Below are 102,073 nucleotides of genomic sequence, written 5' to 3' on the forward strand. Positions count from 1 at the left end.
ATATAGTAGACAATTCAATTCTATCACCGAGTTAAATCTGTGGCTTTGGAAACTGGATAGTCTAATTAGATAAAGAATAGCACTACATTAGGTATGATGATGGCTGGAATATAATGAGTTAAATAGTTTAGATTTAATATCTTTTGAGTATGTTTTCAGCCACACAGCTATTTAATTAGTTTGTGTGTTTTCCTTTAAAGATTTAGGATGCTTTTTCCCCTTTGTTATTTTCCCTACTCTGTTTTATTTATATTTTTCTACCCAATTAAATTTAAATGGCAATATAATCTAGGATATTAAATATATGAAGTATAGAGTGTTAGGTTCTTATTTGTTTGGTTTGGGGGCCATACCTTCCAGTTACAGGATTTATTTCTGGCTTTTTACTCAGGTATTACGCCTGGTAAAGCTCAAAGAATTATATGTGATACTGGTTTGATAACCAGGTCAGCCCCAATGCAAGACTCCAGCCCTGAAGGCTAAAATCTTAATTAAAATTTTATACACTGCAGACTGGAGGGATAGTACAATAGGTAAGGTAAGTGCTTGCCTTGCATGTGGCCAACCCAAATTCTGTCCTTGGTATCCCATATGGTCTTCAGAAGCACCAGGAATAATTCTGAGTGTAGAACCAGGAGTAACCCTTGAGCATTGTAAGGTAAGACTCAAAACTTAAAAAGAAAGAAAGAAAGAAATCCAAAAGATAGTTTTTTGTTTGTTTGTTTGTTTTGTTTTTTTGGGCCACACCTGGCAGTGCTCAGGGGTTACTCCTGGCTGTCTGCTCAGAAATAGCTCCTGGGAGGCTCGGGGGACCATATGGGACACCGGGATTCCAACCAACCACCTTAAGTCCTGGATCGGCTGCTTGCAAGGCAAACACCGCTGTGCTATCTCTCTGGGCCCCAAAAGATAGTTTTAAAAACTAAAATTATTCAATATATATTAGGTTCAGAATACAGAAAGATAAATATTCTGGAAAGAAATGAGGCTAGTAAAAATCAGAATTATTATATGTAATTAATATATTATTAATATGTGTAATTATTAATTACATAGGGATTCTTAAATTCTACATATTCATTTTCATTGATCAATTAGGCATTTCCAATTTTATGACTCCTTTATAAGATTCATGCTTAAGATTCATTACATGGACTGATAAAAACTTTCTACTTTTGCACTTTTTTAAAATATTGCAGTCTATTGGAGGACAGAATACAATTATAAATCCAAAGATACTAATATATAATGACTTCCTCTAGTCAAGTATTAATCCAGAATTAAAAATGATATGATCAAATTTTCTGTAGTTCCTGAAAGTATTGCCTTTTTATCTGGACCTTGAAACTGACTGTACAAGAAACTGCATAATCCTATTAGGAAGGCAAAGATAGAAGCCATAAGAAACTTTCTCTCCCTGTGAGAGACCAAAAGAGAGCAAACAAGCAAAGTCTATTCTTAGAGTAAGCTGCTGATGAATGGCACTCTAAGAAAATACATGAGAAATGAAAAGGCAAGTGTCTCCCACCCCATGAGAATAAAGCAAAAATATTCTTCAAATATGTCTACAATTTCTGGTGGCTCAAGGATTGAATAGTATGAAAATGATGATGAAAGTGAGGCTAGAAACTTATTATATAGGTTTTCTATTTTACAATTAGGGACTTAAACACTGTTTCTATTAATGGATACCCACAGAATTTTTAGCTAATTAGTAAAGTTCATGAAGTATAAAGTATCAATTGATTTAAATATTATTATCACAAGTCAACTTGAAAGATGCAGAATATTACTTGTATACTATATCACCATAAAGATACTACAATGAGAAAAAACCTGGCACTTAGAATTGAATTAATTGTCAATTATATAACTTTTCTTACTTATCTCTTATTTAAAGACATGATACATTTTGCCATTTATCTTAGTGTTCATTTCTATATAAATCAAGGGAGGGATTTTCTACATCTAAAAATTGTGAAAATAAAGTTAGTATAAATAGGGATATTTATACTTAAATAGTTAATAGCAATTAACAGTGTTTGTAACTCTGGAATCTAGATAATGTATATAATTAGGCCAACCACTTCAAAACTAATCTAAGTAGTCTGATTAGTCAACAAAAAATTGTTTTTCCTCTATAAAATCACATATACTCTTAGCATATAACCTATTACAAGACATCATACTAATATTAATAATTACAGAAGTTATAAAGTCAATATCACAAGTCTATGTAGCCCCTCTACAATCCCTCCACAGCCTATATTCATCCTATATTTTTATATTCTTTCCTGCTAAATTGTAAAGTCCCATGAAGATAGATACTGCATATCATTTCACAGGAGACCACTGACGCCTCCCCAAGAATTTACTTTTGTGGTAAATAAATAAATTGGAGAGTGGAATTTGGGCCACATCTGATGGTGCTCAGGGGATCAGGTACATCAGATCAGGGTAAATGGAACTCCAGGTTGGCTAGATACTTGAATTGAGAAAGGCCTCATGTAAAGCAAGAACCTCAGCTCCTGTACTATCTTTAAGCCCTAAATAAATTATTTTGACTAATAAATGAGTGTGCTGTGGGAGAATTGAACATTTCCCATCTTTGTAGTTTGAATCAATAATGAAGAATTAAACTTGAAATTACACTAAAAGATAATATTGGTTCCTTTTGAGAATGGCTGATTTCAATTTTTAGGCAGTTCATTCTACAAGTCAAATATTTCTATTTTATTTCACCATTTGCCACAAGGGATTTCAAGATGTCTTGCTGTTCCCTCTGTGCACTACATTTGGTCAGCTCCTTTAGAAAACTATGGCACCTGAGACAAAATATAATTCTTTTCCATTGCTTTTTAGTCTGCCTGAATACAAAATTTTCTGGCTAAATCAATGCAAGTGTTTCTATTCTTGGGGGCTAGATGGGACATCAAAAAGCAGATATTACTGTTGTTGAAATTTAGCTCTCTTTCAGAAAATATAAATAAGGAAAAATCATGAACTCCTCTCAGAAGACTTAATTAACCTATTAAGTATACCATTGGTAGGAGTTAGGATGCAAAGGGAGTGATTCAGTATTTTCTGCTTGCATTTGGCAACCTCATGGGAAAAAGCATTCTGGGAGCTTTCTTTTTTGAATGTAAGCTAAGTAAGCATTCACTAACCCTATGAAATCTAGTGCTCCAATTTGCATAGTCAGTTGGAACCACAATAATCCAAACATGAAAAGAGATGTGATGTGGTAATTCAATAACATGATATGGGAAATGCAGTTTAATTACTGCAGAGTTTTTTTTTTCCAAATAAATTGCTTCTACTTTTATGGCAATATTGGATCATGAACCTATTCACCGCTCACCTTAATGTTGGGTAATGAAGCTTATAAGCAAGTTGTTTAAATGCTCTGTTTACAATGCTGTTTTTAGAAACTTGAATCTTATGGGGGGAAAATCTTTATCAAAATTAAAAGCATTTGAAATTCTTTAATAATCCTTAAAAAGGGACTTAAAAGGGGCTTTCATACCTTAATTAAAGATGAAAATTTTGGGAAGAACAGTGAGAGTATTTTACAAGTTATTTAAAATCTTTATAAAATAAATCTTTTTAAAGGTATAAAAAAGTAGAATTGAAGACAGAAATGGCCAGAAATTATTAGGCAATAGATACTATATTGAACCAACACTCTTGAACAACATAACAATATAATTTCTGGGAGAAGTTCATTATATAATTTTGCTCTTAAAAATATAGATAAAAGGGGCCAGAGAGATAGCACAGCAATAGGGTGTTTGCCTTGCATGCAGCCAATCCAGGATGTACCGTGGTTCGAACCCCAGCATCTCATATGTCCCCCATACGAGGAGCGATTTCTGAGTTCATAGCCAGGAGTAACCCCTGAACGCCGCTGGGTGTGACCCAAAGTATATACATACACATATATATATACATATAAATCTGGAGAGATAGTACAGTATATAGTATATTGTATACAGTACGACCAGGTTTGATTCCCAGCACTATATCCATGCGCTCTGCAAGGAATGACCCCTGAGTGCAGAGCCAGAGAATAGACTCTGAGCACTGCTAGTGGCATGGCACACCAAAATAAAAACCAAAAAATAATATTAAAAATTAAAATATAGGAGCCGGAGAGATAGCATGGAGGTAAGGCCTTTGCCTTGTATGCAGAAGGACGGTGGTTAGAATCCCGGCATCCCAGATGGTTCCCCGAGCCTGCCAGGAGTGATTTCTGAGCTTAGAGTCAGGAGGAACCCCTGGGCACTGCTGGGTGTGAACCAAACCACCCTCCAAAAAAATAAAATATAGACAAGTTGGGTCTGAAGCAATAGCACAGCAGCATTTGCCTTTTATACAGGTTGGATGCATCCCATATGGTCCCTGAGCCTGCCAGGAGTGATTTCTGAGCTCAGAGACAGGAGTAACATGTAAGCACCATCAGGTGTGCTGCCTACCAAAAACTAAAATATAGACAAGATAAAATATAATAATATAATTGTTATATTAGTATAATTATTATATATTATTATTTTATTATATATTATATTTAATATAAAATATAATATAAAATTATATTTTAGAAACTCAAGCTCAATTTGAACAATTAATAATAAAAATAAATGAAAAGTTATAAAAGTACATCAGTATTTGTACTGGTATTACCAAGGCTTTTGCAATGAATATGGACACCCTTCCCCCTCACCCCTGCGAATCTTCCTTCTTCCAAGAGGTCTGGCATCTGAGTACATTTTCCTAAAAGTGACAGTGTCTGTAATAGTGCTTAGAATTCCTGGACAACAGAATGTGTTTGATCCTGTCATCCCTGTAGGAACACACACATTTAACATAACAGCTAACAACTAACAACAAGACAGTTGTCAACAAGAGCTTACTAAACATTCCGCCATTGTATTGATGTCTTCATTAAAGATACAATAATTTTCACAAATGTGCTTTCTACTGTACTTCTTTGTTCTTTCTTTATTTAAACTTTTCTTTCTTCTTTTCCTTTTCTTTTCTTTTTTATTTCTATTCCTTTTAAAAATAACTTTGGTCTCACTTATCTGGAAATAAGCATGCTATTTTCAACTGTCAACTATGTGATGCATTTTACTTAAATGAAGTAAAAATGCATGAATTAAATATTAATCCTTGAATTAATAATAAAAATTAACAGGAATATAGTCTTCACAAAATACAAAGATTTTAATATTGATTATCCTAAGAATAATGGGAGTGCCATGAGGTAATTAAAAGGGGGATTTTAGAAACCTGACCCCAAATCTTTAATAAGTCAACTGTCACTTCCTTTAAGCATAGGAATCAAGTAAAATGTGCCATATACTCAATGTTCCTGCTGATAATACAGTGAGCTCTTTCTTAGAATTATTTTTTAGAAATTATAATTACTTTTCACCTAATGGTCCTTCATTCCTATGATTATTTGCACTCGTAACCAAATATGTTCACAAAAGAAAAAGTTTCCTCTGTGCTTTATATCAGGAAAATTTATAAAATTTAAGTTTCAACTTCTATACATTCAAAAACAGAAGACTTATGCATACATAGCACTTGGGAATACTTCCATTGTGTCAATATGTACTGTGTACATATGTATGTGTATCATAAAGCTCAAGAAATATTGCAGGGAATATTTTGTTTCATTATGTTCAAAGTCAAAGCAATGTTTTAAATGTGCTAATAATGTGCATTGGTTGAGTGAAAGATGAATAACCAAACATTAAATGAATGCCTAGTCTATGATTACAATTATTTACCACTTGGGTAAAGTAAGAATATATTATTACTATGTCTAATAGTTTCAGAGATTATGAGATTCAGATAAAGTAGCAGAAGTGGAAATATTTAGTGTATTACAAAGTCCTGCAGAAGTAGAAACTCCATAGACAATATTATTGAAATAATCCAGTCTGAAAATGATGTTTTTTGTTTCTACGGACCACACCCAGAAGTGGCTCTGCCTCAGGAATCATTCCTGATTGTACTCAGGGACCATACAGGATGCTGTGGAACAAACCAGACATGACCATGTACAAAGTCCCCTGCCCTCTGTGTCCAGACTCCTAATAACATGAATAAAATTAGGTAACTTTTCCAACTTTGAAGGTCCTAAATTTTGGAAAAAGAAAACTTTCAACTGGAAATTGATTTAAAAAAAAAAGGAAGAAGATATTTGTGTGCTAAAGCCATCTACAAGGCCACTAAGTCACTTATGCCTGAACTTGAACCATATCTTTGATTTCTCTCTTCCTCTAAACTCACCGATCTCTGATCTCTGAGATCACTTCTTTTTCTAACATTCTTTGATTTTATCATTTAACTCTATCACCTTCCAACTACTAAGTAAAGCTTAAAAATAAACAAAACATATAGTCCTACTTTCTAAGCCTGTTAAGATTTGTTCATTTAAACCATTAATAAAAATATTTCTTGATGAAAAAATGTATATACATTAATCAACAAAATATAATATTTGGGAGGGTATTTTTTCACCATGTTCAAATAATAAAATATGTTGGAGCACAACCAACTCACACACAGTCTCACAGTCTAATCATCATTTATGTGGTTTTCTCCTTAATTTTTGCCTCTTCTTGTCACTCTAATACTCAGAAATAAAACTTTTCTGAAACCTGACAGCAACAGCCATGATTGTGAAAAACTTTTACTGGGATCACAGAGAAAGATTTTGGGGTTAGACAACTTAACATGCCTGGAGCCTGGAGCTGGTCTTATCCCAGGATACTTCATAGGCAATGTCTCCCTGTTTTTAGGCCAAAGGTCTTTCCCTATCTATTTCTCCCAAATTTTACTGCTCTTATGCAAATAACAACAACTGCCATGCACATACTTTTTAATTGCATTTTTATCTCTTATCCTGAACAACAACAACAACCAAAAAAGGGTTTGCTAAACCTTCTGCTATTGTATTAATGACATTATTGGATACACAACAATTTCCACAAATATACTTGCTACTGAGCTTTCTTTCATTTCTTTTCCCTTCCCTTCCAATTATCTTTTAGTTTTCCTTTCTATTTTTCTCAATAACTTAGCTTTTCCTCATCTTGAAACCAAATGTATCCTGATCAGGTGTGTCGAGCAGGTGATGCATTTGCTTTAAATTAAAAACATTAAAATTTAAAAAAAGGAAGAAGATTCTTTCGAAACTCAGAATGCCAGGGAACAGGGAGCCTTTGCTGTTTGCAATCTCCCAGCCCAGGTTCTCTCACCACCTGCTGCTTCTTACACTCCCAAACTCCAGCTCCAGCTGGCTTTCCTGGGAGGAGAGGAATAAAACTGGGAGACTGGAGGGGGAGGATGCTGCAAGCTAGAGGCGGGAGTGAAGAATGGGGGAGGTAGGAGGAGGCGTGGCCCGGCTCGGCCCATCGGGATAAATACTGAGAACGGGGTGCGGGGTGGGCTAGAGAACTCCGGAGAAGAGCCTAGCTGGAGTGATCAGCACCGAGGACAGCGCCCGCGACCTGGTCTCTGGCATCCCATCCCAGGCTCTCTCCTACACACTTACACACACACAGACACACACGCACACATTCACACATACACCCACGCACGCTTAGCACCCCACTCACACACACACACACACTCACACTCACGCAGACCCACTCCTCTGTACCATGGCAGAGTCCCACCTGCAATCAGCCCTCATCACAGCTTCCCAGTTTTTTGAGATATGGCTTCATTTCGACGCAGACGGTGATTATTATCATCTTCTTCTCTCCTTTTAATTTTTTATTTTTTAAAAAAAAAACTGTTGGAAGAGCCTTGTCCCTTTGCTTTCCCATCTTCTCCCTTCCATGCACCTCCTCCTCTCAGCATCCCTTTGCTTTTTACTTTGACTTCTCCCTGAATTTGATCTCCTTCCCTCTGGCTGCCTCCTGCAAGTTTTTATTTATTATTTATTTATTTATTTCTCTTCGGCTATTGCAACCTCTTAAACTTTTTTTCTTGGCAAGAATGATAAAAGTAGGAAAAGGGCAGCACTAACAAGCTCTAGAGCAAGAGAAAACTATCAGAGACTGGAAGGACTCTGCTTCCCCAAGTTTCTGGGGTCCAGCTCAGCATCCCCGTCATCCTGGGGTTGCACTTAGGGAAGGTGAATTTTAACTCCCCGGGAGCTGAGTGCTGCTGGGTCTATCTGCATCTCTGGCTGCTTCATCAAAGTGGAAGGTGGAAGCAAGCATCTCTCTCCTGTGGGCACAAAGAGCACCCTGAAACTTGGAGGGGGGGAAGAAAGGACCCCAGGGTGCAATACTTGACTTCGAGTGCCTCTTGTCTTTGCAGGAAGTGGTTATCTGGAAGGAAAGGAGTTGCAGGATTTGATCCAGGAACTTCAGCTAGCACGCAAGAAGGCTGGATTGGTAGGTCCAAATTTATTTCGCAGGGGGGGAAAAAAAAGTCTGCGACCTTAAACTGTAAATATTCTAGCGTTTCCCTAAAGAGACCTTTGAAGTCAAGTGTTTTCCAGGGAATGGAAAGATGTGGAAGAGAAAGGAGCAGTGGGAGGAGGGGAAGGAGGAAGAGAAGGGGGAGAAGTTGCCTAAAGAGATAAAACTTGCCATTTCAAATCAAAGCATCTAAATAGAGATGGAATCTTTACTGGTACTTACTTGTTTTTAATGGTGTTTAAGCGGAAACTGCAAGTGACTGAGTTCTTTTAGCAGATAATCACTTCTGTCAGAGTTGGTTAGGTAATTTTTAACCTCTCTAACTGCATGAGGAGTGTGGGGGTAGAAAGACATTTCTGCCCCTTGGTGGTCAAGAAACAGATCTGCAGATTATGGTTCTCTTGTGATGGTGTTGGTTGTTTTTGCTGGAATGTTGGAATGGTTAGAGAGGAGAAAATGGCTTGCCTTCTCTGGGGGAAAGTTAAGTAGCATAGAGCATAAAATGATTTGAAAAATTGAGTGAGAAAAGTGTTCTTTTTTGTTAAGAGGAAGAGACTCCAAAGTTAGAGATGCAATTTTCAGAAGTTTGTGCGTTTAAAAAAAATCAGTGATATTCTAATGAAAAACAAGTAAAGGCATTTGATAAAAAAAAAGATATATATGAGATTTGGGTCACTAGCTATTTACACAACTGACAATTTTTTTTTACTAACAATGATTTCTTCTGGGCACAAACGAATGTTAAGAAAATATAAAAGCATAAAGATAGAATATTCCAAGATTTAAAACATAGATGAGATGATGACATAAGCAGATGGATTGTGAATTTTATTAATTTAACTTCTGGGGTTTATGTAAGACTTGCTTCAAAAAGCATTGTTGGATTTTCACTATTTAAGAATCAAGATCTTTGTACATTTTGATTACCATTAGGAAGTGATTTTATAGTATAAATAATACACAAACATCTATAGGCAAAAGTTTGTTTACTCATTTTGTAGAATGCCAACTTTAGTATATGTGGGTCTGTGCACAACATATGATTTCTTGCCCCTTTTGTTCCATTTAAATTGAAAGTGGTGTGCTATGCATTCATGCACTAGATAGTAAAAAGAGAGCAAGAGGACTCTAAAATGTGTTATGATTTTATAATGCTTTTTAAATTATCATTTGGTAAAATCATTATCCATTTTGGTTTAAAACCATGAAAAATTCTGGAAGTTGTTGTTCCAGATTTAATATTTTATCATTTGAAAATATATTTAAAAAGATCAAATTAAGTAGAAAATTGTTTAAACATTCTCTCTCCATACCCTCTGTATTTGTAATATACTACCATGTAAATACGTCATTCAATATTATTATTGCTCCATATATCTTTGAGCAATAAAATAAAAACACGTGTCTCCTCATTTAAATATACACATCTATTTAAAATACCTGTTCTGAAAAAAAATTTACTTTTCATAAAATTCAAAATTACCTCTAAAATGTTTTCACAAGCAGCTAAAATATTTAAATTTTTCTAGAACACATTTAAATGATTTATTTTTAGCTTGGCACTTTTAATATTTGGCTACTATTTTTTATTCTCTCTTCTCTTCCCATTTTAATATTTATAATTTTTGTAGCGCCTTCATCTTAGAGTGTAAAGATTTCAGAGCTTAATTACTCTTTCAACTGCCTAAGCTCCAATTTTAGAATATTTAAGCGGTAATTGTTGTAATCAATAATAATGAACCTGGGCATAGGTATAGAACTAAGTACAGCTTCTTAAAACCATGACAACAAACTTTTTTTCTAGATTATATATAGGATTTGAGTACATTAGGTAAATCTAAAATAAGATATAGATTTAAAAGTTTACATACTATGTAAATTTTCTTTAGTAACTTGAGCAGAGATATAGGATTATATCCAGCTTCTCAAAGCCTTTACTACAAAATATTCTTTTGTGTTTATATATAGGTTTTGGATAGTTAGATAAACCTAAAATAAGACATAGATATAGAAGGTTATGAACTAGGCAAATTTTCTAGACTATTGACTCCCATATAATAAAATTTCCCTTACAGATCTTTTTCTTTCAATAATAAATATTCTATAACAGATTTCATTACAGTACTGGAAACATTGTTTGAATTTCTAATTTCAAAATTTTACTAATAGCTGTAAAATGTCCCTAACATCAGTGAAGCATAATACAAAATATCTTAAGAACCATCCATATATACCATGGATTTAGTCTTTAACTGCATACATTTTTATAAAACATTAATTTAGGATCATCATCTCATCTTGAGAATGATCACAAACTGCCATCGACTAGCTAAATCTAATATTCTATGTTGAATGTATCATGTAGCTTTATATTTTTAAAGCTAAAGACCTGTTTCTAGTTTACTTTATATATAAAAAAATAACATAAAATGAAGTTCTTCAATTGTCTGAACTATTTTCTCACAATAGTGACTGTAACAAATATAAATCTCAATTAATACCAGAAATAGTTTGAAAATATTACATTATAGCTAATTACTTATCTATTATTTGTTACCACAGTTCTTTTAAAGACATTACTTTGGTTCAAGGGATTTTATAAACCATTAGAGCCTAATAGCTAACCTAATAGTATCATAAAATTATCCTTGGTTTATTTATACTAAAGCAAACACTATAGATAATACTGATTTTTTTTAGTTATGATTTTAAAAAAATGAGACCTTAATTTATTTTTCCAAGGACATAGAATAGGGCATTAGTAAAGGCTGACCTATTTTTAAAAGGCTTCTGTTAATGTAACAGATCTATTTTAAATGAGCTGTGTTGAACACCCAAGGGTGTAAATCCAACTTCCTGAATACTAGTTCTATGTTCAGATCACTAGCTTATAGTTCATAGTTCTTTAGTTTGTTGATCTAGGAAAAAATTACATAAGCAATGGAATAGCTTTTTTAAAAGAATGCAAAGGTTATAATTAGTTAGGACCTTTAAACATGTCTTATCTACTAAAATATATGAGAAAGAAATTATGTTAGAAATCAGTGGAAAACTGCTCCGTTGGTCACTCTTGAAGGAAAGATCTCAGGCAAATATTGAGTAGCCAAAAAGAACTACATCAGTGTATGAAAAAATACAAACTGGTTGTCATATTTATTTGACATATTTTTCTTATATTTAAATTCTTAACATATAATCGATAAATATTGTTTTTCATACTAGAAACTATCTTTACATGCAAAATGAGTCACGCATCAATATTCAGATTATTTAATTCTTCAGGTCAACATAATTATTGTTTCCATAGATAAAACATATTATATTCAGGAAAATGTTATTGGTCAGTTAGTGCAGCCATTTAAAAGAAACTTTACGTAATCAAAGTAATGCTTGACATACATTAGAAAATGATCTTTTTATTTAAATTCACTAAGATTTTGAACTGAAAATCTGACTATATTTTCAAAATGGTAACATAATATAACAATGAATAGTAAAGAAACAGTAGAGATATATTCAGAAATTTTTATATTATTAAAATATTGAATTTTATCATTTTTATCATAAAATTGGGTATAGCCATTATGTCTTCAATTTTATGAGAATAATTAATCAGAACATACAATCATAAATGGTTTTCATTCCATACTTTCTTTGCAGTGTTACAACAGTTTTAGAAGCCTAAGTGAGATTTGTATTTTTATAAACTCTTAACTGCTTTTACATAATTTTAGGAGCTATCACCTGAGATGAAAACCTTTGTGGATCAATATGGTCAGAGAGATGATGGAAAAATAGGAATTGTAGAGGTAAGGAGCTTAACACTTCAAAAATAATATTTACGAGTAAGCTTTATTCTCTGGTCATACCAACATAATTGCTATATGGAAAGACCATTTCTTTTACTTTTTCCTCAGTAGCATATTGTATTCTGTTCAGTAATATGGCAAAAAAAAAGTTATCCAGAAATGCAGATAGAATCAAAGGGATGAGCACATGCTTTCATGAGAGAAGCAGGGGTTTAGTTCCCACCACCAATTGGTTCCCTAAACACTACATGGAGTATAGAACCAGGAATTACCCTTAAGCATAACCGGATATGTCCCAAACTCTGTCCCCAAGAGCTTACTCATACAGTGCATAATGCATTTACCCATGAATTCAATGCAATATGCACGAATTTAATGCATTACAAACTGAACACCAGAAAAATAAAATGATTTACTTATAGACATTCAACTATTAGCTAGCACAGAATTTCGCTCCAGGCCCAGGTCACTGATTTCCAGATAAGTTCCCATGTCATTACATTACCCAGTCTCATTTCATTAAAACACTAGTAAGTTCAGGGCTTGCAGACAATACTTATTGTATAATCATGTAGACCTAAAATGTTTTTAATTTGTAACCTTATCATTATGTCTGGCAAAATTCTGCATCCTGGATTATGACAGTATATTTTTTGGTGAACATCCTTTCTTTTTATTTATTTTTTTATTAATAATTTTTATTTTGACCAAAGTGGATTACAAATCATTCACAGTAATATTTTAGGGACTTAGTGACATTGAATCAGGGCATTCCCACCACCAATGTTGCCCTCCCTCCACCCCTGTTCCCAGCATGCATTGCATATCGCCCTTCCTTTGCCCCACCACCCCCCCCCCCCCAGGCTGCTAGTATAAGTGGTCCCTTCTGTGTCTAGCTTGTTGTAGATTGGGTATCGATTCTGTTGTAGTTGGTCTTGGATTTGGTGTTCAAGTCTGATCATTTTTATTTCTACTCAGTGTTCATATGACTGTTTGGTCTCGGTGGCCTCCATTAAGTCACAGCTTACCTTAGCGAAAACACAATAATTTGAATAAAGTACATGAATATTTTATGCTGTGTTATAAGTACTGATTTCTTTTGAGTGTCAAACAATTAAGACTGTGGGAATCAAATCTATCTTTTGACACTGGCATTTTCTATTGAGGAAAATACTTTTTTTTATCTGTGAATCAATGAAATAAAACTTTTTGCATTAATTCTTCATTCTCAGATTTGTGAAGGGGCTTTTGGTTCTCCTCTACTTTTCCAAACTTAAGCATTACTACTCTTGACTTTTTCTCTACAACATTTTTAATTAATTGGGTGGAAACCACTGTCTGGAAAAATTATTAAGAACATGATTTAAAATATATAAACTGATGGACTGACTAAATTAAACAGTGGGTAAAGTACCTGCCTTGCATTCATTGAATAACAAGCACTGTTTATAGTACCCTGAGCACCAACAAAAGTAATCATGAGCACAAAAAATGAGCACAAAGCCATGACTAAACCCAGATCACCTTTGAATTTAGTTTAAAAATCTAGTAATTTTGCATAAATGTTTTCAGTGTATTAGATTGTGAAACATAACAGTTGTCAACCACATCTACTAGTAATTTGATTGTGATTTAGAGAACGAATCTGGTTTCCAAATTAGTGGTTTAATAGTAGACCTGTAAATGTGAACACTCTTATTTTAAAATAGTTAAAATAAAGTGGAGACCATGCTCTTATTAACTTTGTAATTAAAATATCTACCTGGAGTGTACATTTTTCCTTGTGCTAATGTCTAAGTTATTAGTATATAGATCATTTACAAATAAATATAAAGGCCATCTAATTAAGTGTTTCAAAACCTCATGAAGTGTTTCAAAAACATCATTTGATATCAAATGAAATCTCACTACTTTTATAATAGGTGATTCGTAGCTACTATCAAACCTGCCTATGAAGAACAATGAGAAATAAGTGGTAGAACAGAAGGAACGCAGCCATATTCCTCAAAACTACTCCATCGTTTTTGATATAATAGTCTGTGTACTTTATACATTATACATTTATACATTATTTTTCCAAGCTTCAGTTGTTCGATGACTTATGACAAGCCTTCAAGTTATCCTGTTGAGAAGGAATGCATAAAATATAGAGATTCCTTAGTGGAAACACTTGAAACATGATTTGAACAGAACTTTGGTATTAGATACATAATTTATTTAAATGCAGAGAAGTAAAACATATAGAACTATATATAAAAATTTTTAAATACCAGGAAATGAAATTAATTGTTTCATAAAACTTTGGGGGAAGATAAACCTTTATTTTATAAAAAGAAACAAACTCAGAAAGATAAATTATAAGTAGAAGATCTCATTGGTAGGGAGAAAATAACTGTATTGGGCTTAGATCTACCTTAAGTCTTATTTTAGAATTTGTCAGTCTGAGTCTCATCCATAAAGCTATAGGAATGGGTGGGTATGTATGGGTGGGGTGATTAATTAAGGAAAAGGAAGATTGGAATTGGGAAAACAGTAGCAAAATTGTTGCAGTAGTTCCTATAAATGAGTTCAGTTTAAGTTGAAGAGAGAAGTGAGATTCTGAAATTGTTGAGAAAAAGAAATTAAAGTTACCTGTTACATGAGGAAGTTGAGGAAAGAGTAAAGAGTGCCTGAATTTACAAAGCAACTTCTCTCTAGTTTCATGAGAGAAATGCATAAGATTTACCCTTTTTCTTTTCTAACTTCATACATATTAGATCATTGGTTTAGAAATTCTAAATCTAATATGGAACACAAAGATATATAAACCAGTTTAACTAGTAAAACATAACAAGCCCCATGTATTCCATATTTTAAAAAAGTCTACCTACTCATGAAAACCCAATATATCTTTGGTATTCAATAGGAAAAGAGATTGTATTTGACTGGTTAGCTCATTTAAGAAGTGTGCTCATGGGTTTATCAAAATTGAATAAAAAAACTAAATTATGTTCCTGTGGTGGTCTTCTTTCAACAAAAAATGGTATCAAAATGATTGGGTCATTAATAAATAAATTTCATCATAAGGTCAGAACACAGGACAGGGAAACAGAATGTAAAATTAGTATGCACAGGACAGAGATCTATGCCTCACACCACATCACCTCCCAAGCATCATTATGTGTAGTCTTGACACCCTTGAGCATCATCATTGTAGCCTCAACAAACCCAGGGTCTCCAAACTTGCAGCAGCACATCATTATCAGGATCTGGCATTGAACCTAGGGACCTGGCTAGCCAAGAAAAGCTTGGAATGACTCTTAAGCTCCCTCCAATTAAATATAATACATAACATATAATAAATAAAAAATAAATGATTAATAAAAATAGTAACTAATAATTAAAATACTAATGTCCACATTTCTGTCCTGATGAAGTTGACTGACACTTTTCAACCCATGCTTTTACCATTTAGAAATAGGTAGAAAAAAAGGATTACTCACAGATGTGATTTCTTCTAAATTTGTGATTTCACATATTTCAACTGATTTTAAAATTCACACAAGTCATATAGATTGTTAAGATGAATCCCAAAGGAATATTTCATTCAGAGAGAATTTGACCAATCCTTTAAGCCAAAAATATTCTAAATTTATTCAAACTGATAGCTCTATTACAGAGAAGATGATTCAAATCATTAAAAAGGTAAATTGAGGGCATGGGGCCGGAGCAGTAGCACAGCAGTAGGACGTTTGCCTTCCACATGGCTGACCCAGGAAGACCAGGTTCAATCCCCAGCATCCAATATGGTCCCCCAAGCCAGGAGTGATTTCTGAGAGTATAGCCAGGAGTAACTCCTGAGATTCACTGGGTGTGGTGGCCCAAAAACCAAAAATAAAATAAAATAAAAAGTTAAACTGGGGCCAGAGCAATAGCACAGCTGGTAGCATGTTTGTCTTGCACGTGGCTGAACAGGGTTTGAACCCCAGAGTCTCATATGGTCCCCTGAGCCCACTAAAAGTGGTTCCTGATTGCAGAGCCAGGAATAACTCCTGAGAACCGTCAAGTGTGGCCCAAAATTTTAAAAATAGAAAGAAAACTAGAAAGTTTAAGAGAAAAAAATATGTATTTCTTCTCTGATGCTGACATGCAGTAATTTGCCTTAGCTGAATGTAAAATCCATAAGCTTTCATCTGATCCCTTGGGTAATGTGTAGACACATGTTCTCTAGTCTAAATTTGTCTAATTGTAGATCAATGTACTCACTGGAAGAAAAAGAGGTCTAAAGACTATTTTCAGGGCCTGTAGAGAGAGAGTATACTGCAAAGGGAACTTGCCTTACAAAAGACAGCTCAGGGTTTAATCCTCAGCATACTATATGGTTCCCCCAAGTTCTGCTAGAAAAAATCCCTGAAACAGAGCTGGGAGTAAGTCCTGAGCACACCTGAGGATAATCCCAAAACAGCAAAAAAAAAAAAAAAAAAAAAAAATTCTAAGGTATTTTAAATGAAAAATTTAACAATCTTTCCAAGGAGTTGAACATTTATCTATCTATCTTTTCACTCCTGTGTTCCACAGTGAGTTCAGTCAGGGTGAATATAATTTTTCATAAGAGATGACTCTGCGACTTCAGAACTTAGAGAAATAATGACCTATACATCTTATTTAAAAGTTCGCTCTAAACAGATGTTTGTATCGAACATTTTATGGATAATGAGAAAGTTATGGACAAGTATCTAAAAAAATCAATAAAATCTGACAGTCTGATTTCTAATTTGGCCCACTCTATACACTATGTGATAGAAGATAATGTATTCTCTAAGTCTGTTTTCTTGGCTATGAAAGATATGACATTTAGGTATCAAGATCAAATGTGATTAGACTGATCAAAGAAATAGAGCAATTCTGTCACACTGTAAAGACTCATAGCTTTTCTATTATTATTTATAATTATTATTATTTGTAAAAGTTGATTCATTGGAAGATCCACTTCATTTTCTGAATGTTGTCTTTCCCCACATCTTATTTTATTTATCAATTTCAAATTATTCAATGAAACTATCTTAAGCACATATGAGATAATTGGTCTTAGAAATATTCTAGACTCGCTTCTCATAGGCTAGGAAAGAATATTTCTCCAGATCTCAAATGAGAAATGGGAATACTTTTCTGATATGTGTTGAAGAGTGTTATAACAAAGAGGAATCATGTTTAGAAGTTAGCAAGTATGCTCATGTGCTCATTGAATTATCTTAGTCATTTATATTTGTATTAACAATATTCCTCAAATGTATTTTTTCTTGTACCTACAACTCAGTTTTATCCTCCAAATTGCCACGGTGGTGGGGGAGAAGAAATGCTTGAAATTATCTGACTCCCTAGAAGGGTCTTACTCTGGATTTCTCTGACCCCCCAATATGCAACAGTGTCTGAGAGATTCTGAATCAATCCAGATGTATTATTGAAATAACCTCAACCTACTCTGACAATAAGGCAAACCCTGTATATTATGCTTAGGAACATAAAAGAGATGCAAAGACACCTATCAGAGGTTGATTTCCGCAGGAATCATGTTGCTAAATTAGGAATTAGTGATATGGGGTGTTATTAAAAAAGTGCTCTTGAGATCAAAAGCATGCCAAAGGAAGATGAAAGAATAGGACTAAAAAGGTGGAGAGGCCTGTGGGAGCCCCTGATTCAATCCCCAGTTTTACATGGTCCTCCAAGCACTTTGAATGTATTGATCTGTTGAGGATCTTTTGAGAGGGAGGGGAGGGAGAGAGAGAGAGAGAAAGAGAAAGAGAGAGAGAGATGCACACTGATCTGTGACAGAGATGAACAGATGCTTCAGCTAACTCTGTAACTCTAACTCTGTAGCTAGTAGATGATCCTTCAGTGATGTTCCAGAATTCAATAGAAAAGAATTGGACTTTATTTCTCCATGTGGCTCAATCATAGTATAAAGCTTGTGTTGGAAACACAGAAATCTTCAACCCAGCTTATCTCCTACAGGTTTTATTATCTGATGCCACATTTGTACTGTCTAGAATTGAAGGGAGTTCTGGTGATACATTACAATGTCCACACAATTTTCTATCTACAAATGAGTGACAATTTTGTTTGTCTTCAAAGGAATCTTACTGCATTTGCTTGTAATCTAAGCCAATTCTAGATGCTCAATTGCCTTCATTTATTTTTCAATAAAATATTTGCTGAAACTATTTATTGTAGTAAGCCAATAAATTGTGAATAAGATACAGTATTCATTCCTACTATGTACATAGAATAACAGAGAAGGCGAGTAAGTAAAGAAAATATTTTTTTTTCCTCCATCAGTTCTCAAAAACGAAACTCTGATATGTTCTTGTGGGTATAGTTGTCTACTTTTGACTCATTTTCTTGAAACTCTCCACTCTCTTCTCTAAGCCATAATGAAAACTTGGAAACTCAAGTTCAAGTTCAAGTCAAGATTAGTTAGCCAACCCAAAGACTAAATTCTTACTTCTGGGTGCTGGAGAGATAGATAGCACAGCAGTAGGGCATTTGTATTGCATGTGTCTGACCCGGAGGAACCTGGTTCGATTTCCAGTATCCCATATGGTCCCCCAGCCTGCCAGGGGCAATTGTGCAGAGCCAGGAGTAACCTCTGAGCACTGCTGAGTGTAGCCCAAAAACCAATCAATCAATCAATAAAGTTTAAAAAAATAAATATTACTGCTGAAAGATTGAAAGAGAAAAAATTTGATAATATAGCAATCCTGCATGCCCTGTTCTATTCAAATAAAATTCTCTTTTATAGATATGGCTTTGATTTTAAGAAATCAAAGAAACTGTTAATGTGCAGGTCTAAAATGTGAGTATTGCTTTATTGCTTAAAATAATTAATTATGGTGCTGGATGGAGATGGATGGAATGGAGGGACCTTTCTCTGTAGTCCCCCAGGCCACGTGGCTCCAACTCCATTAGCCGGCAGGTCTGCAAGCTCAGGTGATCGCGGCGGGTTGAAAACTCATCCAGAGACAGGCATCGGGAAATATCAGTTTTATTCATACCCTAGCCACCACATTTGTGGTCTATCATTACCATTTATGCTAGATCCTTATTCAGCCCTGCATAGTACCTTCTTCCTTAACCATCCCTCTATCTTGCTTTCTCCTCCACGCTGCATCCAGGCAAATCCCCTTTTGCCCCTTAGGCCAAACCTTTTATAATCTCCCCAAGACCCCTCCCAGGAGTGGAAGGGTCTTGCAGGTAAGATCAAATTACACAGGAAGAATGGGGGGATGGGGCCACATTGCTTCGCAATGCATTTATATGGCCATCAGGCAATACACGTTGTGAAACACTTTTTAATAAGTGATTTATCTGTGTTCCCTCTAGCATCTTAATAAGAGTCATTCTTCTTACTAATGTCTGACTAATCTTTCTGTTCTTACTAATGCCTTGTTTATCTTTTATTTTTAATGTTCATTTCTAATGTCTTCTTTAACATGTAAAATAAGATGGTACTGGGGCCAGAAAATTAGCATAGGAAGTAATGCAGTTGCTTTGCATGCAATTGAACCTACTTCTAATCCCTGTAACTATGTATGGTCCCCTAAGTACAGATCCAGGAGTAAGTCATGGATACCATTGAGTGTAGCCCCCAAATAAACAAGACAAAAAATTGTATGTTTGGGGCTGGAGAGATAGTACATATAGCAATGTAGATACTTGCCTTGCATATAGTCACCAAAGGATTTATCCCTGAGCACAGAGGTAGAAATAAGCCCTGAGCACTGCCAAGTGTGGCCCCAAATTCAGGAGAAAAAAATAAATGCACATTTATACTAGACATGAAGAGCAATTTTTTCCTTTCTCACAATCTCAAAATTGTGGGGACTCCTACAGTTTATGCAAGTTCTGTAAATTTTGATTTATGAAACAAAATGATTAAAATTTCCCTGGTTTTTATTTGGTCATTGCTTATTAGCTTACTCTTAGTTTTTTAATCTTTTTTTTTTATCTGTTTTGTTTTTTTTTTTGTTTTTGAGGCATACCTAGTGACGCTCGGGGGTTACTCCTGGCTATGTGCTCAGCAATCGCTCCTGGCTTGGGGAACCTTTTGGGATGCCAGGGGCTCAAACCGCAATCTGTCTTAGCATGGGCAAGGCCGACACCTTACCACTTGCGCCACTGCTCCAACCCCATAGCTTACTCTTATTTTTGTGTATTTTTTTTGTTTTGTAATATGCTTCATTAACTTTAAATAAAATTTTTCAAAAATCTTCATTTCTTCTTAACACATGCAAGTCAGGCACCTGAGAAAAATGCAATGAAGATCATTATTTATGTTAAGTAGGTCATTTTTTATTGAAATCAAGTTGTTGAATTATTCTAAATCTTATTCCTGCCCTCCCCACACACACACCTACTTCCACATCCCATGGGAATCAAGGATCAAACCTAGGTCTCATGTGTGCAAGGTTTGTTTCTAGCTGCTCAGTTAGATTCAGGCTCCCTCAAGCAATTATGCCAGGCATTTACCATGCTGAACACTACCTCACAGAATACTCACGAAATCTGTTTGATTGCTAATACTTAACAGTACCAGGAATGATCGATCCATAAGCACTGTGTCAGGTGACTAGGGCCAAAAAGAAAAAAATAACTAAAAGAAGGAAGGAAGGGAAGAGGTAGGAAGGAGGGAGGGAGGAGGAAGAAAGTAAAGGAGAGAGGGAGAGAAAGATAAAGAAAGAAAAAATAGAGTGGTAAAGAAAAAGAAAGAAGAAAAAGTAGGAAGGAAGGAAAAGAAAGAAAGAAAGAAAGAAAGAAAGAAAGAAAGAAAGAAAGAAAGAAAGAAAGAAAGAAAGAAAGAAAGAAAGAAAGAAAGAAAGAAAGAAAGAAAGAAAGAAAGAAAGAAGGAGGGAGGGAGGGAGGGAGGGAGGGAGGGAGGGAGGGAGAGAGAGAGGGAGAGAGAGAGAGAGAGAGGGAGAGAGAGAGAGAGAGAGAGAGAGAGAGAGAGAGAGAGAGAGAGAGAGAGAGAGAGAGAGAGAGAGAGAGAGAGAGAGAGAGAGAGAGAAAGAAGAGGGGCCGGGCGGTGGCGCTGGAGGTAAGGTGCCTGCCTTGCCTGCGCTAGCCTAGGACGGACCGCGGTTCGATCCCCCGGCGTCCCATATGGTCCCCCAAGAAGCCAGGAGCAACTTCTGAGCGCATAGCCAGGAGTAACCCCTGAGCGTCTCAGGGTGTGGCCCAAAAACCAAAAAAAAAAAAAAAAAGAAAGAAAGAAGAGAGAGGAAAAGAAAGAAGAGAAGAAATTCTGTTTTCTATTAGCATGTAATCAACTTAATATAGTGGAAATCATAAACTTAAGTTAATTTTCAACATCTGCCTACTTTAGGTAAAGTCATTTTACCAACCATTTTGGGTCTTAGAATTTTCTATTGTAAAATGCAGGCTGTGAATGAAGGCTATTCTTGAGGTATGTGATTAATTTTAGAGTTAAAAATTCAAATGTGAAAGGACCACAAGCACACACAGATGCCTACCAACTGCAATTTTATGTAAGTATATTTAAGAAACAAATAGTGATTATATTTGTCTTGATTACTAACTAAATCCCCCTTTTCACCTTTTGGATATATTAACATCTTCCACATTAGTGAATATTATTTCAACATAAATTAGAAAATAAGAAAATGACATAGAAACGAAACATCCTAATAGTTTAGTCACTTCCTTTAGTTTTACCCACAAGTATAGAATCTATAAACTGAAAGCCTTATAACCTGTTATATTAATTAAAAGAAGTAAAATCAAGAAAGGTTAAAAACATTATGCAGGCAAAGAAGAATAAGATTAATTGCATATGATCTAGAATGATACTTTTAAAATTAATTATTTATTTAGGTTTTTTTTTGTTTGTTTGGTTGGTTGGTTGGTTGGTTGGTTGGTTTTTGGGTCACACTTGGCAGTGCTCAGGGGTTACTCCTGGCTTTATGCTCAGAAATCGCCCCTGGCAGGCACAGGGGACCATATGGGATGCTGGGATTTGAACCACTGTCCTTCTGCATGAAAGGCAAATGCCTTACCTCCATGCTATCTCTCCAGTCCCCTAAAATTAAATATTTTTCAATAGGCACAAGTGGGTAATATTTTGTTCACCAGAGGTGTGATTTATCTATAAATTATTGGTCTTCTAAGAATTTAAATTGACATTAAGTTGATGTAGCTGTTGGCTATAACCTAGGCATGTTAGTCCATGCTTGTACTTCAGATTACTCAATAAATTTTTAGAAATTAGATAAAATCATTTTCTAATAGTGAGGCTGTACTGATTCAAATTATCCAAATAATTCTCAACAGAAAGTATTTAAAACACATTGGTTTCTATTTTAACTCCTTATTTTAGTGAGGAAGGTACTAAGTTCAGAAACGGCTAAGGGTGTTACCTGGACCCACATTTAATTAGCAGCTGAGCCAAGAATAGAGAGCTCTGACCTACAGTGCGGCCATCAATCCACTTTCCTCTCTTCTTTCATGCAATAGATTGATTATATATATAACCCTAAAATGGAATTTGGAGCCCATTTTTTCTTTACCAAAAAAAAAGGAGAGCACTGAAGTTATTAAATGATATCTAAGGAGAAATAATATAAGGTCACAAAGTGGACACTGTAAAATAACCCCAAAACCTGTATGTCATTGTAGCAGAAACCAACCATTTGTAAACAGAATTTTTCCCTGCTGCTGTTCAAATTCTCACTAGTTCTAACAAAGTAGCTTTTCTGCCAAGAGTTCAGCTTCAGTTTATTTTCCCTAAGGTAGCTTAGGAGTTGTTCTCAAGCTTTGGAATGTGAAATTTCTCTTTCCCTTCTTTTCTCTGCATTCTTAGTTCTTGTGGTTTCTTATTGTCCACTAAAAGTGACTATTGTGTATGCATGAAAAAGTGTCAGAATTTGTGTGTGGGGTGTGTGTGTGTGTGTGTGTGTGTGTGTGTGTGTGTGTGTGTGTGTGTGTGACACAGAATAGACTAGGGATAAGCCCCCTGCTTATTCAGCAGGTAAGTCATTTTCAGGCCAGTCCCATCAGAGCTGGCTTGACAAGCCTGCAGTAGCTGTCTCACTACTAAAAGGCATGATAACTTGAACTATCTTGTTTCACCTCACAAATGGACGGGAAAATAATGGAGGGTACCAAGACCAAACAGTTGTATGAACATTAAGTAGAAGTTAAAAAATGATCAGACTTGAACACCAAATCCAAAGCAACTACAAGCTAGACACAGAAGGGAACACTTATACTAGCAGCCTGGGGGGCAAAGGTGGGAGATATGGGATGCATGCTGGGAAAAGGGGTGGAGGGAGGACAACATTGGTGGTGGGAATGCCCCTGATTCAATGTCACTATGTAAAATATTACTGTGAAAGATTTGTAATCCATTTTGGGTCAAAATAAAAATTAAAAACAAAACAAAAACAAAAGAAAACAAAAAACACCAATTTAAAAGAATGGACAACTAACAGCAATAGCTTTCTAAATATTTTGCCATTGTATTAATAACTTCATTGGCAATATAATAATTTTAACAAATGTGCATGCTACTGTACCTTTTCTTTTGTCTTTAATTTTTTCTTCTCTTCCATTTTATTTATTTTTCTTTTTATTTCCTTTCAATAAATTTCCTTTGACTTAAAAAGAATAAAAAAGGCATGAACACATCACAACACATGATGGTACTTAGAACAGCCAGCCAGCAAATTCTCAATTTGGTGCTTTCCTAGTCTTGTAAGCAATTAAAGTGTTCCTGGTGAACATATTCAAGAGACATGAAACTTCAGGTAATGCCACAGATCTGTTCCTGAGCTTGACACAACCTTTTCCATCTTTTCCAGTTAGCTCACGTATTACCCACAGAAGAGAACTTTCTGCTGCTCTTCCGATGCCAGCAGCTGAAATCCTGCGAAGAGTTCATGAAGGTATAAATAAGCTCAGTCGTTGAGTAATGTCTTCAGAAAGCTGCTTATAGTAAGACAATGGTTGACTTTTTAAACATGTGTTTGGGTTTCCTTCTCCCAAATCGCTTACAGACCTGGAGGAAATATGATACTGATCATAGTGGCTTCATCGAAACTGAGGAGCTGAAGGTAAGCAAATAAAAGAACTCATGCTGTCTTTGCCAGTTTTGAATAGAGGGATGAACTTGGAAGCTTTTTAAAAAAACCTCCCACCAAAGAAAATAATGTTGAACAATGGCACATTGTCACCCACTCTTACACATCTTTAATGAAGATCAAAAGAGAGACTTCAAATACTTCTTGAAATTCTGCTCAGCAACACAAAAATTGTATTTCCTGAACCAAAGAGATAGTATAGTGAGTAGAGGGCTTGTTTGGGACATTGTTGATCCAGGTTTATAATTCCCCAAGACCCAAATGCTCCTCCAAGTCCACCAGGAGTAATTCCTGAACACAGAGCTAGGAGTAAGCCTGAGCACCAATAGGTGTTAGGCTCCAAGTTAAAAAAATAAAACAAGGGCCCGGAGAGATAGCACAGCGGCGTTTGCCTTGCAAGCAGCCGATCCAGGACCAAAAGGTGGTTGGTTCGAATCCCGGTGTCCCATATGGTCCCCCGTGCCTGCCAGGAGCTATTTCTGAGCAGACAGCCAGGAGTAACCCCTGAGCACTGCCGGGTGTGGCCCAAAAACCAAAAAAAAAAAAAAAATAAAAATAAAGCAAAACTTGGCTTTTTCATGATGTACACAAATAATAACATAATATAGGCAATATACACTAAGTCTAATAAGCCATTAATTTTTATTGAAATGTGAATTTGATTTGACATACCTATATAAATGATCTCTCAAGAGACAAAAATTATTTTATATGTTCTTTACACATATAAGTTTACTAAGTCTTCAGATGAGCTTTATGAAATTAGCATACTATCTTAATGACAGAAAAGGCTAAATGACATTAAGTAATTTACTAAAATCCACACAGAAATGAGACACAGTGTTTGATATGGAAACTCAGTCTTGTCCTAACACATTCTACTCAACCTCCTGCCTCTCAAAACTCAATTTTAATACAATCAAAGATCTAAAAGATTCCAACTTTGAAATCAATAGGTTGGTTCATAGCTCTTAGATGAATATAAGAGCTGGGGAACTGGGGGTGGATATAAAGGAAAAGGTGTGGATATGTATTATTTTTCCCCTAGAAATATCTGTCTTTGTGATGCTTTATCTTTAAAATAATTAAATACGTTCTTTTCAAAAGTATTGTGAAATATAAGATCTTGCAGATGAAAAATTTCATTAATTATATGGCAATATAAATAACATTACTTATGAACTCAAAAATTTAACTAGCTTATCCGAAATAAGAAAACATACTTCTCTCATTTTCCATTGAGAAACTTTCTCAGTCCAAATGATCCTCTTATCTCTACTGGATAATGACTAAAATGGAGACAAATTAATATTTTTGAATGTCTATGGAAAAAGCATAGTATCAGTACTTGACATGTATTTTAATATTTTAGTCCTATAGAAACTAAGCAAGAACCAACAGTATGTTTCCCATTAAATAAACAATCAACTCAGAGAGATTAAACCATTTTTCAAAATAACATAGCTACTCAGTTTCCTAGATTTGACACAATATAGAATACTTGACCATGTTAATAATGACAGTACTGTTTTCACATACCACCATATGCTTTTAAATTTCAGTCTTCTAAAGCTAATTCTACTGTTGCTCTGTGGGAAAAATAATAACATCAAACATAATTTTCTAGTGATTTTGTTTTCTAATATGTTTTGTGTTTAGTTTTAGAGATGAGATTGACAAATTTTCACTATTGACATTAGCTAAAACATATTCAACAGCATCTTGCTCAAAATGTAAACATTTTTAATGACAAACTGTATTTTAACATTTCTAATGTCATAAACAAATTTATTTCTCTGCAAAGCTTATAAGATAATGGTTAAATTATGTTCTTCTTAGTCTACTAGAGCAAAACATATTTTCCTTTTGAAAAGTATTTCTAGTTCATAGTAAAAACCACAGCTCATATCCAATACTGACCTCAAATATTCTAAAGGTCTCCTTTTTTGTTCTAAATTTTTGTCTCAGAAAGGGATTCTAAATAGAAATCCTCTCTGGGGAATTTTGAATATAAGCTGGCATTCTTTTTTAATGGATCTTTCAAAAAAGTTAATTTTAAGATCCATAATAGAATAAAACATCACTCGCTCTCAGACACGACTTTGAATCTCAGCATCTCAAGGTTTCTCCCGGGCTATTTTTGTGACCACCATTTCAGTCTCTGATGAGATTTTTAACCCAATTAATCTCTGACAAAATCCTCAGAAGATTCAAAAATAAAATTTGTCTCTAATACAGGACCGGAGCAATAATACAGAGGGAAAGGCATTTGCTTTGTATGCATCTGACCTGGGTTCAGTCCTGGCATCTCATATGGTTCCCTGAGCACTGACAAAAGTAATTCCTTGAGTGCAAAGCCGAGGGTAAGCCCTGAGCATTACTGGGTGTGACCCAAAACAAAATTAATTAATTAAAATTTGCCTCAAGCAAAAAAAACTTTGTATTTCAATATGGATGCTTGAAGTGACAAGTTTATTACACCAAGGAAAAAGTCTTTTTTCTTAAAAAGAGTAAAATTAACTACAATCATATTTGTAACTGAGGTGTTTAAATAAAGATATTAATATTTTTAAAAAGAGTAAAATTAAATCAACAGAGTAGAATTGCTACTTTGGGTGTGTGTATGAATGATGAACCACCTTTTAGGGAGCCCAGATAAGGCTCAATTTTTTATAATCATCTACACAGATGTAGCGTATAAATAGCAACAGGCAAAATGAAAGGTTCTATTGTGCTTAAGTACATTGCTGACATTTTTATGGCAAGCTTCCCTAAGATTTTTATCTGCTTTATTTGTCTGTAAGAAAAAAAATAAACTCCCAAATTCCAACGGTCAAATTCGTCTTTTAAAATTTTTTGCTACATTAATCTCAATTTTAATTGACCTTTAGATCCTCTTCAGAGATTAGATTACATTAGCTATGGACAATTGTTTATTTTATTAAAACTTTATTGATTGATTGGTTTTGGGGCCACACCCACTGGCACTCAGGAATCATTCCTGGCTCTGCATTCAGAAATTGCCCCCAGGCAGGTTAGGAGACCATATGGGATGCTGGGAATTGAACTGGGTCCCTCCTGGGTCAGCGGAATGCAAGGCAAATGTCCTACCTCTGTGCTATCTCTCCGGCCCCATGGCCAATTGTTTTAGTGTAAATTGTCCACTGAGGTAGTCTAACCTAGGTGCTTTAGGTTGCATCAAACCTAACAGCTAGCCAAATGCTGGTAAAGGCAGCAGTACACTCGCTATGAAGTGATATAAAAAGACAGTTTGTGAGGGTTGAAAATGCAATTTAAATGTGAAATAGATATGCATCTAATTTGTTGACAACTTTTCACACATATTACAACTGTTTAGGAAATGTTGTATGCTTCTTACAAATGAGTCCCATGAGTTCTGTGAAGATATCTAGATATGCAATTGTTAGGCTGGCTGGTATTATAAGTTTTTTCTAAAGATTCCTACACACTCCACACTAAAATACTTATTTTACAAAATATTTTAAATAGACTGTAGCATAGAATACATCACTTCTCAGTACAATGCAGGTACTGTAGCTATCATTGCTGAAGTACCCCATAGGTAAATCCCTGTTTTAATTTCTCATTAAGAATTAATCAGAAAAAAAAGAATTAATCAGATATTAATTCTCATTAATAATTGCATCATTTCTCATAAGGTTATGCCCTCACAAAGATCATCTTTGCATTCTTAGATTGTTAAATTTCAAGGTAGACTGGCATGAAAATGCCCTCAATATTACTGATCCAATTTATCTGAGTGTTCTCTGTCTCAACAGAACTTTCTGAAGGATCTACTGGAAAAAGCAAACAAGACTGTGGATGATGCAAAATTAGCTGAATATACAGACCTAATGGTAAGATTAAACTTGGAAACTTTTAGTTTCTCTTTCCCTTTGGATGCACTGATATGCGGTGTAAATGGCTCTTCTAAATCAAAGAGGAACCTATTACACTTTCTTTCTGCCTCCATTTCTACGAACTGTGAAAGTGGTTGGAACTGGGTTGAGGCGGCTCGAAAGTCTTCCCCTTGTTCTAATGCTTCTCTTTTCCTCAAGACTCACAGAACTTATATGAAAATTGCTCTTCTTAGTCAAAAATATATGCCAAATATATATCAAATATAAATAGGCTATAAAATATGTTAGTGTTCTTGTTAATTCCCAAGGCTAAGGGATAAATCAATCAAGCACATAGATGTCATTTCATTTGAAAAGCAAACTTAATGATGTTATTTGTACCTTATTTAAGCTGAGGGTTCTAGGTGTTGGATCAACATATAAGCTTTTCTTTTCTTTTAGAACTTGATCATTTTTAGCAATCAAAGACCACTTGTTTGTCTTACAAAGTCAGTGTCATTGTATCATAAAACATTGGCACATTTCACCAACGTGTAGTATATGTTTTATCACTAAAAAGAATCTCCATTATCATAGAGATTCTAAATCAGTTGTTATCATGGTTTGGAAAATCATGATTTTTGTTAAAGTTTAAAGAAATTAATTGGGACACTTATTGAACCAAAATGGGTATTTCTTCCTTTATATTTGGATTTTTTATTATTATATTATAAAGTCTTGGTGCTTTTGAATGAAAAAATCCAGATATTATATTATAACCAAGATTTAGTGTAAAACAATGTAGAAACAAAAAACATAAGGAGTTAATGTTTTAGAACTAAACTTATAAATGTTGATATATAAACATTTAAAAATAAATTTATGAAGTTCTTGGTAAAATAATCCATAGCCAAATAGATAGTTTCAACCACTTGAAATTAAAGTGTGTTCATTTTTTTCTATTCCTTCCCCTACTTCCTTTTCTTTTCTCATCAATATTGTTTACATTATTGCAATCACCTGAGATTATACAGATGCGTTCATGTATATTTTTAAATTATGCTGACTGGGGGTCACATATCGAGTGCTCCTCCATTTTACCAGGGTGCTCACATATGTTTCTGTTTCTTTAGCTGTGTTTGCACAAATGCTTTGTTGTGGGTCACATAGATATGGTGGTGGTGCTTGCTAGGTTTCACTGTTGTGTTCATACAAGGATTCACCAGCATTACCCTTACTAGCTGTGTGTACTCACACTTATTTTTTGTTGCACTAGAAATTACATTTCCCTTTTTGTGATGTTCACACATACCTGGCTGTATGTTGACAGAAATCACCGTGGCATCGGGAATAGCAGAACTACCAGATACACAGAGCAGAGTTAGTTGGATCATGCTCAATTCATGTAGGACCCTAGGGATTTGAATTTATGGTCATTCATTTACCAGCGAGGCATTCTGAGTCTCTGCAATATTTCTCAAGGCCTAAATTTGCTCACTTGGACTCATTAGAGTAACAGAGTTATAAAGGGAATGTCTGCCAATTATAATCAAGTCATGGGTCAATATTTTGACAATATTGTTTTAGTTTTTGAAATTTGAACTGTGTTTAAATTATTTGCATCAGTACATATGCATATATATGCTATTAGTAAATTGCTATTTAGTTCTGAGATAGTTCTGAGATAATAACGGATGTAAGTAAAAATCCATAAAACATAGCCACACTTCATAAAAAATTAGGTAAGTAAAAAGTTAGACTTTACCTGACAAATATTCTATAAGGGATTATTGGGTTAAATTTGATATCACTGAGATTTATTTTCTGCTTCCCTATTTACTTTTATGTTAGTTGGTAAGTTGGTCAACTTATGGTAAGTTATTTGCCTACAAATGTGTCATTGTGATGTGACCTAAGCTCTGCGTAACTTTTGGGTGATGAACAATAACCTACATTTATCAGTTTTCTGTTTTGTGCCAATCTTTTGGGATGTCTATTTAAAGACTTCTCTTCAGGTATAAATTTGAAAGTCTTTTTAAAACCACTCAGATGGGACTTTTCCCCCTGTTGGATTGGCCTGGCATATCTGATTAAATGTCAGAAACCAGTTCAAATTCAAGAAGCAAATTAATCAAGAACTAATTAAAATTCAAATACGTATACGGGGAAATATTTCCCTCTGGATGTTAAACTGTGTAACCTGGTGTCCAGTATTGCATTAGATAGACCATAGTACAATTTACAGTCAGTGGATGATAAACTGATGTGTCATTATCATATCCTGAACAGGTCTGTGGCTTTAGACCATCGCAAACATCAAGTTCTTCCTTTCTTCTGAGAGATCTCATGTAACCTAAATTCATCATGACCCGATTGTTTAAAAACAAAAGATGATACTTTTTCAAATATTTAGTAAACACATTTTATATTTAGCCCTCATATGGAATCTAGTAAAGCCATAGTAGTTTGTTTCTAAAAACTGAGTGCATCTCAAATACAGGGTTAAGTGTGTTTATATTTGGGTATGTTTTGGTATGTGGTACAAATGCATAGATCCAATGGGCCTTATGATCCAACTTCATCACAAAAGATAAAATAATGGGGTGACAGTGTTATTCAAGAATTTGGTTTCTAGTTTGTTTTTTTGCTCATTATGGTACTCCTATTTTAATGCTTTTTGATTTGGGGAGTTGTTTTTGTTTAGGGGTCTATATCCAGCAGTGCTTATAGGGCTTACTCCTGACTTTGTACTCAGGGATCACTCCTGGAAGTACTCAGGATACCATATGGTGTACCCCAAAGGGTAAAAGAGTTAAAAGAGAGGTCAGGTCAGGTCAGGTGTAAAGAATATGCATTCATTTAAAATCATTTAATGAATACAGCCATCCCTCTCAGCATCACAGTCAAAAGTTTACCATGCTAAGATCAATACAAAAGAGGTAGTAACAAACTCAGAACCCACATGCTTTAGAATTATCAATTACTCAACAAATTTAAGTATAACAGCTTTTGCTTTGATATTCCCTTACTGAATTCATGTTGCAATATTAGAAGTTGTAGGAAAAACAAAAAGAATAAAACTCCTATCTGGCCCCCAAAGAAATACACATATTCCTCATATAATTTTATTACCTAAGATAAATGAGTTTTATTTGCTTTCTGATAATAAAAAAATAACGAAAAATAAATGTTGATATTTGATAAAGAATCTGGCTTAGATGATTTAATGGAGAACTAAGTCTACTAGGGAACATTTCAATGTAGTCCAAAGATGTTCTATCATTAATACTCTATCTAAATGGGGCCAGAGAGAGAGCACAGTGGTAGGGAGTTTGCCTTGCATACAGCCGACCCAAGATGGACCCAGTTTCACTCCCCAGCATCCCATACAGTCTCCTGAGCCAGGAATTATTTCTGAGTGCATTGCCAGAAGTAACCAAATTTAAAAAAAAATCAGCAAATGGAATGCTAAAAGATAATGTCCTCATTCACATGGTATTTTAGAAGATTTTCACAGCACTATAGAACGCTTAGTTACAAATATACATTCTGGTATTTGGAAAATTACCCCTCTCTTAATGAAGGAAAATAGCCTCCAAACAGTCTTTTGTTATGTATTTTAAAATTAATGTTCCTCTTGTTTTTCAAGATTTTTTGTGGCAAAAATAAAATACCTTACAGAGTTAGTTATAGTGTACAACATTTATAACAAAGAGACTGAAGCAAAGCCTAAAACACAGCCAGGCTCTACTCTTTCATATCTTGATACACATAATTTCAAGAGAATAATTTAATTGATTGATTATATTTTTTGCCTAGCTAAAATCAGCATTAGATTGTTCTACAGTGCTATAATAAACTGTGTCAATTGGTGTAAGTTATATAATTGAAATTTTGCACCAGAAGTTGAATAAATGCTAAGTTCCAGAATTTTTCTGTCTTAAAAAAAAAAAAAAAAAAGAACAGTAGCTCAAACTCTTATTTTTTCTCCTTCAGACAATTAAGTAATCTTGAGGTTATAATAATAACATTTCTCTTTCAGCTGAAATTATTTGATTCAAATAATGATGGAAAACTGGAGTTAACTGAGATGGCCAGGTGAGTATAGGAACTCTGCAAACATAATAAGATGCTTCTTGTTTAAAAATGAAATCTATTAATATAACATTTTTATCTCAAAAGGTTACTGCCAGTGCAGGAGAACTTTCTACTTAAATTTCAGGTATTTAACTTTTCTTTATCATAAATAAGTTTTTCCTTTAAATGTTAGGATGTGGGAGAATTGCCAAAGGAAATGAGTTGAAATACATTAATAAAATTTTAACCTTTGCTCTCTCTTCTCTGTCATTTAGGGAATCAAAATGTGTGCGAAAGAATTCAATAAAGCCTTTGAGCTATATGACCAGGTAAACATTCATTTTTATCTTTAATTTGATTCTTTAAAAATACTTGAGAAATGTTAAGATGAAAACACTTCAAACTCAAGCTTCCTATTAAAAGACACATAACTATTAAAATTAGCTCATTCATTCTTTTCATAGGAATGAACTATGGTATGTCTCAAATTAGACAAATCTTAATTCAAATCCCACGCTACAATTTATTTTCTGGGAGTGTTTGAACAAGTCATTAAATTTCTCTGAACTCAATCACATTTGAAGAATAGAAATACTAACATCCAACTTGCAAGGTTGAATAAAGATTAAATTTGAGGCAGGCTGGAGAGATAGTAAAACTGAAGTCTTTCATGCTACCAGCCTGGGTTCAATTCCCATCCCCACACAGGGTACCAGGAGCACCTCCAGGGATAACTGCGTATGGAGAAAGAAATAATTCCAGAGCACAGTTAGGTGTTTCTCTGTAAAAGAGATTAAACTAGATGAGAATATCACACAGCACACACCATCCCCTCTTAATGACAGATGGATGATTGGTTCAAATTCTTTATTCCATCTGATTTCTATATTTCTGCTCTGGCTGAGTTCTGCCGCCATCTGATGTGGCATCGAGGTCACACACAGTTTTTCCAGAACTTAGCATCCTCACTCATTATGAGATCTAATTTTGATGATTTTCCCATCAAGACTTTAGTAAATTGTATTTATATCACCTAGCAATATAATTTAGGGAATTGCATACAATATACAATTTAGTGAAGTGTATTTATACCAAAAATTATAGATAAAATCATGCCCAAAAGAGTTTACTTTTTTCTTCCATGGGGGAATGTTTGTTAACATACAATACAGTTTTGAAGTGTTTTCCAAAGATATGGCATTGAATGAGAATCCACTCTAATCTACTCTGTAAATCTGAAATATTTGAATTTTTTTAAACCCTGATATAGAGGTTAGAAAACATGTAAAGTGGGGCCGAAGAAGTGGCATGGAGGTAGGGCATTTGCCTTGCATGCCAAAGGACAGTGGTTCAAATCCCGGCATCCCATATGGTCCCCCGAGCCTGCCAGGATTGATTTCTGAGCGTAGACCAAGGAATAACCCCTGAGCTCTGCTGGGTATGGCCCCCCCAAAAAGGAAAAGAGAAAAGAAAGGAAAATATGCAATATATATATAATATATATATATTAGGAAGATTTCATTTTAGTTCATCCTCCATTACTATAAATAGAGTTAATCCAACAGTGTATTTTTCTCCCAGGATGGCAACGGATACATAGATGAAAATGAACTGGATGCTTTACTGAAGGATCTGTGTGAGAAAAATAAGCAGGTAATCCAACTGCCATGCCACTGAGATTTTAACAGACTTTATTGATTCATCCAGAAGCAACCAAGCATCCATTTAAAATATAAATACACTGTCAGGGGTCAGAGCAATAGTTCATTGAACAGGGCATATGCCTTGCATACAGCTAATGAGTTTAATCCCGGGCGCCCCAAGTGGTCCCCTAAGCCTGCCAGGATGGATCCCTGAGTGCAGGGCCAGGAGTAAGCACTGAAAACTTGTATGTGTGACCCCTAAATACATAAATAAAAACATGCTGTCAAAAGGTGCACAGGGGTAGTCAATTTCAATTAAACATATTTGCTATTTACCCACATCAGTATAACGGGGATAATTTAAAATATCATCTTGTGATTATTCACATTTTTATGAGAATTGAATCTGACTCTCTGCTTAATGGATTGACATTCTTAAGATTCCATGTCATATTTTATCACTTGACAATGACTCATGAACTTCCACATTTCACTGGGCTTCAACGCCTTCTATGTTCTGTACAGGAACTGGATATTAATAATATTCCAACTTATAAGAAGAGCATAATGGCTTTGTCGGATGGAGGGAAGCTGTACCGAACAGACCTTGCCCTGATTCTCTCTGCTGGGGACAACTAGAGTTGATGATTGTGACTGCTTACACTAGCGATACACTGTACCTAAAACAATAACTGTGCACTATAAAGGAGTAGGCTGTATTTTCTTTTATATCTGTAAATTTAACTGCATATAGGTAATTATCCAGGATGTGTGGTACATTCTTTTCAGCTTGTTTCTATACTGTTTGTAATGTACAGATTTTATATGATTGAAAAGGAGAATGTTTATGCTTAGACCAGTCAATTCACCCAATGAAAAAAATTAACCTAACACTATGAATTTCATAAACATTATTGGTAAGATTTCCCTAAATTTTCCTCCAGGATAAACTATTTAAAATTGTAGTCTCTGAGGTGCGAATGTACATTGGTCACTAAACAGGAGAGTTATAAAAAATAAGCCAAGGATTCTTGTTTGAGGCAATCGTAATTCTGTCCTTGACAATCTTTCTAAGTTATATTTCCAGTTGTCAGGGAGAAAGGTCTTTGGCTCCTAAAATACAACACAGTAATCAATAGTTAAATGTGACTCTATGAAATTATTCTTATGATACAAGATTTTAGTTCATTACTCAAGAACAGGCCTATTGCTTGAATCGATATTCAGCTATTATTGGTTCGAGTTGACTTGATCATAATGGAAGGCAGTGCCGAAAACTCTCAAATCTGTCTGAGTCTATATCTGTGTTTCCAACAAGCCTGCTGTCAGAATATGACCTTAATCCATTTTCTAAACTGTTTTCTTGTGATGCTGATTATTATTATTCTAGAAAACTGCTATTTTATGTAATATTCTGTGTGATCTCTAATTAAATTTAATATAACGAGTATCCTAGTGTCAAGTTGGCATACTTCCTGGATTTTCTTTTTATGTAGAATTGTTTATTTCCAGCAAGGGTACCTGCTGCCTTTGAAAATATTTTTTTCTAGCTATAACAACTCTATTTTTTACTACATAATTGAATTTTAATGTAAAACCATAGCATCCTGATTGTTCAATGTTATATCATCGATAATTTTGTGTACTCTGTGAATTCTATATTTCATATTGAGATAGTATTCAAAATAGTTCCATTTCTACCTGCAATTAGTTTCAAATAAGTTAAAATAACATGTGAAAAGAAATATTCATGCAATCATTAATCTTATTTAATAAGGGAAATCCTATACCATTCTTTGACCCATACCCAAAGCACATTTCATATATTGGTAACTAGTATAAGGTATATTGATTGCAACTGACATGCAATTGTTGGTGATTTCATATTCTTTTAATGTAAGCAGGGGGCTATGAGAGATGTCTTTTGGAAATACAAAATTACCACCAAAGAGTTGTGGTTCTGGGTCATTTTGATTATACCCATTCTATAAATTCAGCATGAACTTTTTCAAATCACAGAAACAACAACAAAAACTCTTTCCTTAAAAACTGAACATAAAAACAGTCAAAAAATTATATCAAATAATGTGAGTGGTAGATTGAGTTTGCTTTTAGTGTGAAAATGGAAGCACTGACCTTAGGCTGAATTTAACTACTAAGAATAAATAAAGAGGAAAATAACTCTAAATTCTTGTATTATTTTTTTGTCTTCATCAAAAAACGACTTTTTGTGCCAGAGAGTATTGTGGGTAATGAGCTTTGCATGTACATGCCTTGCATGTAGCTAACTGGGTTCAATTCCCTAGCATCCCATATGATCTCCTGAGCATGTCCAGAACTGATTCCTGAATCCAGAGCCAGAAGTATCGCCCTGATGGGGCCAGAGAGATGACACAGCTGTAAGGCATTTGCCTTACATGTTACCAACCCAGGGGACCCTGTTTGATTCCCAGCACCCAATATGGGCCCCTAGACTGCTAGGGGCAATTTCTGAGTGCAGAGCCAGGAGTAATTCCTGGACACTGCCAGTGTGGCCCAAAAAACAATCAATCCATAAAAATTAATTAAAAAAAAAAGAAGTGCATGAGCACTGTCAGGTATAGTACCTCCCAGAAATATTTTTTTAAAGAAAAAGTAAACTGATTCAGAAAGATGGCTTAAAGGGCTGAAGCATATGCTTACAAGTAGGAACCCAGATTTGATCTTTGGCACCACATAGTCCTCCAAGTATTTTCTGGCTAGGATATATGTACCCACCAGAAGTGACTCTACCCACACATACCTAGGATTAAAAACTTGACAACTAGGGGCTGGAGAGATAGCACAGCAGTAGGGAGTTTACCTTGCATGTGGCCAACCTGAGACAGACTCAGGTTGGATTTCCGCCATCCCATATGGTACCCCAGCCTGCTAGGAGCAATTTCTGAGTGTAGAGCAATCTCTGAGCAATGCCAGGTGTGACCCCAAAGCCAAAAAAAAATAAATAAATAAAAGACAACTAATATCTGTAAAACACATATATTGATGACCTAAGCAATCTAATAAAATGAAAGCCTGCCTGACTTGTTCAAATATCAGATGTCTACACAGAAGTGCTGTCTCTAGCACTGAAATTAATGGAGAAATTAAAAAAATTCAAGTATTTGAACAATACCAGCTATTTCCTCACAAAATAGCTTTAGAGAAATAAAGGGGATATACAGAATTTCCCTACACTTCAGATGTAAACAAAATAGGTTTTTATTATATTGTCTTGATTTGGGGTAAAACAAGTTGGTAAAGAAAATGTAAAGAGATAGGCCACTCTAGATTGGTACATACATGGTGGTTTTCAAAAGCAAAGAAAGTAGCTTGTTAAAGTTATCTTAGGAGCGGTACAGTGATTTCATCTCTACATCCACCAGATAGAATATTTAAACTTAGATGGAGACCTTAGTGAGGTCCAATATCCCATGGAATCCAGATGATTTATAGAAATCCTTAAACCAGATTATGTTCTTGAAATAGTCTCCAGGTACAGTGAGAAAAAAAACAATTTCAAGGACAAATGAGGGATTCAAAATCTCAAATTCTTTGTGAAGCCTCATCCCCCACTCTTTCTCCCTAGGTAACTTGACCTTACCTGCAAGACCCCTGGGAGGGGTCTTGGAAAAGGTAGATAAGCCTTTGACCCAGGGGATTAAGGGCTTCTGCCCTACTGGATCTTTTTGGCTTTTGGCTCTCTGCTGCTTTTGGCTGGCGCTCTTGCGCTTCTGGTCTTTGGCCAGCATGGAGCTAAAGGGAAGATGGCTGAAAGGAATTAAGATGCAGGGTAGCTAAGAATGGCTGAATGCTTGAAAGGTTATGATATAGGCCACACACATGTGGTGAATAGGGCATGAATAAAGTTGATGCTTCCTGATGCCTGTCTCTGGATGAGTCTGATTCCGCCTTTCACCTAAACCTGGGACCTGCCGGCTGAATGGGGGTTGCGGAGCCACGTGGCCTGGGATGGCAGAGAAAGATCCCTCCATCCATCGCCATCCAGCACCATCGTTAATTATTTAATTCTACACTTTGGACTCAGCTCAAGTGCAAAACAGCATTTATGTCTTCACAATGACTTCTTCTGCCAATGTACACATTGTTTACAAAGGATTCATATCCAAAATATGGAAACCTAATTCCTCACTTAAAATTAAATATAAGTCAATTAAAAGCATGTGAGAAAGCTAAAACATTATTAAAGTATTGAAAAGGTAAAAATAACCAAAGAGCGAAATTATTAGTAATTAGAAGAAAAATTATAACAAGCAATTAACACATATTCTCAGGTCAGAGCAACAGTACAAGAGATAAAGCATTTGCTTTCTATGCAGCTGACCCGGGTACAATCCCAAGCATCCTTTATGGTCCCCGGAGCCTGCCAGGAGTAATTTCTTAGACCAAAACCAAGAGTAATCAATCCCTGAGCACTGTTGCCGGGTGTGCCTCCCCACTAAAAAATTAACAAACAAAACATACATTCTTAGAAAGAGGTCAGGGTTAGTGATATTAAATGTTAAGTACTATTGAGAATGTGACACAATGAAAATTCTTCCACACTGGTAGAAGGTTAAAATAATAAGACTTTGTGGGGCCAGAGCAGTGGCAGAGCGTCTGCCTTGTTCACCTACAGTTCGATCCCCCGGTGTCACATATGATCCCCCCATGATTTCTGAGTGCATAGCCAGGAGCAACCCCTGAACTTCACCGGGTGTGGTTCAAAAACCAAAGAATAAGAATAAGAATAAGAATAATACTTTGGAAGTCTCTCTTCACGAATCATTTCCCAATATCTAGAAAATGCAAACATGTGTACAGCTTATAACCCAACATTTTATTCTAGATTGTAGAAAACTGCCAAAGAAAGGTGTGTGTGTGTGTGTGTGTGTGTGTGTGTGTGTGTGTGTATCTTTACCAATGGCAAAGAAAAGTATTCATAGCAGCATTGCATTTGGCACAGTCTGTAACTAGAAAAACCCAAAAGGCTGCATAGCAGAATTATGAGAGAGTGAAACATTCTATAACAGTGAAGATGCAGAGATAATTTCAGTATAAATAAAACTAAAAACAGGATCAGAAAAACACACACTGTATGATTCTACTCAAATGAATCACGAACAGCTCAGCTACAAGGTGAATAATCAGACACTGGTCACTGATTATTTTAGGGAAAGAAAGGGGTACTGGGAAAAGGGGTATATGCAAGGCCCCTAGATTTCTGGTAATGTTTTGTTTCTTCCTGATGCAGCAGTTACATAAATGAATCCCATTGGGATTGTTAATAATTTTGTTTTGTTTTGTTTTTAGAAAGTAAACTTCAAATTATAAATTAAAAATTGAGCAGTGGTGCCAAAGCAATAGTATAGCAGGTAGAGTGTTTGCACAGCTTAGCCAGGCTTGATCCCTGGCATCCCAGATGGTCCTCCTAACATGCCAGGAGTGATCCCTAAGTGCAGAACCAGGAATAAGCCACATGCCTGATCAGGTATGGCCCCAAAAAGCAAAATTAATCAATTGAAGTGAAAAATAAAAATATGAGCAGGACCACAACGGCTGAATAGGTGAATAGAGTGAATCTGGCCTTCTACAATCACAGCAAGTCTATAACCAAACTTGTATTAATCTACATAGAAACCAACCTGACAATATTAGAAACAAAGCTTTCACATAAAGAAGCAAAGTATCTATGGGGCCGGAGAGAGAGCACAGCGGTAAGGCGTTTGCCTTGCATGCAGAAGGATGGTGGCTCGAATCCCGGCATCCCATTTCGTCCCCTGAACCTGCCAGGAGCGATTTCTGAGTAGAAAGCCAGGAGTAACTCCTGAGCGCTGCCAGTTGTGACCAAAAAAAAAAAAAGAAGAAGAAGAAGAAGAAGAAGCAAAGTATCCAACATTGCTGAAAGACAGGGAAGCCCTTACCAATAAAGAAACCTTTCTGGGAGAAAACAAGTTACAGTTAGGAAGACATTTTTAGGATGCATAAATTTACCCTAAAGTTTGGGTAATAAAATTTGCTCATATAGGTACAAGCAATGGGGATGAGGATGATGGGAGTTTGTGCTGGACTCTCGCCACCAAATCCTAACACCCAATACTTCCAACACTAAAATGAAAATAAGGAAATGATAAACAGGATTTAGAGTTGCTAACTATTGCCATCTTGGTAAGGGTTTGTGATCTTCCCGAGTGGATGAAACCATTGTTGGATCTTCCAAGTTTCATAGTAAAAGATCTTGAGGATAAATCCCTAAGAGTTACACCCACACTTAGCAAAAATAAGGGAAATACAAAAAATAATGAGATATCACCTCTTGCAGTAATAATGACAAATATCAAAAATACTGGGAACACATGCCAGACTTGGTATAGATCCACGTTCAATCCCCAGATCTCATATGGTCCCCTGGGCCTGATAGGAGCAATTTCTGAGCAGATCCAGGAGTAATCCGTGAACACTGTTGGGTGTGGCCCAAAAAACAAACAAACAAAAAATATTGAAAACGATCAGAGTTGGTAAGTATGTGGTGAAAAAGGAAACCTCTTTCACTTTGGTGATGACGTCAAATGGTTCAGCCTCTGTGGAAAATCAGTATGGACACTTTTTAGAAAACCAAGACTAGACTGATGTTGGAAAGATAGAACACTAGGGCACTTTCCTTGCATGCAGCAGACTGGTAGTCCATTGAGTCCCTGAGCTCCACCAAGCATAAACCCTGAGCACCGTCAGGTATGCCCCCGCAAATTTTTATTTTTTATTTTTTTGGTTTTGGGGCCACATCCAGTGACACTCAGGGGTTACTCCTGGCTCTGCTCTCAGATTCCGGGACCTTATGGGATGCCAGAGGATCAAATTGCGGTCTGTCCTAGGCTAGGGCCAGCAAGGTAGATGCCTAACCACTTGCACCACCACTCCGGCCCCCCAAAACTATTTTTAAAAAACAAAAAAATTAGGTAGGAATAGTTTCCACATGACCCTTATTCCTCTTCTAGGCATCTATTCCAAGAACATGAGCACAGAGGACTGGATATTTGCCTTGCTACAACTAATCTGGGTTCAATCTCTGGTGTCCCACATGGCCCCCTGCACCTGCCAGGAAAGATTCTGAGCCCAGAGCCAGGAGTAACCACTAGGCACTGTCAGATGTGGCCCTAAAACCAAAAAGTAAAATAAAAACAGAAAAGATATAAGTACAGCTATATTCATTGCAGAATCAGTACAATAGCAAGTATATAAAAATAATCCAAGTAGGGCCAGAGTGGTGGCACAAGCAGTAGGGCATTTGTCTTGCATGTGCTGAACTAGGACAGACTGTGGTTAGCTCCCCCAGCATCCCATATGGTCCCCCATGCCAGGAACCATTTCTGAGCTCATAGCCAGAAACCTGAGCGTCACCGGGTGTGGGCCAAAAACCAAAAAAAAAAAAATAAAATCCAAATAAACAACTAGAGATGATTGAATAAATAAATTGTGGTATCTATATATAGTGGAATATTATGACGCCATAAGACAAAAACCATACACTTTACTGTAACTTAGATGGAACTGGAGGGCATCATTTAAGGCAGGGGTCCTCAAACTTTTTAAACAAGGGGCCAGTTCACTGTCCTTCAGACTGTTGGAGGGCCAGATTATAGTAAAAACAAAAATTATGAACAAATTTCTATGCACACTGCATATATCTTATTTAGAAGTGAAGAAACAAAATGAGAATAAATACAATATGTGGCCCGTGGGCCGTAGTTTGAGGACCATTGATTTAAGGTGTCTGAGATAGAAGGATAAATAAAACATGATTTTACTCATCTGTGGGATACAAAGAAAAAGGTAACAGAATAATCAGTAACCAATGAGGGCAACCACCATGCCCAGGATTACAAAACTGAAAATGCCAAGTAAGAGTAGTAAGGTAGAGGAGTGATGAGATAAACATGATGACATAGTACATTGGTCCATGACAGGGTCTTGGACAGTTTGATAGGGAAAATATGACAAAACTGTGTATCAAAAGAACCCTCATAATAGTTAACACTATTATAAACATGTAATCCAACCTATATGAAATGTTTTAAAAAATAATTTGGCCAAAGGGATACAGTATTGGGAGGAGCCTGTGAGACAGGGGTGGAGAATAATGATACTGATGAAGAATATGGAATTGGAAAATAGTAGTATTAACAGTATTGTTGTGAATGACAGTGCCTAAAAATAATCAAAAAGTAAAACCAAAATTCTTATGAAGAGAGAGATCACATTTCAAGTTATATTTTAAGGAAGTGCAACTTAAGTAAGACTCTATTAGGTGTAGGGGCCGGAGCAATGGCACAGTGGGTAGGCAGTTTATCTTGCATGCAGCCAATGTGGATTTATTCCCTAGTATCGCACATGGTTCCCAAAGCCTACTAGGAGTAATTTCTGAGAGCAGAGCCAGGAGTAACCCCTGAGCACTACTGAGTGTGGCAAAACAAACAAACAAACAAATAAAACCATCTAAACTAAAAATCAAACTCAGGGAAGATGTGTTAATTAGCCATTTATTAAACTTGAATATAGTCAAATGATTCTTTCCACTATGTGTAAGAAAGTCACAGTCTCTTAGGAACCTTTTGTTTTCCGGATGAGGCCCTCTATTACATCCCACTGCTCATTGGTGACCTAAAAAAAAAAAAAAAAAAAAAAAAAAGATCCATTTAATATGCTTCCTACGTGTCTTTAAATCTGAGTATCCCAGCTGCTAAAGCAATATAAAACAGGGGCCAGAGAGATAGCATGGAGGTAGGGCATTTGCCTTGCATGCAGAAGGGTGATGGTTTGAATCCCCACATCCCATATGGTCCCCCAAGGCTGCCAGGAGTGATTTCTGAGCGTAGAGCTAGGAGGAACCCCTGAGCACAGCTGGGCGTGACCCAAAAGCAAAAAAAAATATTATATGAAACATAAAATGGTATTACCTTTCCCAAACTGTTGAATTCTCCTGCAATAAATACTTCCTCTCCGCCATCAAATCTAATGACCTGAAAAAAGAATTAAAGGGAAGCTGTGGGCCCGGAGAGATAGCACAGCGGCGTTTGCCTTGCAAGCAGCCGATCCAGGACCAAACGTTGTTGGTTCGAATCCCGGTGTCCCATAGGGTCCCCTGTGCCTGCCAGGAGCTATTTCTGAGCAGACAGCCAGGAGTAGCCCCTGAGCACCGCCGGGTGTGGCCCAAAAACAAAAAAAAAAAAAAAAAAAAAAAAGGATGATTTTCTCACCATGATTGGTTAAAAATCTCTTTTCGTATTTTGCACTTTCATGAAAGGTGCAAATTTTAAGAACAACTTTGATGATTAATTCAAATAGGTTTCTCTGTTTAAAATTCTATTCTCATTAACACCACAGTTTCAAATTCTACCCAGATAAGTGAGGGCAACCAGGACAATTTTAATTTAATAAATCTCACTTATCAGTGAATAAATATTATGAATTAAAGCATACATGTTATGTTTTAATCTTCTTTACAGGCAAATAGATGTTTTAAATTGTATTTAAATCGCATTTACACTCAATATTTTCAAGGTTTGTTTCACATACAGCTCCCTTGCCCTAATCCATATTTCAAAAGTCAAGAGAAACACCATGCTTACTGCTCCATTAATCCAAGAAGCATAATCACTACAAAGGAAAGCGGCAAGATTTGCAAGTTCTTCCACAGTTCCTAGTCGACCACAGGGAATTCTATGGATCATTTCTTTCTCAAATGCTCCAGTTGGGTCAAGACGGCTAAAAGCACCCTGAAACATGAGACAATAACCAGGCTGTATTTTACCCCAAGGCATTAAAGAAACAAGTTTATAGACGGTTTATAGTTTAGGCTTTGTAAGCAAAATAATTTTGTCAAATCTTTCTACTATGCTATAGCTCCTTTTGCCCAATATCAGCTTTTTTACACATCACTCTAAAATTCAACTCAGAATAAATTGCTAAAGCATCTCTTAAAGAAAAAAAAATCAGTTACATTCCCAGGATTTAAAAAATTACTAAAACAAATTCACTTGAAGTTGGAACTTTTAAAAGTAAGATCAAAAGAATAGAATAAAACTATTCATTAAAGCAAATCTAACAAAAATCCAAAAGCTGTGGTATAAAATATCCCAGAAGATGAAGACATTAAAATCAACATTATCCAAAAAATAATATTGCTACATTCCTCTCCATTTCCTTATTCCTTATGTTGGTGAATGACAAAAATCTTTTTTACCATAAACAATGGAATATTATACAGCCATCAAGAGAGATGAAGTCATGAAATTTTCCTATACATGGATATACATGGAATCTATTATGCTGCATGAAAGAAGTCAGAGAGAGAAAGAGAAAGACACAGAATGGTCTCACTCATCTATGGGTTTTAAGAAAAGTGAAAGGCATTCTTGCAATAATTTTCAGAGACAAAAGAGAGGAGGGTTGGAAGTTACAGCTCACTTCATGAAGCTCACCACAAAGAATGATGAGTTTAGTTAGAGAAATAACTACATTGAGGATTATCCTAACAATATGAATGAATGAGGGAAGTAGAAAGTCTGTCTCAAGTACAGGGTGGGGTGGGGAGGAGGGAGATTTGGGACATTGGTGTTGGGAATGTTACACTGGTGATGGGGGTGTTCCTTACATGACTGAAACACAACCACAATCATGTTTGTAATCAAGGTGTTTAAATAAAATATTGTTTAAAAATGATACAAGTACATGGAATATTTTTAAGGGATGATCTTTTGATATGTACTATCAGGACTTGAGTAATTTCTTCCTTTATTGCTCAAGAATTTTTTGGCTGAAATTCAATTATGAACAACTTTGTAATTGTGAGAAAAACCCCAACTGTATTGTGAACAACCTTGTAATCACAGTATTTAAATAATTAATTAAAAAATCTTTTTACCAAGATGCTCTCGTCTATATGTGGTGTAGAGTATTCTCTATGGACAAGAGTATGCAATATTTGAAAACGTTTGTTGGGACCTGAGTTCTGAACAAAGAGAGACGCCATTTTGTAAAGGCCACATGGCAGCGGCTTCTCAGTTTCTGAGCAGGGAGAGATGCCATTTTGTAAGGATCCCATATTGTAAGCCACATACTAGGTCTTCACAAGCCTATTTCCATAAACACTGCCCCAAGCTTACTGGCCATTCCAGGTAGCCTATCAGGGAAGGACAAGGGAGCAATAGGAAGGTACCTCTGGATAATAGCCATTTTAAGGATTATCAGAAAGCTGGAACCTTCCTATATCCTTTCCCTATATAATCTTCCTCATCATCTTTGGCGGGGCTCATCTCCGTCAGAGAATGGCTCTGGCTGATGAGTGTGGGGGCCTTGTTGGCAGACGAAATAAAATATTAAACTTTATTCCAGTTGTGTGGTCTCGTCCTTCTACTCTGGACACAGTTGGTCTTGGAGTATGAGGAGGAGGACAGAAAAGGAAAGAAAATGAGTAAGGAAGAAAGGGTAGACAGGAAGCAATGGGCTCAAGGAGACTTGAGGACAGGGGTGGTGTACAGGAGTGACAGAGATAAAAACCCAAACTACAAAATCAATACCACTGAAAACAAGAGATTCAAACTTCAATAATACAATTTAAAAATGTGTCTATTAAGGTGGCAGGCTAGAGATAGGCAGGCAGGAGCTGTGGTTGAGTGAGGGTTGGGACATGGGAACTTTTAGGTACAGGGAAGAAGACACTGGTGGTGAGTTTGGTGCTGGAGCATAATATGTCTAAAATGCAACTATGAATAACTTTGTAAATTATGAGGTTTTAATAAAAATTTTTAAAATAAAAACTTTTCTATCAACAGGGCCTCAAACTCAGGAACCCTTAAAATGTCCTAAATATAACAATCAATATTAAATAGATCGTCATTGCTGATTTATTGAACACTGTGATAGAAAGCAAACTCCATCTTACTTTTGTTTTTATAGGTCCTGGTTGAATCACATTGAATCGCATTCCATATTTACCCCATTCAGCAGCAAGAGACCTAAAAATAAAACGTAGATTCTACAGTGAAAGATTTGTAATCCACTTTGGTCAAAACAAAAATTATTACTATAATAATAAAAAACAATAAAAGACTGAATTGAAGGTTAAAATAATAATAACCGGGAGTCACTGCAGACCAACAGTATACCAGAGACTACTACTATCCCAAGTGGTAGTTGGGATTCTATTATAATTCTATTATTTTATTATAATTCTCTACATTACAGAAAGGGGAACTGAGTCATAGAGAGGTCATATCATTTGCTCTAGGTCACCGAGTTGGAGTTATTTACAAGTATCTAGCTCGTTGTTTGTGCTCTTAATCACTTGGCAGAACTATCTACCATTTACATTTTAATGTCTTTAATCATAATAGTATTGTGCCTACCACTTAGATTTTGGAGCCAAATCCAACATCAATATACATTTTTAGAATAAATGTCAGTACTTGACATAAAAAAAGGTGAGAGACCCAAGTATCTCCTCACTATTTTCTGGAGGTCTGTGCTGCCTTTACAAAATTCAGTAGACCTTATTTATAGCACATTATATTACAATGCCTAAAACATCACAAGTACTTTAATGATGGGTTATATATGTGAAGACATATATTTAGAGACATATTCTTATTAAACTAGGCTTTAATACAATTGCTGGATCGAGCTCAAAAGGAAATAAGACTCTAACAAAATCTTGAAGCAATATATAACACTAACAGCAAACATAAAATCTTGAAACAACTTGGTTTAAATGCCTACACGATTGATCATTTGACTTTCCTCTAAATTTATTTTACAAATTTATATTTGTATTATAGTTGTGTTCTACATTCTGATTCCAAAAATGACTTATGGTAACTTAAAAGAACACCTACCATACAAATGAGGAAGATAAAATTATTTTCAAGAAAGTAAAAAAAAATGAGAAAGGGTAAAGAAATGATGCTAACACCTGGATGTCTTATATTCCATATTGTTACACTAGGTAGGCCACATATTTCTCCCTATTCTTTCCATTAAACAAAAAAACACTAAGCCTGGTCAACTTTAATATTCACGGTTTCCATTAGGATAAGCAAATTATATACATGACTTCTGATATAAAAATTAGGTAAGTATGTATTCCTAGAAAATATATGAAAGGAAAAGTATATAATGCAATATTGCCCTTCAATACAGTCTTTTTGCAAGAGCTACAAAGAAACCTTCGTGAAAGTTTAAGAGACTCATAATAGTATCTTTTTTTTGCTTGTTTTTTGGTTTTTGGGACACACCCGGTGACACTCAAGTGGTTACTCATGGCTCCGCACTCTGAGCCATGGGTTGGGGGACCATAGGGGATGCCAGGTATCGGATATTGAACTGAAGTCCTTCCTGAGCCAACAGTGTCCAAGGCAAGCGCCCTAGCACTGTGCCATCACTCCAGCCCCATCATAATAGTATCTTAATTCACATTATGTAATAGCATCAAGGGTTTGGGTCTTTTTATGTCTGAAACACAACTACAAACATGTTTGTAATCCTGGTGCATAATAAAGATATTATTCCAAGGTAAATTCATTAACGCCAATACTAGGAGAGAGATTACATGTGTTCTGAGTGTAGATTACTCATTTAGCTTAATCCATAGGTGAGTTTTGGATAAACTCCTCTTTTGGGAAAACTATACTTAAAAACTATTTCCTTTCGCTACAGTTCATGTCCATAGCCAGCTCAAATATGTACATGCGAGGCATCACTTCCAGGTTGCTGGGAAAGTAGTCACTTTAAGTCCACACAGAATTACTGAGCTGAGCAGTTTATTACATCCTAAAAAAAGAAAACAAACAAACAAACAAAATGTAACTATCTATTAAGGAAACTAGCCTAGAGGAAAATCCTTCCTCTCTGCTATAAAGTATATCTGGTGAATTTGTTTTTGAGGCTCATGAAAGTGGCTTATATTTTAAAGAAAAATTGTAAAATAATAAAACATTCAGATCATCAACTCTCTCTAACATCAAGATGCTAAGCAAGGGGCTGGAGTAAAGGGGGTAAGATTCTTGCCTTGCATGTGACTGACCTGGGTTCAATCCCTGGCACCACATAAGGTCCTCTGAGCTATGCAAGGAATGAGCCCTAAGTATAGACGCATGAACAAGCCCTGAGCTAGCAAAGAAGCAAAGAAACACACAAAACAAATCAACAAAATAAATAAACAAGAGGTTAAGCGAAATAAATGTAACATAGGTTGCTATTATTGTTGTTCAACCTGCATGTGAATTGTGAATTGAGTATGTATGTCAATGCTATACATGTCATTTTTTTTTCTCAAATAAAGAAAAACAGAATTCCCCCTTGAACACTTCTCCTTTCAAGAGAGGTCTGTTGGGGATTAGCTCAGTGGTAAAGCACCTCCCTTATAGGCTGGTAATCATGAGGAATGTTCCTGGTACCAGCCACCATGTCAACTGCTATGGTGAATCTTCAGCATGGAACCTAAAGTGTTCAACTACTAATGAACATCACACTAAATGAGCAAGTACCACAGCAAGTGTACAGTCCTTGGTCATCCTATGACCATCCATGACTATAAAAGGCTTGAGTGGAGCAATAGCCCTGTTTTGTTTTCTAAGGCTGAGTCTTTATACTGAGAATGACATAATGTGAGTCTTACCTGCTCAAAGGAAAAACTGTGAAACCTGAGTGATTGTAAAGCAGCTAGGGTGTTTGTCTTATACACAGCCAACCAGAGTTTGATCCCCAGCATCCCATTTGGTCCCTTGAGTAATTACTCAGGAGTAATTCCTGAGTACTGAGTAAGTGTAAGTCTTATAAAGTATAAAAAAAATTGCTTATAGAACTCAATACAATAGCTAAGACCTGGAATCAACCTAGATGTCCAACAATAGATGAATGGGTCATGAAGATGTGGTACATATATACAATGGAATAGTACATAGTTGCAAAGAATGATGCAATTTGCAGCAAGGTGGATGGAACTAGAAGATACTGCTAAATGAAGTAAGCCAGAAGAAGGAGGATAAATACAGAATGACTTTGCTTATATGAGGCAGTTAGAATAATTGCATGAAGAAATGCAATGGTCTAAATGGGAGTTGTCTTGAATATCCTTGGCCCCAGAGTATAGAAAGAAGAATGAAAGAAACTGAGTGGAGGAGAGAAACACAATTATGAAAAGATGGGGGCCAAAGGCCAGGCACAGTCTCAGGTGCATTGATGAAGATTAAAAAAAATAAAGAAAAGAAAAGAACTAAATATCCAAGATAACGTCAACAACAATGGAATCAAGAGACACAAACTCTAACAATCTAAACTTTAATAAGCCTAATATACTGGCAGATTAGGGGGCAAAAGGTGGTGTTTGGAATATACTCTGGGAACATGGTGGAGAGAGATTGACACTGGTGGTGGGATTGGCCCTGGCACTTGCCTTGCATACAGATGACCCAGTTTGACTCCCAATACTGCATTTGGTGCCACAAAGACCACCAGAACTCCAGAACATAGTCAGTTGTGTTCTCAAATCTCCAACCCCAAATTAGTAATAAAAAGGAAGAGTAACGGAGCCAGAGAGAGTACAACAGGTAAAGCACTTGCACTGTAAACAGCAATTCCTGGCTGGATCCCTACTATCCCATATGGATAGTAAATATCACCATATCACCACCTGAAATGATTCTTTTTTTTTTTTTTTGGTTTTTCAGGCCACACCCGTTTGATGCTCAGGGGTTACTCCTGGCTAAGTGCTCAGAAATTGCCCCTGGCTTGGGGGGACCATATGGGATGCCAGAAGATCGAACCATGGTCCTTCCTTGGCTAGCGCTTACAAGGCAAACACCTTACCTCTAGCGCCACCTCACCAGCCCCCTGGAATGATTCTTGAGTACAGAACTAGAAATAACACATAAGCACTTTCAGGTGTGGCCTAAACACCAAACAAACAAACAAACAAACAGAAAAAAAACTGGAGCAGTACTACAGTGAAATATACAAAACAGTGATATCCAAAATGCAAGCCTAGTCCTTAAAACATAAAAAATCAAAACTTCTAGAAAGTCAAAAAGTCCCCCCAAATTACTAAGAATGGTCAATTTTATTCTATAGAAATCATTTCAGAGAAGACACTATCATAGGAGGTTTAATGTGGACAAAATATCACAACAAATTCTAACAGTACAACCCAGAAACAGGGATATGAAAATACATGGCAGAGCAGTTCAATAGAAAAAAAATTTTTGAGGGAAGGAAAAGTCCAAGGGTACTCAGGTATTACTCCCTTATAATTCTGAGTTCAAGGATCAATCTTGGTGGCTAGAAATTGAATTTTGGTCAAACATGTGCAAAGCAAATGGCCTACCCAACCCACAGGTATCCATGTAAACTTAACCTACAAAATAACTTTAAGAAACATGCTCTTAAAGACTATTATATCATGCATACAATAAGGACATTTTTTTTTTTTGGTTTTTGGGTCACACCCGGCGGTGCTCAGGGGTTACTCCTGGCTATCTGCTCAGAAATAGCTCTTGGCAGGCACGGGGGACCATATGAAACACCAGGATTCGACCCATCACCTTTGGTCCTGGATTGGCTGCTTGCAAGGCAAACGCTGCTATGCTATCTCTCCAGGCCCACAATAAGGACTTTTACATTTCTATCACATAGCACTGGTACCTAGCAAAGTGCAGGGCAAACAAAAAAGACAAAAAATATTTATTAAATAACTGAATAAAATATGAGTCAGAACACCATAGTGAGGACCAGAAAGATAGCTCAATGGTAGAGCATATGCTTTGTATGAAGGTATAACTCTATAATTCTATCCCTAATACAATATGGCCCCCTCAATTCCCACACCCAAGCACCAAGCCAGGACTAGCCATGTCCACTACAACAAGATGTGGGGGAAACAAAATGCCACACTGAGATTCTGCATTTATTCCAAAGAGGATGTAAGGATCATGAAAGCTGGAGAAGATCATAACTAGCTATCTAGTCTTAGAAAAATGACTATTAAAAATAAAAATGACTATGATAGGAATGTGAAAAAAAAGCAATGATGTCATAGAAACATTAGAAGGTATCTACAGTAATCCAGAAAAGCAACAGTGAGAAAATCTATATTACAAAAAAAACAGCAAGAAACAGGCAGGAGGTAACAATTTCAGTAACAATCACAGGCTAAGAATCTAATACAATTTAGTTTCCCAGTCCTAATAGTCATAATATTTAATGCTAATATTTAATGGCTATATATGATGATTAGAAGTGCAGATTTACAAGCTGGCAATAAGGCTCAAATGGAGGAAAATGTGCTTCGCGTATGTGAGCCCTAGGTTTTACCCCTGTCACCACAAGGCCTCCAACCAAGCTTCACCAGGTCTGTGTTGTGACACCCAGCACTGTGTTATCTAAAGGGTCAAATCTAAATGGTTTAAAGACCTTGATATCCGATCTGGAACCATAAGGTTTATAGAAGAACACATAGGTAAAACACTCCATGACACTGCAACTAAAGACATATTCAGAGAAGAAATGCCACTACTCAAACAAGTGGAAGCAGAGATAAACAAATGGGACTACATTAAACTGAGATGCTTCTTCACCTCAAAGGAAACAGTGACAAAGATACAAAGGCCACCCAAGAAATGGGAGGAAACTATTCACCCAATACCCATCAGATAAGAGGCTAACATCTAAGATTCAAGGTACTGACAACTTAACAAGAAAAAAAAATCTAATTCTATCCAAAAATGGGGATAAAAAAAAAAATGGACAGACACTTCCTCAAAGAAACACAGATGGCCAAAAGGCACATGAAAAAATGCTTCACATCACTAATCACCAGGGAGATACAAATCAAAACAACAGTGAGCTACCATCTCACTGCACAGAGACTGGCATACATCACAAAGAACAAGCCAGGAGGAATTTCTGAGCACAGAGCCAGGAGTAACCCCTGAGCATCAGGAACTGTGGCCCCAAAATCAAACTAACAAATAAAAAAACAGATTCCAATTCCTGGATGAGGGAGGTCAAGAAAGAGAAAAAGGTATGTATCCAGTGACCTTTTACATATCAAAGGAAGAAGTTTAAGGAAGGAGAAGGTTGGGGAACACTTTTGTTTGGGGATGACAGGTGGGTGTCATCCAATAGACTTGGAAGTAAGAATTTAGTTCTGTGAGTTTCCAGAGACTCTTGCTTAGCTTTCAACATCAGGATCAACATAGCGGCACTCACTTGTTCAGGGCTTCCACCCCAGCTTTAGCAGAAGCACTTGGTACAACGAAACCTGATCCAGATTCAGCGTATATAGTTGTAATAGCAAGAAAGGCTGCTCCTGAAATTTCAAAATGACATCCTCATTAGTAAAAACAGAGCTTAATCAATTCACATCAGAAATAAATAGGACTTAAGAAACTGGGATCTGAATCAAGGTTAGTTAAAAAATAGATGTATCTTATTAGTAAGCTTGCCATAAGTCAGACTGACCTAGGCTGTGCTTATTTAGAATCCTGTATTAGATGACTCAAAGCCCAAATCTTAGACATTGGGCCCTATTATCTCCTTCAAGTCATCTGGATAGGATTTTAGCTAAACACCCAATTAAATAAAAAATATATCAAAATGAAAACTAAATTTACAAAGATTTCTTTATGCCTCCAGTCAGAATGGGATATGCTCTCTTATAAAAGTAAAAGCAAACACCAAGAAAACTTTGCAGGGGCTGGAGCAGTGGCACAAGTGGTAAGGCACCTGCCTTGCCTGCGCTAGTCTAGGAAGAACCATAGTTCGATCCCCTAGCTTCCTATATGGTCCCCCAAGCCAGGAGCGATTTCTGAGCACATAGCCAGGAGTAACTCCTGGGTGTCACCAGCTGTGGCCCAAAAACCAAAAACCAAAAAAAAAAAAAGAAAGAAAGAAAACTTTGCAAAGTCACAGAGACTGGCACACATTACAAAGAACAAGAACAATCAGTGCTGGTATGGATGCAAGGAGCAAGGAACTTTTATTCACTGCAGGTAGGAATGCCGTCTAGTCCAGTCTTTCTGGAAAACAATATTTTCAATAAACTAAAAATTGAGCTCCCATAGAGTCCAGCAATATCACTACTTGGGATATACCATAGGAGCCCCAAAACGTAATACTTTTGTATTGCCCTCTGCACACCTATGTTCATTGCAGTGCTGTTCACATTAGCCAGTATCTGGAAACAATCCAGGTGCCCAACAACAGATGAATTGCTAAAGAAACTAGTATATCTACACAATGGAATACTACACAGCTGTTAGGAAAAACGAAGTCATGAAATTTGCCTATACTTAGGAAGTCAGGCATGGAGATTAATATGCTGAGCGAAATGAATCAGAGGGAGAGAGATAGACAAAGAATAGTCTCACTCATCTTTGGGATATAAAAAAATAAAATATAGTATGGCAATAATATCCAGAGACAACAGAGGTGAGTGGCAGAAAGACTAGCCTATGATGTGAAACTCACGACAAAGAATAGTGAGTGTAGTTAGAGGAACAACTGCACTGACAACTATCATAACAATTATAGTGGGTGAGAGACCCAGAGAGAGAGTGAGTGAGAGTCAGAAACAGAGACAGAGAGAGACAGAGAGAGTCAGAAACAGAGACAGAGACAGAGAGGCAGAGAGGTAGAATGCCTGTCTGGAAGGCAGGCAGAGGAAGCAAGGAGAAAGGAAATGGGGGATATTGGTGATGAGAAAGTTACACAGCTAAAGGATGGTGTCCATTCAATGACTGAAACCCAACTATGAACATTTCTGTAACCCACAGTGCTTACATAAAGAAATCATTCGAAAAAAGAAAGAAAACTGTGTAAGACCTATAAGAATATGAGACAACTATTTTCAGACACTATAGATAAGAATAGACAATGATCCCTTGGAATGAAAAAAGCAAATGCAATTATCTCTAAGATTACCCAAGATTTTTGCTTAAAGGTGAAACACTTATTCTACACAATGTGTTCTGTCATGCAGAATAATGCAAAACAGGGCATTCTGCTATGCGGAGGTAACAGATCAGAGTCTGCAGGAGTTGAGGACGTTGGAATTGGAGAGGAGATATTACCAAGGAGCTAAGTAGAGAGCTAAGTAAACTAAGGGCTTACTACAATAGAGACAATAAGAAAGCCACAAATCTACTAGTATCTCCTTCAAACACTAAAATCAGGCTTAAAGTGACAAAAGACTAAAAAAAAGTTCCTATTTAGGGTCTAGGGCAATAGTACATGGGGTAGGTAGGATACATGCCTTGCATGTGCGCAATCAATTTAATCCCTGGCATCACATGGCTAGAAACCTGTAGGAGGAGCACCACCACCAGAGTGTTCCTGTTTCAACACCACGGAGCCCAAGCAGCTCTGCATCTCAAAGAGAACCATTGGAAGTGGTCCCCAGTTTCTCTAAGAGCAATTTGAAGGCACCCAAATTCTCCACATTTTGTAGAAACTATAACACATAGATCCAGCAAACGAGGTAATTCCAAGCAGGTTAAATAAAGGTTAAAGCAAACCACAACTTCAAGATATGGCTCAGTGATAGGGCAGCATCAAAATGGCAGTCTGACCCCCTGCAATAGGCTACATGCCAAGTATTATACAAAGAACACTGCCATTACTGATCCCAGTGCCACACACAACATAATCTCCAGAGCACTGCAACCAAGCACTGTAACCAGGCCTTTTTTGGTCCATATGAAGGACAACTATTCAATTAGAATCATTGAGAAAGAATTTAATAATGGCAAGTTCTATTATCCCCTCCAAAATTAATCTATTTAGTGAGGCCTAGAAACCCATAATAGAATGTTAGTCTATTCTTCATTATTTCAAAGTAAGGAGCAAAGTAACAAGAAAAATAGCACTAAAATTCAGATTTTACAAAGAACCCCAAGCATAAATTTTTATTTCAATTTAAAGTATAAAAATTAAAATAATTGAACTCCTATGGCATATAGAAGCTTAACAAAGGTGTAACCGGAAGCCAGTAGCTTCCATCTTGTGGAACTTCAATTTATTATCCGTCAAATAAAAAAATATCATTAGAGGGCCCCGAGAGATAGCACAGCGGCGTTTGCCTTGCAAGCAGCCGATCCAGGACCTAAGGTGGTTGGTTCGAATCCTGGTGTCCCATATGGTCCCCTGTGCCTGCCAGGAGCTGTTTCTGAGCAGACAATCAGGAGTGACTCCTGAGCACCACCGGGTGTGGCCCCCCCCCCAAATATATATATATCATTAGATATAAAGAATTACCAATTACTTAAATATTGTTGATTTTTCCTGTTAACCTTTTAACTTTATATCCAAAAGTCCCATTCTAAAACTACATATTTATATTTTAACCACCACTGCGTCTTCAATTACTTTAACATTCAGGATTCTTTAAATAAAATCTAAATAGGGGCCGGGTGGTGGCGCTAGAGGTAAGGTGCCTGCCTTGCATGCGCTAGCCTTGGATGGACCGCGGTTCGATCCCCGGTGTCCCATATGGTCCCCCTAGCCAGGAGTGACTTCTGAGTGCATAGCCAGGAGTAACCCCTGAGCGTCACCAGGTGTGGCCCAAAAACCAAAAACCAAAAAAATAAATAAATAAATAAATAAATAAATAAATAAATAAATAAATAAATAAAGAATAAAATCTAAATAGTGTCTCAAATCCACTAAAGATAATTGTATCCACATTTCCAATCAATTCTGCTTCCATCTAGCAGAATTCATTTTGTGTGTGTGTGTGTGTGTGTGTGTGTGTGTGTGTGTGTGTGTGTGTGTGTGTGTGTGTGTGTGACCCCTGGAGACATTCAGGGATTACTCCAGGCTCTGCACTCAGAAATCACCCCCTGGTGGCTCCAGAAACTTTCTAGGAAGCAGGGGATTGAATCAGGGTCTGTCATTTGCAAGGCAAATGCCTATCCATTGGGCTATCACTTCAACGTCCCCATCTAGCATAGTTCAGCATCTAGATGCACAAGATCATAAATCTTAACACTGCGGGATCTATCTTCAACAGCCTCCACTGCTATCTTCATTTAGTAAGAATCCGACTTTTGTCCTCAATCTGACACTGAGCCATATCTCACTCTTTGAACTCTGTCCTTCCAGTTCTCCTACCCTTATACCCCATATGCTCCTTATAAATTCTGACTGATTAATTTCCTCTAATCAAACTTTTTCTATTCCACTACACTACTACAAGAATTTATTGCTCAATTCCTAGCCACCAATTTTCCTCGATGTTTCTTCTTTCTCCATTTTCACACACAGGAAGGTAAAATGCTATTCTGAAATCAAGGTGGACACCATTGGAAAGACAAAAAATCACCTAAACCTTCAACATCACTCATTAATTCTTTCAATATCCAGAATAAGCTCTACCACTTGTGTTTAAGATTATAGTTCCTGAGATAAATACTTCTTTATTGATTCTCTCTTGCTTTTCTCCTTCAACAGCTCTTTGGTGGGGCCTTCTCTCAGTCATTAATCACACTTCAATCTCTACACCCTGAAAGTCTCTTAAAATCCTTCAGTTTACCTTTACCAGTATCTCAGGGATAAAGTTCACATTCCTTGGCCTCTTTCATTGCATCTCCAGGTACTGTACAATAAAAATAAGAAACACTATATTCCTTGTTTTCCCTGAGCATACAATCCAGTTACTATTTCTAGCTAACTCTTCTATAACTGCCAGCAATTAATTTCGCTGACGATAATAGTAGATTAAAAAAATGCAATTCTCTTGTCTTTTTGAAAAGAGCAAAAGAAACATACCTCTCAGTTATTTTTTGATAATAGCCCAGAGTGAATTTTTTTATTTTGGGGTGCTGTTTTGTTTTGTTTTTGTCTTGGGGCCATATCTGGCAGTGCTTGAGGGTTTCTCTTACCTGTACTCAGGGACTACTCCTGCCAGAGCTCAGGAGACCATATGGGATACTGGGGATCAAATCTGGGTAAGGTGCATGCAAAGCAAACACCTACATATGTTTAAATGCATTGCTTTGCATGTACCTGCATACTGTACTATCTCTCTGGGCCCCAGAGTGAATTTAAACATAAAAATCACTAGTGCTCTTGGGACTGAAGTGAAGCACAGCAATAGGATGTTTGGGTTGCATGCAGTCAATCCAGGATGGACGGTGGTTCAAATCCCGGCATCCCATATGATCCCCTATCCTTGCCAGGCACAATTTTTGAGTGCAGAGCCAGGAGTAACCCCTGAGTGATATGGGTTGTGACCCAAAAACTAAGCCCCCCCCCAAAAAAAATCATTAGTGCTTTAAAAGTTGTTTAAAGGAGTATTATACAACTTTAAAAAATAGAAGAATTCTTAAAAGAATGCTGCCTACTAAGTGTATACTTTTTTCAGTTGGACTTTTAAATGAATACATCTTCCAAATAAGCTGAAACTTGCAATGTTAACTGCAATAAGTGATATTAAGGCTTTTGTTGTATTGAATTTCTTGCAATTATAGATCTTAGATTCAACTTCAGCTTCTTTCCAGTAGAAGCACAGTTACCCTAAAAGAGTAGAACACTTTCTTTTAAATAAGTAAGTTTGTTTTGGTTTTGTTTTGTTTTTTTGTTTTGGGACCACACCCCTGACACTCAGGGGTTCCTCCTGGCTATGCACTCAGAAATCGCTCCTGACTTGGGGACTATATGGACGCTAGGGATCAAACCAGGTCTGTCCTAGGTCAGCCGTGTGCAAGGCAAACTCCCTACCGCTGCACCATTGCTCCGGCCCCTAGAACACTTTTATTACTAGTTAACATAGTAAAAATTTTGGTAACACTTTACAGGAATAAGCTTATTTATTCATCTCTAGATGAGTGTTACTAATATTATCCCAGTTTACAGAATAAATGGCAGTCCAGAGTTAAGTTTATCAAGATTACATGATTGAAATTCTATAAACAGATTGGAACCAGATAATTCCATCTAGAGATTAATGGTGTATTAAATACCTAATGACTAAGAAATGTTGAAAAACACAATTAAAATGAAAAAAATACATCTTTCCAAAATGTCCAGATCACCTTATGTGCCTTGTACCATACAACTCCTGCTATATACTTCCTGCTTCTGAAACAAAGTGCCATTGCTTCCAAAGACTTGATTTTGTCAATGACTAGTCATTATTTTTTTTCCCTATTCAGAAGGACATAATGGAAGTAAGTGTTAAACAGTCCCTCAATTTATGATGTGTTTAGGAGTCTTACAAGAGTTTCATGTTCCATAACCAGAGCATCACACTAGGGCTTAGTGATAAGTTAGAAATTTAAGGAGAGCGGCCAGTGCAGTGGCATAGGTGGTAGGGTGTTTGCCTTGCATAGGCTAACCTAGGACAGACTGTGGTTCGATCCTCTGGCATCCCATATGGTCCCCCAAGCCAGGAGTGCTTTCTGAGTGCATAGCCAGGAATAACCCCTGATCATCACTGGGTGTAGCCCAAAAACAAGAGGAAGGAAGGAAGGAAGGAAGGAAGGAAGGAAGGAAGGAAGGAAGGAAGGAAGGAAGGAAGGAAGGAAGGAAGGAAGGAAGGGAGGAAGGAAGGGAGGGAGGGAGGGAGGGAGGGAGGGAGGGAGGGAGGGAGGAAGGGAGGGTGGTAGGAGGGACGAAGGGAGGGTGAAGGGAGGGAGGGAGGGTGAGAGGAAGGGAGGGAGGGTGAGAGGAAAAAAGGGAGGGAGGGAGGAAAAAAGGAAGGGAGGGAGGGAGGAAAAAAGGAAGGAAGGAAAAAAGGAAGGAAGGAAGGAGGGAGGGAGGAAGGAAGGCAGGAAGGAAGGTAGGTAGGCAGGAAGGAAGGAAGGAAGGAAGGAAGGAAGGAAGGAAGGAAGGAAGGAAGGAAGGAAGGAAGGAAGGAAGGAAGGAAGGAAGGGAGGGAGGGAGGGAGGAGGGACAGAGGGAGGGTGAAGGGAGGGAGGGAGGGTGAGAGGAAGGGAGGGTGGTGGGAGGGAGAGAGGGAGGGCGAAGGGTGGTAGGAGGGACAGAGGGAGGGCGAAGGGAGGGAGGGAGGGAGGAAAAAAGAAAGGAAGGAAGGAAAGAAGAAAGGAAGGAGGGAGGGAGGAAGGAAGGAAGGCAGGGAGGGAGGAGGGACAGAGGGAGGGTGAAGGGAGGGTGAGAGGAAGGGTGGGAGGGAGGAAAAAGGGAAGGAAGGAAGAAAGGGAGGGAGGGAGGGAGGGAGAGAGAGAGGGAGAGAGAGAAAGAAAGAAAGAAAGAAAGAAAGAAAGAAAGAAAGAAAGAAAGAAAGAAAGAAAGAAAGAAAGAAGAAAGAAAGAAAGAAAGAAAGAAAGAAAGAAAGAAAGAAAGAAAGAAAGAAAGAAAGAAAGAAAGAAAGAAAGAAATAAAGAAAGAAAGAAAGAGGGAGAGAGGGAGGGAGGGAGGAAGGAAGGAAGGAAGGAAGGAAGGAAGAAAGAAAGAAAGAAAGAAAGAAAGAGAAAGAAAGAAAGAAAGAAAGAAAGAAAGAAAGAAAGAAAGAAAGAAAGAAAGAAAGAAAGAAAGAAAGAAAGAAAGAAAGAAAGAAAGAAAGAAAGAAAGACAGAAAGAAAGAAAGAAAGAAAGAAAGAGAGAGAGAGAAATTCAAGGGGAAAAGAATGAAGAAAAGCTGTTTTGCTTTTTCATCTTCATCTTCTTTTTAAAAAAAGTAAAAATAATTTTTAAAAACAGTATTCTGACAGGTAAAAGAAAAGCATTTTACCTAATAGATATAAAAAGTGGAAGAATTCTCAAGAAATAAGAATACTAATTTGCAGCATGGATTTGGATGTTCAAATATGCACTGCAGACTCAAATGAAGTGCTATTCATTTTTAAAGTGGGATGACACTGGGCATAAAGGTTCTGGACAAGGAGAGAAAACAACTCAAAAAAAAAAAATCAGAGCATGTGTCAAAGAGCAGTCAACCAAGGAATGACTGTAGGAGGATATATAATTGGACAGGTGGAAAACACTGGATGATGGAGAGTGAAGGATAAATTATTGGTCAAGTATAGTATCACTGAATTAGAAATAAAGTTTTTTATTTATGCTGTTTCTTTTTAAAGTTCACACATTGCAATTAGTCTGGGGTAGCATGATAGTTAAAACCTTGAATTTCCAGGGCATTTGCTTTAAAAGAAGAATATTAAATATTTTACTCTATCAAAGTTTTCAACTATTTCTACATCTCTATTTGTCAAATGGATCTTTTATTTTTTATTCTTTTTGCAGGTTTTTTTTTGTTTGTTTATTTGCTTTGGGGCCACACCCAGTGATGCTCAGGGGTTACTCCTGGCTATGCAATCAGAAATTGCTCCTGGTTTGGGGGACCATCTGGGACGCTGGGGAATGAACCACAGTCCGTCCTAGGTCAGCCCAGTGTAAGGCAAATGCCCTACCTCTGCACCATTGCTCCAGCCCCTCTTTTTGCAGTTCTTATTTATTTTTCTAACAAAAGCTTCTTCTAAGATTACCTCAAATTTCTTGTAGCATTCATCCTTTTATAATTCCTTATACAAATTATTAATTACTTAATTGTTCTCTTCATGTTACATAATTAATCTGCTTAATAGTGTTTTCTCATTATTTCCCTTTTTCATAACATAGATTCCTTAAAATTATTTATCATTCAAGGTCCCTTTGTTGCTTCTGACTATGCCTTACTCTGAGCTTTCTTGAGGCTGTGAAAATGATTTCTACCAATTTCTTCAAATGATCTGTACCAGACATAAATGCAGGTGTCATCTGACCCACTGGTGGCGCCCAGAAGCACATTGCCCTGGAGTGTCCAGACCCACATGGTCCTGAAAAGCGGTGCCCACAGAACACTTGTCAGCAAAGGGGAGTCAAACTTACCCCCACAGAACAGAGCCTGATCTTCACCAGCTGCACACACAGTCAATGTGAGTAGCATCTCCACTCGCCATTGACACCCACTCAACGTTGTCCTGTAGTAGTGCCCGGTCCCACATCTCTCCCAAAGAGTGCAGCCATGGAACAAACTTAATGAAGGTGAGTTGACATCATCCCCAAAGAGCAGAGCCTGCTGCTCCCGCAAGGCACACACACATCAACATGGGTACCATCCTGACCCAACGGCTGCAGCCAGACAACATCATCCTGAAGTACCTAGGTCCACATCACCCCCAAGAGGAGCCCATGGAATGCAAGTCAAAGGACTTGAGCTAAATCCACCCCCGAAGAATGGAGCTAACATTCTACCAAAAAGCTTCTCGAGAAAATAGATTCATCTAGCTATGTGGCAGGTTACACAATTAACATGCAAAATTCAATGACCTTCTTATACACAAATAATGATAGAGAAAAAAATAGACATTACAAATGCCATCCCATTCTCAATATTGCCACAGAAAATCAAATACCTTGGAGTCAAGTTGACTAAAGAGGTGAACAACTTATATAAAGAAATCTACAAAGCAGTACTTCAAGAAATAAAAGAGGACACCAGGAAATGAAGATACAGATCCTGCCTAAGGATTGGTAGGATTAACATCATTAAAATAGCAATACTCCCCAAAGCATATAGATTTTATGTAATCCCTCTAAAGGTACCCATGATGTTCTTCAAAGAAGTAAATCAAATACTCCTAAAATTCATTTGGAACAATAAACACCCATGTAAATAGCTAAAGCAACCCTGAGGAAAAAGAAGTTGGGAGGCATCACTTTCCCCAACTTTAAATTGTATTGCAAAGTAATAATCATTAAAACAGCATGGTATTGGAATAAAGACAGACCCTCAATGGAATAAACTTGAGTATTCAGAGAATGTTTCCCAGACATACAATCAATTAATTTTTGATAAAGGAGCAAAAAAAAACCTGTAAAATAGCTCTTCAACAAGTGGTATTAGGAGAACTGGTCAGCCACATACAAAAAAGCAAACTCAGTCCTGCATCTAACACCATAAACAAAATTCAAATTCAAAAAAATTAAGGACCTTGATATCAAGACCCTAACATAAGGTATATAGAAGACACCATATACAAAACATTTCATGACATTGAGACTAATGGTATCTTCAAGGAGGAAACACCACTATTTAAACATGTGAAAGCAGAGAACGATGGATTTACATTAAACTGACAAGCTTCTGCACCTCAAAGTAAACAGTGACCAAGACACAAAGGCTACCCACAGAATGGGAAAAACTATATATTCTAAACATATCTGATAAGGAGCTGATATCTAAGCTATAGATCTTAACAAGATCTATAGATCTATAGATCTTAACAAGAATAGAACATCTAACCCCATTAAAATGGGGAGAAAAAATGAACAGACATTTCCTCAAATAAGAAATACAGATGACAAAAGGCACATGAAAAATGCTCTACATCACTAATCATCAGGGACATACAAATTAAAACAATGAGGTACAATCTCACGCCACAGAAACTGGCACACATCTTAAAGAATAAGAACAATCAGTACTGGCGGGGATGTAAGGAGAAAGGAATTCTCATTCACTGCTGGAGGGAATGCCGTGTAGTCCAGCCTTTATGAGAAATAATGTGGAGATTCTGAAAAAAAATGAACATTGAGCTCCCATATGATCCAGCTATACCACTTCTGGGGATATACCCTAGGAACACAAAAATACAATTCAAAAATCTCTTCCTCACATCTATATTCATTGCAGCGCTATATACAATAATAGCCAGACTCTAGAAAAAAACAGAACTAAGATTTTTCTGAGGAGGAGAGAATAAAGAGGAGGAATATCCATTTTGGTGTGTGTGATTAATTAAATTTAATAAGTGATTAATTAAATTAAATAAAAATTAAATTGTATATTAATCAAAATTTTTCATAAAATAAAATATTCCCCTAAAAGCCACATATGAAGGGCATCATATACATGTGTTAAAAACGAATTCACTCGCTGTCTTTGACATGGCAAGGGGCACTGGTTGAATTTAGATTACATCTAGTTTCAATTAAATACAGTATCAATTTCAAAAGGCAGGACTGTAGAGAAATGGAAAGAACAAAGCCAAGACTGTTAGGACAGCTGGAAATGGGAAATTAAAATCTGTTTATAATTTCTCCTCGAATAACTGCCTAATCCCTGAACTGAAGGAGCATAACTGAAAGTAATAGCTAAAAGATAGGAAAATGAATTTCCTGACTATTGCACCTTGACTTTCTAGATCCCAAACTACCTAAAAAATTTCTGGTTACAAAGTACCATGAATTCCCCAATTCCAGAGCCATGCTGGAGATCTGTTACTCTGACACAGTTTCTCATTAGCCTCAAAATTCCCTTCCCTCTGAAAAGACAGAATAAACATGGCGCCATACTCAATTGTAAAGCAGCCTAGTGGCCCAAGTCCTTAAAACTCTTCCAGGACAATATCAATAACTGACAGAAATTTTGGGAGAATAAAAACTGTCTTCTGTCTATTAAAAAGCCTTAGCTAATATATTTTTCATAAAGCCCATAGAATTTTAATCCATGTGTGAATAAAAATAGATCAAAGCCAATGCTAAAAGGAAAGACAATAATGAGAGGAGTGAGAGTCAGACAGAAATTTAGGGTCACAGACATGAGCAGGGGCAGAAATAAAAGGCATGTCAGAGAAAAAGTGATGAAAGACACTAAGAAAAACCCAGAACTAAATCCAGAGCAACAGTACAGAGGTAGGGCATTAGCCTTGCACTCAACCAATTCAGGTTTGATCCCTGGCATCCTTTATGTTTCTCCTGATCCTGCAAGGAGTGATTCCTAAGTACAGAGTCAATAACTCCTGAGCACTACTGTGTGTGATACCAAAATAAAATTAGTGAACCAAGAGTGAAAAGTCATCGAAGACAGAGAAACAAAAAAATGACCAAGAGAATGGAGTGAGGGAAAAAATTAGAGACATGGGACAAGGTAAAGGAAAGAGGCATAAAGCTAAAGGACCTTTGGAGAGATAAGTGGGAAGACAGAGGAGGAAGGGATATCCAGCCCTCCCCCCACAAAAAAGAGAACTTGTAAAAATCTGAAATTAAACTGAATCCCACTTTGAAAATACAGAAACAAATGGCCTGAGTTTTCTATTTCAGTGACTGCGTGGAGAAAGAATTTAAGTCATCATAGTTGATCCCATGACAGTATGCTTCAAGGGTGGAAAAACCCGGTATCTCTTAGGCCAAAGGAATTTTCTTTCTAATTTTCCCAATCTTGCCCATGCAAAAAATAAATAAATAAATAAAAAGCCACAGCAGCCCCCTCCTATTTTTTTTATTTTGTTTTGCTTTTTTCTTTTTCTTTCTTTCTTCTTTTAAATTTAAATTCATAGCTTCTACACAGGGGCTCATCCGAGCTTTTTTTTTTTCCTCAACAGAACCATAGAACATGAATCAGCTTGTTCTGCCTCATAAACTGAGAAAAGAAAGTAGATGGTGCCAGGGGCAAGCAGTTTCATGAACATTAAGTGGAAATAAAATATGATCAGCCCTAAATTCCCAACCCAAAGTCAATGACACTAGGACCAAGAGACCCAAACTACAACAAGCTATACAGAAAAGAGATCTGTTACCCTAACAGTCCTGGGGAAAAGGGGGGGTGGTATATGGTGCATGCTGGGAACAGTGGTGGAGGGAGGTCAACACTGGTGATGGGAATTGCCCTAATTCAATGTCACTATGTACCTTAAATATAACTGTGAAAGACTTGGAATTTACATTGATCTCAATAAAAATTATTAAAAAAAAAAAGAACGTACACAATCCTTCCATCTATAGCCACCTCCTTTCTCATAATGGTTTCAGAGTTTCAGAGTATGCCATGAAATAAGATGACAATAAGCTTAACAAGGAAAAGGCTTCTGAACCAGAGGAACGTATTTGTCCAAATCTTCCTTCCTACCCTCAAGACCCAAAGAGCAATCTGCAAAGAGCACAAGAATTCTCTGCTTTGCCTTTATCCAGAACACACAAATCTGAAAAAACACTCCCATCCTTCAAGTCCCACCTCCAATAGTCAGCATGGAGCCTACTCCACAGAAGTTGTCAATGCCTAATAAATAGAATAAAAGTGCACTTTCCTTGACACAGATGATACACATATTATCTATGGCTTTTCACATAGGCTTATACTGCATGGACTTTTATAACACAATGTATTCTTAGTAGCGAATGAAAATGTTCTTGATTTTATGTTCCTCAAAATTTTTTCTCAATTCAATCATTTCAAACTCATTGTTGTTCTCATCACTCAAGTTTTTCGAATATGCCTTCATTTAGTCCCTAAGGCTTGTTGATCTCACTTCCCAAGTCTCCTAATTTATTCCAGAAACCATCCATCTACAGGCAACACGCCAAACTTCTTGATTCGTCTCCTGTTTCCACCTTACACACACACTGTTGCCTAAAATATTTCCAATCAAGAAATACTGCTCATGAGATATCTCCAAGAAAAATCCATATGAAAATAACTCATTTCATCAAACTTCTCATTTTAGTACTAGAATCTTACACATCATATACCTCTCCCACTTCCCCAAAACCAAGTCCTACCACTCTCTCTCTCTCTCCATCTCTAATCACATCAAAGCTCCCAACAAATCTTAAACTCTTCTCTTTTTCTCACCCACCCCACCCCATTTCACCTCCAACCCCCACATTCTTCAAATCAACCTGGTGAAACAACTCATGGATATTAATATTTACCTTTTTCTTCTCTACACAGATATTTGAAAATTCAAACCAAATAAACATTCCTGTTTTGAGATATCCAATGCACTCATTATATTACATGTCATAAAATAATGCTGATTATTTTAGTATCTTGCTTATGTATCATGTGTAAGGCATTCAAGTACAAACACTGTCTCACTGACTGTAACAACGATCACAGGGTATAATAGGAATCCAAATTTTAAAAAAGTAAAGACTACATAAACATACCTTTCTGTGCTTTGATTAGTTGTTTTCCAATTTCTAACGTCACAAAGGCTGTGCCATTTAGAACTATGTCAGTTATGGTCCTCCACCCATTAGGAGTGAGTCTTTCGCTGGGAGAAATAAAATTTCCTGCGGCATTGTTGATCACGATCTAATATAAACAGGTAAGGCAAGTTATAAGGTAAACAGTTATAGAAACTGTTAGAAAAGGAAAACATTTTTCCTCATAGCATTTTATTTCTCACACTTTCTGATCAAAATAAGACAATACATTTGATATTCAGAGCCAGCAAGAAAACAATACATGATAACTATTTTTGGAACCAATGAAAAGTTTTTCTTGAATACCAAAACTTAGAAACCTAATGTCTAGCTCCAAATTAGGTAAAGTCTATAATAAAAAAAATAAATTGAGATTAAACATAGTTACCATGTTGCTATAGTTTATTTCAAGAAAAAAAGTCTCAAAACAGCCTTTAAATTTCCAATGTCATTTGAATTTAACTTCTACAATAAACTCTTGGTTAGCCTGTTCTTTTTGACTATAAATTAAACCTACTTATCTCTAGAATAGAGTCAATATTATGGGTCTTTCTGAAAATACCTTTAGCCTAAAAAGTAGTCTCTTTATCTCTCAACAGCACAGGAAATAAGAACCAAACCTAACCATCAACAAACCAAGTATCACAGGAATTTTCCCCAGTCCACATCAGCACAGTTGGAAAATATCTATACTTACCCCTCTGCAGGAAATAAAATGTACTTTGAGTCTACTATAGCTATCTTTCTCAACTTTTCCTGACTATTATTTCTCATTATTATTTTAATTTAGTTAACCATGAATTACAAATTTACTATTATTATTATTATTACTATTACTATTATTATTGAAGATTAGGTTTCAGGTTCCAACATTGAACTCTTCAAAAGTGTCCATTTTTTTCCACCAATGTCCCCAGTGCCTCTCCCACCCACAGCCTACTTCTAGGACAGGAATTTTTTTTAAATATTAATTACTGACACGGTGGTTTATAGAACTGTCACTGATAGGACTTCATGCATAAAACTTTACCACCTTTCAGTACAACCCCCAATTCCCAATCCCATCCTGCAGAATAATCACTTCACCATGTCAGTATTCTCTTCCCTGTCCTATCCTCCTAACTCCCAGTAGCAACTTTCTTACTAAAAAATCGTTCTATGTTCTGTTTCTATTGCCATTGAGAATTAGATACTCCCCAATCTTGTTTCAACTATGACACATGTGAAAGTATTATTCTGTGTTGATCTTTCTCCTGCTGACTCACTTCACTCAGGATTAATAGTCCATGAAGCAGCTACTGTTCAGATGTATCCATGTTGCCACAAATTGCAAGATTTCATTATTCTTATGGCGAAGCAGTATTCCATTGTGTATATAATACCATATTTATGTATTTATTTATTTACTTATTTATTCAGTCATCTGTTCTTGAGCATTTATTTGTGTTGTTTCCAAAGCTCGGCTATTGTGAATACTGCTACAATGAACATAGGAGCATAAATGTCTTTTCTTCATTGTGTTTTTGTGTGGATCCCTTTGACCTTGAGGCCTTCTTGTGTGGCCTCCCTTCTTCACTCCCTTTATGCAATTTTTGACTGTGGTAACCCTGGAATATCTCAAGGGTCTGAAAGTAGAGAAATATTGTGCTAAAGGTAATGACTTATCTCCAATATGAAACCAAAAACAGATCTCATATTTTTAAAAGAAGTTTAATCTCTTGTTAAAAATAAAGGCGGCATAGGACTGAGCTCTGGAGTTAGATAAAAAACAAAGGGCCAGACCTCATGTTTTGCTGTGTGCAAAACCCTAATTGGGCCCCTGGTTCTTCCCCCAAAATGCTGGCAACAAAGCAGGAGCACAAAGTTGGGAGTGGTTCCCATATATCAGTAGTTAATCTAAAAATTATAATTTATCTATTTCATTTACATATTAAAATATATAACTACAGGAAAAAGAGAATTCTAGGTTCTTATAGTTTTCTTGTGTGTTATTTTCCTCCACTGAAAGAGATAATCAAATGTTATTAGGAAAAGCAAAGACCATGAATCATTTAAACTCAGTATTCTGTTCCAAGATAATTGTTCTTCTTATTTTATAATCTTATTAAATAAAGTGAAATCAAGTTTGTTCTATGTTATTGAAAATGCGATTTTAAAGTATTCTTGAAAGTGAGTGGCCCAGCCTTGAAGCAGGGCTGCTTTATTCCTAAAGATAGAAACTAGGTGCTTCTCAGCACAGCACTTCCTCACATCAATATTTCATAAGAGCATCCTGGTAGGTATTGTACCAACATCAAACAACACATATTGCTTAGTCCTCGATGCCATTATACTTACATCAGGATGCCCTGCAACTTTGATCAGTTCTGACACAGTGTTTTGAACCACATCGGGATTTCTCACATCACACTGAATAGCATGGACCTGAAAAATAGCACAGAGGAGATCAAAGAAAGTCTTTCAGACTTGGAAAATCAAAAACATGAATAAACAATTTAAGTGGGCTGTAATTCCTAAATCTGAATTAAATCACTTTTTTTCTTAATGTACCTTATTTCCAGTCTGAGAAGAAATTTCTTGTGCGGTAGCTTTCAAAACATCAATATTCCTAGAAACAAATATATGCATAAGCTCCAAAATGACTTTTATAATTTTTATTTTAATTCCATAAGTAAAAGAATAATGAGGACCATATTATTAAGGTTCTTTAAGTAAACAAGTATGCTTGAAAGAAGCGTATTTTTGAGAAAAATTAAAATGTTAATCCATAAAATATCAGTTTCCCTGAAATCATTTTCTAAAATTCAGAAAGCCAAATTAAAAATTTTATACACCAGATTATGATTTATTGGACTACTTACTTTTTTTGTTTGTTTTGGAGGGGTTTGGGCCACACCCAGTGATGCTCAGGAGTTACTCCCGGCTATGCACTCAGAAATCGCTCCTGGCTTGGGGGACCATATGGGACGCGCTGGGATGGAACCGCAGTCCATCCTAGGCTAGCGCTGGCAAGGCAGATGCCTTACTGCTCTGCGCCACTGCTCCAGCCCCTGGACTTCCCACTTTTAAACCACTTTTAAGCTACTGATCATATTGTTGGTGAACTTTGTAAGAATTTTTATCTCATGTACTGTATGTACAAACTTGAGCCACAAGCTTGAGGATACTGACATTGGTGTTAGATTGTGTTAGAACATTGTATGTCTGAAATTCTATTAAGCATCATTGCAAATTATAGTGTCTAAATAACAAAATATTAATCTGTATTATTGTACAAATTTATGGCAGTAGATTTTTTTTAAATATATATAAAACTCTTTCATAGAATTTGGACTTTCAAGTTTGGACTCAGGGGTGCCTGCCTCCTAGTTAATCTTACGTTATAGTCCACTTGCATATATACCAGAATTATTTATCTATTCATCTGTTATTGCACACTGGGGTTAGTATTAATATTGACTGCCTAAATATTTTTTTTTAATTTGGGGGCCACACCCACTGGTGCTCAGGGTTTACTTCTCACTCTGTCTTCAGGGATCATTCCTGGCAGAATCTGGGGATAAATAGAATGCCAAGAATAGAAACTGGCTGACTGCATAGAAGGTAAACACTACCTGCTATACTAGTGCTCCAACAACAGCTAATATTTTAATACTTTTTTTTCTGCTTTTTGGGCCACACCTTGTGATTGATGCTCAGGGGTTACTCCTGCTATGCACTCAGAAAAAAAATTTCTTTTTATTTTGGGTCACATGCTCAGGGGTTACTCCTGGCTGTATGCTCAGAAATCGCCCCCGGTAGGCTCAGGGGACCATATGGGGTACCCGAATTTGAACCACCATCCTTTTGCATGCAAAGCAAACACCTTACCACTGTGCTATCTCTCTGGCCCCAGAAAAATTATTTTAACACTCTTTATAAAAATGCACCATATTCTCCCAAGCCAGGTATATGCTTTAATATGCTGGTACCATGATATGCCTAAATAAGAACTTGCTTCCATATAGTCTTACCTTAAAATATTCATCACAAAAATATCTGTTTTACAGAACAGACAATAATCATTAAAACTGGGTACATGGTTAACCATATAAGTTGTAACTGGAACCACTCAAACTAAAACAAAGCAGTGTGGAACTCTGTAAGTTCTTTAGAAAGTTAAACTTCTGAATGTTAAGCTTCTTCAGAAACTGACACCTTTTTTTAACTTCTTCACAAACACAATTTTGTCACCTTAGGAAAGGAACACATGATGACCAGTCCCATCCATCAACATGATTCTTACACCCCAAACTAGAACTGATTTCTTGCAAAAGGATTTATTAAAGAAATCTCAAAGACATTTCACATAAGATTAATTAAGAAGCAAGTCCAACAATTCTGGCAAACAGTCTCAACACAGCAGCATGGATTGGTATCAAGAGTGGACTTACCGGCTAGCTATCACACACTGCGCACCTAGGCTAGACAGAACAGTCGTCATTCCTTTTCCGAGGCCGGTGCCACCCCCAGTGATGAATGCCACTTTGCCTTGAAAACTGTTAGGTGGCAGCATTGCTTTTAGGAGGGGTGGAAAGAATTTAGCCCGAGGAGCATCGATGCTTTGATGTAATATTTGGGTTCCATGACTGAAAAACTAAAAAGAAAACAAAAGCAAGTTGGAAATTATGTGCATGTTTTAGCAAGAGATTTTTGTTTTGCTTTATTTTGATTTAGAAACACACTTGTCAGTTGACACAGGTTTACTTCTGAATTCAAGGAATATTCATGGTGTTGGGGATTGAATTCACCAAGTGCAAAACAGAGCAAGCACTCTGCCTGCTCTATTTCCAGCCCAATAATAAAATCTTTCCAGCCCAATAATAAAAAAAAATCATAATTTTTTTAAAAACTTAGCATGGAGTTCAAGATTTTAAAACCTAGCATGGAGTTTAAGATTAACAAAATTCTTAGGATAATACAAACACAAGATAGACAAAGCAGCACTGTATTTATTTACTCATTTTCTTTTTTTATTGTTAAATTATCTTTATTTAAACATCGTGATTATAACCATGACTGCAGTTGTATGATTACAGTCATGTAAAGAACACCCCCCTTCACCAGTGCAAGATTCCCACAACCAATTTCCCAGATCTTCCTCCTCCCCACCCCACCCACACCTGTACTCGAGACAGGCTTTCTACTTCCCTCATTCATTCACATTGTCATGATAGTTCTCAGTGTAGTTATTTCTCTAACTGCACTCATCTCTCTATGTGGTGAGCTTCATGTCATGTATTTACTCATTTTCTTAAAGTAATAGTGGTTAAAAGCATGGACTTCTGATCTAAAATGTCTAGTACAAAATTTGCATAACCATAAGAAAGTTGTTTCTCTTCTAAAGACTATATTTTATGCATATGCTATCAGAAGAATACATGAATTTATATAAGCAAAATATCTAGAATACTGTGTCACATAGTAAATTTACAGGATTGTGCTCAAATTTAACTATAAAAATAACAAAGCCAGACTGGAGGGATAGCACAGTGGTTAGGACTTTTGCTTTGAACTTGGCCAACCAGGGTTGGCCATCCCACACATCTCATATGGTCTCCTCAGCAGCATGGAGTGATTTCTGAGCACAGAGGCAGGCAGGAGTAATCCCTGACCACCACTAGGCATGGCACCCAAACAAAACAAAAACAAAAATATAAAACATTTTATCTTATAACAAATATAATTTGGGAGGTTTTAGGGGTCACATTCAGTGCTCCAAAATTCCTCTTAGCAGGCTCAGGGGGACCATATGGGACGCCAGGATTTGAACCATCGTCTGTCCTGGACTGGCTGCATGCAAGGCAAACACCCTACCGCTATGCTCTCTTGGGCCCCTAAAAAATATAATTTAACATAAAAATCACATTGTCAGGGCCGGAGAAATAGCATGGAGGTAAGGCGTTTGCCTTTCAGGCAGAAGGACAGTGGTTCCAATCCCGGCACCCCATATGGTCCCCCGTGCCTGCCAGGGGCGATTTCTGAGCATAAAGCCAGGAGTAACCCCTGAGCGCTGCTGGGTGTGACCCAAAAACCAAAAAAAAAAATAAATAAATAAAATAAAATAAATCACATTGTATTTGAATCATTGATAAAAATTATTTTAAAACTTTAAGCTTTATAAGAATTACATATTTTATTCATGTTTTCTAAATAAATTTAGAATGGTCAAGATATTTCATATATTTTAAATAAGAGAAATTTTTTAAAACCAAAAAAAAAAAATATATATATATATCACCTTATCTTATGCTTCATAACTTGCTTACAAAAAACTCTGCCATTTTCTTGTATTTAGTTATAAAAACAAAATATAAGCAGTGTGCATGCTAAAACTTCGTACTGAATAAGTACATTGCCACATAATTATGATATTGTGTAAGATATCAAATTAACTTGCACCATCCACAAAATGTAGCGCCGTTACCTCATCAACAGGAGGGATTCAGGTAAGTTAATTGCATTTCCCCTTACTAGCAGAACCAAGACTCTTGGAACCAGAGAAAAAGTATAGCAAGTTTGGTGCTTGCCTTGCACGCAGCCAATATGGGTTCAAACCCTGGCACCTTATGCAGTTAGTTCCCTGAGCCCACCAACAGTGATCCCTGAGTTCAGAGCCCTCAGCACTGCCAAATGACCCCAAAATAAACAAAAACCTTATCAGGGCTGACAGACTCGTCTTCCTTTACTACCTTATATACCACCTCTCTACTCAGAGATCGCTGCTCTCCAAGAAAGAAACATGACATTCTCCATCTTTGCAAGTGTGAATTCATTTTCTGCTCGTCTTCCAATAAGCTAGTTTACTCTATGAATAAATTATAAAAATTATAAAAATGGTTTATTATTTAACTTTTTAGAACTCATCCTAAGGAACTAATCAGGAACGTGCTCACTAATTTAGTTTAAGACTGTTTATCAACTAGAAATTGCACAACAAAATGGTTATGATTTGATGGCAAGGGAAACAGACATACACAGTAGTTCTTAAATATTTCTATATAAATAAATATGCCTTTTAAATTCAAAAATGTGCTTATAAAAAAGCCAAGAAAACATCAATTATGCACTAGGCCCAGTTAGGTTCATGTACCAGATTTTCAATACACTCATTACCTTATAATTCTATAAGTTATATTCTATTTTTTGTTTAGTTGTAGGAGGTCACACAGCTCAGGGATCACTCCTTACGGTGCTCTGGGAGCCAAATGTAGAACCAGGGATCAAACCCAGGTCAAAGACATGCAAGGCAAGTTCCTCAACCATTGTACAGTCTCCAGCTCTAAAGAAACATATTTTATCCCTATTTTATTTTTTTTATATTTATTTTGGGGACACACCTGGCAGGGCTCAAGGATTACAAAGGCCCTGCATTCAGGAACCATTCCAGGTGGGCTTAGGGGACCATATAGGGACACCAGAAATCGAACAAATCCAAACCCAAGTCAGCCATATGCGAGGCAAATACTCTACCCATTGTACTGTCGCTCAGGTCCCTTACCCTATTTTTATAGATAAAAAATTCTGTTTCCACACAGAAATATTATGTAACTAATTTTGAAAGAGAAATATAAGTAGTGAAGATTGCTGAAATCCAAGAAATGTCTGTTTTCAGAATCATCTATTAATCTGTATGATTAGTATCTCTAAGTAATAGAAACATAACTAATGATTCGCTTTTTCAGTTTTGCTTGGTGCATAAATGTGATTTGGTTTTATAATTCAGGAAAAATGCAATTAAGACAAAATTTAAGAATATCCAGAAAATAATTTATGAAGATGAGTTTATAAATCTGATTATGATCTTTTCTGGTCATTATACATCTCTTAATTTTACTCTGAGCAGTAGTTTCTTTTCTTTCTTTCTTTTTTTTTTTTTTTGTATATTTCAGCTAAAGCATGATAATTCAAGCAAGCTACAATAAAAAAAATTCTCTATATAAATGGCAATTTTACTTAAGGCTGCCACCCACCTCAGAACTATTACATTAAGATGATGAATCAGGAAATTTGTGCATGTAGGCTGGTGAGTCTGTCATTACCTAGTAATAATGAAAAAAAAGTGTTCTAATTTTTCAAAAGCCCTACAGAAATTTTTATTTCTTTAGTGTTGTCTTGTACAGGAAATGATATATTGCTTTATAAAGAAATAAATAAGAAACATATATATAGATAAGTTTCCCTTTTTGAAAAATATGTTTAATCATTTTTTCCAATCTCTTAAGAGGCACCAGACAGAATATAAAGGTAAAAATATTGCTTTTATAATCTATAGATATGAATTAGGCATCTTTTTTGGTGGCAAATTGGGGAAAATTTACTAAAATAGAAAGCATAACTAAACTCTGGCCCAGTGGTATCTCCCAGGTATAGAGCTTACCTACTAGGTTTGATGTCCCTGGCACAATCAAAATCAAAAATTAAACAAGGGAGGGTGTAAAAATACAATAAAAATGTGAACAATAAAAAATTAGCTATAACCTGGTAACTCCACATTTATTTATTTATCCAACAAATAGTTTTACTCATTGATTTGTTTGGGGAGAGAGGGAGATGCTAAATTCAAAATTATATACAGGAATGAAAAGGAAATTAATACTTCTATGTATATATAACATAAAAATAAGATATTAATAAATTTAACAAAATAAGTAAAAGACCTAAAAGTGAAATTAAAATAAATAAATTTTTATAAATACATTTATAAAATAAGTTTTACTTTATAAATTTTATATATAAATTTTTATAAATAAATTTATAAAATAAAGTTTATAAATAAATTATAAAAGACTGAAGTAAATGGAAAGAAATCCAGCAAACATAGATTAGAAAGCTTAAATTTTGTCCATTTTTTAAGCATATGTAGCCAGAGAGATAGTACAGAGGTTAAAGTTCTAGCCTAGAATACAGTCTACCAGTTTCTATTTCTGGAACCACATATTATCCCCCACATCCTGCCAGGAATGATCCCTGAACACAGAGCCAGGATTAATACCTAAGCAGAGTCAGGTGTAGCCCAAATCATGTCCCACCAAATAAATTATAGAAACTAAAAATTCAATGTATTCAAAACAACCAAAAAATTTAAGTAATTTTCATAATAATAAAGGTTGGTAGACTAGCCTGTGTCCAAAGAGAATATATAATCAAGATACAACCATGTAATAATTTTTAATTAAAATACCATAATTTGAAAAGTGATAAATAGTGGAGTTTCAAACATACAATGGTCCAGCATCAACTCCCATCCACCAACATTCCTAGATGCTTTCCATCTTGATAGGCACCATTTTAAGTTCAGTTGCTAAACTTTGCATCTTATGTTTTCAGTATATATGACTCTGGTTTAGATACTTAGCTCTATCATCTCTCTATCCAATATCACTGATGTACCCGAATCCCCTTGAACCCTGCCTCCTGCTACTTCACAAATATCTCTTTCCCACTACATTCTATTTCATTTCTTTTCTTCTCTATATTCTGAGGCAAAGGATAATCTATCTAGGCATTCGCCCTTTAAACCATTGCATTTCATCATTCAGTTATTCTAAGTATCACATGAGTGATATCATACTATCATTAGCCTTCTTCTGGTTTATTTCATTTAACATGACAACTTTCAGTTACATTCATACTGCAGTGAATTGCATGCCTGCATCATTCCATACAGCTGTGTAGTATTCCATTGTGTATATGTAGCACATCTTCATGAACCACTCTTTTTTTTTTAATATATTTTATTTAAACACCTTGATTACATACATGATTGTGTTGTTTGGGTTTCAGTCATGAAAAGAACAACACCCATCACCAGTGCAACATTCCCATCGCCAATGTCCCAAATCTCCCTCCTCCCCACCCAACCCCCGCCTGTACTCTAGACAGGCTTTCTATTTCCTTCCTACATTCTCATTATTAGGAGAGTTCAGAATGTAGTTATTTCTCTAACTAAACTCATCCCTGTTTGTGGTGAGCTTCATGAGGTGAGCTGTAACTTCCAGCCCTTCTCTCTTTTGTGTCTGAAAACTGTTATTGCAAGAATGCCTTTCATTTTTCTTAAAACCCATAGATGAGTGAGACCATTCTGTTTTTCTCTCTCTCTCTCTGACTTACTTCACTCAGCATAATAGAGTCCATGTACATCCATGTATAGGAAAATTTCATGACTTCATCTCTCCTGACAGCTGCATAATATTCCATTGTGTATATGTACCATTGTTTCTTTAGCCATTCATTGGTTGAAGGGTATCTTGGTTGTTTCCAGAGTCTTGCTAAAGACTTGTAAATAGTGTTGCAATAAATATAGGTGTAAGGAAGGGGTTTTTGTATTGTATTTTTGTGTTCCTAGGGTATATTTCCTAGGAGTGGTATAGCTGGATCGTATGGGAGCTTGATTTCCAGTTTTTGGAAGAACCTCCATATTGCTTTCCATAAAGGTTGAACTAGATGGCATTCCCACCAGCAGTGGTTAAGAGTTCCTTTCTCTCCACATCCCCACCAACACTGCTTGTTCTCATTCTTTGTAACGTGTGCCAGTCTCTGTGGTGTGAGGTGGTACCTCATAGTTGTTTTGATTTGCATCTCCCTGATGATTAGTGATGTGGAACATTTTTTCATTAAGAAGATCATCCACTATGACCAAGTAGGTTTCATCCCAGGGATGCAAGGATGGTTTAACATCCATAAATCTATCAACATAATATACAACATCAAGAAAAATAAAAATCACATGATCATATCAATAGATGCAGAGAAAGAATCTGATAAGGTCCAACACCCATTCTTGATCAAAACTCTCAGCAAGATGGGAATGGAAGGAACCTTTCTCAATATAGTTAAGGCCATCTACCACAAGCCAGTGGCAAATATTATCCTCAATAAAGAAAAACTAAAAGTTTTCCCTCTAAATTCTGGCACAAGACAAGGTTGTCCTCTCTCACCACTCCTATTCAACATAGCCCTGGAAGTACTTGCTATAGCAATTAGGCAAGAAAAAGATATCAAGAGAATCCAGATAGGAAAGGAAGAAGTCAAGCTCTCACTGTTTGCAGATGACATGATACTCTACTTAAAAAACCCTAAAGATGGGGCCTGGAAGGTGGCGCTAGAGGTAAGGTGTCTGCCTTGCAAGCACTAGCAGAGGACTGACCGTGGTTTGATCCCCTGGCATCCCATATGGTCTCCCCAAGCCAGGGGCGATTTCTGAGCACATAGCCAGGAGTAACCCCTGAGCGTCAAACTGGTATGGCCCAAAAAACAAAAAACAAAACAAAACAAAACAAAAAAAAGAAAACCCTAAAGACTACCAAAAAGCTTCTAGAAACAACAGACTCATATAGCAAGGTGGTAGGCTACAAAATTAACACACAAAAATCTATGGCCTTTCTATACACCAATAGTAATAAGGAAGAAATGGGCATTAAGAAAACAACCCCATTCACGATAGTGCCAGACAAACTCAAATATCTTGGAATCAACTTGACTAAAAATGTGAGGGACCTATGCAAAGAAAACTATAAAACTCTGCTCCAAAAAATAAGAGAGGACACGCGGAAATGGAAACACATACCCTGCTCATGGATTGGCAGGATTAACACCATTAAAATGGCAATACTCGGGCCCGGAGAGATAGCACAGCAGTGTTTGCCTTGCAAGAAGCCGATCCAGGACCAAAGGTGGTTGGTTCGAATACCGGTGTTCCATATGGTCCCCTGTGCCTGCCAGGAGCTATTTCTGAGCAGACAGCCAGGAGTAACCCCTGAGCACAGCCGGGTGTGACCCAAAAACCAAAAACAAAAAAAACAAAACAAAAACAAAAAAAAAGGCAATACTCCCCAAAGCATTGTATAGATTTAATGTGATCCCTCTAAAGATATCCATGATATTCTTCAAAGAAGTGGATCAGGCACTTTTGAAATTCATTTGGAACAATCAACACCCCAGAATAGCTAAAGCAATCATTGGGGAAAAGAATATGGGAGGAATTACTTTCCCCAAATTTAAACTTTACTACAAAGCGCTAGTTATCAAAACAGAATGGTATTGGAATAAAGACAGGACCTCAGATCAGTGGAATAGGCTTGAATACTCTGAGACTGTTCCACAGACATACAATCACCTAATTTTTGATAAAGGAGCAAGAAATCCTAAATGGAGCAAAGAAAGCCTCTTCAACAAGTGGTGTTGGCATAACTGGCTAGCCACTTGCAAAAAATTGAACTTAGACCCCCAGCTAACCTCATGTACGAAGGTAAAATCCAAATGAATTAAAGACCTCGATATCAGACCCAAAACCATAAGATATATAGAACAACACATAGGCAAAACACTCCAGGATATTGAGACTACAGGCATCTTCAAGGAGGAAACTGCACTCTCCAAGCAAGTGAAAGCAGAGATTAACAGATGGGAATATATTAAGCTGAGAAGCTTCTGCACCTCAAAGGAAATAGTGCCCAGGATACAAGAGCCACCCACTGAGTGGGAGAAACTATTCACCCAATACCCATCAGATAAGGGGCTAATCTCCAAAATATACAAAGCACTGACAGAAATTTACAAGGAAAAAACATGGAATCCCATCAAAGAATGGGAAGAAGAAATGAACAGACACTTTGACAAAGAAGAAATACAAATGGCCAAAAGACACATGAAAAAATGTTCCACATCACTAATCATGAACCACTCTTATTTGTCACTGAAAATCTAGATTAATTCCAAATAAAAAATAGCTTTTTTTTTTTTTTTTGGTTTTTCAGCCATACCTGGTGACACTCAGGGCTATGCACTCAGAAATCACTCCTGGTTTGGGGGACTATAGGAACACCGGGGATTGAACTACAATCTGTTGTAGGCTAGCACGCGCAAGGCAGACAACTTATAGCTTGCACCAACGCTCTGGCCCAAAACAATAACTATTTTTTAAATTTCTTTTAAAAATATCTTTATGTCTAAGGATAAGTCACAGGGCTACAAGCATATACCTGGCATACATTACTTTCCTGTTCAAGCTCCAGTTGGAGATTATTACATACAATCTACACACACACGCGCGTGCACGCGCGCGCGCACACACACACACACACACACACACACACACACACCAGCATCACCTGGAGTAGTTTTGGTGGCCTGAAACATCACTGAGCTGGCCCTGGGAACCAAGAAGAGCAGTACCCTTTCACACAGACACGTACCAAGCCACCAGTTCACCCACCCATCCTGCACTGTTGGACCAGAGTTTTAAAGATTGGTTCTGGTACTCCAGCACGTAGTTTGCTAGCATTCAGAAGAAGTTAGGAATCCAACGAGAAATAGTTTCATCTGCCATGTATTCAATTGTGGGGAGCAGCAGGGAGATGTCCCTGGACATCCCCCCACTTCTACAGTCGAACCTTGGCTGACCGCAGCTTGCTACAGAAGAATAACAGAAACCAGATAACTGCTGAGGCAAGGCCAACAAGATGTGTGCAGCAAAAAATAATAGGGACTGGCGGTTCTGAGCCTGCTCTCACTCTGACCAATACATTCCATGGCCATGAGAAAAGTTAGACAAATAACAGAACATTCTCTTTAAGGTTCACTGAAAGGTTTAACATTTACCAGAACTTTGTGTACGCAAATGTTCAACTTATGTTTTCATATGTTCCTCTTTATCTAACATTCCATCTGGCTGTGTACGTGACATCCGTGCCTTGTGGTTTTCCACCCCTTCCCCTCCTGGGCAGTGTGTAAAGACTGTCTTGGCAGATGATGATTGGTGCAACTCATGTTCCCCCCTCCCAGTTCCCCTTTTGGCTGATAGTATATAATTGTATGCTGCCCGAAATAAAGTGCTCTTGGTCTCTCACTGAGTCATGAGTCATTACTAACCTTTTGCTTCCACAGGTACTCAGGAGAATCACCCACCACGTTGTGCGGCCACCTTTGGGACAGCTCTGACTGCCGGTCAGCTAGAGCTAGGAACCCCTCACGGGGATCCCCCACAGGGAGCCGCATTCAATCATTCAACAAATACTGAATAGAAGCAATGAGGCCCTCTGGAGCATCCTTATAAAGAAATATTTATAAAAAGAAACACCTCAGCCTCGCACCTGCATCCAGGACCCCACCACCAGCCAGATGAACCTAGCCCTGTCCAGAGGGGAGAGCCAAAGGAGTCAATGAACCCTAGTACAGCATGTAAAAAACACCATCCTGCAAACATGACAATGAGGAAACAATGCAGACCCCCACCATGCTTAGAGAACGAAGATGACAGCTTTGATGATCTAACAAATATCAGCCATCTACATAGTCTTTCAGATAAGGACTTTATAGAAGAAATACAAAGGATGTTCAAATAACTTAAAGAAAGCATGGAATGAACTTAATGAACCACACCAAGATTCAAAGAGATATGAAAGCAAAAATGAGAAAACTTCAAACTGAAATAATAGGGCTGAAAAATTAAAAAATGATGAAATAAAAAATTTACTAGAAAGCCTCATCTACAGAGTAACAGCAGCTGAGGACAGAATCAGTGAGCTGGAAGTTAAGCTCCATAACAAACCCATAAAACAAAAGAATTTGGAGAAGAGCCTTAAAATGAATGGCCAGATATTGGGATAAAGTCCTCAAAGGATCTGAACAGGTGAAAGTAGAAGTCTGAGATAAATTCTATAAACACTAATTATCAAAATCGATGGTACCCAGCAAAAGCAGTATTATTCTTGGACACATAACTTTACAAGCATTCATCAGAAAGGAAGGTCTACATAAATAATTTAATAGCATAGAATAGAAATTAAAAAAGAACAACAAAATGAGCCAAAAGTAAGCAGGTGGAAGGATATAATAAAACATAAAGAAGAAATTAATGAATTGGATGCCCCAAAATATCCAAAAAATCAATGAAAGAGTTGGTTCTTCGAAAAAATAAATAAGATTGAAAAACCACTAGCAAGACTCACAAGGAAAGAGAGAGAGAGAGAGAAACTTAATAAGCTGAATCAGAAATGAAAAGGGTAAGGTTACTACAGACACTACAGAAATTCAAAGGGTAATCAGAAATTACTTCAAGAATCTCTATTTCACAAAACAAGAAGTGGATAAATTTTTGAACACCTACAAGCTTCCAAAGGTGAACCAAGACAATCTAAAATATCTAAACAGATTTATTACTATTGAGGAAATTGAAAGGGTAAGCATAATGCTTCCCCAAAACAAAACCCCAGGTCCAGATGGATTCACTAGTAAATTCTTTTAAACCTTTATAGAGGATCTACTGCCAATCCTCTTCAAGCTCTTCCAGAAAATTGAAGAAACAGAAATACTCCCAAATAGTTTCTTTTTTTTACTTGTTTGTTTGTTTTGGGGCCACACCCGGTAGTACTCAGGAGTTAGTCCTGGCTCTATGTTTAGAAATCACTCCTAGCAGGCTCAGGGAACCATATGGGATGCCGGGACTCATCCCACCGTCATTCTGAATACAAGGCAAATGCCTTACCTCCATGCTATCTCTCCAGCCCCCCAAATAGTTTCTATGAAGCTAACATCACCTTGATACCAAAAGCTGACAAATACATCACAACAAAGAGAATTATAATCCCATATCTTTGATGTACATGATGCAAAGATCCTCAAAATATACTAACAAATAGAATGCAACAACTCATTAAGATATTTATACCATGACCGAGTAGGATTCATTTCAAGAATTCAAGGAAGGCTTAATCTATGCAAGTTAATAAATATCATACATCATATCAATAAAAGAAACAACAAACATCATACAATCATATCAAGAAATGCTGAGAAATCATTTTACAGGTCCAGCACCCATTCATGTAAAAAAAAAAACTTTAAATAATATGGAAATTAAAGGAACTTTCTTCAATATTGTCAAAGCCATTAATCACAGATCCATTGCAAACATTATACTCAACAGGGAAAAACTAAAAGCCTTTCCACTAAGATCTGACACAAGACAAGGTTGCCCTTTCACCACTTCTATTCAATATAGTACTGAAAGTACTTGGCATAGCAATTAGAAAAGAAAAGATATCAATGGCATCCACCTAAGAAAGTAAGAAGTCAAGCTCTCACTGTTTGCAGATGACATGATTTTGTTTCTAGAAAATCCTAGACTTCACACAAAAAAATAAAGAATTGTATATTGAAGTGACAAGCTACAACAATAATATGCAAAAACCCCTGGCTTTTCTATATACGAATAATGAAAAAGAAGAAAAGATATTAAAACACTATCCCTAGGGCCAGAGCGATAGTAGGTAGTAGGGCAGTGGTAGGGCATTTGCTTTGCACACGGCCGATCCAGAAAAAACCTGGTTCCATTTCCAGTGCCCCATATGGTCCCCCAAGCCAGGAACGATTTCTGAGCACATAGCCAGGAATAACCCCTGAGTGTCACTGGGTGTAGACCAAAGACCAAAAACAAACAAACAAACAAAACAATAGCCCATTCACAATTGTGCTTCAGAAAATCAAGTACCTGAGTCAACTAAAGAGATAAAAGAGCCATAAAATAAAACATAAAACTACAAAACACTGCTTCAAGAAATAAAAGAGAACACAAGGAAATAAAAATATATATCCTGAAAATTGATTGGGAGGATTAACATCATTAAAATGTCAACACTTCCCAAAGCATTGCAGATTTAATGCAATCCCTAGAAAAGTATTCATGACATTTTTCAAAGAAGTGGATCAGTCATTCCTGAAATTCTGAAAATGTAGACAGAACACTCCATGATATTGAAGCTAGAGTCATCTTTGGCCATTTTATTTTAAATGTTTAAGTGGAATAATGACTGTATTATTAAAGTGTTGTTATAATAATATACTAATTATATGTAAAATATATAATATGTTATAGATTACAATGATACGATATATATCATATAAAATTATAATATAATCAATATAATATATATTAACCCTCTACTTGATTTTTCAGAGCAGAAAAGGATGTCCCATAAAAAGAAGAAGCATGCCACCGAAGAGTAGTGGTGACCTAACCATACACACCAGGGCCTAGCACAGCCCATATTAACTCATAAACTGGGTCCATGAGGATTGTATGAGCACCTCTCCCAAAGCTGCGCTGCAGCCACTGAGACTCAAAGCTTCTGTACAACACAGCTCTGTTGCCACAGCAACATAAAGGTAAGATCAAGCAAATGCTAAGGAAGTTAGCTGGCCGCCAAGCTCCAGTGGCTGGGCAGAATTATGCAGCTTTGCCAGCGGCAAGATAGAAATTACATTTCTGAGTAATGATACATCTTATGGTAAGAACATAGTCCTTGAAAATAGAGATGCTGTGGGATGTACTCCCCGTTTTTATTACAGTTCTTCTCTGTCTGTAATTCACCATAGCCTAAATGCTTCCCCCAATACTATACAACTAAGGAGAATGAAATCAGAGATCAGTTTTAAAGCACTCTGAAATTTTCAACTAGGGTTTTCATTCCTGCCTGCTCTCATTGGAATTATCTCTTATTTACTTCATTACATGAGACCAAACTATCTTTTTTGAATAAGAAAAGAGCAAGAAATGACTCTTAAAGGGTTTGTTTTAATTTGGGAATCTGTTCAGAATACGAAGTATTACATATACTTTTTTATTAAAAATACAGTTTATTCATCTATTTTGAGCAAGTTTTTATAGAGTCCTAACACTGGCCTAGGCAATGGCAATGTTGAGTGAGCAAAATAATTGAGAGAGTCTAACCCCAGAGAACTTATCTTTGGGGTAAAGGGAGATTAAATGAAGTAAAATATACTAATATATAGTGTTCATATAATTAGCATAACTTGTGGTAAATAATTAAGTCTAGAATAAGAATAGATGTTGCTCATTTCAAAGGAGTGGTGAATAATGGTCTTGCTAAGTGTCATTTCAGCAAACATAGAGGAGCAAATGGTACCCTGAGAAAAAGGGTCACCTTGCACCCAACTAACTCCATGCAGTTTGATGGCCGATATCGCATATGGTCATCTGAACACCAAGGCATAAAGAGCCAGGATTTTCTGTTATCACCAGACATGGTCCAAAAAAAAAAAATAACAAAAGACCAATAACAAATAATAATAAAGACTCTGAGAAGGAAGTTTCCTAGCAGCATCCTGTACCTGAGTGAAGGAAAAAGGAAAGGCCAGATGTGAGTTCGGTAAAGGCAAAAGGGGTTGTGGCATAGATGGTACTTACTCAGAGTACCTGCAATTTTGAGAAGAGAATCTAGGTGATCTACACTGAGTTCAAGGCGCTGTTCTAGTTAGTATATTCAGGTGAAACATAAAAAGTGAAGTTGAAAGCAGACAAGAGTAGGGGCTAGGGGGATAGTACAGCAGGTAGGGTACTTGCCTTGTAGGGATAGACCAGGGTTTTATCCCAAATGGTCCCTTGAGCTCCTAAAGGGATGATCCCTAAGCACAGAACCAGAAATAAGGCCTGAGTACACCCAGAAGCTGCCCAGAAACAAGAGAAAGTCAGGAGCCTGAAAACATGTCCTTGTTGGGGCCGGAGAGCACAGTGGTAGGGCGTTTGTCTTGCATGCAGCTGATCCAGGATGAACAATGGTTTGAATCATGGTATCCCATCTGGTCCTACGTGCCTGCCAGAAGGGATTTCTGATTGCAGAGCCAGAAGTAACCCCTGAGCATCGCCGGGTGTGACCCAAAACCAAAAACAAAACATGTCTTTGTTTAGCAGCTAACCAAAAGATGATGATGGTATCAGAAGGGCTGGAAGTTAGCAAACCGAATGACCTGCAGGTGGGATAATCCCTCAAATGTGATTATTATTTCCTATATTTATAGTCTATGGTGCTCCAAAACTTCTTGCCTGAAAAACTCTTTTTCTTATCACAGCTTAAATCAGATAGAGATCTTCCACTATATGGAAAAGACAAAGATTGATATTCAGCTTTCAGCTTTGCCCCCTCTCTCACTTCACCTCAGTCACTTTAACACAAAGGAAGTGAGAAATGGGTCTTACATTGGCTTTGGGCTTGAGAAAATAAGATTTAATTGCAGCACGAGAAAGAAAGAGTCCAGTCAACCAAAAGGAATACCTCTGGGTGGAAAATAATGAAAACAATCAGAAGAAGAAAAGACAATATACTCTCTACACACATGTAACATGAAATTAGCAGAAACTCAAATGCATATCTGTGAAAAGTAAAGAGCTGAAGGTGGCAGAATTTTAGGGTTGAATGTGAAATTCCAGCCCTGTTACTGGTATGGTTCTGTCCCCAGCAATGCTGGATACAGCCCTGGTTCCTTCCCTCAACCCATCCTGCCCAGCAGTGTCCCAGGACTGGCTGGACCCAGGTCAGGACCAGAGCTAACTGAGGCTTTCACAACAATTTTTGAAAAAAAAATCATATATACATATAAATTTATATGTGTATACACACTCTCTCTCTCTCTCTCTCTCTCTCTCTCTCTCTCTCTCTCTCTCTCTCTCTCTCTCTCTCTCTCTCAGGTTTGCCAAAAATCAACTGGAGCTTTTTTTTTTTTTTTTTGATATTTGAGTCACACTCAGTGACGCTCAGGGATTACTCCTGGCTATGTGCCCAGAAATCGACCCTGGCTCAGGGGACCATATGGGACGCTGGGGATTGAACCCAGGTCTGTCCTAGGTCAGCGCATGCAAGGCAAATGCCCTACTGCTGTCCTATCGCTCTGGTCCCTCCTCCCCTTTCTGAAAGTGTTTTATGGGCTGGAAAGATAGTACAGCCTTGGACCCCAAACCAATCTGAATTTAATCATGAAGATCCCATTTTGTTCTCTAAATCCAATCTCTTAACATGGAACTAGAAATAAGTCCTGACTATTGCTCAGGATGGCCCTGAAACAAAACCAAAATAGATAAATAAATAAATAAATAAATAAATAAATAAATAAATGAAAACATTTTATGATAACCTGTAGGAACTAATCTAAGATGTAGTTTTCTTACTTTTATTAGTCACAATATTAGCTACTAGTATGGAGCAGAGGGTTGTGTTGAGATTGATCCATATGTACACTTGAGCTTTACGACCACCATTCATTCATCTGAAGATCTTTCAGTGACTTCAAGTCTCCTCTTCATCTGATCCATCTCCTCCAAGTCCCATTTACACTAGTCTTCTCCCTTCACCACCTGCCTTCAGAGCCCTTTAGTTCCTTCTATTCATAAATGCTGAGTAAATGGCCACTCCTATATCACCCCTCTTCTACCCTCTGACCTCTAGCCTCCCTTCATCCTAATCCATCTACCATGCTGCCCCCCAATTAATTCTGCCAACTTATATCCTATACTCCAGAAGTTTCTCTCCCTGTGATTCGTAAATAGCTGCAACAGTGGCCTAAATCCAGACTCCTTATGGATTGCACTCAGAACACCAAGTACTGATGTTTCCTTGACTTGTAAATTTTGAGAAAATAATTGAATTGTAAATCTAGCTGTCCTGTTGTCCTTCCGGAACTAATCCAGGAGTTCAGATAGCTGGCCCAACTAGTCACACCAAGCTTTAATAAGAGACATTTTGCCTTCCAACTTTACTCTTGTTTTTTTCAAACAGATGAGAGACACTACTTATTTTTTATCTCCTCCAAGATCAAGATCATCTATAAATCAAGATCAAGATCTTGGTCAAGATCACATACCATATTATACAAAATTAGACCATATTATACAGAAGAGCATTAACTTGTTAAGACTCTTAAAAACAAAAATCAGTTCTTTCCTCACATCCATATTTCAGTATCAAGCACATAATAAACGCTCATTTTACCCATAAACAAGCAACTAATATTGTCCTGATCTCCAGAAACCTGCCTCATCCCCATTCACTTCTCCACCCCCAGACCTCATAAACTCCACAGTAACAAAGTAGCTGAGATCTTAGAAACAGGCCATGCTCCTCTTCTTATACATACTATTCCAAGATCTCTTGGGGCCGGACAGATAGCATGGAGGTAAGGCATTTACCTCTCACGCAGAAGGTCGGTGGTTCAAATCCCAGCATCCCATATGGTCCCCTGAGCCTGTCAGGAGCGATTTCTGAGCATAGATCCAGGAATACCTCCTGAGCGTTGCCGGGTGTGACCCAAAAACCAAAAAAAAAAAAAAAAAACTATTCCAAGATCTCAAATGTCGTTGAGGCATATAAATCCCAATTTTTCTAAAAGTGATCCTTAAAAGATACCCCCTCCAGGAAGACTTTCTTGCCTCTTTTAGGCACACCTTTTTTGTTCATATATGCATTCTGGAGCATATCTGCATTTTCATAGCCTATTGATGTCTGCTGATTAACCCATATGGTAATATTATAATTTTTCAGACTTTCTAAAATATAATTCATATTAAAGCTGGAGCAATAGCACAGTGGGTAGAGCATTTGCCTTGCACTCAGCTGACCCATGTTTGATCCCTGGCATCCCATATGGTCCCCTGATCTTACTAGAAGTAATGTATGAGTACAGAACCAGAAATAACCCCTGAGCACCAGCAGGTAAGGTCATTTTTTCAAAAAGAAAGATATATATATATATATAATCTGTGTGCATTGTACAAGAGAGTATTCACATTTGCTTACTAGGTGCTGGGCCCTATGGTAGTCCTGGAACTGTAAGAGTGAACAAAACCAGATGGAAAAAAAAAAAAATAACTTGCATTTGGGCCAGAAAAATACAACACAGATTCAATCTTCAGTACTTCATATGGTTCAATGAGTATACCCAGTTATGATCCAAAATTAAACAAAATACCCCCTCAAAAAAAAAAACCCTAGCATCTGAGAAGTTTATATTGTGGAGTTTTAAGTTAGATATTAAAATTTTTTCTTAGATAAGACCTAAGATTTTTAACAAATCATATGTAAAACCTCCACTTTATTTTAAATAAAAGAAAATTTAGGGGCCGGAGCGATGGCACAGTGGTAGGACGTTTGCCTTGCACGCGACTGACCCAGGATGGAACGGTGTCCCATATGGCCCCCGAGCCAGGAGCGATTTCTGAGCGCATAGCCAGGAGTAACCTCTGAGCCTCACCAGGTGTAGCGCAAACAGAAACAAGAAAATGCAGTCATCATGTCTGCATTCGACCAGCTCCAGACTCACTCTGTTCTCAAAAGAGATGTAAACCACCATGAAAAATTCTGGGAACACCAGCCACTGGAAGATTGCAATCTCAGGAGGAGAGGAAGGGCCAAGTCCCTGCCCTGCAGAAGCCACACTTGCTGCATCCATCACCCACAATGGCCATGCTTCATCACTCCTCTACTGCTCTCTGCAGACACCAATCTGAATAAAACTCCAGTATGCCGGTATTTGGTCTGACATCACAGGGCTACTTTGGGAGTAAGTATGAACACCCTTCCCCAGATTTCTGGTACTGGCAGCTGAAAGAACTACCCAGTAATAGTAGGTAATAGTGGTTGGAATTCCTGAACCATGAAACAATTCCATTTTTTTCCTAATACTGTCCTTTTAATTTTATTTAATACTGACAATTCCAATTTTTGAAATCTTGTAATAATCCAGACGTCAATATCTATCTGAAGCCACCTAATGTTCAGAAACAAAAGTAACAGAAATGATAACTAGCAACTAAAGCTTACAAACCTTCTGACAATGACTTAATGACTTCATTGCAAGATACAATACTTTTCACAAATTTTCTTCTTGTACTCATATTTTTCTTTCTTTTGCTTCTCTTTCTTTCTCTTTTAATAATTTCACTCGTACTTATCTGGAAGCAAATGTATTATGATTAACTATGTTAACTAAGTGATACATGGTCTATAAATAAATAAGTTATGAACATTTTTATATTTTTGTTTTTGTGTTTTGGGCACATCCAGTGACACTCAAGGGTTACTCCTGTCTATGCACTCAGAAATCGCTCCTGGCTTGAGGGACCATATGGGATGCCAAGGGATCGAAGTGTGGTCCATCCTAGGTCAGCCATGTGCAAGGCAAATGCCCTACCACTACGCCTCTGCCCCGGCCTCTATAAACATTTTTTTTGGGGGGGTTGGATTTTGGGTCACACCTGGCAGTGCTCAGGGGTTACTCCTGGCTCCACGCTCAGAAATCGCTCCTGGCAGGCACAGAGGACCATATGGGATGCCGGGATTTGAACCAATGACCTTCTGCATGAAAGGCAAATGCCTTACCTCCATGCTATCTCTCCGGGCCCCCTCTATAAACATTTTTAAATGAGAAAGAAAACTCAAAACTCAGAAAACTCAGGAGGAAAAATGTTATCCTTATAGAAAAACATTGATTGGATTATTTATTGTATATTTTATTTATTTTTGGGTTTGGAGTCATATCCAGCAATGGTCAGAGTTTACTTCTGATTCTGCATTCCTGATTCATTCTTGGCAATGCAAAGGAGGCCTTATGGCTATTGGGTATGTGGAGGGAGGATGAGCCAATGTAAGCCATACGCAAGGCAAATGCCCCACCTACTGCACTACCATTCCAACCCAATGTTAATTTAATTCTAAAGAAAAAAATTTTATATATATATATATATATATATATATATATATATATATATATATATATATATATATATATATATATATAGTCTCCTGGGGACTGGAGCAATAGTACAATAGGTAGGGCTGACTGTGTTCAATCCCCAGCTTTCCAAACAGTCCCCCAAGCCCCATCAGGAGTAATCCTTGTGTCTGCAGAACTAGGAGTAAGCCCTAAGTATGCCAATGGGACCAAAAATATTACTAACTAATGAAATAAGTAAATAAACATCTGTATAGTGTCCCAAGAAAGTTAAGTCCACTTGCCCATATTTTTTTAGCATTAAAGATAGAAGGCCGAGACCATAGTTACCAAACATTAACCCTATTTATTTCTTAGTGGCAAATTTACTACTTTGTTGTTGTTTCTAACTACATTACTTTAATTTATATTAAATAATATCACTTTTACAAAAATTTCCAGTGAAGTTCTGATTCATGATAAAAACAAAATATATAGGGGGCAGAGCGACAGTACAGCAGTAAGGCGTTTGCCTTGCACGCAGCCAACACAGGATGGACCCCGGTTCAAATACCGGCATCCCTTATGGTCCCTGAGCCTGCCAGGAGCAACTTCTGAGCACAGAGCCAGGAGTAACCCCTGAGCGCCTCTGGATGTGACCCAAAAATAAAAACATATATATATATATGTACTATCCCAATTTGTTTTTACTTAAAATGACTTTGCACCAAAAAATTAATATAAAGCTCTATTCATGGGATATTATTTATGACTTAAAACAATACATAAGAGCTAGTAGCTAAGTTCACCTTTCCCAATAAGGACAACCAAAGAATTCCCAACACTTTAGTAATAACTTAATTAATGTTTCTTGTTAACCACCAGATAATTGGGCCCGAAGAGATAGCACAGCGGTAGGGCAGTTGTCTTGCATGCAGTCGACCTGGGAGGGACCTGGTTTGATTCCTGGCCTGCCAGGAGTGATTCCTGAGTGTAGAGCCAGGAGTAACCCCTGAACACCACCGGGTGTGGCCCAAAAGCCAATCAATCAATCAATAAAGTTTAAAAAAATAATTGAATGGGAATGTATTTTCTCCAGTAGAAGGTGACTTTAACTTGAACATTGTTCCTATTTTGCAATCTTTGTTATTCCCCTGCAGGTCCACAGGGAGGACAAGAGTCAGTTCTAAATGTTTGTTGCACTGGACTTGGGCCTATTAGCTAACAGCACAATTTAATATAGCATTGCATAAATAGGATTTGTGACAAATGAAATATTTCTCTGGGTTCTTAGGAGTTTTTATTTTTTGGTGACAAAAATATTTAAATGAGTTTTAAATGGTAACAATTTGTATCTGCCTGAAAAAATAAAACAAAAAAAAAATAATGTTCCCTTAAAAAAAAAACCTCCCACTCCACATATGTGAGTAGACTTTTCTTTCCCAGAATTCAAACCCAACCTTGCATATGCCAGGAAGAGGCCAAACCACCCCAATAGGGGGTCTCTCTGATTTCCAAATTTCTCCGAAAATCCCTGACCCTAGAACCTTGAGAAAAAAAGGACAGAGAATAAAGATGAAGGCTGGAAGGAAGATGAGAGAGGGAAGTGATGGGGCAGCAAGGTTCTGGGCTTTGATTACATTGGGGAACTGGGAAAGTGGTCTAGCTATATATCCAAAGCATAGATTCAACATCACTGAAAATATGAGATCTAAGCTGAAACCACAGAACTGGAATGTGCCCATGAAGGTGGCAGATGGGAATGGGGAGGGGTGACAGAGAATAGGAACTAATAATGATGAGAGTTTAAACTGGTGATGGGATTAGTGCTGAAATATATGCCTAAAACTCAACTATGAATAACTTGTAAGCCATGGGTCTTTAAATTCTTTTTATAAAGTTCCATTTTTCTGAATGGAATTTCAGAATTGTTGGAGATCAGGAATTATAGTTAATTTATTTTCTTCCAAAATATATTGATTTGGGGCGTCAGAAAAGTGATAATATTGTGTGAAATTTTACAATCCTAATGATTCAGGAATGGTGATTAATCTAGGCCTAAAGGCACAGAGCTGGCTGGCTATCAAATACACATAAATTGGTACACAAAAACCTCTAAACCCCACTTTCACAGTCTTTTAAGACCTGCCTTACAGGAGAAGCGACGTTTCCATTATTCTGCCAGGAAGAAACAATCAGCCATTCATTCACACAGACACCTCCCACCATTTTTTGGCTTGATTTTTTACCTTCAAGAGTCAGAAGAATCAAGAGTCATAGAAGACATCGTGAAACAAATACATGCTCACATCCAGACCTCTTGTGTGTGTGTATGTGTGTGTGTGTGTGTGTGTGTGTGTGTGTGTGTGTGTGTGTGTGTGTGCTTCCTCCTGTCTCAAATCACATCTCCTGAGGTTTTTTGTTTGTTAGTTTAAAAAATAGAAGTTTCGGGCCCGGAGAGATAGCACAGCGGCGTTTGCTTTGCAAACGGCCGATCCAGGACCAAAGTGGTTGGTTCGAATCCCGGTGTCCCATATGGTCCCCCGTGCCTGCCAGGAGCTATTTCTGAGCAGACAGCCAGGAGTAACCCCTGAGCAATGCCGGGTGTGACCCAAAAACCAAAAACCAAAAAAAAAAAAAAAAATAGAAGTTTCTACCTTATCAAAAATTCCCTGAAATAAAGGGACACAGGTAGACCAAGATTGCTCCTGCCTCTTCTTGCACTAAGGATCACAGAAAGTCTTTTCCTTCTTATAGAATCCTTCCTGACCACATCTGGCTTTACTGAAGCACAGGGCATATGGGCCTCAAAAGGGCCATGCAATTTTAGTTAAAACAAACAAAAACTCTTTTTTTCTGGTATGTCAGGGCCGCTGGTCAGACAGTGGGCCACAGATCTCCTGGACTGAACATTTGGTCCAGAAGACTAGGACCCCCCACGCCAGGCGGGTCTTCATGGCCGGCCCTGGCAACTCGGGCCCTGGGGGGCGGGCGAAGGAGAGAAATCCCTCCCTTTCAATTTTCAAACAGCAGAGGGAGCTTGCAGTTGGACCCAGCAGAGCGCACATGCCAGGAAAGCCATCCCTCTTTTTTTCTGTTCCTAATTGGGTAGACACCAAGACTAACCTTCTGCCCCAACACCACCATCCAGCTCCTCATTGAAAGACACCCTCTCGGTCCCCAGCTCATGCCTCTACAAATAACTACAACCAACACGCCTGTTGACCCATGCTTGGTGGCCCCTCGTGCCTCCATCAAACTATGGACTGTTGTATGATACCGGAATCAGCTTCAGCAAAACCCCTAGTTCAAGGACAATATAGGGTTCCATAATGCCGCAAAACATGTCTCAAACTCAACTATCACCTGTTGTCTTCAAATACTCTTGTTTACTTTCTTTTTTTTTCTTTTTAAAACATAAAAGGGTCACATGTATCTCTTTTGTATATCTCAGATGTATTCCCTTAACATCTATAACTCTTTTCAAATATCCTCATATAGTGACAATTTTGCCCACTAGATTAGTTATTTGATTGTTTGATTTTCCCCCTGTGAGATCTGTTTTATAAGCAATACTGGTAGAAGAGTAACTCTGTATAGATTTCACATTTATACCAAGTTACGGGAAATGTTGGACTTTATTCTTCGGCCCCCAGATGCACCAACAATATCTTGTGGCATTGCTTCTCTTTTGCATAGGCACATTAAAATGGAAAAATAATACATATGCAAACAAGTTCTTATCTAATAGAGATGGGAACACAAATTTGGTAATGTAATTAGGCCTTTTACCCTTGGTATAATTGGCATAATGATTTGGCTCAGGCCTCAGAAGAATGGGCATCGCTCACAAACACCTGAACAATGGAAACCATCTATGGAAACAACCACAATTGTCTTTAACATTCCCAGGATCCAAGCCTCTACCAGAGAAGACCTACCACTGCTTTGGCATTGACTTACTCCAAAGATTGCTCCCAACACCCAGGCAACACAGCAACAGTCTGCATGCAGGGCAGATATCTCCGCATTTAATGATATGCTGAAACTAGAGGATGCTCCACATCAGCCTGACATCGATGAAAGAAATGCCCAGAATCCAGAGTCTTTAAATATAAGAGTCTGATACCAACAATAGCTAAAGTGTGAAAAAGTTTCACCGGGACCTTGAGAATGACTGGAGTTGGATAGACTGGTATGCCTGGAACCCAGAGTCTGTCTTATGCCAATAAACTTCTGGGGTGAGGCCTTTTTGTAATCAGGTTAAGGATTTTATTTTTCCATTTTCTCCATTTTTCTGAACCTATGCAAACATTGGCGATTGCCACTATCACACCTTTACTATATTTTTTTACTCTTATCCTTTAAGGAAAAAAAATACAACTTACTGAACTTGAAAACAAATTACTGTAGCAGAATGCCTGTCTCGAATACAGGCAGGGGATGGGAAAGGGGGAGGGGATAATGTTGCACTGGTGAAGGGGGGAGTTCTGGTTATGACTGTAACCCAAATATGATCATGTTACTTAAATAAAAAAATATATTTAAAAAAAAAAGCTCAAGGGGCCAGGAGGAATAAACAGCAAACAAGGCACTTGCCGTGCCTGCCGCCCAAATCAACTAGGGCTTGATCTCCAGCTCCAGGTAGAACCACTTCCCTGATCCCAGCCAAGAGTGATCCCTGAGCACAGGAAAGAATACTTCAGCCTTGCCCTGAGCATTGCAGGGTATGATCTCAAAAACAAAATAAAATTTAAAAAATAAATAAATAAATAAATAAATAAATAAATAAGAACTACAAGTCTCATTCAGCTGCCCACAGAATGGAGAAAGTTGTTTGAGAAAAGATAAAAAAAACATACAAGTGGGGCCGGGCGGTGGCGCTGGAGGTAAGGTGCCTGCCTTACCTGCGCTAGCCTAGGAGACTGACCGCGGTTCGATCCCCCGGCGTCCCATATGGTCCCCCAAGCCAGGAGCGACTTCTGAGCGCATAGCCAGGAGTAACCCCTGAGCGTTACCGGGTGTGGCCCAAAAACCAAAAAAAAAAAAAAAAAAAAACATACAAGCTATGGTCCAAAGGGTAAGGCCTTTGTTTGCTTTGCACGTGGCTGGCCCAAGTTAGAGAAGACATACAAACAAGGCCTTCTTTTGCAATAATCTATAACTTAAATCTTGCCAGGAAGAGAAAGCATCCACTAACCTTTGAAAAAGGTCCTCTTCAAAGAGTTTTAGAAAAGGTTTTCTTACTTGACGCATCAAACCACTATTCCTTAAGGTCCCATTAAACTTAGTTCCTTTGACTATCTCCCAATGTGTCAGATCCTATGCAGGAAGCAGAGGGCTTGGCTCACAGATCACACTTTCTAATGGGTTCAGAAAGTCGTGCTTTGGGGGTTCACTCATTTCGAAATTGTTATTTTTTAATTTTAAAGAAATCTTACTATATCTTGAACCTTCTGCTATTGTATTAATTGACTTTATTGGAAATACAGTTAATTTTTACAAATATACTTGCTTCTGAACTTTTCTTTTTTCTTCTCTTCCATTTTATTTTTTTAGCCTTTCTTTTTATTTTCTTTTTCTGTTTTAATAACTGCTTTCTGTAATCTTGAAACAAATGTATCATGATCAAGTATGTCAATTATTTGTTGCCTTTTCTTTTTTTATTTAAATCACTTTTGATTTCAAGAAAATGCATCAACTATGACTTTTTTCTTTTTTAATTATTTTTTGATTTAAAGAAAATTAATCAATTTTCTTTTTTAATTTGTTTTGTTTATGGTCTTTTTTTTTGGGGGGGGGGCCACACCCGGCATTGCTCAGGGGTTACTCCTGGCTGTCTGCTCAGAAATAGCTCCTGGCAGGCACGGGGGACCATATGGGACACCGGGATTCGAACCAATCACCTTTGGTCCTGGATCGGCTGCTTGCAAAGCAAACGCCGCTGCGCTATCTCTCCGGGCCCGTTTTTTTGTTTTTTTTTTTGATTTAAAGAAACTTAATCAACTATGTGATGCATTTTTAAAATTATTTTTGATCTAAAGAAAATGAATCAACTATGTGGTGCATTTTCTTTTTTTAATTATTTTTGATTTAAAGAAAATGAATCAATTATATGGTGCATTTCCCTTCTTTTTTCTTTATTCCCCCCCTTTTTTCATTTTTAATAATTTTCGATATTAAGAAAATTACCCAACTATGCGATGCATCTTCTTTTTTTCTTTTTATTTAAAGTATTTTTGATTTAAAGAAAGTCAATCAATGAGGCATTTTCTTATTTTTTCTTTTTTTAATTATTTTTTTATTTAAAGAAAATGCATCACACAGTTGCCATCCCTGATCATAATGCATTTGTTTCAAGATGAGAGAAAGCCAAGTTATTAAAAAAAAAAAGGAAATAAAATAGGAAAAAAACTAAAAAAAAAATAAAATAAATTATTATTCTAACTGAACGAAGAAGGGGTCATGTTAGATCTTAACACTGCATTTTTAAGCTGCCCACCCAGCACTCACTTCCCCTCTCCAGCCTTCTTCCAGAACACCCTGGATTAGCAAAAGCGAGTTCAGAACCCTGCAAGGAGTAGATCCAGCAGGGACCCACTTGCACTCAGCCGGCCAAGTCCTTGCTGAGCTCCTTTCTTTTGCTTTTCTACTCATTTCCACACCCTCTTGCAACTTGTGAGCATGCCACACTTTGCAGAATCCTGCAAGCCTGTGCACTCGGCAAGCAGGGGCCCCGTTGCAAGATCCTGGGACCCCCAAAACTTTCTCCCCTCGCCCTGGGCCCTGCCTGAACTCCGAGCCTTGCTCTGTGTCCCCAGCACCCCCTTTCCGACCCGCCCGGTGTCCCCCAGACGCTGGCCCTCGGGTCCTCCCTCCCAGGGCAAGCCGGCCTGGGCCCCCCCTCCCACTGCTCCACTCTTACCCTTTGCAGACGGAGGCCCCAAGCAGGGAGCAGCCGGCCTTGCAGCGCCATGTCGGGGTTCCCAAGGCACAGAGTGCAACAAAGGGCACGGGGCGGGCCCAAAGAAGCCCATTCCAGAGCCGCCTACTTCAACTTTTTTTTTTTTTACCCTCAACTAGCTAAGCCCATCACCCCAAGGGGCAGGCAGCCTCATTTGGCCTCTCACAGGCTTTTGCTTTTTCCTTGCACTTTCCCCCAGTTCCAGCAGTTTCCAGGGAGGCCAGTCTTGGAGTCCTGCTGGAGGTGCCTGTTATAGCCACTGCTTTTTGCAAATCTTGCGCAACAGGCCACCTGCTCAAGTGCTTTGCAGTCTTCCTAGTTGCTTTAAGAGCGCTGCCAGGACGATAATATGTACATGTAATAATGTTCACATGTTTTGGAACTGTCTGTGATTTCCTCCAGCCAGGGTGGAAGTCTCTTAGAGATGTCTTCCTCATAAGCAGAGCTCTCAGCTGCCCACTGTCTGTGAGGCTCTAAAATTCCACTTATTTTCCCTTCCCTCTAAGAGATTCATATAATGCCAGAGGTGCAGTATTATTTCTCCAGACCCTCAAATATGTGAATACAAAACTAACAAATAGCTCATCTAGACCTGTTGGTCTGGTTATATTTCTTTTCTTTTTCTTTTTCTTTTTTCCGGCCACACCTGTTTGATGCTCAGGGGTTACTCCTGGCTAAGTGCTCAGAAATCGCCTCCAGCTTGGGGGAACCATATGGGACGCTGGGGGATCGAACCGCTGTTCTTCCTTGGCTAGCACTTGCAAGGCAGACACCTTACCTCTAGCGCCACCTCACCGGCCCCAAGATTATATTTCTTAATTCCTTGGAAAATGTGCATATTCGTTCCTAACTCAGGTGACAATTCATGAGACAATGTATGAGCCCCCAAGCAGACTAATGGCCAGGCACTGAGATGGTATCTTATAGATAGACTAAAGATAGGCACTTTTACCAAGTACTGGGATTTGATAACTACTACAAAACAAAAGGAAGGAAGGAAGGAAGGAAGGAAGGAAGGAAGGAAGGAAGGAAGGAAGGAAGGAAGGAAGGAAGGAAGGAAGGAAGGAAGGAAGGAAGGAAGGAAGGAAGGAAGGAAGGAAGGAAGGAAGGAAGGAAGGAAGGAAGGAAGGAAGGAAGGAAGGAAGGAAGGAAGGAAGGAAGGAAGGAAGGAAGGAAGGAAGGAAGGGAGGAAGGAAGGAAGGAAGGGAGGGAGGAAAGGAGGGAGGAGACTTTTTTAGAACCTTATTTATAGAACCTGCCCTGAACTCAGGGAGATCTTTAAGTCTCAGTTTAAATATGGACCATCACACAGAATGAACTTCAAAGTCCCAATGAGACTATAATCTGGGGAGACAAAGCAAGACATGTCATGATTTTGTCTAAGTACTGACAAAAACAAGTTCAAGATGTTAGCTACGAAATACTTCATCTTGGGGCCAGAGCAATGTCGAAGTAGTAGGGTGTTTGCCTGGCACATGGCTAACACAGGACAGACAGCAGTTTGATCCCTGGCATCCTATATGGTCCACCAAGCCAGGAGAGATTTCTGAGCGCATAGCCAGGAGTAACCCCTGAGCATCACTGGGTGTGACCCAAAAGCAATAACAACAAAAATATTTAATGATGGGACCAGGTAGAAAATTGGCATTTGTTTTTCTTTGGGGGCACATCCAGCAGTGTTAGGGACTACTATTGTTTCTACAGTCAGAAATTACTCCTGGTAGACTCAGAGGACAACATGAGATGCCGGGGATCAAACCCAGGTCGGCTGCATGCAAGGCAAATGCCCTCATAGCTGTGCTATTGCTCTGGCCCAGCACTGGCCTTTTAATATGGTTTGATGTCCAGCACTATCTAAAATAAACAACAACAAATAGGGAAGACTTAAATTCTTCCTATTGCCAGGAGCAAGCTCAAAGGCCTTCTGGGAATTTTTTTTCCATTTTATTTAAAGGAAATACATCACATAGTTGATAAAGCCAATCATAATAGATTTATTTCAAGATAAGGGGAAGCAAAGTTATTGAAGAAAATATAAAGAAAATAGAAAGAAAAAATAAAATGGAAGAGAAGAAAGAATGGGGTGATGCTTTTTGTGCTGAATGCCCCAGTTTCACCCCCCCCCCACCAAGCTCACAGAAGGGAGTAGCCCCTGAGTACAGCTGGTCCTAGGCAATAAAGAAATAAACTAAATTTTCATTAAATTCTCCAGTATAGAATTGGCCAGGTTTTCTTTTTTTCTTTTCTTTTTTTTTTTTTTTTTTAAGGAGACAGTCAGGGGTTACTCTTGGCTCTGCACTCAGAAATCCCTCCTGGCAGGCTTGGGGAACCATATGAGATGCTGGGATTCGAACCACCATCCATTCTGGATTGGCTGCATACAAGACAAATGCCCTACCACTGTGCTATCTCTCTGGCCCCTGCCCAAATTTTCTAATCTGGTATAAAGACTACTCTACCTAACCTGGCCAGCATTCTGTATACAGATAGCCACCTCCGAAATTATCTTAAAAAATGCTAGAATGGGTCTTTCTGACATCTTTTTACCAAGACAGCATGATTTTCTTTGGTAGATGTCCTCATTTGCTACCCCCCCCCCCAAATCAACCTACTAGGACTACGTAGAGACAGTGGCACAAGGAAAGAACATAAAGAACATATGTTTCAACTGAGTATTTCTGTTCACCCCACCCACCCAAAGTCAAATACTGAAATCCCAAAGTCAAATACTGAAACCCCAGTCTCTAAGATTGTGATATTAGGAAGTGGTCATAGAGAAATGACATTAAGGAGGAAAGAACTGGGCCTCCATTGAAGTTCAAATGTGGAGAAGAGGGAACCCTTCTACAGTGTAGGTAGGGATATTAATTGGTGTTCACCATGGAATATGTGAATACTACCCCTGAAATTAAAAATAGAATTATAAAATTATCCAACTGATTTAAAAGACATTGGAGGGGTGGAGGGGTGGGAGTGGTAGCGCAGTGGTAGGGCATTTGCTTTGGGCACTGCTGACCCAGGATGAAACATGGTTGGATCCCCTGTGTCCCAATGGTCCCCCCGAGCCAGATGCGGTTTCTGAGTGCATAGCCAGGAGTAACCCCTGAGCATCACCAGGTGTGGCCCAAAAACAAAATCACAAAATAAATAAAAGACATTGAAATCCAGATATTCATCACAGCTTTATTTATGATAGCCAAGATATGGAAACAAACTGTGTCTATAAATATATGAATAAAAAATAAGACATCATGAAATATTATGTTGATTCTTAATACTGTCTCTTGAGAAACATCTCTTTGAAATATAATCATCAAGGAAAACTGTGTCCCTTCTTCTAAATTTCTGCTGAAGCATTGGAGACTAACTTCAATCAACTATTTGGTTCCAACTTGAAAGACTCACCTTTGCTAGAACTATAAAGAAGTTTTTATTTTGTTAGTTTTGTTTTGTTTTATTTTGTTTGAGAAGTTTGTTTTTGCTGTGGATAAAGCTAATGCAGATGTCACCCAAATTTCCAAGTGAATTTAGGATAAACTATATAGGAAAAATGATGGTATCAAACTTCTTCTCAGGGATCTAGTTATTTGTGTATATGTACAGCCCATTGTACATATATGAAATGGGTTGAATCTGCTTGGCTCTGTAAGAGAGTAGGAATTTTCTTTGAAATATTTTTGTTAGCAGGTTGTGTGTTATTTATATTTATTCAATCATAAACCTATTTTCTTTCATTTATTTTTAGAAAAGTGTGGCCATAGTGGTAGATTTTGCTTCTAACATGTACACAATACCAATGAACTGCAAACTTCAACCAAACTCCTCATTGCCCAGCCTTAGATCCAAATAGCACTGTTCTCAAACTTTGGCTGAAGGGAGTGGGCATGGAAAAAGAGTCACTTTCATGTCTTTCAGAAACAACTAGAGAACAACTTAGGCTGGAGAAGTCATAAGTAAGTAGGGCTTTCTTTCACTGAAATCTTTCTCGCTATTAAAGATCTGCTTGGAAGGAAAGTCATGTATACTCCTGAGATATAGGAGATGTGACCAAAAACATCCTTAGAGGTACAAGTCTGATCTGGACCAATGAAATAACAGTTTCTCCCTCTGGTTTTTGATCCAGCATTTACTCCTTATCTACACAAAAGAAGGGGCAAGAGCAATAGTGAGATGGATAGAACTGTGTGCCTTGCACACAGCTGACCAGGCAATAATCCCTAGGGTCCGATATGGCCCCCTGAGCACATAAGATTGATCCTGAGCACAAAGTAAAGAATAATCCCTGAACACTGGCAGGTGTGCTCCCACTCCCCAAAAAGGCTGGTTGAAGGGAACCAGAGAAAGCTGCAAAGAGAAATAGAAATCTCAGCTTTTGTTTTTAGGAATCTGCTACCTAGCAAATTGACTCTTATCAGCTTTATGTTAATGATCTATAAAACTAGAGTTTGTTTACATTATCTTTAAAATTACTTCTAGTGCTATTAATCTGTGATTTTTACAGATAAATTGGATTTGGCAGGATTATTATAGACCACCTGGTGTGGAACTAAGTAATTCTTTGTGAAATGCTGCTAGGATAAAAAAAAACTGCTAGTGTATCTGGTATTTGAGATCATCATCTAATTTACACATTTTAGATGCAAGTATGCTTCAGATTTTCAAAGTACTTCACAATTATTAATTAGCTTCTTGAATAAGTTAAGAGAGGTGAATCCATGATCTCAGTAAATAGGTTTATGTGTTCTCATTCCATAAAGCCAAGCTCTATAGCATGTAGTTTGGAGTGTAACATTAGTTTATCTGTCACTTACAAAAAGAAATTATGCCCTGGTAGATAAAGTCAACTTGGAAAGATCTTCAAATGTACTGGGAAGACAATCTCACTTGGATAAAGTGATGTTCTGAGGCCAAACTCACGTAGGGATGTAAAAAAAAGTGTGGTAAATCACGGGAAACGTGATAAATCATTCACTTATATCACTGTGAAAAGAAGATCTGGTTGCACCACCAAGAGTGAGATTTTAGTCCATTTGTTCTCAAAGGTCCTTCCAAAAGTAAGACATTGCTGGGATATTCTAGTCATGCTTGGGGCTCCCAAAACTCAAAGATGAGCCTGTAACATTGGTGGTCATAGTATCCCTGCTCAGATGTTTCCCTACCCAGTTGACAGAAGCAGGAGAAACATCAGAAACTATGAGATCCTAGTGCCCCTGTCCATCTCTCACTGCCCTTTTGAATTCAGATTTGAGATCTAGCAGAACTGGAAGAAGCAGAACTAGAGATGAAAGACTTTTGTTCTTTCTTAAATTCCACAGAAATACATCAGTGGAATGAAAGCTTAAATGGACATCCTGAGTTCAGGAATCTGGAAGGAATATTTATGTTGATGGAATTAAAAGTTTTTCAATTACTATGAGAAATAACAATAGTAAACTATGGTCAAATGACCAAGTATATTTAATAGGCCTCAGATGCTTTAGGTAATTCTACTAATAATGCACAGATTGACTATACTTTCATATTCCTTTATAAAGACAAAACAATTAGGACACAGAAGTAAAATTAATTTTTTACAAGGCAGAAGCAATAAAACAGTGGGTAGGGTATCT

At 37.2% G+C, this 102,073-nt stretch overlaps 2 protein-coding genes across 2 annotated transcripts; one reads left to right on the forward strand and one right to left on the reverse strand.

The window, feature by feature from the left end:
* The first annotated feature begins 7,574 nt into the window (after positions 1-7,574).
* On the forward strand, positions 7,575-36,158 carry CALB1 (calbindin 1). Its single transcript, XM_049782129.1, has 11 exons — positions 7,575-7,758; positions 8,347-8,423; positions 12,185-12,259; positions 24,112-24,195; positions 24,307-24,363; positions 28,191-28,268; positions 32,293-32,348; positions 32,433-32,472; positions 32,603-32,656; positions 33,909-33,980; positions 34,496-36,158. Exons 1-11 carry the CDS (start codon positions 7,680-7,682, stop codon positions 34,607-34,609), a joined length of 786 nt encoding a protein of 261 aa, XP_049638086.1. The 5' UTR covers positions 7,575-7,679; the 3' UTR covers positions 34,610-36,158.
* Positions 36,159-42,511: 6,353 nt separating this feature from the next.
* DECR1 (2,4-dienoyl-CoA reductase 1) lies at positions 42,512-96,684 on the reverse strand. Its single transcript, XM_049782124.1, has 10 exons — positions 96,426-96,684; positions 70,396-70,598; positions 68,513-68,570; positions 68,300-68,386; positions 65,924-66,071; positions 52,247-52,346; positions 45,930-46,002; positions 43,615-43,761; positions 42,943-43,005; positions 42,512-42,646 (listed from the first exon to the last, which is right to left on the reverse strand). Exons 1-10 carry the CDS (start codon positions 96,474-96,476, stop codon positions 42,587-42,589), a joined length of 990 nt encoding a protein of 329 aa, XP_049638081.1. The 5' UTR covers positions 96,477-96,684; the 3' UTR covers positions 42,512-42,586.
* Between the last annotated feature and the right edge of the window lie 5,389 nt (positions 96,685-102,073).

The sequence above is a fragment of the Suncus etruscus genome, chromosome 10 (genome assembly GCF_024139225.1).
Source record: "Suncus etruscus isolate mSunEtr1 chromosome 10, mSunEtr1.pri.cur, whole genome shotgun sequence".
NCBI classification, from domain to species: domain Eukaryota; kingdom Metazoa; phylum Chordata; class Mammalia; order Eulipotyphla; family Soricidae; genus Suncus; species Suncus etruscus.

Excerpts from the sequence above, each read along its gene's own strand:
- CALB1 (XM_049782129.1), top strand. The coding sequence starts at position 7,680 with ATGGCAGAGTCCCACCTGCAATCAGCCCTCATCACAGCTTCCCAGTTT. Across the intron at positions 24,196-24,306 it reads CCTGCGAAGAGTTCATGAAG|ACCTGGAGGAAATATGATAC; the intron begins GTATAAATAAGC and ends AATCGCTTACAG. Across the intron at positions 32,657-33,908 it reads CCTTTGAGCTATATGACCAG|GATGGCAACGGATACATAGA; the intron begins GTAAACATTCAT and ends TTTTTCTCCCAG.
- DECR1 (XM_049782124.1), bottom strand. The coding sequence starts at position 96,476 with ATGGCGCTGCAAGGCCGGCTGCTCCCTGCTTGGGGCCTCCGTCTGCAA. Across the intron at positions 68,387-68,512 it reads CTTCTCAGACTGGAAATAAG|GTCCATGCTATTCAGTGTGA; the intron begins GTACATTAAGAA and ends GCTATTTTTCAG. Across the intron at positions 43,006-43,614 it reads CTTCTTGGATTAATGGAGCA|GTCATTAGATTTGATGGCGG; the intron begins GTAAGCATGGTG and ends TTCTTTTTTCAG.